Source organism: Vigna umbellata, chromosome 6, assembly GCF_029865625.1.
Source record: "Vigna umbellata cultivar VRB3 chromosome 6, Vumbellata_1.0, whole genome shotgun sequence".
In the NCBI taxonomy this organism is placed as follows: domain Eukaryota; kingdom Viridiplantae; phylum Streptophyta; class Magnoliopsida; order Fabales; family Fabaceae; genus Vigna; species Vigna umbellata.
The window spans coordinates 7,852,534-7,977,969 of record NC_142170.1 but is presented as its reverse complement, the minus strand read 5'-3'; the positions used below and the strand labels follow the sequence as shown (position 1 = coordinate 7,977,969).

The following is a 125,436-nucleotide window of genomic DNA, read 5'->3' as shown; positions in this document are numbered from 1 at the left end:
AAATTGAATCGGTGTATTGTCATTTAGGTGGTGATTCTGCGTTCCCGGAGTTGAGAGCTTCAACTTGAACCGATCGGTTTCGCGTTCTATAGCGAGGGTTACTGTTTTGGGGCTTCTTCTAAATTGTTGTGCTTACCAAGGTAAGGGGAGCTAGAGTTTGGTTAAAATTTGTTGTATGCTATGTATGATGTTTTGCAGGAATTACGCTTGTTGATGTAAGTTGCAAACTGGTTTGACGGTTTTAAAGGATAGAAATGAAATTGGGCAACTTGTAGAAGTGAATTTGGATTTTTAAAGTGTCAAAAGTGGTTTGATACACCTAGTCTTGGATCTAGTGATCAAATGGATGTTTGTTTTAACTTATAAACGTGTTTTTCCATCAATACAAATGTGTAAAAAACCCCTTTAGTCATTAAAACAGGTCCCAAGTGCATCAAAGTCAAATTTCATGGTTGCTGTCAACTGGTATGGGCTGGGCGCCCTCTGGTTCGCCCCAAGCGCCCCCTGAGCGCCCCTGGATGCGAGGCGGTTCGCTCCCAGCGCCCCTGAGCGCCCTTGGGCGTACCAGCATGTTGTTGTCTTTGTTTTTGATAGTTTTTGGGGTTCCAGATGTCCGTTTTGGATGTTCCTTAGGTCGTTTTGGGGGTTTTGAACCTGTCTGGAACTGTTGGTGATGGTTTCAAAGCCATTTTCTTTGTCTAAGTATGAGTTATGGGGTTTTGTTTTGTTTAGTGGTTCTCTTCAGACTGTTATTGTCTGGTAATGTGTATTGGTTTGATTAATGTTGTTTGCTTAACAGATTGTCATGTACGGTTATGTATGAGACTTGGGTGGTTGGAAAGAACATGGTTGTGAACTATAATGATGTATTTGAGTATGAATTGGACATCTCAGGGTGAGATGATTGAAAGTGGTTACGCGAGGTGTTATTGTTGTTTTGTATAACTGTATGGAGTTTTGAACTGGTATGTCTATCCCTACACTCAAAGCACTGTTCATGCTCAAATAGAGAAGAACAGTGTGAGTGGTGAGAGTAGAGGGAGGTCCTCGTCTATAGTCTTAGAGTTTAGACATAGACAGATTGGGGGATTTACCTTGCATAGTGTTGGGGAGGGCCAGCTGAACTATGCAAGTGCAAAGACGACCAATAGTTCGACAGTTATACCAATCCGGATGAGTTGTGTTGAGTGTTTGAGTCATGGTTTAAAGGGTATGCTTTAATTGTTCTTTTATATGTAACTAAGCATGATGACATCGATTGATTTTACTATATGTTTATTGCTTGTTTATCTAGTTCATCCTTGCTTCTGTGTTGTGTGTTGCTTGTGTATGTTTTCCTTTGCGATGATCATCCACTTGGATGAGAGCAGATGTTGTCGAGGAGGTTCTTAGAGCAAGAGTTGGAGGATGCTGATGCTGCAATATAGTCTTTTTAGGATTTCTAAATTTAAGTTGGTGTTATTTTGAAATACTCTAAATTGTTAAATTTTTAAGTTCCGTCCTTTATGTGGATGACTGTAATCTCAACTACGGAACTACTATTCTGATTGTTCTCTTTATTGGAATGATGACGCCTTTATTATATAAGTTGTTATATATTTGAGGATTTCACACATATAAACTTATTTAAGTTATTAATATCGTTATGGACTATTATGTTTAGTTAATGAAATTATTTGCAGTTAAAAAATATTTTTTTCCTCCAATATGACTTCCCCACTTCCTGTAGCCCTGCAGTTCTTATCTTAAAATTCTTAATTAATGGCACCTTTTCAGACATTTTTATATTTGTTATGTGGTAGACAGTCTATCATGTTGTCTCTTCTTCATTTGGTTTTTCATTTCCACCATATCTTCCTCTCGATATTTTATTGCTTCACTAGTAAAAAAAGCCCTTTTTAACACGTTATATATACCCCGGTTTTACTAAAACCGAAGCATATAAAAACGTGGTGGTATTTTTGTAAATATTGTGTAGTTATATGCCTCGGTTGTATATTAACCGATGTCTATAAACTTTACTGTCTCGAGTAAAAGGCGAACCGAGGTAATTTCCTGTGACTGAAAGGCTTTAGGCACCGGTTAAAATTTGACCGAGGTAATACTCTGAGATTACGCACCGGTTTAAATTTAACCGAGGCAATACCCTAGGTTAAAAAACCAATTTCTCTTTGGCACTCTGCACTCTCGCGCGCCCTCTGCCTCTCACCCTCTCGCCCTCTTCCCTCTTCCCTCTTCCCCTCTTCCCTCTTCCCTCTCGCCACTCGCCCTCTCCCCTCTCGCCCTCTCGCCTCTCGCCTCTCGCCTCTCGCCCATCGCCCTCTCGCCCTCTCGCCCGTTCCCCTCTCGCCCTCTCGCCCTTTCCCCTCTCGCCTCTCGCTCTCTAGCCTCCAGTTTCTCTTCTCCACCAAACCCCAACCTCAGGGCACGCCGCAAGCCGTCGTTCAACCCTTGCCGCAAGCCGCGTTCATCCCTTGCCGCAAGTCGCCGTTCATCGTCACGGTAAGCCTTCTGCCCTCAAACATTCATAGATCTAAACCCTCTATTAGGGTTTCTTCTCCTTTTCACCATTTCCCTTCGATTCCACCGATTAAAACCTTGTTTTCACCGTTAGAAACATTTTCCACCGATTAAACTTTGATTTACACCGATCAATGGGTCCAAAATAAGTTTCCTTTTTCTTCTAGGGTTTCTAGGGCGGAAGAGGGCTTTAAGGGCGGCGACGGCGGCAGTGGATGGAGGCTGTTGTTGTTGGGGTCGAGGAGGACGAGGCGTTTGCAGAGGCATGCGGGACAGAAGCCGGTGAAGGCTTCGTCGGGGTGGCGGGGCAGAGGCGTTTGCAGAGAAACTTGGCTTTCTGTTTCACCATGTGCGAAGAGGAAGAAATTTGGCTTCTCTGACTTTCTGTTTCATCCATCTCTGAGTTTTTTCTGAGTTTTTCTGAGTTTTTTCTGTTGCTGTAATATTGCATCTGAGAATGGAATTCTACTGCATCTGTAGAGACAATTTTCACATTATGTTGTAATATTGTTTCTTGTTTGATTCTGTTATGAAATTCTTGATTGTTTTGTTTTAGATTTTTGAATGAACGAATGAATCAAGTTTGGCGTGACAGAGTGAATGAATTTTCTTATCTAACTTCTTTCATTTTTAACGTTTTTAACGTTTTCAACCTGGGATTCTGGGTTCTGGGTTTGAAAAGAATTAAAAAAAAATCCTACTACCTCGGTTGAGGTTCTAACCGAGGCCGTAGAGACCAAAAAATAACCCGGTTTAGAACCGAGGTAAAAAGGTTATCATTTTTTACCTCGCCTGAATATGCCTCGGTTCAAAAACCGGTGTCTATCAGTGAAATTAACCGGTGCCGTATCGTTTACCTGTACTAGTGCTTCCACTTCAATCTTCACTCAACACCTTCAGATGCAGGTTCTCATTTAAATAATAAGAAAACTGAAATCAAATAAATAAATAAATCACAAAAAAAAGGTATGATTCTTTATATTTTAAATTTCCGCAACAAAAGGGCAACACAGAATTGACTCATCCGTTTAGTTATGTGGAAAGTGAAGCTTTTACGTGGTGATCCGTTATAGATAAAAAGTAACGTAAGTGGAAGACTTCAAAGCATTAGTTATATCCGTTATTACGTGCGTTTTATGATTTTATTACTTTTCATATTTTGTTCTTTCCAGTTCCTAAATCTTAATTATTTTTATTTGGATTTGTTTGGCCGTAACAGTATTTAATTCATCACAATAGTCTTGATAGTGATTGGCAACCACAATTACATTGATGCTAATTGCAACCATTATATCATGTCTTTCTTTAAGATTTATATATATATATATATATATATATATATATATATATATATATATATATATATATATATGTGTGTGTGTGTGTGTGTGTGTGTGGTGACCTTAAGACATTAATATCTTGGAAAATCTCTTCAATTAACATAACTTAGAGTCTGATTAAGGTAAGCGGTTTCGTGCCAAATGCATCATGTTTAAAGAATTTTTTTATGCTGAAATAAAACTTTAAAAATACTTTGATGATCTAATATTGAAGAATTTATATTTTCCGAAAATTTAAACATGTTTTTTTTTTTAAATAAAAACAACATCTTGAAAAAAACTATTAAGAAATGCCCTAAATAAAAATTATTTTCTCTTACTTATCAAAACCACGTTTTATCTTTTAAATAAAGAAAGCATATTGTTAATTGGGAATATAAAACTCATTTCAGTCAGCCTATAAAATATGCTATACTTAGATTTGAGAAGAAAATATTATCACTACTATATAAAACACATTCAAAATGTATAATAGGTTTTAATTTTAAGGTTTAATCCTTTTGAACATCCATATTTGTATTGGTTTGTCTCAAATAGGTTCTTGTATTCTAAATGGTCTCAATTAGGTTCTTTATTGTGTAAAATTGAATCAATTTGGGTCTCTCCGTTAATTATGTTGGACCGCGTTAAAAAAATTGTGGTTGGTGGCTTGGTGACTGAGCAAATTTTATTCACGTGGAGTTGGATTTTATTTATTTACAATTTTAAAAAACTTTATTTTAATCAAAACACAACGTTTAGTTAAGGAAAACTTATTAAAAGTTAGGATTAGTGGTTTGATTGTTGAGTGCAGATTGGGAAAATTTGGGAAACCACAACAACCAAGCCTCGAAAAAACCACAACATTGTCATCTTTCATCGCCGCCACTGCCTCGCACCACCACCACGCACACGCCGTCGCAAGGCCACCACCACCGCTGTCGTGCTGGAAAACCCTTTTCAGGTTGCTGCCCCCCGTAAGAATTGCGCCACTCAACGCGAGAACCTACAATCACTGCACCAGAAACCTGTTTGAAACCCAAATGAAGCAAATAGCATCTCCGCCATTCTCTAATCACCTTTACCCGCCACCTACATCACCACCATGAATCTTCATCTTCTCCAAAAGAACCACCATGATTCCATCCATGAAACCCACAGAAAAATCCCAAACTGAAAGAACCCTAAAAACCTAAATCACCACCATGACAACCTCTACATTCTCGCTCCTCGCTACCACCAGCACTAGCGACAACCCAGCCAACCATTCGAACCTTCATCTCGCCACCACAGAGCATCATCACCGTCGCAGAGGAGAAGAGGCGAAACCCTATCGCGAAGAGAGGCAAGCGTTCGAACCCTAGCGCGACCTTCCTTGCCGCCGTCGCGCAACCTGCCTCCATCAACCTTCGTCTTCATGCTTCTCAACCATCAACAACCCGAACTTGCAAGAAGAAACCCAGAGAAGAAACTCTCAATTTCCAACCACAACAACCAAGCCAAAAAAACCTTATTTTTTCTTAATTTACCTAATCTACGTACTCAACAATCAAACTATTAATCCCTAACTTTTAATCAGTTTTCCCTAAGTAAAATGTTATGTTTTTATTAAAATAAAGTTTTTAAAAATTATAAATAAATAAAATCCAGCTCAAGTGTCCAAATGCTGCCACGTGAATAAAATTTGTTGAGTCACCAAGCCACGAACCATAATTTTTAACGCCATCCAACATAATTAACGGCGAGACCCAAATTGATTCAATTTTACACAATAAAAGACCTAATTGATACATTTTAGAATACAAGGATCTATTTGAGACAAACCTACACAAATAGGGATGTCGGAAAGGATTAAACCTAATTTTAATAAAAATGAAATTTCTACATTTTTATATTATTTGTATAATTATAAATTTCAGTTTTAAAATAACCGAAATTTATATTGTAGGTTTTGATTGTTTAAACAACTCAATCTATAATTATATAAATAATTTTAAAAATGTTATTGATGACATTTTTTAAATATTTGAACAATTTGAATTCTTTAAATAACCTATAAATATTTATAAAAATATTATTATAGTATTTTGGAAATTATTTACACAATTATAAGTTTGTTTCTAAAAAAGTAGTTTTTTCTTTTGCTTAGAATTAAATTTTTATAAAAGTTATGTTTTTGTCACCACATTGTGTGTGTTATTGTGTTTATTTCAATTGTGAAGCTCATTTGTCATTTTTGAAAGTTTTTTCTCCATTTTTGGTCTTATTTCCACGTGAAGCTCTTTTTGTGAAATATTTTGTTCTCGTCTCCTCTCTTCATGAAATATTTTGTTGTTTGAAGATTTTTCTCTTTTTTGTATTTGTTTTGATATATTTAATTCATAATAAAGAGACATGACGTATTTTGGTTTTGGTTTTGTCAAGTATTTCACATTTATTTTTGGTGTGTTTAATGTTCAATTTTGTTTTAGGTTACATATAGGTTTCGATTAGAAAAATTAAAATTTATTATTGAATAATATGTTTCGATTAAAAACTAAAGCTTAAAATCTTTTTTTTTTTACCTCATTTTAATATGTTTTGATTGTAGAATCAAAATCAAATGCCGAAAATAATCCGTGTCAAATCTATTTCATGTACTAGTGCATGAAATAGTCTTTTAATTATAAATACGAGCATATTATATTTTATTATTAGATTATAAATTATTAGCACACATTTTAAAATCTTGATTTTGAACTAAGAGTTTGCTTGATTTTTTTTCACTTTTTTATTTGACAATTATTTTCTAAAACAAATTTACATAATTCAGCCATCAATTTCTTATCTAAGATATATTTACTTTTTGAAAATTATTTCAATAATAGGAATTTTAAATATAAAAAAAGGTGCTGTTAGACCAAATATAGTTTAGTTTTGAATTTTTTGTTAATAAGTATTTTAAATATAAAAAGCGTTGTATTATTGTGTCATTTTATACTAAATATAAAATACTTAATATATATATATATAATATATATATTATTTTTCATTTTCCAAAAGTGCTTTTTATTCAAGTACTTAGAAGACAAACTTCTAAAAAAACATAAATAAATGTATTCAAAGAACAATTACTTTCAAATGTTAAAGGCAAAATAAAATTTCATAAAATACAAACTATTTTGATGTAAATTTAAATTTCAGATTGAAAAGAATGAAAAAAATTAATAATATATAAAAAAACTCATAAATTTATTATGTTATGATTTTGAATTAAAAATGATATTAATTTTTTATAAGGATTTAACTTGTGTCTCGTTAATATTATATATATTTTTCATAAATTTCTCTTCAAATTTACATGAGAATCCAAGAAACAATCTTAATATTTTTCAGAGAGCATTTAGATGAACCCAACTGTTTATATAACAAATTTTCTTCTCTATAAGTCTAAGCCGATGAAAAGAAAGCACAATATAGGAACAAAAACGGATAATGCTAGTAGCATATTCTCAGGAATAGAAAACTATGAATTTTTTATTTCCTTATTTTGTACGTGCTTCTTCCTCCTCAAAGCTAACTCCTTTTGCTTGTATTTAAGGTTTTTGTGTGGTGTACGACATGCTCTAGGAAATCATGCTAGCATGATGCTTTAACCTGATTGCTCAAACTAGAATCATATCTTTTTTCTTTGATTCGTTGCATTATATATTTAAGAGATATTTTATGTGGCTTGCATGAACGTTAGAGGAACCCCTATGCATGGATGCATGCATTGAGCCCTTCAAAATGGATGAACACTAGAACTTTATTAGCTTCCGTTCACGGTTTGAAAGGTTGCTTTTTCAAATCATGTTCTTTCCAATAATAAACAATCACTTTCAATGATATAGGTTGTACTACATTCCTTTTTGAGGTTCACCCGAGTAAACACGACATACTTTATTATTGTTTGAAATTTTACTCTAATTTATTAGTTTTACAAAATAGATTTATAGAATGATAAAGTGTATTATATATATATATATATATATATATATATATATATATAATATTTATAAACAGTATATAATTTTCCACCTTCCACTAATTAAATATGAAAAGCAATCATGGGGTAGGGCCGTACGAGGGTTTGACCATTTTATGTTCATTTTCTAATTTACACATTCAACTAAAATTTCATCCCCATCCGAGAATGATATCTCCATCTCATAATATTATTCTCGCACCACATAAAAAAAAGTTAAATAATTGTAAAAAATAATAAGAATGGCTGAATTTGTATCTTAAAAATAAGTATATCAAAACTATTAGAAAAAGAAGAGAAGAGTGTTTTGAACAAGAAGTTACCTCGAACGAGCGGGTTTGAACGTGCAACAAATGTGACCGAGCGGCTCGAACGAGCGGGTCTGAACGTTCAACAAACGTGACCGAGCGGATCGAACAAGCGGTGTATACGTGAACACAAAATGAACGAGCGTAACAAGAAGTGCTTGATCGAGCGGTGTAAAAGTAATGAGAGAAAAATAAAAGTGAATTGTATTGAATGCGTTGAGGGAAAAATACAAGCAGTGTAGTGTATTTATACATGTGTATGACAGTTACAGAATTTAAAATCCTAACTAACTAGAGGCTTGACTTATAATCTCCTAACACCCTCCCTTAATTCAAGCCTTAAGAGATATAACCCCGATCTCTCAGGTGCTCAAATGTGTCAACTTTTAACGGTTTTGTGAAAAGATCTGCCCATTGCCATTTGGTCTTGCAGTAGACTAGCTCAATCTTCCCTTTGTTCACCATGTCCCTCAGGAAATTATACTTAACTTCGATGTGTTTGCTCCTGCCATGACTTACAGGGTTTTTTGCTAAGTTTATGGCAGATGTGTTATCCATTCTCAGTTGCACTGACCTCTCTGAGTAACTTTAGTTCTTTTAACAGTTCCATAATCCATATTCCTTGGCATACGACATAACATCCTGCTATGTACTCGGCTTCACAACTTGATAAGGCAACGACCGACTGCTTTTTGGAGCATGAGATGGGTGCTTCATTGAGGAAGAAAATATACCCGGACGTGCTCTTCCTTTCCACTGGATCTCCTCCATAGTCTGAGTCAACGTAGCCAATGAGCTTCAATTCATCTTTATGTCTCCTGGCTCGAAACAGAATTCCACGATCAATTGTTCCTTTGATGTACCTGAAAATTCGTTTGGCGACAATCATGTGGCTCTTCTTTGGTTGACTCATGAACCTGCTGATTAGCCCAACGCTAAAAATCAAATCTGGTCAGCTGTTGCACAGAAAACGCAGTGATCCAACCATCTGCTTATATGTTGTCTCGTTCACCTCCTCTTCGGCCTCATCTTTTCTTAGCTTGATGTTGACCTCCAAAGGACTTTTAACCGAGTTGCAGGAAGTCATTTTAAATCGTTCGAGAAGCTCTCCCACATACTTTTGCTGATGCATGACAAGACCGGCAGCAGTTTGAGTAAACTCCATTCCTAGAAAGTACTTTAGCTTTCCAAGGTCGGTCATCTCAAACTCGGTTTCCATCAACCTCTTGAACTCATCTATCTCTTCGAGTTTTGATCCTGTTATAAATAGATCATCAACATATAGACACAATATCATTATATTTTTACTTGGACTACCTTTCATGTATAATCCATGTTCTACTGTGCATCTTTCGAAGCTGTGTTTGATGAAGAAGGTATAAATTCTCTTGTTTCAAGCTCTCGGTGCTTGTCTTAAACCGTACAGGGCCTTTTGGAGTCTATACACTTTATGCTCATTACCTTGTTTATTGAAACCTGGGGGTTGCTGAATGTAAACCTCATCCTCTAGAGGTCCGTGTAGGAAGACTGATTTGACATCAAGTTGAAACAATGACCATTCCCTTGCCCAGGCCACTGCAACTACTAACCGAACGGTCTCCAACCTTACGATCGGTGCAAAGACCTCATCAAAGTCTACTCGTCTTTGAAGAAACCCTTTGGCCACCAGTCTCGCCTTGTGTTTTAAGATTGTGCCGTCCAGATTCAATTTCTTCTTGAAAATCCACTTCACTCCAATGTAGTGCTTTCCAATTGGAAGATCAACCAGTCTCCACGTTTCATTCTTTTCTATGGATCTGAGCTCTTCTATCATGGCATTCTTCCAAACCGGTTGCTTTAGAGCTTCATCCTCATTCACTGGTTCGGCCTCGACCATCAACGCAATGTGAACAATATCTCCCTCATCATTAATACCTGCACCAGAGTATATCTCATAATCTGTAAACCTTGGAGGTATACGTGGCCTTTAAGCTATTGCTGAATCGGCATTGCTCCTATTGGTATCTGTGATTTCAGCATCAGAACTCCCGAGTGCTTCTGCCGTTCGGTACATCGAATCTTGACCGTTCGGTTCACAACACCTCTGTCGTTCGTTCAACAATTTTCGACCGTTCATTTCACAACACTTCTGCCGATCAGTCATCAATTCTCGACTGTTCGTTTCACAACACTTCTGCCGATTGTCCAGCAATTCTCCTATTGGTTTTTTCAGGCTGGTTCGTTTGTGATCCCAGTCCCATGTTTCATCCTCAAGCATGATCACATCTCTACTCAGCACCATCTTTTTTGTGATCGAGTTGTAGAGCTTGTACGCACCAATTGGGTGATATCCAACAAAAACCATAACTTCGCCTTTATCTTGCAGTTTTGATCGTTTTTTATCTACAACATGACTAAATGCAAGTGAACCGAACACTTTAAAATAATGAACCGATGGTTTATTACCTGACCATGCTTCCAGCAGTACCTTGCCTTCAAACCTTCTGGTAGGACATCTATTGAGGATGTGAACAGCTGTCGAGACGACATCTGCCCAGAAGCTTTGCGACAATCTTTTCTCCTTTATGAGACACCTGGCCATGTTCATTACCGTTCGGTTTCTTCTTTCCACTGTATATTGAAACTCCCCAACAGTGGTATCAGAACCTGGCTCTGATACCACTGTTAGAAAAAGAAGAGAAGAGTGTTTTGAACGAGAAGTTACCTTGAATGAGCGGGTCTAAACGTGCAACAAACGTGACCGAGCAGCTCGAACGAGCGGGTCTGAACGTTCAGCAAACGTGACCGAGCGGATCGAACGAGTGGTGTATACGTGAGCACAAAATGAACAAGCGTAACAGGAAGTGCTTGACCGAGCGGTGTAAAAGTAAGAGAGAAAAATGAAGGTGAATTGTATTGAATGTGTTGGGGAAAAATACAAGCAGTGTAGTGTATTTATACATGTGTATGACAGTTACAAAATTTAAAATCCTAACTAACCGGAGGCTTTAGTTATAATCTCCTAACAAAAACTACTATTTACATTACTTGAGCTAGCTAATAAAAAAACACTACTTCAGGTTAAAAATAAATTAGTTTAATTTAATTTATTTTGTTGTGTATTAAAAATTCGATTACCCAACTCAATTTACCACGAATTTAACTTACACCACCAACTAATATTATAAAAATAATAATTAAAAATTAAAGTCTTAATTTATATAATTTATAAATAAATTAAACATACAAACTATTTCAATATTATTAATAAATTATTTTAATATTTTAAATATTACATTATCAATCTACATCATTAAAATTAATAAATAATTGCAATGTGAAGTTATGAGAAAAAACTATTAATAATTACATATAAACTCTTTCGTACTAAAGTTGTTTAACCTCTAAATTAAATAAATAAAATTAAACTTGATCTATATTTTAAAAAATTAAAAAAAAATCAACCTAACTCGTAAAAAAAAGTTGATTTGACTCATAAATTAGAATTTATTATAACATCTCTAATTAATACAAGATAACCAAAGAAAATAATATAAATTTTTTAATTATATAATAAATTAAAAATATTTTAATATTTTAAAACTGGCACATACGAATATAATAAAAAAATATATACTTATATACTCATATCTGTTAAATTTAAAGAACTAAATATTAGGGGTTTTCCTAACATAAAATGAGCTCCTGTTTTAGTTGTTACATTTTAGTAGAGTGTATCGGATTTTAGTTGACAAAAATACTCTCATATATTATAGATTCTAGGTTTTAAGATAAAAAACATTTGAATAATATGTGGAAAGGGAATTCCGGAAGGGTAAGTTATTGTCGAGAAAATGGATTTATGAAGTTAACTCCTAAAAATAATTCTAAAAATATTTTTTTTTGCTAAAAACAATATTTTGGAATATACCACCTTCCTATATATAACCAACATCAAAACACAGCAAAAAAATGAAGCTCATGCACATCGTACTAAATGATTTAACAGGAACAAAATATTAAAGAAAGTTATGAACACATAAAATTGTTGTTGTTGACTTTATATTCCTTTCAAATGTTTCATATTGATAAGCATTTTTTCAATTTATTTTTATAAAAAGAATAAAATTATTCTAACAAATTACAAATCTTCTAAATTTGAGTAGATTGCAAAATATTGAGTAGTTTCCAAGAAGAACTGCATTGATTTACCAACTAATCAAAAATCAACCAAAAATTAGTAAACTAGTCATGAACCTCGTGTTAGCTCTCAATTGGACCAGAAAATTACTTTCCAAAGCAAATCACATCATGTAAGTTTATTTTAAACAATTCACATCTCCAACTTGTTTGGTCAATATAAACATGACGTTGTCAATCTGATTTATCATTTGCCGTAGAAGTGAAATTAAGAAAAACAAAACGCATTAAATTTCAAATTGGAATTTAAACTTAATAAATTTTTTACCATCAGACTCATAGTTTAACTTCTACTCCTTTCATTTATATGATTTTATCAAAATTGGTATTAAGAAACTAAATGCTTTGCAACTATTATGGGTTAACGTCTTTTCGTGAAGGGTTTCTTGTTTTTTTTTTGTTTTTTAGTTTTGAAATTATTGTAGAGTTTAGTTTTTTACAAATTTAATAACAATTAGAAGGGAAAAGATATAAAACAACCCTCTAATAAAAAATCAAACAGAGCAAGAGTAACAAATTGCGATGTCGGATTGTTGTGTGTGGGTGAGAGAGAGGATGGAGATGAGAGAGAAATAAATTGGATAAGTGAGAAAGATGAATCATGATTAGGTGAGTGTTTCTGATTTTTTCAGTTTGGACGACTCTAGGGATGACAAAGATAAGATTGAAGTGATAAAGATGAAAAAGAAATGGTTAAGAGGAATGAAGGATGAGAGAGATATGACTAAGTGTTTGGGAATTTCTCTTTTTTTCTTTTAATTTTGAGAATGAAAATTATTCAAATACCCTTGATCTTAAAACTTAGAATCCATAATATATGAGAGTATTTTTGTTTAATAAAATCCGGTACACTTTATTAAAATGTACCAACTGAAAAAAAAAACTTTACTATAATATATAACAAATATATATATATATATATATATATATATATATATATATATATATATATATATATATATATATATATATATATATATATATATCGGATCAATTCACAACTTTTTGGTAAAAAATTAGGCCGAAAAGGAGTCCATTTATATGATTATTCCCTACCGATACATGAATTAGTTCTCCAGTCATTTAGGGCAGTTATGCCAAGTTCTTAATTTTCTGATATGAATTTTATATTTAAGTGAAGCTCATTGAGAAAATTTGGAAACAGAGATTACAAGATTACGAGGAGCCACATCCTTTTACACCAAAAGTTGCCAGGAGATTGTGACCCTTAAACTTTGTAAGGGATAGTCAAGCTTCCAAACTTTCTACAGATGCCAAAGAGTTATTTATTTCCAATTTCATATGTTTTTTTTGCACATTTATAGTTTATACTCCAAACCTAAAGGATTCTTATGTGAGGAATCGTTAAGCACTAGCCTCTAAGTTAATAATTAAACAGAATTCACTCCTATATCTAATCTAAACCTTTTTTTTTATTCTTATTCTGCCATATTATAAGTACCACATATTGGTATGCTTCCACACTGCTCTCATCAAGTTTAGTATATACTTCCTACCTTTGAGCATCTTCTTCAACATTCATTCAGAGTTTCATATCATCACAGCATGGCAAGTACAACAATGCCTCGAGTGTTCATGCTTGTGCTAATCATCCTCTGCACCTTTTTCATCACTTTGCAGGCACGTAATCTCCATGGCCACCCATTCATTCCTCAAAATAATGTTGCAGACAGCCATCATCAATTTCATTACAAGTATTTAGGTTTGGACTTATCAGAACAGCATATGCATGTTGAAGATGCTGCTGCTGATGTCCCTCACAAGGATGGAAATACACATAGACTCGCCCCAGAGGGACCAGATCCTCATCATAATTTTGCAGCACCACCAAATTAATTAAATTAGCTTTGTTGGAATGGAACATGCAAAAAGGTTGCGTTATGAGCATGGTTACCATCTTAATTTTCTTCACCTATTTAAGCTTTCTGGTATCTTCAAATAAACCTAATTGCTTCTGAAACCCAGTGTTCTTGAGCATGTTTAGGTGCAGTTTCAATCATTTTTGTTTGTGTTATTTGTCTCCTTTTGTTTGTGCTGCATTTTGTTTTCCTTTTCCACTGTTAGAGAAAGTTGAAGATCACCTATATATGTGTCAGGATTTGTAATGTAGTTCTTCTAAACACATATATGCCGATAATATATCTCACCTTTCTTTCTTATGTCATCGTTTTTTTTTTAATTATATTGCTTCAGTTCTTCTAGAACTTATTTATTTGCTTTTTACTATGTGCACGACGAGCAGCAAAGCATCACGACCGATTTCATTTTTAAATTAGATTCATCAAATAATAGGTTTACATTTAATAGTTATAATAATAATCAAAGCGAAAATTTTTAAAATAATAATAATAGAAAAATTATACAATATCTAATACTGATAAAATGATAATTACAATAATATTTAATATTTATTTAATCAATATTTTTTTAAATCTATCTCTCTGAATAAAGCTTCAATCACTAGTGCAGAACGGGCTATAGACGTTCGTTTTGTGGGCCTTTTGACGTCCGATCTCCAACGGACGTCTATGCGGGTGACGTCTATGTAGACGTCCGTTGTGCCAGGCCGGACGTTTATACAAACGTCCGTTGTGTCAGGCCGGACGTCTATATAAACGTCCGCTATGTCAGGCCGGACGTTTATATAGACGTCCGTTGTGTCAGGCCAGACGTCTATATAGACGTCCATATAGACGTCCGGCACCTCGACCCTTGACGTCTACTTGGCTGTATTGTTAGTGGTAGGGGCTGGGGGATTGGACGTCCGTTTGTGCACTGCCGGAACGGCCTAAGAATGTAGCCCAGAAACAGTCAAAGGGAGGGAAATCGAGGAGGGAACGACATAAAACGTAGCCCGAAAACAGTCAAAGAATCCGCCCAAGAACACGCAAGAGACTGCAAAAAAAGTACCAAAAACGATTTTTAATCGGTTCAAATCAAAGGTATTTCATCACAGAGCAATGTAATCGGATTGAAAGTTAATTTAAACGGTCCAAAAAAGAGAAAACGCACCTGGAAAATCAATGGAGCAGACAGCGTTCGGGGGGAGAAGACGAGTGTAACTGCTCGCGGGTTCGCGTTTACAATATTAATACTGTTATAGACGTCCGCCCCCTCCCAGGACGGACGTCTATAATATTATAAACGTCCGCGCCCTCCCAGGACGGACGTTCAAGTGGCTGACACATGGGGAGTTGAAACGTTCAATGTTCAGCCTAGTGAAAGTCCGCGCCCTCCCAGGACGGACGTTCAAGTGGCTGACACATGGGGAGTTGAAACGTTCAGTGTTCAGCCTAGTGAAAGTCCGCGCCCTCCCAAGACAGACGTCTATAATATTATAAACATCCGCGCCCTCCCAGGACGGACGTTCAAGTGGCTGACACGTGGGGAGTTGAAACGTTCAGTGTTCAGCCTAGTGAACGTCCGCGCCCTCCCAGGACGGACGTCTATAATATTATAAACGTTCGCGCCCTCCCAGGACGAACGTTCAATATGTGACAATATGTGAACGGACATATATCAATATCTTTTAAAGGTGAAACGGATGTTGACCTCCATTTTAGAAAAGGACAAAATTGATATGTACTGAATAATGGTGGTGAAGGCAGCAAGTGCCTACACACTAAAGCCAACTGGGCTATGATCCACAACTTAAGCCCAAAGACAATAAATCCAAGGCCCGAAAAAACAGCAGCACACCCGCCATTCCGGCGCGTGTGGATCCCTTCCGGCGCTGGGCAGACAGTGCCGGGTTCGGACTGACGAGTACTCATCACGCGCCACACCCCGGCTCACGAAATCTTTTTAATTTTTCGCTAACGAAACCTCGCACCACAAACTCCCGCTTCCTCTCACTACCGCGTGACATCCACGTCCCTCCATCTCTGCCCTCTGATTGGTGCGTGCATCCCACTGGCCAAACCTGTTAGCGAGTTCGCGTCCCAAAAATTGGTGTAAAAGGGTTCCCTGTGACGCACCTCAGACGCGTCACTATCCACTCACCCGGTCCACGGTTCCACACACGCACCTACCGTTGCCGTACACCTGTGACCCGATAAGATGACACGATTTCCCGTTCACTTGCACTGAAAGAGAACCACACCGAGAGTTATAGAGAGAGAATCTCCATCTCCAGAGAGAGAAACTGCGAGATCTGATCGGAGCACCAAGGTAACACAGCTCCAAACCCTATTCTGTGTCCTCGCGACCCTCGCTTTCTTCTTCTCCATCGATTCGTTTCTGTTTTCGGAATTTCACTTGTAGGCTGTCTTACTAGGTTATTCTCCTCCCTGCCCGATTTGTAAAACCCTATGTTCGGATTCTAGGGTTCGGTCAAGGTTTTAGGGTGAGGGAAAACATAATTAGGGTTTTGCATGTATGGCTTCGGGACAAATTGGTGGAGATGATGGCAGCAAAAAGGAGCGGAGATACACCGAGAGCAGGGTCTACACAAGGAAAGCGTTTAAAGGTCCTAAGAACAAAGTCAACGCCGTGAACGTCGCTCCTCATACTACCGCTGCAACTATTACCAACGACGGCGACGACAGTTCGGGTACCATTACCGCCGCGCATTACAACAGTAAGGATAACATCACTGTCGATAACGGTAATACTAGGGCTAAGGATAATTGCAATAACGCCTTGGTTCAGCAGGGCCTGGAGGATGGGAATTCAGCTCGGCCGTACGTGAATCGTGCTTTGAATGAGTCTTCCAGTGTTCCCGGCTTACCAGAATGGTTGCCGGGACCGGGGAGTTTTGTTAGGCTAAGGTTGGATTGGCGGTCTAAGCCGGAATTAATGAGGAGGCTTGAGAGTGAGCTCAATATGGTTAGGAGTTTGGTGAGTAGGATTGAAGAGAAGTTGGGGGTGATTGGTGCGTATGGTAATTCAGATATGATGGTGGATAGCGGGACTGGTAATAGGGTTGGAACAAAGCGTACTCATTCGGAGGTGGCCTCGGCTGTTGTTCCACCACGAGAGCCTTCCCAACCTTTGCATCAGTTGAGCGTATCAGTGTTGGAGAATAGTCAAGGGGTTGGTGAAACCGTTGAGAAGGAAAAGAGGACGCCCAAGGCGAACCAGTTCTATCGCAATTCGGAGTTCTTGCTTGGGAAAGAAAAGTTTCCACCTTCAGGAAGTAACAAGAAGTCTAAATTGAATGGGAAGAAGCATGGTGCAGCTGAGATGGGACATGGAATGGGATTGAAGCTTTTGAAGAGTTGTGGCTCGTTGCTTGAGAAATTGATGAAGCACAAGCATGGTTGGGTGTTTAATTCTCCAGTTGACGTTGAGGGTCTTGGTTTACACGATTATTTTGATATCATCACGCATCCAATGGACCTGGGTGCTGTGAAGTCAAGGCTGAACAAGAATTTGTACAAGTCACCCAAGGAGTTTGCTGAGGATGTGAGACTTACATTTCGCAATGCCATGACTTATAATCCCAAAGGACAAGACGTTCATATAATGGCTGAGCAGCTGTCAGATGTATTTGAGGAGAGATGGGCTGTAATAGAGTCAAATTACAACCACGAAATGAGATTTGACCAAGATTATGGTTCGGCTGGCCCTTCACCTCCACCTCTGTCTAGAAAGGCTCCTGCATTTCGACCCCCGCCTATTGATACGAGACGGATTTTGGATAGGTCAGAATCAATGACCCAACCTCCAAAAATCATGAGCATCACTCCTTCGTCTCGAACCCCTGCTCCCAAAAAGCCTAAGGCCAAAGACCCTCATAAAAGAGACATGACATATGAGGAAAAGCAAAAACTCAGCGCAAACCTTCAGGGTCTACCTTCTGAGAAACTAGATGCCATTGTACAGATCATTAAGAAGAGAAATTCGGCACTTTCCCAGCATGATGAAGAAATTGAAGTGGACATTGATAGTGTGGATACGGAGACTCTCTGGGAGCTTGATAGATTTGTGACCAACTATAAGAAAAGTTTGAGCAAAAATAAGAGGAAGCTTGAACTTGCTATTCAAGCTAGAGCACAAGCTGAGCAGAATGCCCTGCAAAAGGTACAGTTTTCAATTTTAACTTTCATGAGCCAGTGAATTCATTGTCAAACAGTCATTGCTAAATGTACTTTTTTTTTCATGCTTCTGTAGAGTCAGGCACCAGTTATGGTTGAGATTTCAGAAGAAGCACAAACAGGTAATTTTTAATGGTATCATTATTGTGGATCTCATTATTGGATTAATTGATTTATCTTGTTTACCTTTTTATCAGCAGATGAAAGAAATCCTCCCCCATCCTTGCCCGTGCAAGAAGAAGTTCAAGTGGATGGGAGCAAGACAAGTGGTTCAAGCAGCTCCAGCAGTGATTCAGGCTCTTCATCAAGTGTTACTTTGATTAATTATTTAGTCAAGAGATATCTTGACCATTATTATTCTTGCTACTGCATGCTCATTTTTCGTTTTGGTCAAGTGTTCTGTCTGATTTTTATTTATTTTATTCATGCAGATTCTGATACTGGTAGTTCCTCAGCCTCTGGGTCTGATGCTGGGTAATAGAGAACCTAAATTCATTGTCAGGTAGAATCACAACCTCCAAATATTTATTTCGCTATATGCTCTGCTTTGTACTCCCTCTTTTCATTTTGTAGAGTGACATATGTATCTTTCAATGTGATTTTTCTCGTAACTATCATGATTGTTTAACTCATTACTCTTACTGGTTTACCATAAATGTTTTTTCGATTGCATTCATCCTGGTGCTCCATGTTTGTTATTGATTTTACTGTTTACTTTTCTATTCAAGCTTAATATTTCTGCAATTTGAAAATTTAAGACGATCTTGTTACAGGTTTAATAACTGGGTTTTAATTTAAAATTGAATGCAATGACTAGTGGTTATTTCTGGAATGTGGCCTCGTTTTTAGATTCTTTGCATAAGTGCAGTTTTAGCAGTAAGTATTTGATGCCATTTTCTATAAAATTTTACATTTTTTCACGTGCTCTTCGTGTTTTCTTAGTTCGTAGTGTTAAAATGTTTACTGGATTGCACTCTCTTTAGTGTACTTGTTTGCATATGTTCCATGTCCTATTCTATTTACTTTGTTGAGAGCATTTTTTATTAGCATAACATAACCCGTGTCTTGTAATTCCAGATGTGCTGAAGTTTAGTTTCTCTTTGGTAGTTGTCTTAAGAATAATTTCTGCCAAAAAGATTTCTACTTTCTCTCTTATCTATTGTGGTTGAACTTTTTAAACTGGTACGTGAATTTAAGAACATTCATTGTGGCCTGCTGACTAGGTTGCAACGCTGTTGTCTGATGTAAATGTATTTAGTGAGTAGATTATAAAGATTAATGGAAGATGGCCTTAAGGATATACCTCTAGAGTATAAACATAATATTTGCGTGAAAATATTTAAAGCATGGTCTATTGAAATTAATTATTAGTGTGTGAAAAGTCACATTTGCTATCTTTCCTCGTAGTTCTCTTAAGTTATTTGGTTTCTGGAACTGTTTTCAGTACGGTATCCAAGATCTCCTGAGTAGTACTGTGTTTTTCCGTAAATTGTTTTTTTTTTATGTTTGGTTATATAGAAATAGTAGTACCTTTGTTAGCATTATAGCCTCACATCCTGTTATATTGGATTTTATACACGATTACGGTTTGAAATGCTGGTTAATGTATACTCATTACCATCTGCCTACTTAATGATGAACTGATGATTTGCTTTGCTTTACTATATTACATCTCTTGCATTCTTGTGTTATCCATTACAAACAAGAGGAACTGAAAGGCATTGTTGTTGAATGGTATCTTTATCTTGCACTTGTATCTTCACCCCCAAAAGAAATAACAATTCTTTTGAACTTGTAAACATTGCTCCTCGTGCCATTGCAGGACAAGTCTATAACGCTTACAATTTACATATATTATCTATTTATGCGATAGCGATTTTCTATTTTCACAACGTAACGTAACTTTTAATGTAACATGTGAATTGAATTAATCAATGTTGCAATTGTTCAGACTGTCCGAGTTTATTTATTGATCATAAAATTTGTGAACTACTAACTTTTTATCCCTTGTTGTTTTATTTCATGTGGATTTGGCATATCTCAGATATTTAAGATTTGCTGGTGATGTGATTCTTGGCTGGTTCGATTTCCGGTTTCCAAATTATTCATCCTAATTTAGCTGTTGGTTTGTAAAGGAAGCATTATAAGGGCCATTGCTGTAAAGCATTAAAATTACTGATGCAGTGTGGAACTGTTGCACCATTGCTATAAGGCTTTATTTGTGATTACACGAACTCATGTAAATTATTTGGTAGAATGTGATGATAGTTAGAAAGTTCTCCGTAGCGGTGTACATTGCTAACTACCGCTACACTGACATGCAAAGATAATCTGTAATTCAAGTTCTTGAAGTCATTATTGGTTCACATGGTAGATGTCAATTTGTGTGTCGAAATAGTATTCAGTTGTAATTACTCCTTCAAACAAAGCGTCAGATATTTTAACAATCTTTCTGGTTGTATAAAATTTTCATAATAATTTGTGAAGAGAACAATTAGAATAAAAATAAAATGAATTTCTTCTAATAATTATCGATTAATGGTAGTTTTCAAGGATTAGTCGCTAAAAATGATAATTTGAAGCATTCCCCAGCTTTTTTGGAAAATTAATTACTTTTTAAGGTTCAAAGAGAAAATTGTAATTTAATCCTGTAGTAAAAAAAATATTGCTGTACTAAACGTACAAGTACGAAAATCCTCAAATTTGCATTGGTTGTATGTACTAAACAAATTTTTACGACTATTTTCATTGATTTAAATGAACGGATTAAAATAAATTTTGAATTAGACGTACAAGTACGAATTTAAATTAAATTAAAAACGTAGCAATACAGTTTAAATACAGCTTAAATACACCTATTTTATTTTATTTCTGACTCTGCACTGCAGTGGTTAAACAAAACTGAGTGAGTTATACGGTGTTGGGCATATTCTGAGATTAAGAAAGCTTGGAGGAAGAGTAGGAGCATAATCATAAAGCTTGGAGGGGGAGTGAGGAAGCGGAAGTGATGCAGCTTCTGAAACTGGAAGCAACGATGGTATCACTTTCGGCCTCGCATTTGAAGCCCAGATGCTTCTCCTCTTCTTCTTTTTCATCTGGTGTCAAGGTTTGTCCATGGCGTGGCCTGGATGAATGGAGGGAGAGCCATCTGAACGAGAATCGCAAGTGGGGGGAGCATGGTCCAGAGCCCCTACCCCTATTCTGTGATTCCACTCCATTGGGGCAAGCTTCTTCCTTGGCTGAGCTTGGTTCTATCGTTCTTTCCACCAGCGACCCTCTTGCCAAGTCCCAGCTTTCTCACATGGCTTACTCCATGTGGCGCCGCCAAAACCTTCCCCTTGGCATTTCCGTACCCCCCTCTCGCCCCGCCCGACCACCAAATCCCCAACTGGTTCCCTTCTCTCTATCACTTCTTTCTTTTTTATTTACCTTTCTTTTCTGTTATATTACAAATTATATCATTAAGAGCTAATTGTCCCAACACTCTGAATCCTTAGAACTACAATTAAGAGTAGGTAATTATACTAGGCAAGACTTGTTTTGAGGCGGACTAATATTTTCTTGTGGCATTCCGCAGGAGTTTGGAAAATTATGTATTTTTGTGAGATTTTCATGGGGAAAAAAGTATATTCCGATATGATATGATATGGGTTAGGAAAGTTATTTAATTGATCTTTATTATGATTGCTAGTAGTTTTAGTTTGTTCGGTAACTTGTGTTCACCATTTACTGATAAGCTTATACATTGCCGATAAATGGTAATGTATCCTTTACAAATATTATGCAATTATGTAAAAATGTTCTTTTACATTATTCTTAGTGTATTTACACTGTATTGTATCTTGATTGTTTTAGAATTTCCTCATATCCTCCATGTTGCATTGCTCTAGGCTTAACAGTATTTTTTTTTTTCTAAATAATAATGACATGTTGATTCTTCAAGTTGAAGGTTTAATTTTCTTCATGAATTTCACTTTGTCTTGTGCATAATGGAGTTGTTTTCTTTGACTTTAGGTTTCTCCTAAGGAAATCCCTGCTCCCAAGGACTCGGGTTTGCCCCTGAATGCTTATATGCTTCATAATCTGGCACACGTTGAGCTCAATGCAATTGATTTGGCGTGGGATACCGTTGTCCGGTTTTCTCCCTATAGTGAAATTTTAGGGGAGGGGTTCTTTGCCGACTTTGCTCATGTTGCTGATGATGAGAGTCGCCACTTCTCTTGGTGTTCACAGAGGCTTGCTGAGCTGGGTTTTAAGTAAGGTTATTTGTCTTTACAATTTTTTTCCTGTTCTAGTTAATTTAGTTATGCTGATCTTTTGAATCTTCTTCCAACCAGATATGGTGACATGCCTGCTCACAATATTCTATGGAGGGAATGTGAGAAATCATCAGACAATGTTGCTGCACGTTTGGCTGTGATACCTCTCGTCCAGGTTAACCCCCACCTTCATTCTTTCTTTGACATGTTTGTTACCATTTGGTGAAAAACTGATCAATAAATATGACAATGTTGATATTTTGATGAGATTGTATTTCTTTTTCAAGCGTATGTGTATCAAGTATGGGTTATGTGAAATAACACTCATTTTATGCTTTGAAAGCTGTTGGTTAGGTTAGACTTCATTGCCTATGTGAATAATCTTTTTCGTTTTTATTTGTGCTTAGAAATGAGTAATAGTAATACTTAGTTATGGGCCTCTGACATTTATCTGGATTCTCGAGCACTTCATGAAGATTTCTACAGGAATCCTTTTTACACTGCCTAATTAGGGCTCATAGAATAACTCTTTTGTTAAAGTTGATGATTTCCATCAGTCCACAACCATATTTTACATCAACATTTTTGCCCATTGGCGTATATTTTTCACTAGCTATGACCTCTTGCTGAAGTGGGAGATGTTCTTTTCTGAAAATTCCTGGAAATGCCTAATTACGCAAGCTTTGAATCATGAGAGTTGTTCTAAATGTATTATTTATTTCACTTGTAGGAGGCTAGAGGACTTGATGCTGGGCCACGCCTGGTGAAAAAATTAGTTGGCTTTGGAGATAATAGGACATCTAAGATTGTGGCAAGAATCGCTTATGAGGAAATTGCACATGTAGCAGTTGGTGTCTACTGGTTTGCTTCTGTCTGTCAAAAAATGAATTGTGCTCCAGGCTCCACTTTTAAAGGTTGTGAAGCCTGGATAATCTTTACTTATCTGCTTAGATACCAACACACTGAAGTCATGCAATTTTCAACATTAATGTATTTTTGCAACCATACAGACTTACTAAAGGAATACAATGTGGAACTGAAGGGCCCCTTCAACTATGCAGCTCGAGATGAAGCTGGCATTCCCCGTGATTGGTAAGAAATGATCCCAATTGTTTTCTAGGTTGTACCTTCGATATTTCAGGCTTATATGACTGTCAAGATAGCTGAAAAATTCGATTCTACCACTTCACCTCCATATGAACCTTAACATTTTGGTTTCATATGCTGCTGTCTAGGTATGATGATGCTTCCATGAGCAATCAGGACAAGAAAGACAAAGATGGCCACAAGAAACAACTCTCTGAAGTAATTTTATTTTTAAGATTATTATGTTCAAAATATGTATGTCAGTTTGCATGAGATGACTACATTAAAGTTCTTTAAGTTGTGACTGCATAATCTACTTAGACTTTTTCCATCTAGCTGTTCTTCTGGCTTGAGATTGATGTGTTGTTACAGGTTTACGAGAGGCTGGCATCCATCGTTGCTATGGAAAAAGAGAATTCAAGTTGGACCAAACCGCCTGAATGATCTTGGCACCATATCATGAACAATTGCTATTTTCAGCAGAGAAAGATATAAACTGATATTGCAAGTTTGGAACTTATCTCATCAGCCGTCAACAAGGTGGACTACGGTATTATTATCATATATACTTTGAAGGGATAAAGTTCCATACACTCGTTTGGTGATGCAATTTTTTGCCACTGGCAACGTTGTTTGACTGCAATACAAAGTAGTAATGGAAATTCTGAAGTTCAATCCTCCACGCGTCCACTATTGATGTGAAGCGTAAGCAAAATGAAAAGGAAAAGATGTTCTTTAGTTTGAGTACATAGATTCTGATGTAAGCAGCATCAATTTTTTAATGTGTATGATATCAGAGAAGTTAGCGTGATGTAAAAGTTGAATGAAGTCAATGGTTATTCCTTAGCTTATTGGATAGTGTGCCGTGTATGTATATGATATCAAGGAGTCATTACATTCTTGTCATGTTTTTATTTTACAATTATAAAGAGAGGATCACACAACAAAAATTAAAAGGGCAAGAGACACAATCATGAACTCAGTTTCAAAGACTGTCACTTTATAAGCTTTAAACTTTTAATATAAGTATCATGTTTTTAAGAGTTTTTCTAGAGACCACGCTTGTTGAATAAATAATTTTTACAATGTCAATTAATAAATTGAAATTTATAATATTTGAATTGTTTACCATTAAATTCTCTTTATTTTTTAAATATTTTATCTGAATAGATTAATTAAAATATTTTATACATCGATTTTTTTAATAAAGTAATTTATTTTTAATTAAAAGTTTACTTTAAAAATATTTACTTTAAAATATAAAATTGTAAAATTAAACTTAAAGAAATTATTTATCAAATTTATATATATTGAAAAACAAAATAACTAATTGTGAAATTTTAGTGAACTTCAAACTCCACTATTTTAACTGTTTAGAATATTTGTTAAGAAAAAAAGATAAAATTTAAATTTTGTTTTTATTTTTTTCATTGAAACAAATAATTTTATTCTAAAGTATTTTAAATTCATTAACTAAAGAAATTATTTTTTTTTCGTTACTTAGTCTAAACCCAAAGTAAAAAGATCAACAAATAAGTCCGTATGACAATAAGTATATATAATTTTAACAGATTTTCCAACAAGATGTATAGCATCTTTGTGCTTTTGACTATATGGAATAGATATTTTTTAAATTACTGAAATGGATATTTTAGTATATTATTTTAATTTTAAAACTTATCATCTTTGAAAGCTAAAATGATTATTTATCCAAATTGAATACACGACTGATCATTACGAAATAAATCCTGTAAAGTTATAGTTTTTTATTGGTATTATAAAAACGGAATTCCTAAGCAAAATTGATATTTAGGAAATCCCTTATAAATAAGAAATTCCAGAAAAATATTTGCTTCCTATTCTGGAAAACATGCTGTTCCTGGTATTAACAAACCAAAGATACTAGATTGCCTTAACTTGAAGCCACCAAACGCGTGTGCGCGTGCGTCTCTCTTCCCTTCTTAATAACACCACCGTAAGCCTTTCACTTCTTCTTTCTCAGAGCAAAGGAAAAAGAAAACACGCAACAAAAAAATCAATATGTGCAACTCAGATGGTGATTGCAGACCCTTGGGTTTTCTCTTGGGTCTCCCCTTCGCTTTTCTTGCTCTCATCGTCTCAATCGTTGGCCTCGTCATCTGGATCGTCGGGTAAGACCAATCATCACTTTTCTTCCTCAAATTATCAAATTAAATCTTATTTACTCACTTAATCTTTATTTTGCATTGTTTCTACACTCGTTTTAATTTCTAAACTGTAAAAAATACGTGTAAAAGAGTTCAAGATTGAAAAAAATTGAGATTAAATTACCTAAAATTAGTTATCATGTAATCTGAAATCGATTTGGTGAGTTGGGGTTGGTTTGATTTCTGATTCTGTGACATGGGTTTGGTCTGATTGAGTGAAACATTTATAAATGTTTAAACTTTGGTTCGCAATATTCTCAGGTTGTTGTTGACATGCATATGCCCCTGCTGCTTGTGTATAACGGTCATAGTGGAATTGGCATTGGAATTGGTAAAGGCTCCACTCCATGTCATGGAGTGGTGCACCTCTCAGATCCCTTGTTAGCTTCTGGTTTCACCAATTCTATCATCAAGTTCTAGTCCTGCCTCTGTTCTTCATTAGTTTTTATTTCATCTGTCCTTTTGTGAGATTCGGGTAATCAACATGTAATATTGTTATTTTGCTTTTCTGGTTTTCTGCAAAATTATTAGGTCATACTTCATTGTAGAATTGTTGTTTCTTGTGCATATATCATTAGTTCTATAATCAACAATCTTTATTTTGGCTCACTTTTCTTTTTCATTTATATTGCGTATTATCTCTCTTTCTCTCTGTCTCTGCGTATACTTAAAGATTATAAATACAGGTAGTGTGTGTCTTTCATCCACAGTTACGATATTGAACTTACATAAATTATTGTTTTGGCTCATTTTGATCACTGAGGTTCAATCAATGATGTGGAAGATTCGGTAATGTCTTCTTTTCTATTTTATCCACCATCAAGGTTGTCCCTATCAAGCATAATGTGTTTGTGACGCCAAAACAAAGAACTCTGTTTTAGCCCTTTTTGAATGAAGATTTCTTGGATGAAGAGTGTCACATATTCACACTCAACTTAAACTGTTACTGAATATATCCTAAATCAAATCCATGTTCAAAGATTTTTCCTTCAGATTATTTTAAAGTGTCTGCTTTATTTGAAACTTTATTTTTCCCTTTTCCAAACAAAATATGCTATAAACTAAACAGACAAACTCGACCTTTAGTTCTTTACAGTCTGTGACTATGCTTTTGATAATTTAAAATCAAATACATGATGCTTCCCTCCCAGTTAGGTTGCTTTTTCATTTCATCTCACAGAACTTAAAAAATGTTTTCTTATGGACGCGAAATTCAACATTCAATATTTGGGTTCATCCCTGAGGAATTACAATGGCTTGGTAGTTATAATGTTTTCTTTTTGCCTTTGTATATCCACAAAATACAATCTGCTTTTTAACTGTCACAGTTTTTTTCAGTCTATTAAACTAAAAGTTAATCTCACTCTAGATGTTGATTGTCTCAAATTTATCAAAAGTTTTTAACACGAAAGAAGTTGAAAATGAATAACAGCCACCAAAGCCTAACAGATTAGTAGAAAGGTGAGTTCCCAATGAATTTTACTTTGTATGAATGCTAACAGTTGAATTTTATTTACTTAGTACAGTTTAACCAGTAATATAGAAGAGTTCAAGTATTAAGTATATACTTACTGGTAACAATCTATTCAATTTAAATAGAACTCTTTCAATGAACTAACTATGCTTATGATTTATAGCAAAGCAATTCTTGAAACATAGTATACTAATTTCCAATGAAGACAATTATTGATGAAAATCACTGATGGGTCAACACTGAAAAACCACCCTTCAACTGCAGCCAAATGCAAGGCAAAAACAACTACATAAGACATGATGGGTCAACACCGAAAAACCACCCCTTAGATTATTAATTGGATGACTAACATTAGGGAAATTAATTTCTCATTTTAGAGAGTGGATAACTATTTTATTTGTGTTTCTAAGTTATTTAGTTAAAACTTCAACTTTCACATAATTAATAATTAAATCAAGTTGAAACTTTCATATATAGTTTTTAAGACATTAATTCACTTTGATATCTCGAATGATTAATTGAATGTCTGAATTTAGAGAAATTAGTTTCACATTTTGAGGGACCTGATAGTTCTGTCTCTAAGCCATCGTCTCAAGTAAAATTAAGATTCACACCTTATTAACCATCAGATCAAACTATACATTTTATTTATTTTGATCGGTTGGATCTTTAATTAGAGGCTTGTAGTTAGAACAATTTTCTACGTAATATTCCATTAGATTAAGTGGTTGGTAACCTTGACCTTTGTTATTTCTTTAGTTCATAACTTTTTTCAGTTATCCAATTAAGTTGATTCTTTTTGCATTGCATTACTCATTCAATTATATTTAAGTCGAATGTTGAGTCGATACAGTTCACTAAGAGTTGGTTGGGAAAGATAATGTTCTTTGGTCGTACTTTGTAAAATCGGGTTTGTACCTTATATCAATATTAAATGTTGTTTTCCTTAACGAATAAACGTTTTGAATTTTTTTTCCTGTGACACTTCGAGAAGAAGTGTTACACTTGTTGGTATTAGAGCGATTGTTTCCAAAATTTTTGGGACTTTTGGGAAGTGAGCAAGTTAACTTTTGTAACGTGACTCTTTGACTTGGTTATGTAGTAAGGGGTCTATGATGCATTCTCTTTTAGCATGAAATGTGTTGTCTTGTGGTTGATTTATATTCTTTTGATTTGCGTGGTAGAACATGACACGCCAATCTAACACCCAAGGTCAGACACCCTTAGTTGATGACTTCGGTCGAGCTGTTGAGAAACTGGTTAACGCATTGGAGTAGCAACATACCACTTAGGCACCTAGAAGTCATTTTGGTCTGTTTGATTTCTTGAGGCAAGACCCGCCTAAGTTCGATGGAAAGGCCACTTTGGACAAAGCAGAATCGTGGATTAGAGGGAATGAAATTTTTTTTCAAGTACTTGACTACTTAAAATAGCATAAGCTAGCCTACTCATCTTTCCTTTTGGAAGATGAAGCTAAGTATTGGTGGGACGACATGCAACAGTTGATGGAGACTCGCGGTGAGGTCATCACTTGGAGAATTTTCAAGACAAGGTTTTTGGAAAAATATTTTTCAAATAATGTCAAGATTGAAAGAGAGATTGAGTTTTTGGCCCTCTGTTAAGGGGATATAATGGAAGCAGGTAGGAGGACTATGAGAGGGGTTAAAGTGGCAATTTGTTACGGGGATTAAAAGACATAATAAAATTAATTAATGACATTAGAATACTTGTGTGTATTGAATTCTAATGATGTATGTTTGAATTATATAAGGTAAGTGTGTTTTGATGATTATATGTTATGGTTAGCTCACATTTACTTGCTTGTATTGGTGTTTGTGCGATGATGGTATAACTCGTGTTGTTATACGGGAGCAGTTGATTTTACAGATAGAGTTCATCATGCATAAAGTTGAGAGACTTGCAAAGATAATCAAAGTTTAGGATTTTGTAAAAATTATGATTTGAATAATTTGAAGATGTATTATTAAGTTATCTGTTAGAACTTATAACTGGTTTTTAATGAAGTTTATATCTCTTTAGTTTAAAATAGTCATTTTAAGAATCTCATGCAACCCCTGAAATGGGTGTTACATATATCAGGGAAGTTGTGAGGTTGAATGGGGTGCCGACAAGCATTATTTCGGATTGTGATCCAAGGTTCACATCAAGGTTTTGGAAGTCATTGCAGGAAGCTTTGGGAACGCATTCACGGATGAACTCAACTTATCATCTTTAGACAGATGGACAGTCTAAAAGGACTATTCAATCCTTGAAAGATTTGTTAATATCTTGCACTTTGGATCATCTCGGTCATTGGAAGGAGGTTTTACTGTTGGTAGAATTCACCTACAATAATAACTATCATTCTAGCATTGGAATGACACTATATGAAGCTTTATAGGGAAGAAGATGTTGAACACCTCTATGTTGGTATCAAGATGGTGAAATGATTATAGTGGATTCTGAGTTGTTGTAACAAACCACAAAAAAGATTAAATTGGTCCAAGATTGTATGCAAGCAACTTAGAGTAGACAGAAATCTTATGTTGATAAGAGGATAAGACCTCTGGATTTTGAGGCAGGAGATCATGTGTTTCTTCGGGTAACGCAAACGACAGGAGTAGGAATAGCTATTAGATCAAAGAAGTTGTTTTCTAAGTTTCTCGGACCATATCAAATCATCAAGAGGATAAGACCAATGACGTATGAGATATAATTACTATCATTTTTGGAAAACCTACACAATATGTTTCACGCATCTCAATAAAGGAAGTACGTGTCGAGTCCAGACCACGTGCTTGAAGCTGATGAGATTCAAGTTAGAGAAGATCTATCTTTGAATGTTAGACTTGTGCAGATTTTAGACAATTAAACCAAGTGACTTCGAGGGAAGGATATCAATACAATGAAGGTATTATGTGATGAAAAGACTCGGGAGATCACTTGGGAATTAAAAGAGGATATGAGGAAAGCTTACCCATATCTATTAAAGACCACAATTTTCGAAGATATAAACTTTTGTTGTTGTGGAGAATGTAAGATCCAAGATAAGTAAGGAAAATGAGATCTTGTCATGAGTGATGTGTAACTCAATTGGTAAGAATTTCTTGTATGACAGGTGTCGCAACCGGGATTGCAACGAGTAGACGATGAAACATTTAAAAGAAATAAATAAAGCTTTGAAAATCAAAGTTTGGAGTCACCACCATAGTTTATTCTGGAAAACTACGAAAAGACCATAAAATAAGGTTTGGTCTACGAAATTATAGAGTTTTGAATCCGGGAGTCGGTTACGCATAGGAAAGGTATTAACACCCTACAACGCCTACCCAAAGCCAGTACCTTTAATTAAATATGCAAAGATTATGTGATTTTCAAAATGGTTATTTTCCCCAAAAATAACAATACAAGACAAAATAGGAAACAATTTTTTTATTTTTTAGGAAAGCCCGACAAGCATTAACCCCGCTCTTATGTATTCTCATGTAGGAAATCAAGGATACGTAGTTCTTTTGAAATCATATTTGGAAATTGTTTGAGAATGATTACGGGAAATTTTGAATTTTTGGGAAGTAAACTTTGGATTTTTGGGAAGTGAACCCAATAAAGATTGTCCTGTTCCTATGTATCTCCACTCTTGATGGAGAATCAGCGATTACGTAGTTCTGGCTTTGTTGCCATTTGGAAAAGATTTGTATTTTTAATTTTTGGAGATTTTATTATTTTTTTGGTATTTTGAAATTATTTTGAAGACAAACATTGTCATGATATAATCTAAAAGTTGAACACAACAAGTGGAGGATAAAAATAGATAAAAATATTTTGGTGGTTTTTGAAAAGTTTTGTATTTTTTATGATTTTGACTTAATTATGAAAAATTAAGATGGTACAAAGAATGACACAAATATTTACTTATTTGCAAGAAACTATTTTTAAATATTTTTATTTAATTATCAAGAAAATTTGAGACTTAACATGATATAAATATTTTTAATTATTATGAATATTTGAATTATCAAACAAATTTGAGATTTGACATGACAATCAAATTATAAAAAGAATAATTATGAATTAAGTTCGAAACTTACATAACCATCAATATTTTTAATTATTATAAAAATCTAATTCGAGACTTAACATGATAAAGAAAAAATAATTAAAAAGTTTTAAAATTAACAAGATTCACAACGTTAATGACCAAATGAACAGTAAAGAGTATGTGGGGGTAAGCAAATAAGATGTGTATGCATGTGTGCAATTAAAACGTTTCTGCATACGAATAATTAATGTGTGTGCATGTGAATAATTAAAATATATATTCATGTGAACAATTAAAATGTAACAAACAAAATCAAACCATGACAAAAGAAAATAATAAATAAAAATAAAATCCAAAAAATAATAGGCGAAAACAGAAAAAACCAGAGGTGCAGGATGTGTTTGGTCCAACTAATGAAAACTGTGGTGCAGAGACTGAAATCCGGGGTGCACAAAGAATTGGGTTCAACACTTCCATTCTCACAGCTTCAGCCTTTCCTTTCCTCCTATTGCCGAATCTTTCATTGATAACTTTTTTCACAAAACTCCAAGCATAATGAAACTTTTTTTCATAAAATGTAGACTCAGAAGGTTTTCATTTGAATACTCGCATATTTTTTTGACCTCTAGACTGGATGCAGTTTAAACTCGAAATCCGGTTTTGAAATTTCGTTTTTGGCACCGACCTTTGGTCATTGTTTTGATCATATCTTTTTCCAAAGAATTCCAAATGCGATGAAATATTTTGGGTTAGAATCTAGACTCAAATGGCTTTCGTTTGATTACTCACACATAATTTTTGGACCTCTGAGATAGCTACAGTATAATTTCGAAATCAGGTTTTGCAGTTATGGTCGAAATCAGGTTTTGCAGTTATGTTTCTGACACTGACTTTGGCTTACTGTTTTGCTCATATCTTTTTTCACGGAACTCTAAATGCAATGAAACTTTTTGGGTTAGATTCTAGAGTCAAAGAGCTTTTATTTGAGTACTTACACATTCTTTTTGGACCTCGGAATTCGGTGGAACTCAATTTTGAAGAAACGAGTTGTGAAAGGATTTCAGTGTTTGGTCACGATGATGGAAATCAATTTTGTGGATGAAAGATGTTGATGATGGTTTGCTTAATGATGTAAGGAATGGAAGATTGGAGAGGGTAGAGGAAGAAAGAAATTGAAAGCACTTTGGTTTGGTTTGAGAACACCTATTTTCAATTTCTTGGATATGCTAGAATGGATGACGTGTTTCCCTCATGTTCTTCATTAAGATGGCCTTGGTAGTTGGCATTGATCAGACTTGAAAGGTTCTCCCCTTGTAATGGATTCAATAGCTTCTTTTTGTAGAGAAAAGGGTGATAGGTATGGAAAATGTGGGTCATTTTGATTGGAGAAGTGATGTTATTTGGTTGGTAGAATAATTTGTTTGTGTCTATCATTGGAGGTTTGCTGGAAAATGTTGCAGGGAGGGGTCAGTGGGCCTATTATTAGCATAACAACAAAATGGGAGAAAAACCAAGGTGTAGTGTAATTAGTGGAGTATTATTCAAATGAAGATGAAAATAGAGAGGAAAATGTTTTTTTACACTTTTTTATGATAGTCTATGTGGTAGTTCGTGATTGGTCCATTTCAAATATACGGACCAATAAAATAGTAACAGATAGTCTATTGTCAAAACATTGTTAAAAAAAGTTGTTAATACATTATAGTCCAATATCACATTTCACAAATTTTGACAACGTACACGTGGTGACTTGTGATTGGTTTGTTTCAAATACTTTTTTAAGAATAAATTCAAAGAGATCAATAGAAAATGACATGTGATCGTTGTTAAAAAGTTGTTATGAAAAAATTGTTAACCTATCATGATCCTTTTATTTTAAATTATTTGGACAAAATTGGGTGTTAACAATAAGAGTCATGTGTTCAAGTGCTAAAAATGTGATTTTATTACTTTATTTATTCTGATAATTGTCGTGGTATTTTAGTATTTTTTTAGTTAGAATTAGTTCGTCAAAATGAATTGTAACCCGTGAGCTAACCTGGCTCACCACGGGTTTGAGCCATGTTGGGTTTAAAAAAAATGTAAGAGGGTTACTCCCTACACCACCTCACATTGCTCTCTACACCACCTCACATTGCTCCCTGCACCACCACATTTTTAAAAAATTCCAAAACTATCCTTTATATATTAAAATATCCTACACCCTACATTTTTTCTTCAACGGATGTCGACATCCGTTAAAGACAAAATACTTCAACGGATATCGCACATCCATTAACGGATGTGGCTACATCCGTTCAAGTATTTTTTAGTTTTTCGTTTATTAATTTAATATTTTTTTAATAATTAGTTAAATAGATGTGTCACGTCCGTTAATTTTTTTTTTTAGTTTTTAGTTCATTAATTTATTATGTTTTAAATTAATATATAAATATTATTTTTTTTTTAAATTTATTACATAATTATATATAAATTAATTTTATTTTATTTAATAAAATTATTATTATTAATTTAATTTATATATTATTATTTAATAATTATTATAATATATAAATATTATAAATTAAACGGGTGTACCACATCCGTGTGGCCATTCTGTAGTTTTTTTTTTAGTTTATTAATTTACATATTTTAAATTAATATATAAATATTATTTAATTAAATTAATAATAATTATTTAATTAAGTAAAATAAAATTAATTTCGTAATATATTATAAAAAAATTAAAATAATTTATAAATTAATTGAAATATAATATTTAAAAAACTAAAAAAAAAAAACTTAAACGGATGTGACCACTGGGATGGTGTAGGGAGCAACACTCAAAATGTAATTTTTTTATGCGAGCTAGTTTTCAACCAGACTCACTTAGAACCCGGCTCACCAGGTTGAACCTGTTGGCTCACCAGGTTGAACCTGTTGGCTCACCAACCCACCTAATTTAATTTAATAATTATTTATTATTGTGTTTCAATATTATTAGTTATTTAGTATATTGTAGATGGTGATAAAGAAGATGTTTCAAGAAAGAAAAATATTATAGATTTATCTATTAAAGATTCGAATATTACAAATGGACAAATTATACAAAAATTATCAATATTAAAAACTTATTTGTTCGTCTTTGTTTTTGGAGTTTAACATCATTTTAGTGTGACGTTTATTTAGATTTGAATATAAAAAATTGTAATTTTTTTATTTTAAAAAAACTTATAATTAAATGAGTCAATGAGCCAACCCGTTTAACCCACCTACCCGTGGTGGGTCAGACCGGGTTCAAATTTTTTCAGCTCGTTAATAAGTGAGCCGGGTTGGATTGGCTCACTTAATGACCAACCCGTGGTGAGTCAGGCTGGGTCGAGCCGAGTTATCCATTTTAACATATCTAGTTAGAATACACTCTAAAATAAGCACACTATACAACCTCTGATTTGTACAATGCAAATTATTTCCTTTAGCTATTGCAACTGTAGTTTTTCTCTTTTTCTCCTTCCATAAACGTAATTCTCCTCTATCTACATGGTTTTCACTATTTCTTATCTTCCACCTTCTATAAACGTAATTCTCCTCCATCCACATGGATTGCACTCTTTCTTATTTTCCACCATGGGGCCTTTTGGTTTTTCGCAGCACACCTAACTTTCCTTTGTGCAACCAAGTGAAACAAAAACATATCAAAAACATGGAAATGAAACTATGGAAGACATGAAACTTAAAATAAGAAAAGTGGTACCATGCCTAAGGCCGGGCATAGTTAATATAATTGTACTGAACTTTAGTTTATCTATACTTTTTATACTATAAAAACTAAACCACTTGTACTAAAAACTAAATTATATCAGTTCAGAGAAACTGAACTTTTGCATTTGTAGTTCAATTTTATAAACTGAACCGTGAACACTAGTTATTAGTAAAGACTATGTCAGCACGTATACTTTTTCTGTTCTAACTGATCCTATCAGCTGGTTAACATTTTTTTTGTGGTGATTCAATAACTAACTTCAATTATTATCTATACATTATGTATAAATTAAAAATTGTGTTAGGTATACAAATGTATAAAGAGATATAACATTTTTATACATATTTTGCATATTTTATTTAATCTTATAATTATAATTTTGAATTATTACCTGACAATCTAATTTTCATCTAGTCTTTGATTTAGTTTTTTAACATGACAACATAAATTGTTCAATATTGATTATTTAATCATTATCCATTATTTATTATTTAATCTCATAATTATTATTTTTATTTTATTAAAAAATAAAAATTGACATGAAATTATTCTTGACTATAAATATTGTGAATATTTTGTATTATATGATATCATAGTTAAAAATAAAAGCGTTATATATATATATATATATATATATATATATATATATATATATATATATATTTCAAATTATTTAAAAATTAGTTTTATGATTAAACTAAATTATATATATAATTTGTCTTTATAATTTATGATATAAAACAAAATGAAAGATTCTGAGTCAAATATAATTTAAAAGATTAAATATATTTTATATTTTGTAAGAATAATTTATCATTAAACTAAATATATTTTTTCTCTGGGAGTTAGACGTAAGTTTTGAAGAAAAAAAATTAGGGAAAAGAATAAAAACATAAAGGAAAACCAAAAATAAATAAAATTTATTAGAATTGATGTTGGGTACAAACAAAGTCCATAAAATATGAAATACACATGGGTTTATATACACATAAGATACATCCTTTAGTAAAGAGGCCTAATAAAGCGGATAATATCTTACGACATATGAGCATAAACAATAAATATTTATATTACATCATTTGTAACCAACTTTGAAAAAATATCTCTTAAATTAATTAAATAATGCATAAAATCTTCCTAAAAATAAGATAAAAATATATTTTTATTTAACTGCTTTTGACTCCTTCGATCAAATGTTGTTTGAGTCACAAAATCCCAACAAGAATTATATGTTAATTTTAATTATTTTTTTTATAGAAAATATTATAAAGTTATTTAATTTTATTTATATAATAAGGTTTGAAATAAATCCGAAGTATTTTTCGGAGGTTTAAGAGTAAACTTTTAAATAAAACAAACTTCTAATAATCTATTCTTGAAATTACATTAATTTCTGATAAATGATTTTTTTTAAATATGATTTTTTTTAATAGATAACATGTAAAAATAAAAATAATATTTAATATGATTGGTATAAAGTCTAAGAATATATAACTTATCTTAAAGACAAAAACAAAAGAACAATATTTAAAACTCAAAATAAAATATTTTCCGTAAAATATTTAAAAGCGACGGAAAAGTAAGGAGTTCTATAAAACTGATTTACACTGATAATCTTGAAAGGATTTGGTTATTAGTAAATTGGTATAAGTGCAGTTTTTTATAACTGAACCGTTAAACAATACAGTTTATATATAGTATATGTAGTTCAGTGTTTTTTAATTTATTAAAAAATAATTAATTATAATTTATTATAGTTTAGTTACTTACGCTCAACCCTAACCATGCCAATAAAGGCAAGGCAAGGTTTAGCCTATATATTAGTTGAAGCAAACGAGGGTGGAGGCAAAAAGAGTCATTCACTTGAAATATTGCGTGAGAGAAAAGAGCATGGAAAATTTATAGTCTGTAAGCGGAGAGCTACTGGGCACAAAGGAAAAAAAAAAAAATTGATTAAGAAAATACCGAAAACCAGATAAGACTAGGTAACTCTTTTATTTGTGTATGATAATGGTATATTTTAGGATGATGATTTCGATCATATGAGATATGAGTATGTTGTATTTTAGTAATGGTATCTATTTGTCTACTTGTGTGAGTTTTGATTTTCTTAACTATGTTTTAATTGTTTTTTATTTTCCGAGTTATCTCAATAAAACTTCAATTCTCGGATTATTTATTGAATGTATGAGTTTAGAGAAATTAGTTTCACATTTTAAGGGACCTGATTACCACCTTAGTTTTGTCTCACGTCATTAACCGTTAGATCAAACTATAATTTTTATTGTAGATTTTAGATATATTATTATTTATTTTGATCGGTGAGATGTTTAACTAGAGACATGTTGTTAGAATAATTTTCTATGTAATATTCCAATAATTTAAGTAGTTAATGACTTGACCTTTGTTATTTGTTTAGTGTATAATTTTTTCCATAGTTATCCAATTAAGTTGATTCTTTTTGTATTGTATTATTCAATTATATTTAAGTTGAATGTTGAGTTGAGTCGATACACATTATTACAAGTTTATTGAAGAAGACAGTGTTATCTAATCCTACCTTGTCAAATCGAGTTTATACCTTATATTAGTATTGGATATTATTTTTCTTAAGTAATAAATGTTTTGAATTTTTTTTTTCTGCGACATCTTATAACAAATTAAAAATGAGTTCCTTAGAAATAAAAAGTAATATAGGTAACAAGAAAAACCTACCTTTAAAATATAGGTTTACGTAGGATGAGGACTTCTATGTTGGTGGCATTTTTTCTCTAAAAATGGTTTTGGTGAAATCATAAGCCAGCTTATAATTTAGACAAACTGACCAAAATTTCAAGAACAATTTTCATTCTTGTAATTCTCTATTTTTTTCAACTTTAATAGCAAGATACAGATTGATTAGATCTATAGCACGTTTAGATGAGTATTAAAACAAATTATTAAAATATTACTGAGTTAGGACTGGAATCCAAATAACACAGATTTATACTGTACTCACTTATTAAATTAAGTTTGTTTGTGATATAAGAATTTTTTTTTTCATTTACTTACAAATGAGATCAAATTCTAAAACCAAATTTGCATTTAAGTATTTTGAAATTCAAAAAATGGATATGAATAATTTTGAAAAAATAGTGAGAATATTTTTTTCCTATAATTTTTTTCCACATATTTTGTCATTTTATCGAGATTTTTCAATTTTTGTGACAATCATTAATAAATTTATCAAACTTTATTTGTGTTGTCTTTTATTTTTTTTTTTCAGGTTTCTTCATTGTTGTTTTCAAATGTCAATTTTTAATTTATTTGAATATTTGGTTCAAAAGTTCTAAAATTTGGTTTCAATTATATTTGGAATCATATAATTTAGTATTCAAGATTCGAGTTGTAGAATAATAGTGTATAGTATTTATTTGTGGTATTCTTCATCATATTATTATGTACCATATTACCATTCACGACGTATATTTCATTGTGTATTATTCATCATACATATTGTTCATCTGAAGTACTGTTAAACTTTTATAATTTTTTTCTTCAAATTTATTATGCTTTATTCACATATCAAGAGGGGTCGGATAGCGATAGACCGGACGTCCGTAGGTTCACGATGATCCAATTACGCGACCTTGCCGCTCGCCATCCAGATGAACAGCAACCCATATGAAGCCGGCCGGCCACATCGCCAATTAACCAGATTGCCTATATAGGCCGGCCGGTCGTAGGACCAAACTTCGGGAGACCAACCGGCCACATCGCTAATTAACTATTTTAGAATTAAAATTAAGGTAAGTAGTCACTAAAACCTATTGGGCTGAAGTTGGGTCATGATTAACTTTTTACTAATCTCAAGCCCATAGCAAAAACTATAAACACAGATCTAGGGTGAGTGGCAGATAGGTTGCATTTATTACACATTTATTACTCAGCTCCCACAACCAAAACAAATAGTAAAAAAAATTTACGATAGTTAGCGCAATTTAAAATTAAATATTACTCATCTATCCGGTGAATATAATATTTGTATAATGAGTCTTATATATTATAGTGGAACTATGTAAGAATTCTTGAAAAAAAATAAAATATAACTTTGTTGGATTAGACTAGTATAAAAATCAAACGTATCTCAACTTGAGTTATTACACTTGTACAAAATTATATTCATCCCGTGAGTTATTGCTCTCAAAAGTTGTTTTTAAATGATATTTTGTAAAAATCTTTTAAAGCATTTTTGAATCGGTTGAAGATATAGTTTAGATTTAAATTATTGTTGCACTTAATTAGGAATAAGTTTTAAATATTTAAAGTTGTTTTCTGTTTTTATATTGTTTCCTATTTAAGTATAAGCATTTAATATTGCTTATAAAAAATGTACCTATGAGAAGGAAAAGATGAATGAATGAAACGATCGTATTTTATTCCCTGTGAATTGTTTAACATGGTATCAGATGTTTTCTAATTCTGGGAATATTTATCTTCATCTCCGCACTGTTTCCAATCCCTAAATTCCCAATCCCTAAATTCCCAATTTCACCATGGCCAACCCATCTTCCAATATTATCATTCAGTAAGATAATTCTTCTTTTCCCATCACTGTTATTCTTGATGACTCAAACTACCCCCTTTGGTCCCAGTTAATGGACATGCGTATTGGTGCTCGAAACAAATCGGGGTATCTCACTGGGGCAACTGTGAAACCCTCCATTGATGACCCAACCTATGATAACTGGATTACTGATAATAAACAGGTGAAAAGTTGGCTTATTGATTCCATGAGCCCCCCGTTGATGCAGCGGTTTATCCGCCTTGAATTTGCCCATCAAATTTGGGATGCAGCTCTCCGCACATTCTATGATGGATCCGATGAAACTTGCCTCTTCGAACTGAACCAACGATCTTTCTCCACCAAACAACATGGTCGTCCCCTCTCTACTTATTATAACGAACTACTCTCCATATTTCAAGAAATTGATCATCTTCTTCTGAAACCACCGTGAATGGCGTAGTCCAGATGCATTCTTCCATGGCTCGTCTGCGTGTCCACATCTTTCTTAGCGGCTTGGATTCTGATTTTGACCAAGTTCGTCGAGAGATTCTTCGTAAAGACCCAAAATTGGATCTTGAGAGCACATATGCCTATGTCCGTCGTGAACATCAACAACGTATCACTATGGGTCGTCCTGCACCTACCTCGAATTCCTCAGCTCTACTATCTCAAGTTCCTCATTCTTCTCTTGCCAATTATCCTCCTAAACACCGTAAGGATAGTTCCTCTGCGAAACCCTTGTTATGTTCTCATTGTGGTGATTCTGGTCACTCCAAGAATCGTTGCTACGAAATCATCGGCTATCCAACGTGGTGGGACTTCACCAAACGTCCTCGCAGAAAAATCTCCTCCAAAGCCCTCCATTCTTCTTCTGATGGTGACTCCTCTCCCTCTCCTCAAGCTAATGTTGTGTATGAAGGTATTCTAGGTAAAACTCTTGCTTTCTCTGCTCACTCTAGGAATTCTACTTGGATAATTGATACTGGCGCATCAGATCATATGATTCATGATGTTTCTATATTACAACATTGTTTCCCATGCAGTAAGTCCACCATAACCACTGCTAATGGTGGTTTTGCCTCCATTACTGGTCAGGGTACCATTACTCTATCAAAAACTCTCACTCTTCATTAAGTTCTTGTCGTTCCTTCTCTTGATTTCAATCTTTTATCTGTTAGTCAACTTACATCACAACTTAACTGTAGTGTGATTTTTTGGCCCACATTTTGTGTTTTTCAGGACGTTCAGACCAAGGTGATTCTTGGCTATGGTGTTAGACGTGGTAATCTTTGAGGGTGGTACTGACTTGCATTGCAGAGCATCTGCTACTAACACTCCATATTCTTCTCATTCTGCTTCTTGGCTTTGGCATAAAAGACTCGGACACCTTTCCTTTGGTTATCTTCAAAAAATTATTTCCCCATTTATTTTCAAATTGTCATTCCTCTAAATTTCAATGTTCTACTTGTGAAATGGCTAAAAGCCATCGCATTCCCTTTTACCCCAGTATGAATAAAAGTTGTATTCCCTTTCAAGTCATTCATTCTGACATTTGGGGCCCTGCTAAAGTCCCTTCGTTTTCTCATTCTTATTATTATGTCTCCTTTATTGATGAGTGTACTAGAATGATGTGGGTCTCTTTGCTTAACATAAAAATGACGTCTTTCCTGTTTTTCAGAAATTTCACCGTATGGTTCAAACACAATTTAATACTTCCATACAAATTTTTCAATCTGATAATGGCCTCGAATATAAGAATGGATCCTTTTCTGAATCTTCACCTCTAACGGAATAAAACATCAAACTTCTTGTACATATACACCTCAACAAAATGGACTAGCTGAGAGAAAAAACAGACAATTGTTGGAGGTTGTACGGGCTTCATTATTTGGCATGAATGTCCCTTCCCATTATTGGGGTGAGGCTGTCCTCTCTGCGGCCTATCTTATAAATCGAACTCCTTCTAGTGTTTTAGGTTTTCTCACCCCTCAAAAGAAGCTTGAAACTTTCTTTTCTATTCCACATGTCATGAATCTTGAACCTCGAGTTTTTGGTTGCACTGCCTATGTTCATGTTCCAAAAAAATTACGCGGTAAGCTTGATCCTTGTGCTAAAAAATGTATCTTTGTCGGCTATTCTGACGTCCAAAAAGGATATCGTTGCTTTGACCCTCAAACTCACAAAATGCATGTAACACTTGAAGTATCCTTTAGGGAGTCTGAACCTTTCTATTCAGGGGGAGTCACATCTTCTTCTTCTCAGGGGGAGATTCGTCATATTGGAGAAGAAGAATTATGCTTACCTTTACCTGTGACTCCTACTCCAACATCTCCTCATATTATGGACAGTCCACCAAATCAAAATCCTTCTCCTGAAGTCTCCACTGGTCGTCCAGGTACAGATCTTCTCAATGCAAGTCATTCTTCACAAAATGAGGCACCAAGTCTACCTTACATACCAAAATCACCTGATGTGGACAGTTCTGAAACACATCCTGAACCTACTACTGAGGTAACTTTTGTCCCTATTGTAAACTCTTCCATCCCAACTTCTTCTAACACTCACAATACACAAATCAGAAGATCAGAACGACAAAATAAAGGTATACCAAAATCAGTTTATGAACCAGATCCGAGAGTGAAAGTGAAATACCCTATTAGCAGTTATGTATCATCTCATAGATTATCTGAATCATATGCTCTAACGGTTGATCAATTATCCACTGTATCTATTCCTAACAGTGTGCAGGAAGCATTAGAAGATCCTAGATGGAAGCAAGCAATGAACATAGAGATGGAAGCACTTCAGAAAAATGAAACTTGGAAACTAACTTCTTTACCAAGTGGAAAAAAGACAATTGGGTGCAAATGGGTATACACCGTGAAGTTAAAAGCAGATGGAAGTATTGATAAATACAAGGCAAGACTCGTGGCAAAGGGATACACACAAAAATATGGGGTAGACTATCAAGATACGTTTGCTCCAGTGGCTAAACTCAACACAATCCGAATTCTAATTTCCATAGCAGCTAATAGAGATTGGCCCCTGAAATAATTTGATGTAAAGAATGCTTTCTTGAATGGTGATTTAGAAGAGGAGGTCTACATGGAGGTTCCACCGGGAGTACAGCTACCCCCTTCAAAAGAAAGTGTAGTCTGCAAATTAAAAAAGGCTTTATATGGCCTTAAACAATCACCAAGGGCATGGTTTGGAAGACTCACGTTAGCAATGAAGAAGTTTGGGTATAAACAAAGTAATTCAGACCATACCTTGTTTATAAAGCATAACAAAGGAAAAGTGGCCATACTTATTGTCTATGTAGATGATATGGTGTTAACAGGAAATGATATGGAAGAAATGAAATTACTTGAGAAGAAATTGGCTGCTGAATTTGAAATGAAGGATCTTGGACAACTAAAATACTTTCTTGGCATTGAAATTGCAAGATCTGAAAAAGGTATTTTTCTATCTCAAAGAAAATATATTCTAGACCTTCTATCTGAGACTGGAATGTTGGCTTGCAAGCCAGCCGATACTCCAATTGAAATGAATCATTCTCTTGCTGTATATTCAGACCAGATTGAGACGGATAAGCATAGATACCAGAGGTTAGTAGGAAAGTTAATTTATTTATCTCACACTAGACCTGACATTGCCTATTCTGTGAGCATTGTAAGTAGGTTCATGCATTCTCCTAGTGAAGAACATATGACAGCAGTATACCGTATCCTTAGATACCTCAAAGGTTCACCAGGGAAAGGTTTATTATTTTCAAAAAATGATAGAGCCTGCATAGAAGGCTACACAGATTCAGACTGGGCTAGAGATAAAACTACAAGGCAATCAACTTCAGGGTATTTTACCTTTGTAGAAGGCAACTTAGTCACATGGAGAAGCAAGAAGCAAAAGGTAGTTGCAAGGTCTAGTGCTGAAGCTGAATTTAGAGGTATGGCATATGGCATTTGTGAATTACTATGGATTAGAAGCGTACTAGCTGATTTGGGAATCAAATATGAACAACCGATGAATCTTTTCTGTGACAACAAGGCTGCGGTAGAGATTGCACATAACCCGGTTCAACATGATAGAACCAAACATGTTGAAGTGGATAGACATTTTATTAAGGAAAAGCTAGATAATCAAGTAATTCAAACCCCACATGTTCGGTCTTGTTATGTAGTAAGATGTTTTAGATATTTACTATATAAAATATCTTAGATATTTTAGACGGTTGGTTACTTAACCACATTTTTAGGTAAGGTGGTTATTTTTATTTTGGCTTATAAATACAATGACAGGGTCAAAGTCCAGGTACGTTCTCTTTATGTCTAGAGACTCTAAATAATATTTCAGAGCAGTATCATAATGACTCTCTTGAGAGCTGAGGCTCCATAACTCACATCTGACTTGAGCGTCGGAGTATCTTTGCAGGTACCTCCCCCTCCTTTGGCGAGTATGAACAAACAACAATTGGAAAAGAGCAAGCGTCCCAGACAGCCAGGAGCAACAAAGACACACAGGAAAATATCTACACCGAAACAGGTCTGAAGATCAACTTGCTGATATATTAACAAAGGCTGTTTCAAGAAAGGTGTTTGAAGAAGTCATTAACAAGTTGGGCATGATCGATATTCATGCACCAACTTGAGGGGGAGTGTTGAAGATATAGTTTAGATTTAAATTATTGTTGCACTTAATTAGGAATAAGTTTTAAATATTTAAAGTTGTTTTTATATTGTTTCCTATTTAAGTATAAGCATTTAATATTGCTTATAAAAAATGTACCTCTGAGAAAGAAAAGATGAATGAATGAAACGATCGTATTTTATTCCCTGTGGATTGTTTAACAGAATCTCTATTGTTCAACTTCCTTTTAGAGTTAATTTTTTTTCTTCAAGCTTCATAGTATTTATGAAGTTCTTATAGTAAGCTGTAACACATGCTGAAAAGGTAGAAAAGTCCAGTGCTAATACAACTCACCAAAGAATGAGAAACAGTACAAGAAATAAAATAACTAACTCCAGGTTGGAGGATTTCTATTGGTCTAAGGCATAATTTTATATTCAGTGGTCTATTGGACATTCTGTTTTGTTTTCTTTCTCTGCAAATGTTGTTCTCTGATATAATTTTTCATGCTCTCTTTTGGACATTGCTCTGATAGCGATAGGAATTATTCGTAGAACTTTCCAGTTTTCGTAATAATATCTTCAGAGTATTCCTTCCCCTCCGTATTCCTTTACTTGGTGCATTTTGAGTATCAAATTTTATGCTATATCAGTACTGTGATATCAGTACTGTTACATAAGCTTGTTTGTAATGTCTGGTGTAACATCCGAAAAAAAAACTAATAATATGTAATTTTCGACAATGTGATGCTTGAGGTTCATATAATTGTCTGTAATTAGATTCCTTTGTTTGTATCATATGTCGGAAAATGTTATAATGTAAAGTGGAAGAATTTGTATCTCCTATGGTTATGGCCAACAACCTCACCAACTATATCACAGAGATTTGGTGGGTATATTATAAGTTTAAGAATTTTTTTCTCTTGCACATTCGAACGTGCAGTCAATGTTCCTATTGTTTATTTTGTCAGACAAAAACAGTGTACAAAGGAAGAGCTTATCATCATGTTTGAACAAGCAGTAATAGTAACGTCAACATAACGAAATTAATCTGGATCGAAATTTTAAATAATCATTTTATTAATATTTGTCTTGATATCAAATCTTCTTAAAACTGCTTGTGCTTATTTCCAAAAGATTACTATACTATAAATGACTAACAAACAAGAGTTCTAACCACACACACCTTGCTATAACAAGAATTATCATCACATCTACTTCGTTAAGCATTGACCTTAGGATGATATAGTTAAATACTATGGTATGAATTATTAGATAAGATTGAATTTGAGATCACGGTTGGTTCATAATGATAACATTATTATGTTCCATTTCTAATGAATCTTCAACTATACATTACAGCTTTTAATAGTGTACACATTGTGAAATAATTACTTAAGCTTTTAATTATATAATATTTTGTATAATTAAGAGAATTTCACGTAAGTGGTTTTTGCATACTATTTTATTTACATACACATTATAAGCCTGCCTTGTGTAGGAGCTAACATGCAACCCTCTTAAGGAATTCCACCAACTATTGCTGCAATGGATTATGATATTATCTATTTATAATTTCTACATTCAACCCAATAGGTTTATCGATTCATAGTGGAAGCAATGGAAAACACAGAGATAAAGATAGCCAGGTTTTCTAGTTGTCGCGGGGTAGCATTTGAAATCAATCCTGATAGAATCAACCCCTTTGCAATTGTATCACCAACAAAGCAGGAACAAATTAGAACTTGGCTTTGGCTTCCATGGACTCGAACAAATTCATTCAAAGTTCTTCCTCAGCCTCAAACAATCAGTCCAACTCGGAGCAGGGGCAGCAGCCACTTCTGTGACATTGACATTGATGCTAGCGATGTTGAGGTTGAGTTCATAGCTGAACTTCAAGATATAGAAAAATCAGACAAAACTAATGGTGCTAAGGTGCAGAAGCTACTTTCCAGAACTGATCCACCAAAGAGGTCAAGGCTGTCCATAATTCTGCTGGATCAAGGGTTCACATTCTACAAAGGGCTATTTATGGTTTGCATGGCCTTGAATTTGGTGGCGTTGGCTCTTTCAGCAGCAGGGTATTTCCCTTATGCCAAGACAAGAGCTACACTGTTCTCTATTGGGAACATTCTAGCTCTAACACTGTGTAGAAGTGAAGCAGTTTTGAGAGTTGTTTTCTGGTTGGCTGTGAAGATCATTGGGAGGCCTTGTGTTTCTCTTGGAATCAAAACTGCCACCACTTCGTTCCTTCAAAGTGTTGGAGGAATCCATAGTGGTTGTGGGGTTTCTTCTATGGCCTGGATTGTTTATTCCCTAGTTCTTACTTTGAAAAACAAAGAGAAAACTTCCCCAGAGATTATTGGAGTTGCTTTCACCGTCTTCTCACTCATTCTACTCTCTTCCCTAGCAGCTTTTCCTCTTGTCCGCCACCTTCATCACAATGCTTTTGAGAGAATCCACCGTTTTGCTGGATGGATGGCTCTCCTCCTTCTCTGGCTATTCATTCTCCTCTCCAAAAGCTATGAACCTAGCTCACAAACCTATGACTTGACCATGTCTAAGGTGGTCAAGAAGCAAGAGTTCTGGTTCACTTTAGTTATCACAATTCTCATCATCATTCCTTGGCTGAGTGTCAGAAAGGTACAAGTTTGTGTATCAGCTCCATCGAGCCACGCCTCAATCATCAGGTTTGAAGGGGGTGTCAAAGCAGGTTTACTAGGCAGAGTGAGTCCTTCACCCTTGTCAGAATGGCATGCCTTTGGGATCATATCTGATGGAAAGAAAGAGCACATGATGCTTGCTGGAGCAGTTGGTGACTTTACCAAGTCATTGGTTAGTAATCCACCAAAGCATCTTTGGGTCCGAACCATGCATTTTGCAGGCTTGCCTTACCTAGTAAATTTGTATCAAAGGGTGTTGTTGGTTGCCACAGGGTCAGGGATTTGTGTGTTCTTATCATTTCTTTTGCAGCCTAGTAAAGCTGATGTGAGCCTGATTTGGGTGGCCAAGGATATTGAACTGAACTTTGGAAAGGAGATAACAGAATTGGTCAACAAATACCCGAAAGAGAAAGTTATGGTTCATGACACAGCACTTTCTGGTCGTCCCAATGTAGCTGAGATGAGCGTGGATGCTGCCGTTAGGTGGAATGTTGAAGTTGTTATTGTTACAAGCAACCCTGAAGGCAGTAGAGACGTCCTTAGGGCATGCAAGAGGGCTAACATCCCTGCCTTTGGCCCCATTTGGGACTCTTGAAAGCCTCAAAAACATGGTGAAAGGCAAGTATTCATTAGTTCTCTGTTTGACTTTAACAGGGTTTCAACTAATAATTATTATTCTTGTTCAATACACAATAACTTGTACATTAATCTGAATTCCTTCCTTCTGCTTGCTTTTCCAGTTCATGCTGACGGTCTCTCTTTAAAACAAGATAAATTTCCACTAATGGTAACCATGAAAACTCTTTTATAAAGTATTAGTTGCACGTCAAATTATTCACCTTAATTTGTATCCGATCATATTTTAACATTAATAAATGTTTTAACCGTCATCATTCGTGCAAGTAACTACAACAAGGAAGTTTAATTGATATTCGATGGTAGCTTGTAAAATATATTTAAACCATGGATGAATGATACTTGGAGAACTCTTTTAGTATTTTTGTAGCACGTTATTCTGCATGCTTAGGAAACCACACGCATATTTTGACAGTTCTTGATCATCTCAAAAAGGAGATTCTTATTCAGTCACAAAAGTTCATAGAACAAACCCAAAACATGGAAATTACAGAGACCATGGCATAAAACTAAACCTTAAAATACAATGGCTGACGTAAACTCAGCTCAAGTCAAGCACCCTGTGATCCTTCATCATGTTCGGCACGATCAGTTACCGGAGAAGTGTTCTAGCAGCTCCTCTCTGTGCGGCATCACCCAACTTCTCATCTGTGCTTTTCAATGTTTGACCACTCACATCCTTTCCTTCTTCTTGCCCTCCACTTGTCTCACTTCCGCTTTCTTCTTTGGTCCCTCCATCAAATGGTTTCTTCACCTTCGCCCCAACATTACTCTCTGTTTCGCCTATTTCTGTCAGCACATCGCTTCCAGTTCCCTCCTGCTGAGAGCTTCCTCCACCTTCCTTCGGCTTTTCTGCATTCTGGATTACAGTTTCGCCCATTCCTTCCGATTGCCTCTCTTCTGCTAACTAAATCAAAGTACCAATTCTCAGTACATTCAGATTCATGAGGTTTGCAAAGTTCATCTGTCTATCTGGTATCTGGTAGAGATACCATATCATAAAACAGAATCATAAACATCTAAAACTCTGTCTATGTTTTGAGCATAACCAAAATAGTACCAATTCTGACTAGAAATCAGTACTACTAACGTAAAATGGCTAACGCAGATTATTGAACTAAAAAATCTAATTTTGATTGAATAAGAACCTGAACCCAACCAGATATTGAGTCACAATCTATAAAAACTGATTTTTAAGGCTAAATTAGATTTTAGGATGGTATAATGCGAATAAGAGTGATTATATTGAACGAACCTGAGATGCTCTTTTGGCCTTCAATTCCCTCTGTGCCTCTTCTTTCTTCCTTGCAGTGTATCCCTTAGCAGACTCACCAGCTGAAGCAGCCAAAACTTTAACAGCGCCTACTGACTTTGAAGCAAGTTCAGCTGCCTTTTGCCCCGCATACCCTGCCGCCCCCTCAACCACATGGGCCGCGACCTTCGTTCCCTCCACCGTCATCTCCGTCGAAAAATGTGCCGCCGCCCACCCCACCACCGGCGCCCTGTCCTTCAAATCCGCAGCCACCTTCGCAGCATACCCCGCCGCACTCTTCCCACCTTCCACGGCAACATCTTTTGCTTGAGCCGCTTTCTCTCCGACGTATCTCGCTGTCGTGCCTCCTGCACTCTTGGCCTTCTCCGTCACTTGAAATGTATACCCTTTGGCCTTCTCTGCCACCGGCGCAGTTTTTTCCGAAACGGTATTTGCGGCACTTGAAATGGTGTCTTTGGTTACAGCACAGCCTTGTTGACCCTTCTCAACCGTTGCGTCCTTCGCTTGTGTTGCGATTTGAGCTGCACTGTTCAGTGTCTCGCTCGCTGCTTGCTTCGCTCTCTCGCACCTCTTCTTCAGGTCTATCGAATCGTGATCTCTGCTGTTGGAAACCTGTTCCAACGTAGATTTTTCACTTTCACTCTCTTCTCTTAGTCTCCGACTATTACTATCACATTTTTCCAAAGTACTAGCATTAGCCGTGGTTGCACTAGCACCAAGTTTTACTCCTCTTCCTTTCTCTGCCACTACTTGTCCTTCATTTTCTCTTCTTCTTTGAGTTCTTCCTTTAACCTCCCTGGTTCGTGTTTCCAGTTCTTCTCTATCCTTCTTCCTTCCGTCTCCCCCTTCAGTTTTCATTTCGAACTTCCCAACATCACGAACACCGCCATAACCTTCTCTCTCTTCGTTTCCAACTACATTTGCTGCATGGTCACTTACCTTCTCTTTGGGATCCTCACCCTTCACTTTCCGACGTCCACCAACATCCCCAGTGGCTTTCCCTGCACGCTCTTTGACCTGATTTCCACCTTGTAACGCTTGCGGTGGCTCTTTCCTATTTTCGTCGATACCTGATTTATTAGTTTTCCCTGCAAGGTTCTCAAAGTGGGTAGCCATATTGGGAACTGTGTCTTTGTCAAGGTGAACCCGTCTCTCGGTGGTGGTGTTTTCTCTTCGAGACAACTGTTGAGACGCCATGTTGTTGTTGTGTATTGGTGTTTGGTAAGTAATTTTGTTGAAGTGGTGTAATGTAACAGTAGAATGCAGATTGTGAGGTGTGGAAGGGAATGCATGTTGTTGTTAAAAAGAAGAAGAGGGGTTGGGGATTGGAAGAGGTGGAGATGATGGGTTTGCATGGAAGAGGACATGTGTAAAAGGTGTAGTAAGAAGTGCAACGTGTGAGGGTGCTACAAGAACACCTGAGATGAACAGAGGAATAATGAAGATCTGGATTACAGGGGCATCATTGGATAAAGAAGGTGTTGGAGAGTTCTATGTTTGAGACACGTGGCAACTTTAATAGCTGCCTCGTATTGGCTCCAGAACATTAATTTAGTTACTTGGGTTTCATTTGAGGAATAGAAAGCCCATCATGCAGAATTTCGGGGAGCTTTTCTTCCTGCTCCATGTTTTCTTAATGCACCCCCTAAATTGAAAAATACCAACTTTACTTATCAGTCAAAGTCAAAATCCTAGACATCTCTTCTTTTCATTTTCCCTTTCTCCTGCATCTCTCTTTCCCTCGCAGTCCCCTGTGTCTTCCTACAACAGTGGTCCGTGCACCTCCATCTTCTACGTCTTTGTGCACCTCCTATGAAGATGGTAAAATTGAAAATATATTATAAAATATTCACTCCACAAAATATTTTTATATTTTAGATTGAATGTTTTGGAAATTATTTTTAGATTGAAAAATATGTCCAATTCAAAAAATAGGAAAAAGAAAAAACACATTTTGAAACTCATGCTGGTGTATAACGTAAGCAAGGGAGTGAAGAATACCACACGATGAATCCTTAAATTTTGGATGGAAAAAAAAAATAACCCTTAAAATATTAAAAGTTGTTAAATATGGAGATGAGCGTTTTGAAAGAATTTATTTCACTAAAGAGATTACCAGATGTTTAAGTTAGTTTTTGTATTGGATTAAGAAAAGTGTTCTTCACAAAACTTGCAGTCCTAAAATGTTAGTTAAGTGATAACAACGATTTTAGTAAAAGAAATAATATCTAGAACTAGAACAGTGACTTTTAGTGAGAAAAGGTATTAGAGAAGAATTTCATATTTTCTTCGTTTTAAACAGAATAAGTAATTCTATTAAATCTTGATATCATTATAAATGTTGTTGATAATTAGACTAGTTTTCAAAAAAATAATAATTAATTGAATATGACTAATATAAATATAGATATTACTTTGTACCTAATAAAGATCATAGGATGATATAAAATAATAGTAATAACACATAAAATTTAGAAGATGAAATAATGATTTTTAATTGTTTCGGTCTATAGGATTTAAGTAGTGAGTTTAAGTGCTTGTCTTTCTTTCTTTTGATTTGTTTGGTTAAACTGTGATCAAGTTGAAAAGTTATTCCCAGAAGGTATTCAAATGTCAAATTACTATTTAATGATTATAGCACTTAATACATAATAAATACATATCAGTTAACTCTTTATTTTAAATTTGTATTTAAAGTTTTGAAATGTGTTTTAGATTAATGAGGGTCTAATTTCAATTCAATTGCTGGTAATCCCATTCTATTTTAAACTAGTAACTATTGATATTAATATATGTTAAGGTGACTATTCGATGGATCAAAAGAAAATTATACGTAGATATGACCATACGACCATACAATATATTAATAATAATAATAATAATAATAATAATAAAATTAATGTATATACATTATATATATGTCCATTATATATATGTCCGATGTAATAATAAACTATATAGATAAATGAGATGTCGGAGAATACATGTTTTGTTGTATTGTGTGTATTTCATGTTTTAAATATTTTGTTTACATAAAAGGAATTAAAACATTTTGTATCTAAATTTTTTGGATAAAGTAATTAATTGTTTTAGATAAATTTTATTTTTAAATATTAAATTTTATAGAAAATAAATATTAATCAAATTTAATATTTAACTATTTAAATTTTTTTATATATGTACATGTGTTTATGAAGAGAAAGTGATTACTTACAAAAAAAATTTTTTAATAAATTTTAAATTCTATTATTTTATGTAATTGAAATACTTTCTAAAAATTTCTAAATTTTTTTCTTCTTATTTTTCATTCAAAAAACATATTTTAAATTCGTCAAATAAATTAATCATTCTATCAAATGATCTCATCCAAACACACTATTAAAGTATTTGTAAATTATACTATAATGTGATCTCTTGTAATATATTTTGATGTGTTGCTGTGGAAATTATACTATCAAATAATTTTATGGGAACTAAAATTTACTTTTTTATGAGTATATCACATTTATTTATATATAAGTGTATGAATGCATTTCGAGTTGTGATTCAATGTTTTGATGTATGTTATCAAATCAATTTTCTTATGTGTCTTTAAAGTTTAAATACATTTCTTGTTTGTTTGTAATTTTTATTTGGAAGAAAAGATATTATATATATATATATATATATATATATATATATATATATATATATATATATATATATACTTGAATTTGATGAATATAAAAGTTATGAATGTTAAAATTTAAAATTTTTTTATCTTATTTTATTTATCAATAAATTTTATAGTTTTTATTATTGATAGGTGTTTTTGTTAATAAAATTTATTGATAAAATTTGTCGATATTTTTATAAAATTGATAAATATTTATGAGTAAATTTTGTGAATAAAATTTGTCGGCGGTAAAATTTTTGTTTATATTGATTACATTACTCTCTTTAATTCTTAGAAACTTAAATATTTTGAACATTAGGATTTATGATTTTCTGATATAAAAAAAAAAATACATTGAATCAATACACACCTTCTCTTCTTATATTGGAGAAAGTAAGAACTTTCTTTTCATTAAATAGAAAGGTTGGGGAACTAAAGTTTCCTCAAAGATTTAATTTAATCTAAATTTGGAAGCCCTATTTGTTTCTTCTGGTAATTTAATCTGGAATAAGTAGCTTGAAGAGTGGGATCAGATTCTCTGTTGGCTTTTCTTTCCCTTAAGCTTCAGCAAGAGAGGAATTTCATCTAGTACCAGATTCACAACCATTCAGCAGCAAGTTATTCCAAAGGAAACTTCAGTGCAAATGCTTTTCAATATTCCAAAGGGGTTGTTGTGTTTGGTACATTAAAGGCATGTTTATGCGAAAACAATATGATAATTTACAATTTGCAGAATCAAATCCTTTTATTATCCAATTCCGAAGAAGCAGAATGCTAAACTAATATTTCCTACATTAGAAAACAATTGGTTTTCCTCTAACAAAGAAAAGTTGGCAAGTCAGTAGCTAGGTGCTTCTTCCTTCAGCCAAAAAGAGCAGCATGCAGAAGCACATTCCATGTATCAGGCAGTCCTGGAAGACACCAATGGCTGCAATCAGTTGCCATGATCCCACTGTACCCTTCAGGATGTGCATCTTTCCTGTACTGTGACAGTGTAGTCACATCCAGAAAATACACTGGCTTCTTTATCCTACTCAAAACCTTGTTCACTATCACCCAAGCCATTGGTGTTCCTGCAGGGTACTTCAAACCAAAGAATGGTTCAGTCTCACTCATGCAAGATCTTGCTGGTTGGTTCCAATCTTTCCCCCTAAGCACATCATCAAACACCCACCATGCACAATTAGTAAAACCAACAAACACTTCTTAACTTCCCATTTAACACCATCCAAAAAACATCTTCTCATTTAACCACGTCCCTTTGATCTATATAATAAAAACTGGATCTTTACTCAAGCTTAATCAAATTGGGGTAGAGAAAACTTACTCATAATGTACAGGAGAAATTCCCAGAAAGAAGACTTTGGTCTGAGCTGGATTCACGTTGATGTTAACCCATCTAGCCCAAGTTGTCAAACCTTTGTAGAATAAAACGAAACGGTTCATGTCTTTGTACAACTTGTTACCCTCTTGAACATAGTCCCACCTGCAATCCAGTAATACAACAAGCAATTATTTCTCATCCCTGATTAAGGGAACTGATTGTGACCATGATTATGATATAATGATGTGAAAGATGATCCTACGGCTGTGAACTCCCGGTGTGGGTCCACCAGTGCCACGTGTTGAAAACTAGCACGTCCATTCCTCTCCAGGCATCACCGCTCTTGATTGAGTCAATCTTCAGAACATTTCCAACACTCTCACGGTCAAGGTCAACCAAATATGGTGTGCGATACAGAAACAACTCGAGGCCATAGTCCTGATGAAAACAAAATAACTACAATTATAAGAATCATACAGTGAATAATTTGTCTATTTTTTGTGTCTCCACCAAAGTTTGTTTACTTCCTAAGAAACTTCCCTACCACATTATCAAAGGATGTCTTTTCTTGCTATTGTTTCAAAATGTTAGAAAGACTAAAAAGGACCTTGGAATAACAAAAATTGAAGAAAAACAAAAATCCCTGACTTTCGTAGCTAGAATTTATATAAGAAAAAGTCGTGCAAGCAGAGAACAGCGTATGAATCAAGCCACAAGTGTCAAGTGGTCCAATTCGGAACTAATCTAATTAAGAACAAAACTACAAACTATGTCTACAATCCTAGAATTACTGTTGCTGTCACATTTTTTTAACTATATAATCTGCACATGTTATGAATATAAAACATATATATTACTATGACCCACTTAGACTTTTTTAACTTTTTCTTCAATGAACCCCGTATGTAAGATTATACTCGTAATGCTTGTGTAAATTGCTTTGAAGCTCGTATGGGGTTGGCAAAATCAAACTTTCAATCATTGCAGATTCGGAAACAGAGAAAAATGAGTTTTAGCAGAGTAAAGCTTTGTTCACAATTTAGTTATTACTAATGATGATGGGTGTTGGATGCTGTGGAATTCCAAGCCGAGATTGATGACTTGATGTCACTAGACACACAGCAAAGATTTGAATGGAAAACTAGAAGTCCAACATTCATCATTGCTAATTAAGACATTTGTTTACCAAATTTTTACACGAAACAAGAAAGTGCGGACTATTTGGATCACAAACTCAAAGTTTTGATGGTATCTATACAAACCAACCATACACACACACACTCACAAAATACAATACCAATGAATTGCTAACATTAAATGCTGCACCTTTTCATAGAGACTTTTTACTTTAAATTAGCATTCTGCTTTGATAGAGAAAACAAAACAGTAACAATAAAAGTTACTGCCATTTTAGCACATTTGATTAACTTAGTTTATTCTTTTAAATAAAAAAGTCCAAGTTAATCATTGAATATGTAAAAGATGTTACAGTTCCATCTTTAGGCCGTTTTAATATTAAAATGTAATTTTGAAAACCCATTTAACAGTGAATCAGTATCACTTTATTGTTAGATTATAATATTCAGGAACCTATAATCAGATTTTGTCAAACAGCTCAGACATTGGTAAGAAAATTATGTGCACGTTCAAAAAAATGGGCTGGATTGAAAGGGTAACAGCTCGAGTAAAGAGTAATTAAAGCAATTAAGGGAAACATTTATTATTCTTCATGTTAACAATCAAAGGTGTCCCCTGCAAAAGAAGAAAGACGCCACCAATCACGTCGCAAACTTTATTTTGGTGCTTCACAGCAACACACAAAACAAAACCCGAGTTTTTTTTATATCTCGCCGGCTCTCACACCAAATCATTCATCAATACCTCGGTTCCAGTTCAACACTTTGAGAAAATAAATCACATTTTTCAACTTTCTGAGAGAGAAAACGACACCACTTGCATGGACACAGCTCAACACCAAAATCCCACCACCCCAGTTCAATTCAAAAAATGGAAAGAATATATATAAAACAGCACAAGATTGAAAACTAAAAACAATAGCTTAAATAATTTTTACTTTAATGTTTAAAAAAAATTCGTAAGTTTTAGTCTCTGCTATTAATTCTAATGCGACTGATACAGTGTTGTTAACACCACTGCAAAATCTTCTAGCCAAACTTTAAAATAAAGACAACAATGGAATCAATTGAATAGTTCAACTTAAATAATAAGAATAAGAATAATAGAACTAGAAAACCAACCTCAAATGTGATTTTGGAGAGAGCTTCTTGCTTTGTGAAAGTGGTTCTAGAGTGAGGCACCCAAGAGTGAATCATACAAGCCAGAGAGTTGAACTGGTTTAAGCTCAAGGAGTCACCGACAAACATAACCTTCTTGCCTCTATACTTAGCCAGAAAGTCAAATGCGTTGAACCTGTTGACACAAGAGATGAAAATTGAAAAGGGTTGAAGCAGAAGATGAAGAAAATATGAACTGCGAAAGTGAAGGTTGGAAGTAGGTGCTACCTCGGTAAAGGACAAGAGAAGGGTTGCCATCTATATTTCTGATACTGTGTGTCAGGGCGACCGTACTTTTGGCAGTTGAATTGTGGATCTATGAAGGGACATGTAGAAGGGTCGTAGAGAGGGTATGAAGAGTCATACACCCATTTTCCACGGAACAAGTTGCATCTTCCTGCAAGTTTTCTGCCACTGCTAAAACTGGAAACATTGGCATTCAAGTAGGGGTCAAATTCCTGAGCTTTTGTTTGGAAGGAAGTTAACACAACAGATAGACACAACAACAGGGTTGGAAACAAGAAACCCATGTTAGTTTGGGGTTTCGTTCCTTACTGCTACTTTCCTTTCCCTCTGTTATGTTGAAGGAAGGAAAAGGACGAGGAGTGCAGAAAAAGTTGTCTCTAACAAAGCCTTATATAATGTTTATTTTTGTGTTCGTTTGTAGCTGAGAGAGGGAGAGAGATGGGGGTTGAAGAATGTGAAAACATGACACCTTTTTCTCTCTGCTCTTTTTCAGTTTGTATTATTGTTACGTGTTATTTCATTATTTGTTTATTTTATTCAGCTGGCGGAAACAGTGCAATTTTGGATGGATTCTTTAACACTGTCATGTGGTAGGGATGGATCTAATCCTCATACTTGCATTGAGAATTCTTTATCATTATTAAGTCAGAAAAATTATAGTCAATTTTTCTCAGCAGTTTTGTAGGATAATTCTGTTTCTTAAGCTTATGGAATTTAAATTGCAAATCTTGAATTACAGCTGTGACTTCTGACTACAGCATCTTAGTTTATGGAGGTATTAACAACATGGTCATTTCAAATGGTAAGTGCCATTAGTTTCTAATATAACTGTTGACGAGGAAAATTATAACTTGATAACCGGAACCCAGATAATAACTAATAAGAAATTTTAACAGAACAAAAAAATATGATAACGAATTGTGACTATAAAATACCAAGATAAATTTTGAAATAAAGAATTGCATTTTTCAAATGGTTTTGAATGTCACGGTATTATTACCAATGTATTAGATCAATTTAAAACCATTCTATCAGTATTCCTTTATGTGCAATACCAACCTCAGTTATGCTCTCTCAAGCAACTCAGTTATCATCCCTGCTATGGTGCTAATTAATTATCTCAGTGCATCACGTTATCAACTTTGATTTGGGGTTCAGATCGTAGAGACAGAGCATATCATGGTTGACCAGAAAAACAGTCTTTTTATCTTTCATGTGTTGAATTTTCTCTCTTGAAACGTGGTTTTTAATCAAGCAATATAACTCCTTTATATTACAGAAATAATACAAAATGAGGAGAACATAGCATGCATCTATCTCATGCAGAAGATAGGTCTCCTACCAAAGGTGTTAGATGTTGACCATAGGCTTAGCACAGTTAGGCAACTAAACACATCTTGAATCACAAATATGGCTGTGAGCTATCACTGTACGTGTTTTATTTTCCCTTTTTGGTTCATATAACTGGAATGATTTCATAAGTCACTGTATTCTTGATCTCCTCTGTTTTATAGTTGCTATATAATATTTTATTGTAATCAGTGACATAGAAAATTCACAAGAGAAAATATAAGAACTAGTTGGTGTTGTTGCTTCTTCTTTAACAATAAATCATCCCAAGGAGTTGCAAAATATGAATTATGATTGTCAATTATTGTTTGGGCTGTGATTATATTCCTTTTAGGTGAGATTGGCTTGTGTCTGTAAGAAATTTTAAAATCATATTTTACGTATAAGCCACTCCAATATTATGGTATGCCTGTGGAGTTCCTGCTCTGAAGTGGTGACAGTAAAAGATGCTCAAGTGTTGCAGTAAGAGTTAATTGGTAACAGTAGCTACCATTAAGGATAGTTTAAAATAAGATATTTATATTAAATTTGATAAGATTTTTCATTAAAAATTAAATTTTAAGTTGCTCTTAAATTTGAATATTTTCTTAGATGTTTTTTTTATTAAATTAAAAAATTAAAACTTTTATATTTTTTAACTGAGTTTATTTTATTTAACTTTTTTGTGTTAATTTCACCTTATTTGTTTGTTATCACTTTGTTAAGATACGTAAAATTTGATGATTAATATAAAATGATATTATAGTTAAAGTAAAATAGCAAATGAGTTGTACAAATTTTATTCAAAACTTATAAAACAACAAAAGAAAGGTTATAATCATTTACATTAATAGTAATAATCACAATATACAAATGGATATAAATTTTATTTTTTATAAATAAATTTGATAAGATTAACTTAAATTTAAAATCAAATTTTTAATATGAAATCAAAATAATATTTTAACAAAATTTGTTGTTTGTTAGATATATTATTTTGCTAGTTATCATGTTACTCTTATATCATTTATCAATATCTACATTAATTTTCTCTTTACCCACTAAATATTATAAAAGAGTGAGTTTTATAAACTTTTACGGGAAAACAAGAGTTGGTTGAAAATGATGTTATATGGTTAATCTACTTAATAAAAGATATGAAGAAAAAAAAAACCTTATGAGAAATTTTCACAATAGATGATTTTCTAAGTTTGGAGTGTTGAACTTGTAAGCTTAATTTATACTAAATTATCTATAAAAAAATGGTCTTTTGTGTGGAATATGTCCTAAATAGAAAGTTGTGATATGATAAAGTATCTATAAGGATTGGAATAGATGTATTTTGTTGATTTGGAAAAAGTAACCAGCGTACAATATATAGACTATATAAAATATCTCGATCCTATAAATAAGGAAGGAATATATCAATTATTCATGACATAATCAATTATGCAAAAGCTAAATAAGGTATAAATATTGCAATCAGATATATTATTTCCTATCATCCCCCTCAAGCAAAGCGTGGGATTTGGTCCAACGTGAAGCTTGGCTCTGAAGAACTAGAACAATGGTCGAGGCAGACTTTTAGTGAATATGTCTGCTAGTTGGAGATCGGAAGGAATGAATTGAGTGACCAGTTTGTTAGATAGAACAAGCTCTCAAACAAAGTGGTAATCAATATCAATATGTTTAGCTTGTTTGTGAGCCACCGGATTTTGGGAGAGGAATATTGCACTCTTGTTGTCACAAAGAAGAGTTGGCGCTTGATAGGAAATATGCAGATCATGTAGAAGATGAGTAATCCATATTAGTTCAGCTACCGCATTAGCCATGGCTCTATATTCTGATTCACAGCTTGATCGAGCTACGGTTGGTTGTTTCTTAGCGCTCCATGAGACGAGATTTCCGCCTAAGAAGATACAATAGCCATAGGTTGATCGCCTAGTCTCAATATAGCAAGCCCAATCTTCATCCGAGTATCCAAGAACATTAAACGAAGCTCCACGGGTGAAGGATAGGCAATAGGACATGGTGCCCTTAACATATTGAAGGATATGTTTAACTGCTTGAAAGGGATCATTTGTTGGAGCTTGAAGGAACTGATTGACCAAATTTACCGCGTAGGACAAGTCAGGAAGAGTTATAGTGAGATACTGGAGTGCACCAACGAAAGAGCGATACTAAGTGGGATCAGAGAAAGGATATCCTGTGGTTGTCAGTTGAATATCAGATTGTAGCGATGTGGCTATCGGTTTTGCATCCAACATCTAGGCCCTGGATAAGATGTCTTGAGCATATTTGATCTGGCTTAGAAAGACACCATTGGTAGTGTAGTGAACCTCGAGACCAAGAAAGTAATTTAGACGACCTAAATCCTTGATAGCAAACTCAGTTTTGAACCTTGCCAAAAAAATTTGAATTAAAGGAGTATTATTCCCTGTCAAAATTATGTCATCAACATAAACAAGTATATATAGAGTGGCTGCATTGTTGTGGAGACAAATAAAGATGGATCTGCCTTGCTCCCGAGAAACCCAAGACTGAGCAAAAATGAGCTGAATCGTTGAAACCATGCAAGAGGAGCCTGTTTGAGACCATAAAGAGCTTTCCCAAGTCGACAAACATGATTCGGGTATCGAGGATCAACAAACCCAGGAGGTTGTTCCATATAGACAAGATGTGTCAGTTGCCCATTCAAGAATGCATTGTTGACATCCAATTGATGAAGAAGCCAATTATTCATTACTGCTAGAGTGAGAATGACACGGACAGTGGTAGCCTTAACAACAGGACGGAAGGTGTCATCATAGTCAAGACCAGGAGTTTGAGTGAAGCCTTGTGTAACCAATAGTGCTTTTAATTTGTCAATTGATCCATCTGAAAGATATTTGGTGCGAAACACCCATTTGGACCCTACAATGTTGGTGTTCGATGGGCGTGCGACAAGATCCCAAGTATTGTTGGAGTATAGGGCCAGGAGCTCTTTATGCATAGCATCCAACCAACCAGGATGTTTGGCAGGGGATTTGAACCCTTTGGGTGTAGAAGTGGTGAGCAGAGCATAAAGAAGAGAAGATGGTTGATAGGTGGTAATGTCAGCAAAATGACGGGGTCTGAAAATACCTGATTTGGCACGTGTGACCATAGGATGAGTAGACTGGACACCACAATGTATTTGTGGTTGAGTGTCAAGCATGGGAACATCAGTTGAAGGAGTATCTTCAACAAGACATAGACCACAGGGTATGGTTGGTGAGTGCACAGTTTCCTTGGATATTGTCAAAGAAGAAGCTGGTGCATGAGCTGGAGCAGAAATTTCAAGTGTTGAGGCTGGTTCAATAAATGAAGAAAAACCCAATCTAGAAATTGAAGATGTAGTTCCTATATTTGAACATGGAAAATAAAGTTCATCAAACTTGACATGTCTTGTTACGTATAACCGGGAGGTTGAAGGATCCAAACATTGAAATCCTTTATGGTTGCTGTTGTATCCAAGACAAATACAAGGTGCACTGCGAGGAGACAATTTGTTAGTGGTATAGTCACGAAGACAAGGATAAACCCGACAGCCAAAAGGATGAAAGTGTGCATAATTAGAAGGAGTATTATATAAGGTCTCAAATGGAGAAACACCATTTAGAAGAGTGGTGAGTAACCAATTTATGAAATAAACAGCACAACAAAAAGCATGTAGCTAGTAGTGAGTAGGGAGATGTGAATGAAAAAGCATTGCAAGTCCCGTTTCAGTAATGTGACGATGCTTGCATTCAACTCTACCATTTTGAGCGGGTGTATGAGGGTAGGACATAAGATGAAGAATTCCATTTTCATGTAGCAAGGTCTGGACTTTGTTGTTGGTAAATTCGGTGCCACCATCACTTTGGAATGTTTTTATAGATGTATTAAATTGATTTTTAACAAATTTCTTGAACTAAACAAATACAACATAAAAATCAGATTTCATGCGCATTGGGTATAACCAAGTGAATCTGGAATGGTCATCAATAAAAATCACATAATATCGAAAACCAAATTTTGAACAAATGGGATTAGATCCCCATAAATCATAATGAACTAAATCCACCACATGCGATGTGTGTTTCTCATTTAGGGAATAAGGTAGTCGTTTGCTTTTAGCTAATTCACAGGAGCCACAAATAGATGGAGTTGGTAAAATAGAAGATAAAGACAAAAGACCTCTTTTTCTTAAATGAGAAATAGTACCAAAGTGAACATGACCCAAACGATAATGCCACAATTCAAATTATCCTCGTAGCTTATTGGAACTTAAAACAGAAACAAAAGCATTTTGACCATGCTCTAATACATATAAGTTGTGTTCACGCCTCCCTTTTGCTAGAATTTCCTTTGTACCCCTTTGTTGAAGCAGAAAAGATGTGTCAGTAAATATAGCATCCACAGGAAAATCACGAGTAAGTTTGCTAATTGAAATGAGATTCTTTTGTAGTCCAGGCACAATAAGAATATCAAGAAGGTTTAAAGTATTTGTCAAACGATGAGATCCAATATGGGAAATAGGCAAAGCATTACCATTTCCAACCGTAATGTGTGATTACTAGAATAAGGCTCAATTAAGTCTAAATCAGATGAGTTTGTTGCCATGTGTGTTGAAGCTCCAGTATCGAGGTACCAATCAGACTGATTTGAGTTTGAGAGAGTGCAAGAATTCGTAAATGATTCAACAAGATTTGCAGATTAAGATGGGTCACCTTCATAACGTTGATGGCAAAATGTGGCATAATGACACTCTCCTTTGCAAATTTGGAAATGGATAGGACGACGTCCACTGCCACGACCACCACGGCCTAAGTGTTGGTGACCACAACCTGTTTTGCCATTTGAGAAAGAAAGCAACCCAGATTGAAAACGTGTATTGGATGATTGGGAGGAGCATTGAGTAGTGGTATAAAAAGCAGCTTGAGAGGGAGTAGATTCAATGACATGTAAATACATTTCAAAACTCTCGACAATAGAAAGAAGATCACGAAAAACAGGGAGTGGTCGCATGGCTAATTGAGATGCACCAAAGCTAGTGAAAGTGGGGCCTAAACCCCGTAAAAACCAGTGTAATTTATCTAAATCATCAACTGGTCTACCTATAAGGCTGAGTTGATCACATAAGCCTCGAAATGTTTTGGAAAACTCCCTAGCAGTGGATGAGCCTTTTGTGAGGTGCAACAGTTGATCTTTGATCCCAATTTCTCGTTGCTTGGAGTCACCACCGTAGAGGGATTCAAGAGTAGTCCAGATCTATTTTGCGGTGTCGTCACAATGCAGTACTTCAACTAGAGTCTCTTTAGTAAGAGAAGCCTGAAGGAGACTTACAAGTCTTTGGTCTTGTTGTTTCTACGTGATAAAGGTTGGATTAGTAGCTGTCAAAGATTCATTAGCAGTAGGCAATGTCGTAGGAGGAGTTATGATTGAGCCATCAATATGACCATAAAGAGTTTGTCCTTCGAGAAGAGGAAGGAGATGACGACGCCAAAGAATGAAATTGGTTGAGGTGAGGCGTATGTTTAGCATGTGGATCATGGTGTTGAAAGAAAAAGCTCCATCAATATTAGCCATGGGTAAGAAAAGAAAAAGAAGAAAGGGTAAGGAAGGATCGAGATTAGACTGATACCATGTAAGGATTAGAATAGATGTATTTTATTGATTTGGAAAGAGTAACCAGCATACAATATATAGACTATACAAAATACTTAGATCCAATAAATAAGGAAGAAATATATCAATTATTCATGACATAATCAATTATGCAGAAGCTAAATAAAGTAAATAACAATCAAATATATTATTTCCTATCAATTATGCAGAAGCTAAATAAAGTAAATTGCAATAAAATATATTATTTCCTATTAGTATCGGTTGGAAATAAGTAATGTATTATTTTGATTATTATAACCATTATTATTGTTTTGATATGTGATGAGGTTCTAGAAAAGAAATATATATGTATTATATGTTATGTTTACTAGTGTATATGTCAGGACCCTTAAATTCAGTAGTTAGTGGAGTACAAGTGTCAATAAAAGGATTCAGAATTTCAGAAAGTGGAAGACAGGTGGCTGCAGGAGAGTGGACCGATCGATTTGTGCAAGAGGTATATAAACTAAAATTTTGAAATTCGGTCCCACTTTCTGTATGCACCCTTCTTCTCCAAACTGCTGAACCTCATTTTCTCCTCCTTCTCTCTAGATTTCTCCATCTTCTCTCTACCAATTCTTACCTTTCTTTTTCTCCGATCATCATTCAGGCAACGCTTGAGTATTCCTGGTGCCAAGAGCTACATTTTTCACCGATCAAGTTGTGGTTTAAGCTGGTGAGTTATTTCCCTTCTTAATTCTGTCACATGCAAACCCAAATTCTGGTTGCATGAGTTTATCATCTCATTCTAAGCACATTCCTGGTCTTTTGTTTGGTTTAGTTTCACAATCGTGACCCGTAGGATTCTATGATTTCTGGTGGTGAGCTATTCTAATCAAACTGTGAGCGTTCGGTTACGTTTAGATGTAAGAGAAGCTTATATAATTTGATTGTGATTTTTGTTTTGAATGGTTGCATGTTGGTTGATTGTTGGATGAATATGAAATATGATTGTTACTGTATGTTTGGCTGTATGAATGTATGAGATATAAATGATGAGAAAATGGATTGATATAAGGTTTTGATTCTAAGTCTGCAGTATTCTGCGAAATGTCGTGTTGTCACCGAGAGTCATTATTGACCGTACGGTCTATCCTTGGGTGTTCGGTCTGGACTGGATTCTTCTTCTGTGGAGAATTTCAATTAATGACCGATCGGTTTTCTCTTAGTATATTTGTAAGTAAGCGTTCGATCTAAGTATAGTTTTCTCTTTATGCTTCCTAATCAGTTTAATTAAGGTATTCTATAATACCTAAAGTCGTAGATATTATCTTTATCTTTCATTGAAAATAAGTGTTGTGTAATAGTATATATATATATATATATATATATATATATATATATATATATATATATATATATATATATATATTCCTTCATCTTGATATAAGTTCAATAGTGCTCGGTCTTTAACCAAGCGCTCGGTATTTTCTTATTATACTTCATTGTGTACTATATTTGAACTAAGAGTGTTCGGTCCAAGTCAATAGTATTCGGTCAAATCTTGTAGGGTTCAGTTTAAGTTCTCAGGTTTCATCAATAGTTATTATGATTTTCGGTTAAGTCTAAATTATATGTATTTTTTAGTATTCTGTACATTTTTAGGAGTTCTGTCTAGTAAAATACTATTCTGTAGTAACTGTTGAGTAACCAATAAAATGTCCAAATATTATCACGAGTGTTCGGCTTATGATGAGTCTTATCTATAATGAACCGTTCGGTCCTGTTCTGTGTATAAGTGGAAGACCGCTCGGTCTTACGCTAAGTGTTCGGTTGTGTTAGTCTAGAAAGTATTCAAATCGTTCAGTCTGGTCTCTAGGGTGGATGTTATTGTTCAGTTTTGATTTCAGATGGGATATGTTTCTATTGGTTCGGTTTGATTGTATTATGGTATATGAATGGAATAGTATGGAAATGAAAGAATATTCCAGGGAGGAATATCTCATGAGTGGTTATTGAATGGTAGAGTATGAATGTGGTTATGCTTAGCTGGCGGTTATCTTGATATTCTGTGATTACTCATTCTCAAGTAGAGAGAAGTAAGTCATGTGTGAGAATGACAGGAGGTCCTAGTCCATAAGGTGAACTTGGACGAAACAGACTAACCTCGGGTGGCAGCTGTTGAGGGCATCCCAGCTATTACATCACTCGGGTGCAAAAACGTCATAGCTACACAGAATTCATACAGTCCGGACAGTCAGAGTAAAGTGGTCGATCATTGCATGCTTTGACGTATAATTTTGGTTGGTAGTGCATGATTGGATGTCACATGATTGTATATTGAATTATGTTAGATTTATTTGAAGTATAGGTTTTACTGAATTAATTAAATTACATAAGCTTACCCTATTTATCTGTCTTGTTTGTATTGTCCGTTCGGTTGTCTTTTCCTGTTGCAATGATCATCCTGTGGGTGTGAGCAGAAGGAGAAGAGCTGTTGGAAGAGGCTCTGGAAGAAGTGAAAGTGAAAGCGGAACCATAGGACCGTTCGGTCATTAGGATGGGTCTTATTTTGTATAATCGTTCGGTGTAAGCTTAGTCTTGAAATCGTTCGGTCTAGATTATCGTTTTGTACAGTTTAAATTCTGTAGTATTTTCGTAAGGCCGTTCGGCCATAATTGTACATTTTCTTCTCAGAACTGAACTGTAATATTATTAATTGTGAATATTCTAGATATGATTTTATGATGTATTTTTGGGATGTTATATTATACACAACAATGGTTGCAAATCTTTATTGTTTGTTTTGAAGTTTTAGTTGTTACAGTTTTAATTTTAAAAAGGGTATGAAAAGGTTAAAAAAAAGTATTGAAATTATATTTGATTTTGATTATAAACTATTAGATATGGAAGAACAAAAACTTACCAATTCTCACAGGAGTGAAAAACTGCACTGTTTGGAAATGATGGAATGATAAACTCCATTTATCTTATTCGTTAAGAAATGAGTTGAGAGCAAGAAAAGAAAAGAAAAAGATAGAAAAAGCATGGCAGACGGTGGAGGTTGCTTTGGCTAATATGTAAATTGTATTTTAAAGGTTTGTTCAATTCATGATTAAAATAGTTTTAAATTAATGGAGTTAGTTGGTGAGTCAATTTTTACGCAATTCATACCACAAGAATCTGCAATACAACCTAAGGCATGCCAAGGGTCAGCTCCCAAATATTATAAATTCTAAACCAACACTGCTCAGTCATCAAATCCTTACTCAAGTAATATTCTTCTCTTTCACCTTTATGCTATTATAATATTCCATATTCAAATTTTGTACCCAATTTTTCTTCATAAATTCAGTAAAAAAAAAAAAGGGTTAAATATGTTTTTAGTCCTAAATTATTGGTCGTTTCTGGTTTTCGTTCCTCTTTCAAAATAAGGTACAATTTGGTCCTCATTCTTTTCGCAACGTTCGTTTTAGTCCTCGAAAACTAAACACTGTTTAAAAATTTGGTCCTCGAAAACTAAGCACTGTTTAAAAATTTGGTCCTCATTTAGCAACAAATGAGGACTAAAACCAAAATTCCGAAGACTAAAACGAACATTTCGAAAAGAATGAGGACCAAATTGTACCTTACTTTGAAAGAGGGACGAAAACCAGAAACGGTTAATAGTTTAGGGACTAAAAACATATTTAACCCAAAAACGTAATTGTCAACGGATTTGTAAATCAAAGTTAGTAATAGATCACTGAAAGTTAAAAATGGTTAGTGAAACGTTTATTTATATATTTTATTAATAAATAAATAAATAAAAATTGCAGGTACAGGTCCCGAGTGCATATAAATTTATCTTTAGTGAAGACATACACAAATTAGATTAAAGCGGTCGTGGGTGAGAGATATGAGTCCACAGATCAGTATCGATCTTACTCATCATATTAATTAATTATATGAATTCATGAGAAGTCCATGAATCTAATCAAAATATTTGTAATGAATTTAATTGTTTTTAAAGCAGTCATGAATCTAGGAAAATATTTGAAAATAGGAAAGTCCATCCTACTTTGTGTGCTACACGTGGAAACTTAGTAGGCAGTGTTGTTGAAAAGTAGAAAAATGCAAGACACACATTTTCATCAACTCACCACGTGTATACGTAAATAAATAAATAAATAAATAAAATTAACAGATTTAATGGAAATCAAAGCATAATAACATCATATTTATTTTGTTATTTTATTTTAAAATATATTTGATGATAAAGCAGATTATTGAAAGTGAGTGTGTATGGAGGAAGAAAATGTGATGTAGAATGAGAGAAGAGTGAAAAATGGAGATACGTATCTTATCTTAGAGGAATATGTTGTAGGTATTAATGAAGGTAGAACGAGTTTCTTCTGATTTGTTGTTTGAACTTTGATGAATAATCGCTGTCAAGGAGGCTCTAATAAACACGAGAATTCACTGAAACATGCAGAGCTGGTACCATACGTTTCACATCCTTTCTTAACTCTTCAATCTTCAACCTTCTCTATTCATATCCACACAATCCATGCGTCTAAAACTTATGAAAACACAAACAACCCATTCAAATTTTGAAAACAAAAACCACTTTAGCCCATTCAAATTTCGTTAATGTAATGAATTGATGAATGTTAATATTAATACTTATTCTTTTTACAAATTTATTATTTAATTTATGAGCAAAATTAAAATAACAATGTTGATTTAATTAAAGGAATCATGTTAAGTTTTAAAAAAAAAAGTTTAATATCTATTTTGGTCTCTTGGTTTGTTAGGTGTGTTCTTACCTTTCTTCAAAAGTTCACAAACATCTTGTATTTTGTAAAAATGGTTCACCTTAGTCCGCAATGACTAACTGAACAAGCCATTCAATTTTGGTCAGGAGTAACTCTGTTGTTAGCGTTTTTAACGCCGTAAGCAAAAAGATCAGCTTGAACCGTTTTTACGAAATATGGAATGTTTGTGAACATTTGAAAAAAAAAATGTATGACCACTTTGAACACACCTAACAAACGGAATGACCAAAATAGATATTAAACCTCAAAAAAAATATAAAGATTATATTAAGTCAAATATAAATATAAGGAAAATATTAAATCATTAATAGATATAAAGAAAAAAATCTATCAAATAAAAAATAAAATATATCTATGTTTTGTTAAGAATCTAAGAATGAAAAGTTGAATAGCATATTAACATGTAAGAAATAAAAACTGTAAACTCATTATTTTCAAATTTAAGTTGAAAGAAATGTAAGATATTTTATGTGTTTAACTCATATTACATTATCTTTTAAATCTTCCTTTCTCATAACAATTTACAAGTGAATTTTCAAAACCTTATCCTCTTGGCAATGAAATTTGTAAAATATGATTGTTTTATCCACTTGCAATCTTTGGAAGAAAAACCAAGACTTTTCAAGCCATAGGTTATGATGAACATCCTTGTCACATTTTCTAGCTTTAGGCCGCCACTACATGCATCCACCATCTTCTTTTGGTAGGTCCTTTTACTTTAACTAAGGATGTTGTTGTTTTCTTTGGAGCAAAGTAGCATATATACCCTTCAACCCAAAATCCATAACTTGATAACGTGCTTATAATAATCCTAATGAATTGATTGCACTTGTTTGTTCTCTTGAAAACCCAATAGCTTGGAGTTGACAAGGGTATGTGGAATCTCTCTTGCACAAAATAATGAAGTTTAGTTGGGCTATGTGGGCCATGTGAAGCAAAAGGTTTAGGCCCATGTACTTTGAAATTCCAATCCAAGTTGCTTCTTGAATGAGTAATTTAGAGATGCTTGCCTTTTCTCCACATGTTGTTTTGCTTCTCTTTTGTTCTCTCCTTTCCTTTTCATGGGTCAATAATGGCAGGCATTATCCTGTGGGAAATAAAAATGTGCATTGATGAACCTAACTTTGTACTTAAGAAAAGTTATGTGCTTTATGGCATCAACTAATTTTAGAATTAATGGGGGATTAGGTGCTCAAGTAATTCGCACTTAAAGTTACATTTTTTATCAAAAGAGGCATATTTTGGTTCATTATGAATAAAACCCCTTTTTCTCTCTTCAGCTTACTACCACCCAAAGATATTCTATTCACTTGAAGCACAACTTTTCTTATTTTACATAAAAAATAATTAAAAAGAGAGAACGTGTTGAGTTATTGACGATAGCATGAGGTACTACACAAAGGGAAGAGTTATTTAATGGATAATACTAAATTTTATGAACCTTATCAGAAGTTATAAGAATTAATCATTTCATATAAAATTCAAAGTTTGTCATTGGATTCGACTTTAATTTTATTGTTTGATATTGTGAGTATCAACGTCCGGAAAATTAAAAATTGGTAATGTAATTTGCTCTTCTGACAAAATAATTAATTCAAAAGAAATACTTTCAGCAGTAAATTAAATTACTGAATAAAATACAATTAAAAAAAAGGTGAAGTTTTAATCAAATATAATATTTAAAATTTACTTGGTATGAAGAATATGAACAATTATAAGTTGGGGAAGGTATCAAATCAACATTTCTGACAAGTTTTCCCATAAATTAAGTATCCAGTTTTGTTGGTGTATGATGAAGAATTGAGACGTGCAACGACAAATTTATTTTGTGTTGGTTACACCCATAATTAGTAGGAAATCTTGTCTTTCTACATCAATTATAACTAAAATTGATAATTTTTAAATAATAATTTTATTTCAGTTCAATCATAAATGCATCTATTTATATCCTTCAAAAAATACATAAAAATTAAAATTGGGTTCAAAATCATAAACTCAACTTATAATCAAAATTATATACTCCTAACTTTTCAAAATTTATAGATATCAATTATTGAGACACAATATTAATTAAATATAAGTTTAACTCACATATAAAAATATTTCAATTTAATGTAAAATATAACTTTACTTGAATTGTCAATAATTTCTTTTTCATACGTGAATTTTTTTCATATCACAAATATTCTCTTACCTATATTCTTATTCATCTCAATGAACATGGTTAACTCTCCACTAAAAAGACTTTCCATGATAAAAGAATTTATCCAAATCTTAAATAACTCGTTTTTTCTAATTAATTGCAAAACACAAATTAATAAATTAATGAATTTATATATTGTAAACTATCATACATGTAAGTGCTTCAAGTAACAATAACAATTATATGTCATGTTTTCAATTATGTTTTACCATCAATTTGGAAAATATTTGTACTATTTAACTCTCTTTTTCTGTTTTTCTTTTCAAGAACGAGATTTGTTTTCTGTGTTAAATTATATATATTAAATTATATTCATACTTTTGAACTTTTTGAGTCCTACATTGCACTGATGAAAAATAATGTAATGTATTTATGTTAATGAGAGTTATCAACAAACTTCAGCAACAAAACTATTACAAATTTAATTCAATGACAAAAATTAAAAACAACTTTGTTTGTTTCGTGGTCGTGATTGTTAAGTATTTGTTTCACTCATGCACTTTATATTATTTTATGTTAAACTTGTTTAGTTCCCAATTTTTTTATTTATTTTCATAATAGATTATAAAATTAGAAATGCGTTTCCATTTTGTAGTGGAAATGCGTTTTTGTGAGAAATATTTTTTTTTTGTCTAAATACAAAAGGGAAGCGGTGCTGTTAGCATTAAAAATAGAAAAACAATGGCCCAATAATTGGTAATTGCTTCTTGCACCCCCTTATCTCTTCTTGCATTTAATAGGCTTGATGAAATGACAGTTTTACCTTCTTCTTTCTTCTCATGCCCAGTCCATGTGTCTTATCACTGTGCCAAATGCACCTCTTCACCTCCATTCCATATATTTAAAAAAGCACATAATTGTTTACTTCGATATCTTTTTGGTATATAAATATTACTTATTGTTTTTTTGTATAACTTAAAATTACATAATACTATATTGATATACCTGAAATTTAAAATGAAAATTATATATTGCATGAAATAAAAAATACCATATTTTTATCTCTATTTAACTTTTATAAGGCCTAACACAAATAATAAACAAATGAACATTAATACGAATCCATTTCTTACAAAAACAATTATAAGAGTATTCATGTAGATATGAGAGTCCAGACAATTCATTTATGTATTATCTATTTGATTCATTTGTGAGTAAATTCACCTTATTCATCAATTACAAAAATATTAAAAAATAATCAAATTAAATTGAGATTTTATTAAATTTGTATTTTTCAATATTTAATGGATGATCTATTAGTATTAAAAGAATCAAAATTAATTTACTCTTTAAAAAAAATAAAAACATATTTTTAAGTTTATTTTACAAAATTTAGTTTTGAAAATATTTTTAAAACATTATTTTCAATTTGTCAAATAGTATTCGTGTAAGGATATATTAGATATGGAAACAATATATTAACAGATAAATATAATTTACTTTTATTGAATATATTAAATTTTAACTAAAAGTTTAAACTAAATAAATTAATGATTTTCTTGTTCAAACTAAAACAAAATTGATCATTTTCATATGGTTTGTCACACCAACTGTAAAGTAGCAGATATTATAGATAACATTTTTTATTACTACTATTATTATTATTATAAATAATAACATCATTATTATTTTTATACTACTATTGTTTCTAATTTTTTATTATCAATATTGTTATTATTATTTTTATTACTATTCATTTTATTAGTAGTAGTAATATTTTTAGTATTATTATTGCTATTATTGAAGTGAAGAACATGTGCCCTATAAGAACCAGATAGAGTCCATTACACAATTCTTTGCCGAGGAGCAAGGGAATCAATATGTACCACCCAACCATTCATCCACCAAATTCATCTTCACTACTTTTTCAATTTACAAACTCATGTAACAGATTAACCTCTCTCTCTCTCTCTCTCTAAATCTCAGTTTTCATTCACAAGGGCTTAAAAAACATGGTTATCTGTGAACCACCGTTAATGAAAAATGAAAAGAAGAAACAGAAAACTTACCATTAATGAAAAAACAGATGAAATCATATTCAGATATATAGACATTCTGTATAAGAAGTTAGGAATCAAACAAGAGGGCATTGTCAATGAGAAAAACAGTATGCTGCATTCAGTGCTTCATATAAAGTCCAAGCTACTTTAACTACTGTGGAGGTTCACATTTGCATCAAACTAAGACTTCTTTCTGTTTTACTTTTTATTTCAAGCTGAAAAACAAAGTGGGGTGGTGGAGTGAATTTTGGAAATGGAACATTAAACATCATAGGAAAGTAGTTGTGGTAGCATACTAGGTATTCTAGGGCATGCAATAGAACATCTCAATCTCCTTCATATGGAATAAGAAGTGGATGAAATATTTGTAGGGTTGGTCGTGTATCTACACAACTTAATCATTCCTTTTATTTAGAGAACCTCCCACTCAGACTCAGATATATCAGGAAGCAGTAGTTTCTTGTGATCATTCTGTAAAGTTGGACATAAACTCTCTGCAAAATCATCCTTTTCATTGTTTCCATGCAACATTGCAAGCTCTTCATACTCTTTCCTCCTTGCAGCCTTCTTGGATAACAAAAAGGGTTGTCTCTTCTTGTTCTTCAAACATGAGAAAAAGGAATAAACATGTCAGAGCTTATATGCTCCAAAGAAAGGAGAGAGGGGAGGAGTATGTGTACCTTGCTAGTTCTTAGATTACCCTCTGCATCGAGAACTGATTCAAGTTCATCTCTAGTAACCATAACACAAGTTTCCACAAGCTTCAATTCATCATCTTGTTGCATAGTTTTATGGCCTTGCTCAGCTATAGTACCAATCTTTGGTACATCCAAATCCCATGTTTCTGTGATTTCTTAAATAATAAGAAAGGTCAGTTAACATTAGCTAAAAAATATCATGAAAGTGAATGACTGCCTGTTCCCTGAGAATGTTAACATAGGGATTACTCATAGACTTCTTTTATATGTCCAATACTTGAAAACAAAATCTACTGCAAACAGGTTTAGAGTTGCTGAATCTATATGCCAATGAAGACTTTGAACAAAATATTCCAATGAACTTGTTATGTTCAAGAAACCATTTGTTGAGTTAGTTTTCTACATATGTTATAAAATAACTAAGTTGTTTAAACAGATGCCACTTAGTACAGAAAACATTTTATCTTTAATTCATCAGTAGGTTATATAACAGGCAATGTCGGGAAAACTTCAACACATTCCCTATTTCTTAAAATTATTCTGACCTCACAAATACAACCATATGGGGATGCCTCAACATTTATTTTCATGCACCCTTTTGCAAAATCGGACCAAACCAGCCAGCACCAAGATACACTCCTTCAAATTCAACCAAATAGATGTGCACCTTATATAATAAACTCCAAAAGTACTTTTAAAGGGCATGCACACATAAACTGAGGACCTACTTCTTATGATTTGAATTGACACCTGAACTAAGAAAGTATATCAGAATGAGTTAATGGAATGAGATACAGTGATTGTGTGGTAAGAATAATTGTCAGGCTGATATGTTCTGACCCCTACCAGAAATATAATACAATTGTTACAGATCATCCTCAGAAGCTAAAAGTTATCAACAGGAAACAATGAAGGAAAAAATGAAACTTCAGCCAAGAGACGCTCAAATACTAACCATATGGATCTACAAACAAGACACAGGAATATGAACTACTATGCTTTTCTTTCCCTTCAGCTGATTCAGCCCATTCTAGATCATTGGGGATTTCTTCAGTGCTTGTATTTTCAATTTCATTGCAGCAGTCAGCTAAAGAGGCAATGGTAATTGATTCAGAGGAAGTTGGTTTTGAAACAGTGTCTGCATGATTTTCATTTATCCCGGAGAGTTCACATAATTGTGATGTATTGCGTGTATCTGTTTCTGATAAAGTGATTTCACAGGCACTCTCGGATGCAGGCATGCTTTTGTCTTGTTTATCACCACCGAGGTTTGATTTGTTGTAAACTTTGACCGAATAGCAAGAAGCTGCAATAAACAAAGCATTAGAATCACATGATTCGGCATGGATTACATCAATATCAACATCATCACTGATCCTTGAATCCTCGGTTGTTTGGTTGATACCATCATTTACAGTTATATTCCTGGAACCTTCAAAAGACTTCTCAGCTAAGCCAGCATCAGTATTTTGATTTATAGGCAACTCGGAGGCTGATGTTTCATCAAAATCACATGTAGGTAGAGGACGTAAATCTTGCATGACTTCTGAACAGATCTTTTTAACACTTTCCCCAACAGTCTGCATCTGATTCCCTAAGTACTTAACAGTTTCCTATCGCCAAAAAAGGGAAACAAAAATGATGACAGGATTACAGAAGTCAATTGCAGGCTAATAACTATCAGTCCGAAAACAACAGTTCAACCAGACTAGTGTTACACTAAACTATTGAAATCATACATAAATGAAAATTCAGAAAAATTATCACAGATTCCCATAAATACAGAAACAAATTTAATAATAGCATTGGCTCTCATGATTCAACTCTCAGTTTCATAATATATGTGGCAACTAAAATAACAAACACTATAGGCAGAACACTTTGGACATAAAAATCAAAGATGCAAAGCTGCAGCTCTACTAATAGCAGTGGAAGAATTAAGATTATAATATTAAGATTTCAATGACTTTTATAGCAGGTATTCGGCATGTCCAGGTGGGAGTAATTTATCTTTCCAGCTTCCTCATTTGAAACTATGAACATGCATATTCAAAGGTTAAGGATAAATAGCGACAAAGGTATACCTCAAACACTGCGTCGTCCACATCCACACAAATATCCTCAAACTTCTGGAACATGTTCCCAACCCATGTTATGCATTTCACACCCATAGCCATCACAATATACACTGACTGGAACAGTAACTAGAGCTATCCCTGTATGTCCAATATGAGAGAGGATACAAAATTGAACTTCAAGACGTTCAACCTGATTATCTTCTGCCAACAAATCAAGGGGAAAAAGCCCAGCGAAGAGCCTCATTAAATGTGCATTGATCAGAGAGTAATATTATAACAGCACAAAATGCATTGTAGATAAATCCCATCTCAGAACACATGTATTGAATAATCATTCAACTGGTTCCTACCTTACAGTGCCAAACTCAACAGCAACCTGTAAGAATAAACTAGCATCCTATAAACATTATGCCACGTCCACAATTCTGCAAAATCATACTACATCCTTCCAGTGATTCACTGTTTAAAAATCCTTTACTTTTAACTGTTTTCTCTTAAACAAAACAGAATGAAAAGTTAAGCAGATCAAAATCACCATAAACAAGGAAAGGATACAAACAAGTCAAAGAACGGTTAGAATGAAATAGAACACCATCTCCTCCATCCAAAAAGGGACTATCCCTCTAAAACAACAACTATCAAAATATGTGAACAAAAACCCAACTTGTAACCAGAACACATAACCCACTTAAAATATTACTCAAATAAATAAAAGGGTGGTGACAAAAACAAGAAAGTGCAACCAGAAGAGTATTTACATGTTGTAACGCGCACAGAAACAAGAGCAGTATCAGCGTCTGACTGAAGAAGTCATGAGAAGGATAAAGTAGTAAAATTGAAGAGAAATTGCAACCAAGAAGAAGAGTACTGTGGAGAGAGAGAGAGAGAGAGAGAGAGAGAGAGAGAGGGAAGGTAATAGGGTCAGCTCCACTGAGCCTTAAGATTGACATGTGGATTCCGATTTCTAAGTTAGCTTCTGATCATTGTTGTTCACTTTATCTGGGAGTGGACCCCACTTTCCATTTTTTATCACCAACCATACCATGACTGTTACCTTTTTGTACTACTATTTTGTTTTATTGTTTTACTTTGTCGTTTTTTTTACTTTCTTATATTATATGATTATTTGTGTGTGTAGAAAAGGTAAAACATTTATTTATCGAAAAGTTATTCTTTTTAAATTTACAAATGACCGAATTGGCTTTTCAACTGCATCAAAAAAGTTTCTGTGCATGAATTGGCTTGTCAATAAAATGTGCTGAGTTTCAGATTATAAAAAATATATATCAGACATTTATTATGGTTTTATCCAAGCTTTTTGCAAGTGAATTTTTCCAGTACAAAGGTCGAAGGACATGTTACTTGGATATTGAATTTATTGTTTCAAAATTGGCATGCTTTGAAAATTGTGTAAAAACAAAAAGATAAGTAGTTATCCTCTTTAACAGAAGGAAAGATACTGCAACTAGTTTCGAAGTTGACTTTCTTCAAATTTCACAACGAAGTTTGTTAAATTACTGAACTTTTAAGGATAGCAATTTTATTCTGATGTTTACCAATATTTCAACAAGCATTACGAATTTCAGAAAAATAACTTACTCAATATTTTTTCCAATGATCAAAACATCTTTGATAAAATATTAATGTAGTTCGGATGAAAGAATATTTAAAGTATAATAGATGCAAAAAAACCTTTTTCTCCTATGATATGTGCACCACTTGGATCGTTGAGTAGTTTTACTTTCTATTTAATCAATTTTATTGTTTTCATTCTTCTATGGGAAAAAAAATCCTTCCAGGCTGAAAAGCCCTTTATGTGTATTGTTTGGATATTTAATAACAGAATAGAACAAGATTTGATTTCGTTGTTTAAAAATGAAACAGATTAGTTAGAACAAAAATAAAATAGTTACTTTATGATGTAAAAGTAATAGTTTTATTTTTTCCATCAAGTACACTTGAAATCTAGAGAAAAATATCAGGGTTAAATAATAGAATGGAATAAATCACAATTAATCTTTTTCATTAAACCAAAAAATGAAACAACCTCTCCAGATACTTCCTTTCAACCCTTCAACAGAGAGAATAGAAAGGGATAAGAGATCATGAAGTAAACGAGAGAAAAAAGACTCAGAAAAGCTAGAGAGTATCATATAGCTTCAGTGTACAGCAACCACGAAGCATATTGGGGTTCATTTCCCCCTGCTTGTAACAAGTTTTCACGTTCTTGACACCACAAAGATTTTGTTACCTGGGTTTCATTTTCTTTATCATATAAGGAACAAATCAACGTTCATAAACACTCAATCTCATTCATTCATCATAACAGAAAGTATGCTATCAACAAAGCTATGAACCCGGTTTAGGATGTACTACCATCAAATAACTATTGAGGTATCCCAACTCTGAGATATAAACAGAACACAAAACAGAAATAAAGTGACTCAAGATGAAGGAAAAACTCTCACAGTAGTAGTAGCCCGCATAGTAACTAAAACAATCACCGATTACAAAGCATATATAGGTTGATTCTTTAATGATGTTTTGTTGGAGGATATGTAGGATTTACTTTCTTCCTGTCTGGAAGGACACAATTGAATCTCCAAGTTGAATTACAAGTCTGTGGTATAAAGCAGACGTTCAAGGAATCAACGCTTTTGCATGTTTCCTAACCATCACCAATTCAAGCCACACGATGGTGGACAGCTTAACCTGCTGCTTGGAAATCGCCAAAATCATCATCTGGTACATCCTGTGTGCTTTGATCTTCAGGAGAATTCTCGTGTTCTGGGTCATCTTCAACCGTTTTTGGAATATCAGCATTAAAAGACTTATCAAGGCTTAGCTTTGTAGGTGAGTCTGTTGGAGACTTCTGCGGGGTGACAACAGGTGAAGGTGGTGCTGGAGGAGGTGGTGGTAACTTAATACTAGTTAGAGATTCTTTTTTTCCATTCCTTTCTTCTGGGGATTTGTTCAGACCCTGCTCAAAAAACTTGGACTTCACACTGCTGTCACTTTTCTGCGTGCAAAAGATAAGAAATAATAAATACAATGTGCTGAAAAAGAAAACAGCATCGTTCACAGGAGCAAAATGCAGAATTTCATACATTGGTCTTAATTTGCAGCACAAGAGTCTCTCCTTCTTTCAGACTGTAATCAACCGAGGAAGTTTGCTGGTAATGTTGTTCCATTTCCTCAGCAGTTTTCTTTTTATTCAGATATCTTTCAAAAATTTAGGAAGAGACGTGCTTTCTATTTGTTAAAAAATAGTATGAGGACCTCCGTCCTCTAAGCCAGAATGAATGAAAAAATGTTTAAAGGCTGCCAAGTTTTGCAGATGATGAGATCACGAGATATATGTAATAAAAATAATAAATATAATAAATATAGTTAAAGGAGGATACTTCATATGATCATGTAAGGCAGCTTGGAAGTCATAAGCCTCCGTTCTTTCTCGGAATCCTATGCCAATAAAAGCATGTCGGAGGCGACCACCTGCATGATTCTCAAGTGATAAAGACCAAACGTCGTCTCTAATATGAAATAGAGGGCAGCAGAACTACCAAAACAAAATTATATTATATAAAGCCTGGTCATTGTGATATTTTAAAACAATTAGTGCAATAAAGCAAGATTATGACCACTAGGTCATGTCATTAACTGGAATTTATAGACAATCTGTGCAGTAAATCTGGAGACAATCTGTGCAAAAACACAGACTATATAGACCTTATTTGGATATTTTTTTCTATAAACAAACACATAAGGGAAGAGAAGAAAAGAAAATAAGAAAGTAAAATGAATTAAACTTCTCCCACAAGTTAAAATTAGCTTTGATAAAGCTAAACGAGAGAAGTTATACAGGTTGAAATGCACAAGTTCATTTTATCTTATGGGAAAAAGTTTAATTCATTTTATTTTCTTATAGTCAGTATCTATAGATAAGTTAATCCACATAAGACCCAAAAGGTAAACAGAAAAAACTAGTTTCCTATAGCAGTCTAAAACAAAACAAAAATGCTTGCAAGCTTCTCAAAGCTTTTACAAACAAGCCAGATTCATGACAAATACAAAATAATTGATCATGACGATGATTACTGATACATACTTTGATAGCATAGCAAGCTGAATTTTTTATTCTATTTTATGAGAAGTAGAAACTAATTTATCATTTCAAATTACTTCAAATAAACAGTTATTTACATTAGATTGTACTATACACTTCCTTTACAAGTCCTACCCTGCTACCCAGCACATAGACAATAAGATGATTAAGAGAAGAAGCACAGAAATATGCAGATATTTTGACTCACCTATGTTCTCTTCAATGCGAAGAACAAAGTATCTGCAGAATACATAAGTATAAGCAGTTCTGAAGTGCAAAAAGGTATGGTAACAAACAACTTAAACTATCAACAGTCTGCGAAAACCACCTGCTGCTGTCAATAACAGGCTCCACTGGATGCGGCTCTCCATTTCTTAAAAATGCCCGAGCATATAATTCACCTAGTTATATATTTCATCATAAAATTAAAAAATAAAGAAAAAATTATACATTCTATTAGAAGCAGATTCGATGTGGTCTTACCTGAGCTCTTATCTTCAAGTTTTATGATGCATTCTTCTCCCTTGCTAGTGACCTTCAATATCCCCTCCCATGCCCATTTGTTGACATCCCATTCATCAGCTCTGAAATAAATTTCACAAATATAAAAATCCAGTAATCACACACTCCAAAGCAGGAAAACATGTCACCAAACTTCCAAAATCAGAAAACCAATTTCTTCAGAAAGAACATTAACAAAGCCAATGAAAGACACAAAATAATTAAAAGCATAGCAGAAGTGATAAAACAGATCTAACACGCTGAATAGCACCACTTCTTTACAAAGGTAGAGTACATTAACAACTTCAATAACGCCAAAGATACCCTAAATAAATCACAAGCATCACACATCAGCTGATCACAAACCTATATGAAGCTGCCCTCTTTCTTGGAGGTATCTGCATACATAGTAGAAAATCATCATTAGCTTTTACACCACGAAAATTTTCAAATTCCAACCGACCCATTCACAGAAAATTCAACTTTAAATAAATAAAAAAAAAAAAACTAAAGCAACATTCAGTGCCATCATAATTCCTAAACAAGCTTAAGTTATTAATCAGCACACTAACTTGAAACTTGATCATCTGCACACCCCCACTAAGCTGTAAATTGAAATCACACCCCTCTCAAAACCCATTGCCCAAAATCGAATTTTGAGACAAACCTACGAAGAGAAAGACGGAAGACTCACTATGTAGACGTAACACTCAGGCACTTGAAACAGAACGAGCTCGATGGGTTCGGCTTCTTCGATTTCGCCTCCACTTTTCTGAATGCCTGGTTCTTTCTCCTCCTTCTCCATGATTCGGAGGCACAGAAAGATCGAAAATTTGGAGATGTAGAATTAGGGTCTGAAGAAAAGCGATCTGGGTCTGAAGGAGAAGTAGATTCGGAGATAAACCTTGCCAAAAGGGATTCAACTTGAGATTAGGGTTTGGTTTGAATTTTTTTTTCTTTTTTTTTTGTGAAGAGAGAGAAAGTGAGTTAAAGGAAGAAGGGTTGTCTCTGCTTGGTTCGTTCTGAGGAAGGAGATGACGCTGCACCCAAACGGTTCTGCATCGGAGCAATGGGCACCCTCAGATTGGAAAGTTTTTGGGATCCAACGGTGTGATGGGTATGGACTGACTCGGGCACTGATTTCTTGCTTTGTTTTCAAGTCAACAAAATAATAAATCCAATAACCAATATTACCTGCAAAATATTATTGAGAGAATAAAGAGGAATATGCTCTACAAAATTTCTGATTTCGTAATTTTATTTTATTTTTGTATTTTTAAGATTAGTTTATAGTTTCCTTTAAAAGAAAAGGATTAATATATAGTTTTTACGCTACAAATTCAGTTCGTGATACCTTAATAACAGATTTTACATAATAAGCTAGTTTTGGGACCCACAGTAATTTTTAGAACTAGTGAAAAAATAACTTATCTATATTGTATTATAATTAATTATACTATATTATATTAAAATAGATTGATCTATTTTTATTAAAAGTTAACTAATAAAACTGTACTATATTTTTAAGAGGTCGGTATTTATAAGAGATCGGTGACAGAGGTATACTCTCAATCTTAAAATTGTATGTATGTTGTCGGCTCTCACAACTTTGAGCTTATCCATCACCAGTTAAAATGTTTGAATTTCATTCAAATACAACGATGTAATAATTAAAAAAAAGAATAGTTTCAAATTTTTTATTTGATGTGGATAAAGTCTATTTTCTTATATCAATAAACTTATCTTTAATTTTTTTTAAATATTGACATTTAATCTCTAATTTATTAATATATATTATATTAAAAAACTTATAAAATAAAGTTTAAATCTACATATACTTGAAAGTTTTAAAAAATATTTTATTTATTTTTGTTTAAAAAAATGGCATCTAAACATTCAACATATTCATTGAAAGACAGGAATTAAAATATTTATTTTTATAATTGATGTGATTGGTGAGACTTATTGGTCCTTCTTTTTTTTCTATATTTTTTTTTCTGGTTTCTTTTAATTAACTTGATTTTGTTTTTCTAGGTTTTTGTTTTTTTTTTTTTTAGGTTTAATACCTATTTTGGTCCCTCTTTTGGGAGGGTTTGTTCAAAGTGATACTTCCTTTTTTCAAAAATTCACTTTAGTCCTACCTTTCGCAAAAACTGTTCAAGTTGGTCCTTTTTTGGTAACGGCGTTAAGTTCACTAACGGTAGAACTGCCAGGTGTGCAATGTTTGATCATGTGGCATTATAATTTGTTTTAAAAAATAATTAATAATGACGTGTAAATAGGGTAAAATTAAAAAATAGTGTATATTCCACCAGCATCAAGGCTTCGATACTCCTCTGCTTGCACCCAGAAAACACTATAGAAAATGGTAGCAGAATCAAATGCATTTCCAGAATGAATAGACCCAAATCACAAATCCCATGCCGATAGGTTTAAAGCTTATCTTTTGAAACAACTCATATCCCTCATCTTCCACCATCACCCAAATCAACCACCGCCGAAAGAAAATCAAACAACAACTCAATTTCTGAAGCAAAACGCCTTACCATCACAACCTGAGAATTCTGAACACCCTCTCCTTCATCTCCAGAAGTTCAACCCAAACATAAACCCATTTTTTCCCCAACCCCATGCTTAACAGAAAACATTCACTACACCAATCAGAAAATCAATTTTTCACGCCCCAAGACTCACACCCAACATAATACAGTACAAACAAGAAGGTGATTGCCGATGGCGGGTGTGAATTCCGAGTAGAAGCGGTGCAACCATGACGATTTATTTCACCTTCGACTTCGCATAACAGAGGAAGAGGAGTTTTATCGCCGGCATTGGAGTGGCGACCCTTTCTGGCATCAACGTCTTAAGACGAGGCGCAGGGAGAACCTCGCACGAAGAGGAGAAGGAAGAGGCACCTTGGTGCGGTGGCCGGCAGAGATTGTGGCAGCGATCGCGCGACGAGCGGCGGAAGAGGGGAACTCTCACCTCGATCAGCAACGAACGTCAGCGCCGGCGACGCCTTGTGCCACAACTCGCGGTGGCTGGTTGGGTGGAGGCCTGTTGCAGCGGCAAATCAGTGAGAGGCAGTGGGAAGCAAACTCTCCCTAGGGTTTCTGGTTGAGAAATTAATTTTTTTTAACCCATATAATGAAGTGACACTGCCAACACATATAAAAGGTTCCAAGTCATCAAACATTGCACACCTGGCAGTTCTACCGTTAGTGAACTTAACGCCGTTACCAAAAAGGACCAACTTGAACAGTTTTTGCGAAAGGTAGGACTAAAGTGAATTTTTGAAAAAAGGAAGGACCACTTTGAACAAACCTTTCCAAAAGAGGGACCAAAATAGGTATTAAACCTTTTTTTTAAGTTTGTCACTCCAATTATGGTCTTTTGTCAAAATCAAATCATTATGCTAAAACTATCACTTAAATTTGAGTGACAATAAAATTACAATTTATTTTTTTTTAGAAACTTTATGTACTGTGTTGTTAAAAAATAATATATAAATATTTACTTATTTAAATCTTTAAGATCATACCTCCTATTATAATATTATCAAATCTTTATTTATTATAAATCTTATTATTTTTTAAGAATATTTTAGATTACTTTATCATATTTATTACTAGTTATAAGAAAAGTAAAATATTAAATAATCAAATAAAAAATATAAACAAATAAAATAATAATAATATTGTGAAATTTTAAACTTATATTTTATTTTTATTTATATTTTAAACCACCATAATAAAAATAAATTTTATTTCAAATTATGTTATGGAATTAATTTAAACTTATAAGTTTGGTTTAAAACTAGTGCGGTGTTAAAATTAGTACAATTCAGTTTAAAATTAGTATAGTTAGTAATTCAGTTCATTTTATATTATAGTTTAGTATAATTTAGTATAGTTCAGTTCAGTTTGATAAAACAAAAAATAGTTCAGTTCAGTTTGTATGAACTGTTTTACAGTTCAGTTTAGATAATTTTTAGTTCAATACAATTTTAGTAATGCAATGCAGTTCAATTATATTTGTCCGTTTCTGATAATTTTACTCAATGCCAGCTGTGTTATTATATTATAACTAAAATTTGTAGAAATTATTAAAAAAATTTATTATAAGAACAACGTTATCTTTATTGTATTTTTTTCAATGTACCAACATTTTATAACAATGACATAGTATAATTTATGATCCAAAATTTTTCTTTTCTTCTTGATTTTTTTTTAGATATTTGTGCAAAGATTAGATAGTTCTCTGGTATCTTTAAACATTATATAATGCATAACATAGATCACTTCATTATTTTCTCAGTAGTTTTTAAAATAATATTTTATTTGCTTGTCTCGTTAAACTAGTTACTCTATGAATCTAATTAGTCAAGATTCATAATAAGAGAATTTAATATTAGAAAAAATGTGTATTAAATAAAGTACATTCTAGAGGAAAAAAGTTTATGCTTGTCTATCATAAAAAAAAAAGGTAAAATTGTTATGTTGTTAAAGGAGGTTATTATTTGTTATTATGGGTTGCTCCTTTATTAGACTTTATTAGGCTATGCATATGAAGATTTAAAATACAATTTTAAAAATAAAATTTCTCAAAGAAATCTCATATTAAAAGAAATCTTTTTTTATAATATTTTGTAAAATAAAAAAAATATAATATAGATTTTATAACTTGGTCAATATATCTTACAAGATAAAATAATTTAAGCATTCATCAGTTCTTATAATATATTGAATTAAATATGTTTTTTATTAGTTAACTTTAAGTGAAATTGGAATTAATCTCTCTTCGAAACTTTCAACTAATTTAGTTACTCATCTTTAGAATTACATAGATTTAGTCATTTTAATTAAATTGTGTTATGTTTATTTGATGTTTCAAACACGTTTTTCAGTTAACATTAAAATAAAAATGTGTCAAACCATATAGTTACTCATCCTTGTCGCTAAATATAGTACCAAGTTCCCATTTGTAATCTGACATTGACTTCTTTTTCCCAAATGTAGGAAAGGGACCTCTACTTGGTCTGTCCTCAGTTTCATCCTCCTCACTTCCACTATTATCTGGAGTTATGAGCACATCTGACTCCCATTCATCATCTGACAACCCCCTACCATTTCCTTCTGCTTCTATATCACTGTCTTCCATCCTGTACTCTGAATCACTATTGTCCAAAGCAATACCTAAATCACCTACCTCCTCCAAGTTCTCTTCAACAGTAATATGTGCTTCATCCTCAGTATCCACTTCCACTTCTTCCTCACTGTCCACTTCCACTTCTTCCTCAGTGTGCAGCTCTACTTCTTCCTCACCGTGCACTTCTACTTCTTCCTCATTGTGCACTTCCACTTCTTCCTCACTATGCACTTCTACTTCTTCCTCACTATGCACTTCTACTTCTTCCTCAACCTCCTGTTGCACTTCAACAGGACCTTCTACACCAACCTCAACATCACTACCCTCACCACTCTCTGCAGGCCCTTGGCAAAGGTAAAGAATTTCATCCTCATTTTCTACAACCATTGCTTCGCTCACTTTATGTACAACATACAAGTTGACTTTCCCCAACAATTTTCCCACATTCATCATGTTCAAAGCTCCTTTATCGTCATATAGCTTATATAAAACATGTTCAATATCGTAATATAACTCATGTACTTCAATGTAACCCAAATCTTTGAGTGAACCCACTACTCTAAAATAGCTCCATGTATCGGGGTCAATGTCCCAATAACATATCTCCCCACCTATATAATTAAAGGGCACTTCCTTTATCAAGGTCCCACCGTGGTGGACCACTACCTCAAACCTATCGTTAGACATCCCTACACTGCAAATGGAAAAGGGGGACCACTCATTAACTTAAAATAACACACCATGGGACCAATTTCAACACCCAACGCCAGTACTTTTTCCATAAACCCCCCACCACGCCACAAATATAATCATATTTTAAACACAAGAAATATATATCCACCCATTAAAGACAAACAAATACAAAATCCACCCATTAAAGACAACAACATAAGTAAGAACAGTAATGCGATCAGTGACTACAACAACAACAAAAGAACAGTAATGCGATCACTAACCTCACTAGCAGTGACGAACGAATCACGCTCTTGGACGAACCTCGAACTTGATTTCACCAAAAATCAAAATCTGCACTCTTGGAAAGGTGATTCTTGAACCCTAAATCGCCCCGAAATCGCGACGATATTTTACCCCAAATGTAATTAATCCTAAATTTATTTTTAACCCTATCTTTTAAATTAATTTAAATCATTTTAAATCATTTTAAATTATTTTAAATTATTTTAAATCATTTTAAATTATTTTAAATTATTTTATTTTAACACATATCAGCAATTCACAGTGCCACCTCAACCATAACTGTACAACTCATCACTTTTGTGCCAGCTGGGCAGCTGTGCCGTTAGTTTTTTTAACGCCGTAACCAAAAAGGACTAACGTGCATCGTTTTTGCGAGAAGTAGGATGTTAGTAAACTTTTGAAAAAAAGGAGGACCACTTTGAACAGACCCTACGAAAAGAGGGACCAAAATAGATATTAAACCATTAAAAAACAAACATAATTGGCAGAGTAATTTACAAATTCTAGTGTAGACCACGCCTCTTGTAAATCTTATCTAAGTTTTACATTCATGTATTTAGTACTTTTTATAGTTTAGCTCTAAGTCATGCATGCATACATCTAAAGTCCTTTTTTCTCTCTTAAATTGAGATTATTTTTTAAATATGTCCTTATCCAAACTATTATTAAAAAAAAGTTATTAAATAATAAAATATTTATTTCTTGTATTTTATGAAGTTAATGTAAAATTCAATTTTTAACAAACATATGTGAAGTGTTTATGACGTAATAATCAAAATCTTATAGTAAATTAAAATATAATTTTCAGATATCGTTTATTGAAAATGATATTTTCTATTCACTTTCACAAAATACACTAATTGGATGTTTTATAATTTATTTAGAGACTAAACACAAATTTATAATAATCTAAAGACATTTAACCTTTAATGTTTAAATTTTGTCTATTAATTTTGTTCTATAAACATTTTATAAGTTTCATTTTTCATAAATCACATACTCCAAACATCACAACATTTGAGTTGGTAGAAATGTATTTTATTTTAGCTGAAATTTAGGTTCACTTATAATACCATCTGCATCAGAAAGCAACCCCAGTCCTTTGAGAGATTCTTATCTCATTCTGGGAGAATATGGTGCAAAGCGAAATCTCATCGAACCTTCTTTGTCATTTTCTCCACTGGATATGCCAAATTGTACCACTGCAACAACATAAATGATGATCCTAGGATTCAAAACATAACTTATATTGTTTGCTTTTCTTCAAAAGCTGTTGAAGCCATTTAATTGAACCATTCGCTATTTTTAAATATTTTTCTGTTTCATCTTCACAACTCACACCACTCCTTTGTTCCGTCACAGTATATACGTGCTCAATCAATCACTGTTTTCAATTTGACCGACTATTTTATTATGCGTTGGATTCCATTGCAGAAGCTCAACGTGAAAACAAATATAAAAATAAAGTTCCTTTTCCAGACAAAAAGAAAATCCTAAATGATACTTTTTATAAATAAATTTCGAAAAATTCCTTTTAAATGAAAAATAAAAAACAAATATCGAGAAAAGGCACGTGAGAAAAAGGCAAATTTATTTAATTTACATATTTAATACAATTAAGTTCTCACCATGACTAAACGAACAGGTTGTTACGGAAAACGATAGAAATGAAACTATTCAACATTATGTCTAAAGAAACTTTTTGCATAAATTTCTTTATAAACTAAAACTAATATTTATAGAAATTCTTTTACATATTTCTATAATTTTTATTTTCAATTTTAAAAAATAGAGTTGTTAAAACAAGTCCATATTCTCAGCATGTTTGTAAGTAAAATCAGATCAATTAACGAACAGTGATTTAGATTTTATTTAGTCTATGATCTGATGCTTCACTAAACTTTAGGAAGGAAAAAAAATATTGGCAATGTGTGGCGTTAATCTCACCTACTCGTGCACGCTTGCAGATATACACGGGCGTACAAAAGAAGTGGAGATTTCTCACCGACACCGTATGGGCGCACTTTAGCATACACCACTCAATGCTCACAGTATAAAACCCCCAACAAATATACTGCCGCTTCACTCATTGAACCCTCCTCTTTACACCCAAACAGACACACTCTACTCCAAATAATGGCGGCTGCGACGACGTCGTGCTCTTCTGCAATCTCTGCCGCCTCTGAAACCCTTGCCAAACCTTCTTCCAGAAGCTTCTCTGCTACCAGCCTCGCTCTACAGTCCTCTTCTTCCAAACTCACCTTTAAATCCCTAAAGCTGAGCCGATGCGGCGCAGCTCTCGGTGCTCGTATGGTGGCGGCGCCGGCTGTGAAGGCTCCCACGCAGCTCGATTTCGACACGAAGGTTTTCAAGAAGGAGAAGATTAACCTCGCCGGACACGACGAGGTTCTCGAAAGATTTCTTGCATTTCCAGATTCGTGAATTTAAGTTTCTTTTGTTTATTTTTTATTTTGATTCATTGCAGTACATCGTGAGAGGAGGCAGGGATTTGTTCCACTTTTTGCCCGACGCTTTCAAGGGGATCAAGCAGATTGGTGTCATTGGCTGGGGATCTCAGGTGACTTTCGAGGATTCGTATTCAAGTAAAGGCTAAAATGTGTTATATGTGATATCATTTATAAGCTTGAAATATCCGATCCATGTTGTGGGGAATCCGTATAGTGGAGAATCTCGATTCTCAGTGGTAAAAAACTTTTCGGTTTAGCTCTTGCACTCTGGGCTTGGAATCCCGTGGCAAGCACAAAATTAGTTAGTTTTATTTATATTTGAGTTCGGAGAGTCTGTATTTAATATTTTGTTTAAGCTTAAAAGCTTATGGCTTAGTATTTTTGTTCCGATGATGTTGTACTTCCTAGCTTTGATATGATTGCTAACAAGGCGCTGTGTTTCCAGGGACCTGCCCAGGCTCAAAATCTTAGGGACTCGCTTGCTGAAGCAAAGTCCGATATTGTGGTCAAGGTGTGATTCTTGTTTTCATTTGTTATTTATTTCAGTTTCCTTTACTTATAATATATGAATGTATGCTGAAATTGTTGATTAATGGATGGTTGGCTGATTAAATGTATTGTTTGTCGTTTCTATGATTTAAAAATGCAGATTGGACTCAGGAAAGGTTCTCGTTCCTTTGCTGAAGCTCGGGCAGCCGGGTTTACTGAGGAGAATGGGACTCTTGGTGACATATGGGAAACTGTCTCGGGCAGTGATCTTGTGATGTTGTTAATTTCTGATTCCGCACAGGTTAATTAGTTTAACTCAATGCTCCATATACGCATTCTGATTCTTCTGTTGCCGTTTATTTTGTTTCTGAAATTGTCTGATTATTACTATACGACGTTATTCTGTATTGCGTGAGTAACAATAAGGTTTTTCGAGTATCAGTGAGAATTCTTTTTATAAAATTGCTGGATTAATTTCAACGTGAGTAATCAGAAATCGGACTTGTCTTCTTTTGGAACTGTAAGTGTTTAGATATTATCATCTACTTCGCCAAAACTGTACCGGTAATGCAGCTTACTATTACCAATCCACCATGATTTTCACACCCCAATGGCATTATATATTCTTTTACTTACTTGATCACCATCCGTTTACAGTTAGCTCCTACCGGTTTCCATCACCACCAGTTAACCGTTTGCTATTACCAGCTTCCATCACTTTTTCACAATTCTTAATTTTCCCCATTTATTATTTTAAATAAAAAAAATTATTTTATAGTTCTGTTTAACATTTTCTGAAAATATTATTCCAACATATTTGTAGCAGGGCAAGATAAGATTTGTCCCAAATCTCAAATGTTTTTTAAGAATGTGATACAATTTGTTTTCTGAATTCCTATCAGGTTACAGACCTGTTGGTATCGTGGTGCCTTAGTTTTTGCTACAGCATTCTAACACTAATGAAAAATGTACTTTCGAATATCTGTTTTGTCAATATAAGTAGACAAAGTATGTCTTGCTGTAGTAATTTTGGGGTTTTCTCATATAGTTGCTTTCAATACATAAACTAATATTTTTATTTATCTTGCAGGCTGATAATTATGAAAAAATATTTTCTCATATGAAACCAAATAGCATACTTGGGCTTTCCCATGGTTTTCTTCTTGGGCATTTGCAGTCAATTGGACTTGACTTTCCACAGAACATTAGTGTAATTGCTGTGTGCCCAAAGGGGATGGGTCCATCTGTAAGGAGGCTCTATGTGCAAGGCAAAGAAATAAATGGTGCTGGAATTAATGCAAGTTTTGCCGTCCACCAGGTTACTTTTGCTCTACCTCTGTTTGTGTCTTCACTTCCTTCGGGTCTTCTCATGTGTTGATTGAATAGTTTATTTTATTTGAGTAACTATTTGTGCATGCAGGATGTGGATGGTAGGGCTACTGATGTTGCTTTGGGATGGTCTGTTGCCCTTGGTTCTCCATTCACTTTCGCCACTACATTAGAGCAAGAGTACAAGAGTGATATCTTTGGGGAGAGAGGTGAGAACTTTGCAACGTTTTGTTGTTTTTTCCTTGATGGCGTAAATTCTAACTACAGCCATGGATGTTTGTAGGCATTTTACTTGGCGCTGTTCATGGAGTTGTGGAATCCTTGTTTAGGAGATACACTGATAATGGAATGGACGAAGATCTGGCGTATAAGAATACTGTTGAGTCTATAACTGGAATTATATCTAAAACCATCTCAACCAAGGTTGTATTTTCACTAGTCTAGCATTAATTTTTGTCTGTTGGAAACCAACACCCTTTCCAAAAGCCCTGTACAATGTGCAGGATTGAGATTTCTCTGAGTTCTGACTTGCCTTTTGCGCGTATTGGTTTTGGACAGGGCATGCTAGCTGTATACAATGCTTTATCTGAAGATGAGAAAAGGGAATTTGAGAAAGCTTACAGTGCTTCTTATTATCCTTGCATGGATATTCTGTACGAGTGCTACGAGGATGTAGCCAGTGGTAGTGAGATTCGCAGTGTTGTTCTGGCTGGACGCCGCTTTTATGTAAGGACATACTTTCCCCTTTAGAGTAGTCAGCCTTTGCCGCCTTTGCACCACCGACTTTAAACAATACATGTTTTACAGGAGAAAGAGGGTCTACCTGCTTTCCCCATGGGTAACATTGATCAAACCCGCATGTGGAAGGTTGGTGAGCGTGTCCGTTCTACAAGACCAGCAGGTGATCAAGGCCCGTTATATCCTTTTACTGCTGGTGTCTTTGTGGCATTGATGATGGCCCAGGTACTCTTGGAATTTTACTTGCTTTTATTTTGGGAATGGATCCACATAGTTTCCTGCCTGTACATTTGTCTCCGTTTGCTTTCAATTTTGTGCTTTGTGACTGATTAAGGGATGTTTTTTTTCTGCGATAGATATGCAGAGCAAAAATGAATTATGTATTTACTCTGTGATTACTAAATTTCTAGATTGAGATCCTGAGGAAGAAAGGGCATTCCTACTCCGAAATCATTAACGAGAGTGTCATCGAGGCAGTTGATTCTTTGAATCCATTCATGCATGCTCGTGGCGTTTCTTTCATGGTTGATAACTGTTCAACCACGGCTAGGTTGGGTTCGAGGAAATGGGCTCCACGATTTGATTACATTCTTACACAGCAGGCCTTGGTGGCGGTGGACAATGGAACCCCTGTTAACCAGGACTTACTCAGCAACTTTCTTTCGGACCCAGTGCATGGAGCCATTGAAGTCTGCGCCAAATTGAGACCCACAGTTGACATTTCTGTGCCAGCAGATGCAGACTTCGTTCGTCCAGAGTTGCGCCACTCCAGCAATTAGAACAAATTATGGCTTTCACCTGGAATCATTTTCCTATATGCTCAGAACTGCAGTTTCTTGTTAGTTTGGGGTTTCTAGTTTTGCTTTTATGAAAGAATGCTAGTATGTAAGTTGTATTATCATTTTGTAGTTTGTACCTCCTGTGTTTCTGCTACCGAGGAAGGAACTATAACTTAAGTAATCTACGTCCACAAATGCGACCCATGTCAATTCAACTTTTCAATCATGTCCTCGCTAACCTTTCAATAATTTCAGCACCGGCAATTTCTGTAAAGCAATTCGAACCATTTTTAGTGCTCCTGGACAATGCTTGTCGACCACCAAGCTTTGTCTGGAAAGCTTATGCCATATCGTTAAATAACCTAAAAACAATGTAAATATGAACTGTAAGGTGGGGTTTTTTTTTTTCTACAAGATGCTTCTAAAAGAGAATGAAAAACCTGATTTTTATTTTTCATAACACTAAAAGTTAGCTTATGTAAGTTAATTTGTAAAATTTTTATGTGGGAAATTAATTTTATTTTTCTCTTTCAGAAAGTCTTAAGTAAAAGCTGTTCTAAAGAAGAATTTGTAGGCATGACGACACTTTAGTATGGCCTCAGTTCGCTTATACTGTGAATATAATATGCTATTTTTTGTTATGCACATAACTTACAAGATAAAAGTTAAAAAATTTAAAGATTATGTTGCTCAATAAAATGATAGAAAACTAAATGAAGAAAAAAAAAATGAAACCAAACGAAGTGAGGACTAAAATAAGAAGGAAAAAACCTTTAAGCCCTAGTGGTTGAATTAAGCTTGATCAGAAATTATAAAAATATGAACACTATTTAAACTTCTCTTATACATGAAAAGCACGTTTTGCTAGAGTGAGTTTAAGCTTGATGGATTTCTATGCATAAAGACAAGTAAATTAATAATACATTTTCTTTTTACGTAACAATGTTAAACTTCATAAGGAAAATTAACAACTTTTGTTATAAAAACCAGTTAAAAATAATTTTAAATCAACAATGTGAAGTTTTTTATAAATAAAAATGAAAATAAGGGTCAACAAGTCTATAAATAAGACTTGAATGCATGTAGGAAAATTTGTTAACTGGAGTATAGCTATCTCACTATTATGCGATAGGCCACTGTTTCCTACACCCCAAAATTACTAATTGCACCCTGATTGGGCTACTTTTTTGTGGCTCAAAACATTGAAAGTTAGTGATACTGGGCAGCACTTAGGTCTTACTTCACAGTTTATGAACTAGTTTATACTGGGCATATGAATCTTCATTCCCACACTAACTAATTAACTAATTAATTAATTAATATTATGAATTAGTGATCAATTTAGACACTAACTTAGCCAAAACTTTGGTAACTAACATTAGAGATTAATTTAGTAACCAATTCACAAATGAATTATAATGTTTTATTCATAAAAAAAAGTTTTAAATATCAATAATTTTAGTTTATAAATTAGTATGTAAATTCACCACTAAAATGGTTAATTATTTTTAGTTTCTAAAATTGATTAACATTTTTTTTGTAGTGCATAAAAAATTATAGTTTTATAGCATAATTGATTTATATATGTCCTAATAAAATTTGATTTAGAATAACATCTACTACTTTTTGAGTGATGATGATGGCTAAGAATCACTTAAAATATTTTAAATTGATAACTGTATTATACACTAAAATTAAATTCTAGAATGTATGATAAAGAACAATATATGCAGTCATGTATATGGATCCATATTCTCAAACCCAAAAACATGTTTAAACATCATAACCAACATTCGAAAGTTTAATTAACAAGTCTTAAACCTCAAACTATAAAGCTCATATACAATGTTTAAAATTAAATTTATGAGATAATAGTAACAAACTATCTTTAATTTATAAATCATTTACACTAAAAGCACATAATATAAAGAAAATACTAAAAAATTTTATAAAATAAATTATATTAAATATTTTGCTTAAAACATTATTTAAAATTAGTGTGAAACCTTGTAAAGTAATAAGAAGCATAACCTTTCCTTTTTGTTGAAGAGGTTATTGTTGAAGAGTCACCACGACTATAAATAAACTAACAAAAATTATCTTTTTCATGGAAGAAAAAATATATACGGATGAGTCAAAGGCAATGGTGACAAAAGGGAGGTCAAAAGAAATGACAATAAAAGAAGTCACGGATGAACAAGAGAGAGAAACCATAAAAAAATCAAAATTCTCCAATCAAGGCACTAGAAAAAGGACGTGCGACAACCTGAAAGAGGAAAACTAACGACCTTAATTTAATTGCTACTAGACATGCAATCATGCATGACAAAAAATGGAACAAATCCACAATTCCAAAAGGTGTTGAGAACACGTAAGAGCTCCGATGAAGGCGTCGTTGATAACATGATGGTCGCCTGGCCGAGACGATCAAAACCATGTGATCATCAATTGAAACTAAAACTCTGATAGTGGCAGCTGTAGACGATAGCGCTGCCGACAACGGTAGATAGCACCATTGCTGGCAGAGGTGGATGTAATGGTAGAGGCAACACTTTTGTTTTCCTCAAAAGAACCTTAGGCTCTGATACCATGTTGAATATATTGAAAACTATATATGAGATTAATCTCCCTTGGGTTAAATATACACACATGATCCTCTATTTATGAAGGGTGTTTCACCGTACACCTCCAAGGGTTTCATCCTACACCTCCAAATTCCAAATTTGCCCTCTAATTAATAAGGTTTGGTAAACATTATCATAATAATTGTATTATTGATTATTATCATTACTAATTTATGACCTTATTATCATATATTAAAACATTTGTGTTGTGCTTGTTATTTTGATTTGTGTCGAAAAATTAAAAGATTTAATCATAAATGAAACTAATAAATTATCTGCTTAATGTTCATAAATGAAAGACATATAGAAGTTATTATCAAAAACACTATATCGGATATAAAAATAAAAAAGGAGAAATATCGAATCTCGAGATTAAGGGAGAATCAAATTTCAAGATTCGATACTTCACTTTTCAGATTTTTATATCTGATAGAGTGTTTTTTTATAATTTTTTAAAATTATATTATTTTACATTTTTATTAGATTATTTTAAAATGTTTTATTATATTATTTCTAAATGTTTAATTGGGTAATTTGTATGAATTAATTTAATTTATGAAAAAAAAAATTATTTAAAACTGATAAATTTATTATAAAATGATATAAAAAATTTAAAATATTTTTTGGTAGTGTTAAATATTATTAATTCATTAAAATAATTTAAAATAAATATTAAATATTTACAAAAAAAATATATTTTATTCATAATTAATTTAATTAATTAAAATATTTATATATTTATAAAATCATAATATTTCATTAAAAAATAACTATATATCTTAAAATTATAAAAACACTATATTTTAATGGAGATTGAGAATCCTAAGTAAAAGAATCTGGTCAAAAGATTCTTCTGCTTTTATTAAAATTTAATCACCTCTTAATGAAGGGCATTACAGGTATTTCAGAAAATTTTGGAGGTGTAGGGTAAAACCCTTTGAGGTGCAGGGTGAAATGTCAATTTATGATAAAAAAATATGAGTTAAGCCCAAAATACAAATAAGAAGTGGACTTTAAGCCTAACTCAACTCCACAAAACTGGTTTGTAAGGTGAGGTTTGTACCCACTTATATACTATAAATTGGCCTTATCTCTAGTCAATGTGTGACTTCCAACACCCTCTCACGCCGAGGTATATACATCTCGAGCGTGAGACTAGACATTAATGGATGGTTCGATAGAGGCCCGATAGCGGGTGGAATAATATGTCCACACAAATCTCGCTATGATAGGCTCTGGCCTGACTCTGATACCATGTTAAGAAGTAGACTTTAAACTTAACTAAACTCCACAAAACCAACTTGTAAGGGGAGGTTTGCACCCACTTTTATATATATATATATATATATATATACAAAAACAGAATCCCTATAACCTTTCCTTTTCATACAAAAACAAAATCCCTTCCTCATGTTCGCACGTTTTCTCTCCACTTCATCTCCATTCCTTTTTTTCAATTCTCACTTCTCTTTTTTCTTCTTCTTAATAAGGAACTATCATGAGATAGTCATGGAAAACTCTTCAAACTAACCTAATCAAGAATTATATTAAAGTTTTAAAGTTTTCTGTTTTTTCTCTTTGAACCTGTTCTTGATTTCATATGCAATGGTCTTCTTCCCTTTTGCACGTGTTGTTTGAACCTCTTAGGTATTCTATTTTGATTTTGGTTCCAAGGGAGTACTTGGATCACTAATTTGGGCTAATTTTGTTGATTCTAGAGTCTTTGTAAGTATGAGTTTTGGTGTCAATTGAAAAAAAAAGGAAGTAATAAGGTAAGAGAAGCTAAAATTTTGAACAATTGCATTATAATTTTTGTGTGGTTTATGGTTGTGTATGGATGTTGTAATTTGATATTTTGGATTGGTCTTCTTATGATTGTATGAGATGAAGAATCCTAACTTGCATGTTTTTATATGTATGTATTGTGAAAATTGTGGTTTTTTTGTGAATGCATGTTAAATGAGTTAAGTTAGTTAAATAAAAGGTTTATAATGAAATGGAAAATGTTTTAGACTTGGTAGAAACTTGAAATGGGTTTTTGGTGTGCTTGACATTGGTTAAATTACAAGGTTTTGTTATATGTAGACCAATTTGGCTCTCGTAATCACTTACCAGATGTAAGATTTTGTCATTTACAAATCGATCTGGCTTTATACTAGAAAAGGTGAATTTGAGAAAATATATGAATGTATAGTTAAAATATTATGATTATTTGTTTGTCAATATTCTTCCTAAGGAGGAAGAGTGTGACTAGTTACTTTAATGTTATGCATGAACATTCACTTTGAAGTTAGTTTTAACTCTGCTATACTCACAAACTCATATAGAGAAAGGAGTCTAGCTGGTGAAGAGCAAAGGAGGTTCCTATAGCTGGTTAAGAAGGTCTGAGATCCTTTATGTTAAGTTATAAAGGATTTACCTTGTCACGAGAAGGAGGAACCATGTACGTTTGTAACACTTAAAGGAATTTAAGTTTTTGAAAGATAGGTACAAAGCTTCTAGAAGTCAATGCATAAATCCAAATAAATTGAGTCAAGAGTTATCTATTTATGAATATGTGTTCAATTGCAAAATGTATGTTTGAGGGTGTTATTTAAAATTTGTTTGAATTGTTAAGATTTCTTATAATTATGGTTAGCTTACTTTTCTTTATTTGTTTGTTCAGATATTCTTTTTATAATTATTGCTTATGTGAACAAATGATGTTATAAGTGATGACACCAATAAACAGAGGATATTCAGATCAGTTCTATTAAAAAAGATGTGCATAAATATACCTAGTGTGAATTTTTAATCCTGTTTTGCATTTTGAAGAATTTTAGTAACTTATACGCCTTGAAAGACTTATTACATAGAAAAAGGACTATAATAACACTATGCTATGTAGATGTATCAGTGTATACACTCTTCTGTCTCCATAACCAGTGTAAAAATTCAATAAAATATAAATATTTTATAATTCTAGGTTGTTACATGCAACCATATTTGAATATACATGCATGAAAATTATGTATAGCACTCCTGGGTTTCGAACACAAATGTAAAAGTATGGTTGAAAAGCGATTTATGTTTTGCAAAGTTCTTTGTTCTACTTCAGTGTATTGTTTTTCTCAAAGAAAATATTTATTTAAAACGGTTTTCTAGGAAGAAATTGTATCTTACAGTGTAACAATTTTGATTCACGTCAACGCCCTAGATATCATAAATTCTCGGCAATAAATATTCTTTTATTTTTCTATATAAAATATAAAATAATTATATATATTTGAAGATGTTAATGTATTCAATTTTCACGCACGAACCAAAGAAAATCTCATTAAATTAACAAATCCAGCTGCATTTGCTTAGTGTGCGAAAAGATGAGAATAATTAAGCAGCTAATCATTAGGTGGAGTGCATATTAATTAGTTTATATTTACTTTCGGAGCTTTATTTATTCGACAATGGAGATGAAAAGGACATGCATGCACGACCATCACAATCCAAATTTCAAAAGTTCGAGAAGGTGAAGCCAAACTTGTTCATAAAAATAATATTAAAGAATATCAGTAACTATCTGATTATTTTTTCTGTCAAATATTCAATTTCAATGTTTGAATGATTAATTACTGGCACAAAGCTAGATTCTTGCACTAGTTATACTTGTGCATTATATAGTAATAATTAAGACCTACATTTAGGTTGTTTTACTTTAAGGAATTTGGGTTGCTCCTTTTTTTGTAATATATATATATATATATATATATATATATATATATATATATATATATATATATATATATATAAAATTAATAAAGTACAAGTTGAGAGCATTCATAACCTCACAATTATTATATTACCCAGTGTTAATAACATGCAAATACATTAAATGCATAGGGAAATACGTTTCTAGTAAAAAAATTGCTTTTTAACTCGCGGTATAGGCATCGGTTTAGGAAAAATCGAAGTCTATCAAAACGCGGTGGCATTTTTGTAGTTTAGGCAAACTTATACGCCTCGGTTCAAGGGAACCCGAAACATATAAGTAATATTACCTCGGTTCATAGCAAAACCGATGCCTAAAAGTTGCCTGACACGTTTGAATTTTGAAATCTGCAGAGAGCCTATGGTTTCGATTCATTAAGAACTGGAGCAAATCCATGTTTATGCCTCGGTTTAGGCGAGAACCGAGGCATATAGCTATTTCATTTTTTTTTTAGGACATATGCCTCGGTGGAGAGTGAACCGGTTCAAAAAAAATTACCCTAACTAGATATGATGTTTCATTTCCCATTTCACATTTCACTTTCCCTCATCCCCTCCCTCCTCTCCTGCAACCCCTCCCATTCTCCAGTCCCCTCTCCCTCAACTCCATCATTCTCTCACCAGATGACTTCTCCCCCTGCATCCCCAGGACGGTGCGGCGAGGCGAGACGAGACGAGATTTGACGAGACGAGGCGAGACGAGACGGTGCGGCAACGGTGCGACGAGGACAGATCTCGCGACGGTGCGGCGAGGCAAGACGACTCACGACGGTGTGGCGAGGCGAGACGGCTCGCGACGGTGCGGCGAGGCGAGACGGCTCGCGACGGTGCGGCGAGGTGAGACGGCTTGCGACGGTGCGGCGAGGCGAGAGAGCTCTGACGGCGCGGCGAGGCGAGAGAGATCGCGACGGCGCGGCGAGGCGAGAGAGATCGCGACGGCGCGGCGAGGGAGCTCGCGACGGTGCGGTGGGACAGCCCGCGACGGCGATTGCAATGGCGGAAACCCTTTTCTACGTTTTTTGGTTTTTGATTTTTGGTTTTTGGTTTGGATCTCTAATTTTGGTTTGGATCTCTAATTTTGGTTTGGATCTCCCGTCTGCTCTCTCTGCTTCCTATTTCCCCCTTCTTAGACATCTGAGTTTGTTTGTCAAAGTAATTTTGTCCAAAGACATGGATGAAAAACATTGCAGAAAAGAGAAAGAAGTTTAACCACAAAGAGAATAAACAAACATAACAACACTGATCTCAGTTGAAAATAAAAAAATTAAAAAATTCTACTGCCTCGGTTGTTTGTGAACCGAGTCAAAATCTGAATCCTTTTGATTTAGTTCAGGACCGAGCCAAAAAATTCATTCTTTTTACCTCGTCTAAATATGCACCGGTCGTAGAACCGATGTCTATAAGTGAAAATAACCGAGGCGGTATACCTTGATTGCACTAGTGCTTAATGAGTAACATTTACCGTTTATTTTATTGTTGATGTAGCAAATGGTTATTAGATATTGTGAATGACATGTTGAAATTATGACTAATGACTTATTTAAAAGACTTTTGTATTCATATAAAGTAAGGTAAATAGTTAACAAATTCCTAATTTAACCAATCTTTAATTTAATATTTGATAAAAAATGAAATTATTCTTGAGAAACCTAAATACATTAAATTTATATTAGTTTTATTTTATTTTTTTTAAGTATATAATATCAAGGCGAATCTTTTTGAAAGGCCAATGGTGGTGTGCAAACTTTTAAAATTCAATACATAATAAAAATTTATGAATATTAAATTAAATAATTTTTTTATTTTTTATAAAACATGTCATTTAATGTTAATGTATAGTAAATATAAAATTAAATATAATAAAGAATAATTTTTTTATCGTTACTGCTTTTATCTCTTGATTTACTTATTGTTTTTGTTCATCTTCTAATTTTTTATATGTCCTTTTAAGGAAAAATAAATGTAATTAAACACAAGCTCATTATTTTTTTCCAATTTCTTATATATTTTGTTATATTATGAAAAAATAAATAACTCTCTTGTCCCACTTAATACTAAAATATTAGTTTAATATTTTTTTTATCACAACAGTGTTTTGTATAGTAGTTTTTTTAATATAAAAGAAAAAGTTAACTGTTATGTGTTTTTTAATAATCTCATTTTAATTGTGACTTAATTATCACATATTTTTCTTTTAACAATTACATTCATCAATATGTTAGTTTATTCTTTAGTTTTGATTTTTTTAAAAATATGTATACTTATGAAGAATAAAAAAATAGATTCATCTTTTAAAAATGATAAAAAAAGAAGATAAAAACAACACAAGTTCAATTTCTTTACATATTTGAATGAGAATAATCTAATTATTTATTTTAGTTTTATTAGTAATAATGATTAAACATAAATTTTGTATATTATTATGGTTTCGTCAAAATTATTAGTCAAGATCCAATAATTCAAATATTAAATTTTAATTTTTTAATTTGAAAATAGCATTGTAGTTGCCATTTATAGAAATAACTATTTCAATAGTATAGACATTAACAAAATAACCACTACTAAAAAATGTAACTAAAAAAATAGTCTTATCCTATTGAGAAAATCTTAACAAATATCAATGGATAAGTATTTATGACATAATTTAACAAATAATTAATTCTAAAAATATCAATTAGAAAATAATTAATTTCAATGCCAACTAGAAAAGTTTAACTTATATAAGTTGAAAAATACCTTTCATAAAAGTTCCAACTGACAATGGCTTAAATAATATTGCCCATGTTTATTAAAAAAATACTAATTAATATTGGTTGATAAATAATTTTGACATACATTATGATTGATCAATATTGACGAAAACTAACCTTGTATGACATTAACTCAAAATAATATTCATTGATAAATAAAAGAAATGTGTATTTGTTATCAACCAAGAAAACAAAGTTGATGAAAAAATTCAAGTTAATGTCAATTGAGAAATAAAACTCATCAATATATAAAAAAAACTTTGATCCAAACCGAACTAATTTTTTAAACTTGTTTTCTTTTTGAGTAATTAAAAAATTATATTTGAGATTAATAGATTTTATGGGGGTGCAGAAAGAAAATGCCTTAGGCCTTGACCGAAGTCCGAGAGAGCCCAAATGCTTGCTGCAATATCCCTTTATAACAACACAGCAATAATTACGTATCCAGTTAAATGAGTGCGACAGCTAGCAACTAAAATAACTACCCTACCGGCACTTTCTTCCCGCTTCTTCTTCTTCTTCTTCTTCTTGCACCAAAGGTTTTGCAGAAACAACCACCAAAAATGCGAAGCTGCATCATCAACCTCTGGATCGTTGTCGCACTCTTCGTCCCTGTTCTCCTCTCTCTCAGAAGCCGTCGAGGCGAAACCCAAATCCAAACCACTCCTTCTTCATCTTCTGCTGCTTCTTTCTCTGATTCTTCTTCCTTCTCCGTGAAGCTTGCCAACACATTCCAATTCAACCAAAGGATCCGAGACGGCTCCAATCTTGAATATGATTTCTACAAGGACACGTGTCCCCAAGCCGAGGGCATTGTCCGTTCAGCGCTCACGCGCATTTACTTCGACCACAGGGACGTTGCTCCTGCCCTGCTTCGTCTCTTCTTCCACGATTGCTTCATCCAGGTCCTTCTTTTCTTTATGGGGTTTCTTGTTTTTTGATAAAGTTTTGCACTTTCTATATGGGGTGCTTTATTTATTTATTTTTTTTTTTTCTGATTCTTGCTCCCAAGACTTTGAATTTGGAGTCTTTGCTATGCTAATTCAAATGACTCTTTCTTGATTGCTTGGGTTTTTCTTGATTCCTTTTTCTAAGTTGAGAGGTTCTGTACCTTAGAGTTTGCGCAATATGCTGTACATAAATCCGGTGCTCTAGGACGTCTCGGGACCCTGTGTTATTTGTGTGCTCAATCTAAATGTTATTTATGTACCATTTAAATGCTGCAATTTGTACTCAGAATAGTGACAATCTAAATTTTGATCATGATATTGTGCCTTTGTAGATAATTGATTTTCACTTTTTCTTTGTGCAGTCTAATTTTGATGTTTAACATCTTTTTGTGGGTAAATAAGAAATTAGTTAGATAGGATTATGAAAATAATTAGTATAATGGCTAATAATCTTAGCATACGTGTTATTTTTTATTGGATGACATTCTAAACAGTTTTGTATTCTTCATTCAATTTCTTTTTGGACTATGTTGCATTTGGGGTGTTGATGAATCAGGGATGTGATGCTTCGTTGCTGTTGGATGAGAACGATGGTAATAGTAACAGTTCGGTGGAGAAGCAGGCTGTGCCAAATCAGACACTGAGAGGTTTTGACAAGATTGACTTGATAAAGGAGGAGGTGGAGCAAGCGTGTCCTGGTGTTGTGTCTTGTGCTGATATAGTTTCTCTTGCAGCAAGGGATTCTGTTCTTCTGGTACATATTTCTTTGTTTACAATTGACTAGGGAGAGTATATCCTGAGTGACCACCTAGAGTTTGGACTTTAATTGCAAGTTTGTCTTAATTCATTTGTTTTGTCTCTCTTTATGTCACCCTTGTGCTTGGTCAATCATGTGTTTACATGTTATATTTTATCAGATAAACAATGCATTTTTATGTCCTTAATAATGATATCATGATTTAAGGTAGCAAAGTCTTTGAAAATACCACTTTTGATGCATGTACTACTCTTGTTAGAAGTCCAACATCATTGCACATATGATATCTTTTTTACACATGGCCATGGTAGGCTGGTGGGCCATTCTATCCAGTTTTAACGGGAAGAAGAGACAACCATCAATCGTTTTTCGAAGAAGCAACTGCTCAGATTCCCAGACCAGATGATAATGTTACACGCACATTGCATCTCTTTAATCTCAGAGGATTTAATGCAAGAGAAACTGTCAGCCTTCTTGGTAGTTGCTCTACATTTTGTTTCATCTTAAATATAGTTTGTTTATTGTCATCCATGAATGGAATATGACTAATGGGATGTCTTGATTTGATTGATGATGCTTTGAAGGAGGACACAACATTGGAAAAATTGGTTGTGATTTCATTCTGCAAAGGTTATACAACTTTCAGGACACAAGACAACCAGATCCCAGTATACCTCCTGATTTCCTTCGTCAGATGAGGCTAAATTGTCCAAACAATTCAAACACCAGCACCAATAAAGATGAGTTTATGACTTCAAAGCCTATGAGCAGTGATGTTCACTCTAAATCAGGGATGTCATACATGCAAGCATTGTCAACTTCAGTGTCATCAGGTTCAACATTTGACACTCACTACTACCAAAGTCTGCTAAGAGGAAGAGGACTACTTTTTGCTGATCAGCAACTGATGGCTGAGGATAAAACTGCTAAATTGGTCTCTGCTTATGCTTCAGATGATGGATCAACTTTTCGCATGGACTTTGCCAGAGTCATGTTGAAAATGTCTAATCTTGATGTTTTGACAGGACTTCAAGGTCAAGTTCGACTCAATTGCTCCAGACCTGTGACTTCTTGAGTCAGTATATATGTACATTTCAGAAAGTTCATTCTTTTGTACAGTTTGTTAAACCAATTTTGATTTTTGACGGAATATACATATGGGGGCTAGTTTTGATCATCTAAACTGTGGGGTTCAGTTGTAAATAAAAATATGGATTAGTATATGGAAATGTTCTTTCATTTCTCACCATTCAAAAAGAGAAAAAGCAATCCCTACTGTCACAGTCGTAACAACTATTTGGCATGAATATGCTCCATCCACTAAATTTAGAGCTATTCAAAGTCTCATTGATGAACACATAAAAAGTTTATATTCACTCTGAGTACATAATGACTATTTGGATATTGCATCACCATGGTAAATGAATATTGTTTGAAACTTCCATATAAACTATAACATATTAATACATGAAGTAACATAGGCTTATAGTAATTAAAAATGTATTCATACTTTTTATTTTATTTTCGTTAGCTTATTAGTTTTTATTAATTGCTATTTATGTAGAATATATTTGCATTTCATTCTTTATTTATTTTTTGCTAAATTTATTTATTTTTATTTATAATTTTTTAACATGGTATCAATTATCATTAAGGTTTGTTTGTTTGGATTAGGGAGGGAGTAAAAATAGGAAAGAAAGAAAAGAAGAGAAAGTGATAAGGTATGTCATATGCTTGCGAGTAGCTTAGAATAATTGCTAACATGAATTTTGTCTATATGCATGAGTCTTTAATTTCAGTGTTCATTTAAAGTTAAAGTACACGAGCCTTCATAATAAGGTTAAAAGAGACCCCAGGTGCCAAACATTGAGAAAGTTAAGTGGAAACTAGACATGTTTCTCTTATAAGAATTGTGTTGAAGTAGTTCACTGTTGATGTTATCCAAATTTACCTATTTATATTGCTTCACATCAGGATTAAGAGCAATAAAAAATGAGAAAATGTGAATAAAAAAATGTTTGCATATAAGAAAAAGAAAAATCTCAAAGTTTGCTGATATAAGATGTTAGAAGAAATTTTTTTGGAAGTGGAAGTTGAGTTGGAGGAGGTAGTATTTTAGTTTGGAAAAAGAAAAACTAAAAAGCTATGATTACTGAATTTATGAAAACATAATCCAAATGGGGCATAGATTTTGGAGTACTAATAGTTCTAGTTTATGTAGTTCTGCAAGTTGGGTTGTGATTCTTGCTGTGATAAAGTTTAACATAGACAGTGAAATCAATTTATTTGAGATTCTTTTTCAGCAGGCTAGGGTGGATTGGAAAAATTCCTTCCTTCTTTCAAAAGAAGTTACCTTTGTCTGATAAAGTGAGTTTAAGATAATGTTGTGAAGAGAGAAAGCTGTTTTCTTTTCTCTCTTGATCCAATGTTTAAATTTTTACAGGGAATCTTTTTCCGATAGATAAATACCCTAGTAGGGTGATATAGGGTAATGTGATCCACTTCTTAGGGCAAGTGTGATGATGGTGGCCACTAGTAAAAAGAACAAAACCTATCTCCAAATAACAAAACAAATCCATGACCATGTTGACACAAAATGAACAAATGAAATGACATGTATAGTCTTGTTAAGGTTTAACCAAAATTTATAGATGAAAACAACAGTTAAATATTTTGGGCAATGTTCTTTTTCTAACTAAGGAAAAGAAGGTAGCAAAAGTCATAATGGGAATGGAGAGATATGGGGACAAGAAGACAATAAACATAAGGATACTATTGAATGGAGCCATTGATCCTTAAAAGTATGTTTCTGATCAAAGTTTCAACATCAATCCCACTTTCCTATAATCCTTTCCTAATTCCACTTTACTGTTATTAATATTAATTTGATAATAGAAATAAATAAAATATGCATAAAATATAGATTAGTTTGTGAAAATAACTGAAAGTATAACATTAATATGAATTTGATTCACACAGAAATGTGACTGTTTTTATTATGGTGAAAGTGGGTCCCACAGAGTGTCTGGTTTGTTGGAGGGAATATGATGGACCCAGCTGGCACTGCACATGTCCATCTGCCACCCTGTCTGGTCTTCACCCACAACACACTTCTCTCTTTTTTATTCTTCACTTTCCACTTTACTCCTTTCATATACTAACTTCATTTATATCACTTCACTCTATGCCAAACCCACTCTTCCCTCAAATCTCATTAATTCATAATAATCACTTTTAATTGCATTCATATTCACTCTTTCAACCTTCAATCACCAATTCATCATGCAACTATAACTTTTCTCCCTTCACATTTTGTACTAAACTATCATCACACCATTCTTCATAATTATTGGTATATCTCAAACTGAATTATTTTAGTTTATTATTTATCATTATTTTATTTAAATCAGTTACATAGAACCCTTTTAAATTATTTATTTTACATTTCTTATATCTTTTTAATATTTTACATTTATATACATATATATAAATATTTTAGATAATATAATATTACAATTATAAGGACTGAAACATGTTCGTTTGTGTACATCATGTGTATCTTTAAAATATTTTATTGTTCTATTTTATCTATTTTATTATGAATCTACTAGTGCTGAGTTTATCAATTTAGAATATGCTTTTTAAATATTATTATGTGACTTTGATATTTTTTTTATCACTTTATAAATGTAACAAAAATGAGAAGATAATCTCTCTTCCTATTCTTAATTATGATATGATTATATTAATATTATTATACCCACTTCATGCACAATTTAACATATAATGTGGTCAACAGGGTTGTCTGGTTAATTAAAGACAAACTTCACTTTTCTTATTTTTATGCGGAAAAGTGGGATGAATATCATCATCCATTTGAAAGTAAGTTTTTTTTATATTCATCTTTATATGTTTCTGAAATACTGATAATTTTTTTTTACTTTCATCTTGTTTTACAAAATACAACAATGGTAATAATAAAATTAATTATAATAGTATATATTTTTACTTATTATAGTATATTTTAATAAAAAAATAATTAATATATTATCAAGTGCGTTTAGATAAACTCACGAAAGTTGGTAAACTCAATTCGTAAACTTGACTTGTAAATCCGACTCGTAAATTCGACACATAAACTCGTAAGAGTTTACTTCAGATGAAAAAAGATTATATAAAAAATATCTTAATTCAAATAAATCAATAAAATTATATAACTATAAATAAATAAAATTTATAGATATATTGTTCATAAAAAATAAATATTATAAAATATAAATACTTGGATTATTGATATTAAATTTAATACATTTCATTAAATATATAATAAAAAAAAGAATTGTAACAGTGGTAAGAACTTATGTTTTATTGTTTAGAAAAACAATTTCGTTTACCTATATATTACAAACCAAAACCGTGCTTAGCTCACGATTTTATTAAAAAAAATAACTTCACTCAACAGTGAGTAACGTAGTGGGAAGGAGGCGAGATCAATATGCGCGATGTACGGTAGGCGCGACGAGAAGCGCGAAACAGACATGACGGCGACCACAAATTGAGCGTAAATGAAGCGTGAATAAATGCGATCGATTTTACACATAAAACAATTTCACAGTCGATTCTATTGAGTTTACGCAGAAAACGAGTTTACTTCCAAATTAACTCGAAAGTCATGTCTAGGAACGTAAACTTGAAAGTCATGTCTATAAATTTAAGAGCTAACTCGAGAGTTTTATAACCATGCATATTATAAATAAAGATTATTAATATAATTTTTTACATGTAAATAAATAGTTTATATTTCAATTATAATATTCTTTACAAAATATAATTACATTTATATTTAAAAATATTATGATACTATTTTATATTATCAAAATTTTAATTATATTTTATTTGTCTTAGTCTACTTTTTAATGTTTCAATAAATTATATTATTGGATAATCAAACTGTACAATAACATTTTTGTTTTATCATGTTTTCAAATTTTCACATCATACCATATTACTCATAATAATATAAATTAGATAACATGGTGTATTAGATCATAATGTATAGGTAGTCATATATATATATATATATATATATATATATATATATATATATATATATTATGTTTCATAACACGTTTAATAACATTTTTTAAGACGTGAATATTTAACACTTTTTTTTTCTTGTATTATCTTGAACTTATGAACTAAATACAGTTCACCCAAAATGGTTTTAATCTCTCTTCTCCATTTCGAGATAATTTAAAAAATACAAATAAATACAATATGCATGTATATATTTAAATCCAAACTTTAAATAAAAATATACGTTTGTGTTTATATATATATATATATATATATATATATATATATATATATATATATATATATATATATACTTTCATGAATAAATTTCATATTCATAACTTTTATTTTGTTTTGTTTTCAAAGTTTAATGTGTTTTTATGTTTTCTTGTGCTTTAGTTAGAATATGTTTGTTTTATTTTTTATTCTCTTTGAATGTGTGAAATAAGGAAATATAAAGCAATTCTAGTAGATGAAAATAAGTTAAAACTCAAGAAAACATGATTAAAAAGGAATAAATTATTTTTAAACAAATACTCATTCCATGTATATTAGAATCACATTCAACTATCAAGAAAGACTCACTTGTAGGGTTAAATTACCATAAACTGTCCTCAAACGACCATAAAATTACCATTAGGCACTAGACTGACTTGCTAGACAAAAATGACAGCTCAAACATGTAATATTCGAGTCACTAGGAAAAAATTTAGCTTGCCCAGGAGGTTAAAAGTCAAGGAACATCATTTTCTAGACTCGTTACGCGAAACTGAAGTCGTTAAGCTAGTTTGTCAGCCTTGATACACAAAAGTGGGTATTTAATAATGTTTTCGAGAGATTTTAGGGAGATTCCTCATTTTATATGAATTTAGAGTGCTTAGGAGAGACTCAGGTTGTTTGGAATGTTGGAAAGCTCTCCTTATCCTTATTGGGTTTCCTCGTCCATGGTGGTTTTTTCCCTTTTGGGGTTGAAGAGAAAGATGAACTATGAATTGAAGGTGTTGATGCGAAGGAGATGCATAATTGGAGCATGAAACAATTGTCAATAATCTTGGCAGGTGGCTTGCATCTTTCCATTTATTCCCTATCTCTTCAATTTGTAGAACCCTAAGTTTTCCACCATGGAGAGTTATTCTTATTTGTTGAGATTACTTGCAAAACATGAAATTCTTGTGTGATTTTGTGTTGTTAATATATGTTTTTCTAAGTCATGTTAGTATTTAATTTTCATGTTTAATGCTTAATGTGGATTGATTCCATGCTTGATTTGTGATTCTTGATGTATTGAAAAATATAACTTGAATCTATAACTGAAATTGAAATACCTAATTCATGTTTGTATCTAGGAATAAAACTTTGTTCATTAGTAATTTAGACTATTGAAATTAATATATGATTTCACTTGTTGAGGATTCAAAAATTTAAAACTTAACGGGTGATCACAAGCTTAAAGTCTCTTCAGATAAGATTTAAGTCTAATTGTAATTTGATTTTGAGATCAATATGAATTTGAGATATGCATGAACTCCAATCTTAACAAATTATAAATAATCTATATCTGAGATATGCTTGAAAATCAAGAAATAAACTTTATTGATTTAACTTTTAAATTATAAGTTATATAATTAAGATTAGGAATAGAAAATATTGTTAATACTTAATAAAAATAATGATATACTTTATTAATATAAATAGTGCATTAAATACTTTTAGATTAATATTATATATATATATATATATATATATATATATATATATATATATATATATATATATAAAGGAAGAAATTAAATTATGTCCATATATCTTCTACTAAATATAACATTATATGATTTTGAAAACACAAAAACTAATTAAAAGATATTAAACAATGTTGTATTTAGTAGAAGATATATGTTGTATTTAGTAAAAGATATATGGATATAATTTAATTTTTTTCTTTCTTTTCTTTTGTTTATATATATATATATATTCGTTGTTGTTATAATTGAATTTCAAACTAAATTCCTTTCTTTAGTCATTAATAGCATGAATTATTAATTTTTTATTTCTTAAAGTTACACACCTAAGCACAATATTTTAATTTGATTTTTCTAAGTCATGATTTTAATCATAACCTCTATTATATATTTTAGAAAAAAGTAATTTAATTTAAAAATAAAATTCAGGGCTTTAGTAATGTTTTATAAAAGTAATTTCTTTGTTAAAAATAGAACAATAATTAAAAAATTGAACTAAGACAATATAAATTAAAAATTTTAGAGCACAATTAATGTGGATGTAAAATATGGTAAGAAAGAATTAAAACAAACATACAGAGAAAAAAAAAATATCACCTGGGGCTCAGATAAATTTTTCTTTTCATTATGTGAACATATGTGAACAGAGTTTTAAGAAAAGTATCATGTTCTTTAAAATGTCACCAACGATTAATTTGATTATAGACATGCATCACCAAATAAAAAGTACTTTAGTGTATTTGGAAGATACATTGAAAACTAGTGTTTTTTATTTGATATGTTATATAATAAAAACAGTAATAAAGTTAAAAACGTTAATAAATGATAGTAAATAAAAATAAGTATATATAAACTAAAAGTAGTTTAATAAAAATGATTGATTTTTTTATCTAGTTAATGAAATATTATATATTCTTCTTCAAATTATATGTTTTAATTAGAAATAGTAGAAAATATAATCAAACATTCACATAGTAATATGAAAAAAAATTAATTGTTGGAATCATAACGTGAACGTGTTTGAAGGAACTTATTTTCAAGTTTCTAAAAACATAACTTACTTATACAAAGTAATTCTTAAAAATATTTATTTCCAACTAGTGCAGAAATAAATTTTAATTCATAAGAAATATTATTATTTTTTATTTTCTTACAAATAATTATGAAAAAAAAACATATATAATAATAATAATAATAGAATGATATAGTAAGATAAAAAAATGTGTGTGTAATAGAATGATATAGTAAGATAAAAAATGTGTGTGTGTGTTTATTTTGTGTTCTTTGTGTGCTTAAACTGAGTTAATAGATATTATATTTGTAAGTAACTAACTATACATCCTTTTTAAACACAGCTAATGAACTGTTTCTTATATATTTATATAAAATGTTCTCAATTGAGTGTTAACTTTCTGTGAAATTAAATTTTTAATATTAGAACCAATTATAAGAAAATATTATCCCAGTAAAATTTTGTACAGTACAGAATGATTAAATTATTCAATATTTTTACTATTAATTTCTACTCATAGTTACTTAGAAGTAATTTATTTTCCCATTTATTTATCTATATTTAATTTGCGTAGCTGGTCATAAAAAAATAAGGAGGAAAGTTCAATTAAAACTTTATGATTCTCTCTTTTATTCCCTTTGTTCACTTTCCTTTATTATTTTGAAAATGTTACAACAATAAGTATACATACACTACATAAGTTTTTCAATGTGTTTGGAAAGTATCAGAATACACTTCTCAATAAAAACAATTACTATAATAACGAAAATATGTTATTGAAGAGATTTTAATACTGTTTAGTATAACCTATTATGAAGAATAATATTTATTTTAGTACTTTAACATATGCTTTGACAGTAATTTATGAAAAGAATAAATTCATAAAGTGATAATAAAAATAATAAATATAAATATCTCAGGGTAAAAAGAAAAACAGATTGCATGGTTGAAAGAAAATGGTGAGAGAATCTAGAGAGTAGAAAGAGAAAGTTAAATAATGACAAAGAAGGAAAGTTGATCCTCAAAGAAGAAAAAAACTGGAACCTCATACTGTTTACCATTTACAGTATTGCTCTCAAACTCTCTTCTCTCCACTCCCAACCAAACCAAACACATTACATTCCATTCCTGTAACCTAACAACAACCATTCTCTTCAACCCTTTGCAATCTCCTATATAACAAAAAAACAACCTTAAAACAAACAAAACACACACAAACATAAAACCACAACAACAATGTCCAACACTCTGCAACAACAAAATACAACTCTCCAATCCAAACGTCTCGATCCGTCTGCCCAGCCTTCCCGTCCTGGTCACCGGAGATCAGTATCGGCCGGAGCTCCGTTAATCTACTCCGGCGGCGGCTCCTCGCTGCTTCCGAGTGGAAACATCTGTCCCTCAGGGAAGATCCTCAAACCCGTTCTGCCCTCCCGTGGACCGAACCGGACTGACGTTCTTGGTTCGGGCACTGTGAACTACGGCCGTGGCAGCATAATGCGTGGTGGCTCCGGCACCTATCCCGTTCCAGTGGCTGTGCCCACGGCCTCGTCACCACTCACGGTGAAGCGTGCGCTCGGAGGGTCCGATCCTGAGGAGTTGAAGAGGGTAGGGAACGAGCTGTACAGAAGCGGGAACTTTTTGGAGGCGCTGACATTGTACGATCGTGCTGTGGCTATCTCACCAGGAAACGCGGCGTGCCGGAGCAACCGTTCAGCGGCACTCACGGCTCTGGGGAGGCTGGGGGAGGCCGTCAGGGAGTGCCACGAGGCTGTGAAATTGGACCCTGCTTATGCTAGAGCGCACAAGAGGCTTGCCTCTCTTTGTTTAAGGTAATTCATGAATATAATGAGATGAGATGAAATTTTTAATTTGGATTTGAGTTTGGTTTTGTTGACATTGAAAATGGAAATGGTTTAGGTTTGGGCAGGTTGAGAATTCGCGGCGCCATTTATGTCTGTCAGGGATTCAAGAGGATCAGTCTGAGGAGCAGAAGCTGTTGTTGTTGGAGAAGCATTTGAATAGATGTGCGGATTCGCGGAAATTTGGTGATTGGAAGAGGGTGCTCAGGGAATCAGAGGCTGCTATTGCTGTTGGAGCAGATTTTTCGCCTCAGGTAACATGAATTTCTGATTTTACCATGGTCTATTATATTATGTCGGAGAAGTCTTATAAAATTAATCTCGTTTTGTCTTTTAATAGCATAAAGTTTTATGATAGTCAAGTTGAGATTGGTTTCTGATTCCAAACTCTGTTTCTAGTTTTCAAAATGCAACTAAACTTGGTCGCTCGTGTAGCTAGTGGAGGGTGTGGTACAAGGTGAAAACAAAGGAAGATGAGAAAAGATGTCCAAGGTGTTTCTTGTTTTTGGTCTATAAAACACTTGTTTTATTACTAGCAACTTTAAACCTTATAGATTTGGGATGAGAGATTGATCAGTAAGCACTGTGAAGTTATTTTAGAAGACAGTTTTTAAAATGGAAAATTGAGAACAGAGTCAAACGGGCTCTTGTTTGTGGTATGGTATTTGAATCTCTACGATCAAGTATAAAATCATTCTCGAATCTTTACTTGGTAGTTTTAAGCTCTTAGGATAGTTGGTTTATGACAATTCGTTTTGGGCTAACTTGTTGGACTGTTGCTTTCAGATTGTGGCTTGCAAGGCAGAAGCTTATTTAAAACTGCATCAACTTGAGGATGCTGAATCCAGTCTCTTGAATATTCCCAAGTTGGAAGGCTGTCCTGCAGCATATTCTCAAACAAAGTTCTTTGGTATGGTTGGTGAAGCCTATGTGCCTTTTGTGTCTGCTCAGGTTGAGATGGCATTGGGGAGGTAAACACTAAACACCTTAGACTTGAAACCCAAAGCTAAATAAAGCCTTTGAGTGAGAAATGAATAATGGATTGTTGCAGGTTTGAGAATGCTGTTGTGGCAGCCGAAAAGGCTAGCACTTTGGATTACAGTAATGTTGAAGTTGGTAGGATTGTAAACGTTGTGAGAATGGTGGCAAGGGCTCGTTCAAGGGGCAATGATCTTTTCAGCTCTGGCAAGTTTTCTGAAGCTTGTTCTGCTTATGGAGAGGGCCTCAAGTATGACAACTCCAACTATGTTCTATATTGCAATAGGGCAATTTGTTGGTCTAAACTTGGACTGTGGGAACAATCCGTTCAAGACTGCAACCAAGCTCTTAACATTCAACCAAATTACACCAAGGCTCTTTTCCGAAGGGCTGCATCAAATTCAAAGGTGAATCCACTGGTACTGTTCATGTTGTGTGTCTTTGTGTGTGCTCATTGCTGTTTTGTTATCTGAAGTTGATTCATTGTCATTTTTAAAGATGCATGATCATGTTGCAGCTTGAAAGATGGGCAGATGTTATTAAAGATTATCAAGCCTTAAAACGCGAGCTTCCTAATGACAATGAAGTTGCTGAGTCTCTTCGTCGGGCTCAGCTAGCATTAGAAAAATCTCGGCTAGTGGTACATGGTACCAAGTTTGGAGTTGAAGTTGAAGAAATCTCAGCATTAGACAAATTTAAAGCTGCAATTGCTTCTGCTGGTAACCATCCAAATATTTTGACTCTGCATTTTTCTTGCTTCATTGGTAACTTTTTAACAAAAGTCTGAATTTTCAGGTGTTTCAGTAGTTTATTTCAAAGAGGCACCAAACAAACTATGTGAGGAAATATCTCCATTTATAAACACCTTGTGTGTTAGATATCCCTCTGTTAAATTTATTAAGGTACACAAATAAGTGTTTTCTTTGTACTTCCTAACATAATTGCCATATTTTTCTGATTTTCTTTAAATTTTAATTGAAGGTGGACGCAGAGGAGTGTATTGCAATAGCAAAAGCTGAGAACATAAGAAGTGTTCCAACCTTTAAAATTTATAAAAATGGAGAAAAGGTGAAGGAGATGATCCAGCCAACACATGAGTTATTAGAGGAATCAATAAAGAGAAGTAATAGTCTCTAGATATTAGAAGAATTCATGCTCATTTATTTGCATTCAGCTGCAACCAGAAACCACAGCAATATTGAAGAAGGTGCTCCAACAATGCACCAATGTTTTGTTCAAACTAGGAATTCCAGCTTTCCCTGTGATATAAACCAATTTTTCAGGCAGGAAAACCTCAGATAGATTTTAGATACCATTTTGAAATCATATATGTATATCTTTGCCCGGAAAGTGCTATGCCTCTCCCTTCCGTGTCCTTCATTTTATTGCACCAGGTTTCGTGAAATGTTAAAATGTCACACTAAACATATTATTGTTTTAGATTTAGAACACCTCAAACAAGGAAAAGAAACTGTCAATGGCTGTTATTTCGAGGAAAAATATGCTGTCTCGAAACTGCTTGTACGTGAGAAACAGTTTGGCCTGCAAAACATTATTTAGTTCTTCAATGTTTCAAGACTAAATCACGCTAACATTTTTTGCAATGTTTTGTATGCACTTGATCTTTGATTTTTAATGTTTATAGAAGGTTTTTCTTTTAAGAGTGTGCAATGCAATATTTTCAAACAAAAGAATAATAAGAGTGAAGTGGAATATATATATATATATATATATATATATATATATATATATATATATATATATATATATATATATATATATATATATATATAAGGAGCCAAAGTGTAAGGGTAGGAGTTGAGAAAAATCACTAGAAATTGGATGAAACTTTAAGGATTTTTGTCATAATTTACTAGTGTTTAAATTTCAATGCCAGTTGCAGAGTAGTTAATGTAAGTTGTAACCATTAACTAGGGATTTAAATGTCGATTTTTTTAGTAGTGGTATAATACCGTAATTTTTAGGACTTTTTTCAAACCATGATTTCCGACATTAATCATTGTAATTAAGGTACTCCCACGTACCGTAACACATGTAAGAACTTGAGAAAATTATTGCATGCTATGACAAACTATTTTATCTGCCTTATTAATTAGTTTGTTGAAATATTATTACAATAATTGATAATTATTTAAAGGAATATTTTCTCCTCTTTTCGGTGAATCCGGAAAACCGGTGATATAAAAAATGTAAAATTATTAATGTTTGAATTTAACTTAAAAGTTTTAAATGAGAATAAAATTTTAAAACATTATTTAAATTATTTGCTTAAAACAATTAATGTCCTAATCTAAATCATTTTAATCTTAGTTAGATTGTTTTGATATAGATTGACTCTAAAAAAGCTCAACTAATCTTTCTGAATCACAATTTATCCTAAATTTGCACAAAATAGCAATTTTTTAACATCCATAATTATATGCCACAATAGTTATAATTCAGTAGCATGCCAAGACTGCAAAACGGTTTACACATTAAATGACAGTGGAGTTGGTGAGGCTATATGAGGACAAAATGTATGTATATATTAAAAAACTTTTACATTCATTTCACATGTACCATAAAAATAAAATTGTCAAGAAAATGTAAATTTTTTATTATTTTAAGAAATAAAAGAATAAAAAATAAATAAGAGTAATGTTAAATAAATATTAAATATTTAGGTGTGTAAGAAAATTTTTACTCTACTTCAAATACTTTCAATTTTCAGTTTATCAACCATTAAATAAGTGCATATATACTTCATTAATTCTATGACTACCATAAAAGCTATTGTTTGCTTCTTATTTAATTCATGTATAGTATACGCGCGTACGTATAGGTAATAAATGCGTAATAAACATTTTTATTTAATAGTTAATAAAATTATATATGCAATTAATTAGATAATTAAATAGTTAATATTTAAAGTACTCGGATCCACTAAGTGTATATGGATTCCTGCCGTCCAAGTGTTTATTAAAAGAAATCCAATTTATACTTCCAATTTCATCAATATGATTAAAGGAAAAATTTAAATTAGTTTCAAGTAATCGGGATTTGAAAATAAATTTTTTTGTTGATTATTTGAGTGAATTTGGAGGTAAATGAGATTGGATTTGGAAGTAAATTTTTTTTAATCTGTCACGTCAATCAAATCCTACACTAATTCTCACAAACTTTACTTCCAAATTCATTCTCACTTACCTTCAAATTGACTCAAATAAACAACAAAAAAATTTATTTTCAAATCCTCTCAAATCCCCTCAATTACTCTCCCTCAAATCCACTCAAGTGAACAAGGCCTAAATGAGAAAAAAAAATATCTTCATCATTATAAAGTTGAATATTGAAGTGTATATATTCTCAAATTTAATAAAACCAAATTGATTTAACAATATTTACAATTTAATTTTTCTTTTGTAAATATTGTTTCTATTCTTCTACTTTTTTTTAAAAAAAAATTATAAAGGCTTTTATAAAATTAAAATAAGAGTTATGTATTATGATATGTTAAGCATTTCATATAATCAAAATATAATATATCGTATAAATAGATTATTAATAACAATGGTTTCATTTGAATATACATAAAAAAAACAATACATTAAACACAAATAGAAATAGCAAAAACAAAACACATGATCTTAACCACATTTCTCAACTTCCCATTTCAAAATTCAATTTTTTTTTATCTGTGTAAGTAGTTTTTAACATAAAAACACTATTATTGTTTTAAATCAGTACATGTTACATCCTCTCTTGTTACCAGATGTACAATCTCAAAATCTTTCTCTTTATTTTCCCAAAACATTTTATTTTTATTCTAAAACCCTAGTTGCATGTTAAAAAAAAAAACGAAACCCTACCACTCTTATGTTTTAATCCTTTAGTACATCCCTATTTATGTACGAATGTCTCAATTGGGTCCTCGTTTTTTAAAGTGTATCAAAATGGTCCTTAATTTTGAAAATTGATATCAATTGAGTCCTTTCCGTTAAGTTGGGTGGACGGCGTTAAAAAAATTGATGAGTGGATGCTGAGATGACGAACGGACGCTCGTCCACCAGCAGACGAACGCTCGTCCATCAGCGAACGAACGCTCGTCGACCACCGAACGAACGGTCGTCCAGTGTGGAACGAACGGTCGTCCAGCAGTAAGAGGTCGACGAGCGTTCGTTCTCTGGTGGACGAGCGTTCGTTCTCTGGTGGACGAGCGTTCGTTCGCTGGTGGACGAGCGTTCGTTCGTCATCTCAGCATCCACTCATGAATTTTTTTAACGCCGTCCAGCCAACTTAACGGAAAGGACTCAATTGATATGAATTTTCAAAATTAAGGACCATTTTGATACAAAACGAGGACCCAATTGAGACATTCGTACATAAATAGGGATGTACTAAAGGATTAAACCTTTCTTTTACTCTCACATTGTCTCTTTTTTGTTACTTCGTCTTATCCTATTCTCTTCTACCCTGTCTCGATCTTGTGAGGTTTGCATGGAAGTCTCCATCTCTATTTTTCTTTTTTTTTTGTTTCGATTATTTAGTGATTGAAATGTTTTTTTCTTTAAACATTGACTTTTTTTTTTTGGTTTTCATTTAAGATTGTTTAGATTGTGTGACATTTTTGTCTTGGTTTCTTGTAATGATTTCTTTTTATTCCTAATTTTCTGTTTTTGATTTGTAATTGTTTTAGTTTTTGTCCCTCTTTTTTTAGGTTTGAGTATTTTACAGTTCTTTATTTTTTTTATTTTCGTCTTTTTTTTTATTTTCATTTCAGTTTCTGTTTTTATAGCTTTGAGTTCATTGGTTATATTGTCTAATTAGTTTTATTTCTGCCGTATGTGTGGTTTTTTCTGCCGTATATATTGTCTAATTAGTTTTATTTGCTACTAAATGTTGGTTCTAAGATTTTTTTTGAAGTCATTTTAATTTGTATCCATTTTTCATTATGATTTATTTTCATGTGTATTGTTTTCTTTTCAATTACAAAAATGAATGGTATACAATCCTAGCATATTTGGTTATTCTGTTTTTCAAAAATTAAATAATTATTTAAAATCATACCAGACGTATGACCTTAGTTATTTGTAGAATCGTTGTCATAAAAGTTTTTTAATTTGATTATTTTTATAATCACTGTCCTAGGTTTAATTTGAATTAAAATAATTATTTAATTTAAGGATTTTTGTTTCAGTTGCGAAATCGAATCGCGAATTCCTCGCATCTTTGAGCAATGTCGTTGTGAACCTTCTTCATTCTCCACCAACCACCATCAACCTGAAACACAAAAGATCAAAACTCACAGAACCAGAAATCTCCTTCAAACCAGAAGCGCGATTCACGCTGCAACGATGAAGAGCCACCAACATCATCACCAACTTCTCTAGAGCAAAACTCAAATCACAGAAACGCAAAGCCGAATCAACGCAATCATCTTCAACTGTTGAACCAACGCCTCTCTACAAGCTTCTCCACCACACTAGAGCAAGCTTTCCCCCAATTTGTAGATGCAAATATGAAACCCTAATTTTTGGGTGAAGAAAGGGGTTGTCACATGTCAAGCCCTTATTGGCGTGACCATCCTTAGTCAACTATAGTCCTACCCACGTCAGCTAATAATTGTGTAATTTACTGATTGGTGATGTGTCGTTAACGATTTAAACGTCGTTAGCTAAAATGACAAAATTGAACATAAATTACAATATAAGGGACTACATTGAACATTCAAACATAATGAATTCCACATCAAACAAAGCTAACGAAAATAGGAACCAAAATTTGTATCCAATTTACCAATTCACATTCTGTTTTATTTGACTTTTTATTTACATTTTTAAAGAGAAAAAAAATTATTAGATGATGTTAATCCTATGAAGGACATATTTAGTCTATATGACCTAGTTTTTTTTGGTAAACTAAAAAAAGTCAATTACATATCAATAAAAATTTAGTAGAAACCATAAATAATTAGTGATTCTAAACTTCCTAATAATTTTCTTAGAAAGAGTTACTAAAAGCTAAAGGCAAATAAAAAAACTTGGCCAATAAAACTTAGTTAATCCTTAAAAATTTAAGACAAAGATAAATATAAATCACATAGATGGAAGAGAAGGATGGGAGATAAAAAAACGTAAAATAAGAAAGAGAAAATAATATATAAGGGATATGTAGTAAAAGATATAAAAGAAGAAAGAAAATCTGGAAAGAGAAAAAAAAAGAAAAAATAATAAATGTGAGAAATGATTCAATGAAAAGAAAAGGTTAAACCCTCTCGAAAGTCCCTATTAATGTGGGTTTTTGCCAGTTAGATCCCATTTTACCGATTTTGCCAATTTAATTCTAAAAAATTAAAATTTGAGTCAATTGGGTCCTTGTCGTTAAATTGACTTAATGAGGTTAAGTTTTTTACGAGTTAAGACGTTGACGTGACCTATTTTTTTAAACGTGGCATTCTCTATCCTGTATACGTGGAATATATAATTAAAAAGAATCTGAAAATTGAAACGCAAATTAGGACTCATCATCTTCAACCCTAATGTTCATCATGAAATTTGGTTTTCATGAAATTAAGCACCACAAGATTAGGGTTTAGTAAAATCAAATTAGGTTCAAGATTGGAGTTAAAGGCGTTAACGACATCTCCCGAAAATAATTCATCTTCAGTTCACCATCGTCGTTTTCTTGTAAAGCAATGTGAGGGGTTTGGGGGTGTCGAGGTCGATTATTTGGGGTTTGGAGTCGAATTCGAAAAGGGGTAATTGAATTTGAGGGTGGAGAAGCTCAGTGAGGTAGTGATCGAAGGAGAGGCAAGAATCAGAGGAAGAAGATTTAGAAGGGCTTTGATTCGTTTGATTAAATTGGAAAGAAGGCTGTTTATTTTGGGGAGTGGTGAGGGGAGAGAGTTCACCTAAAAGATATAACTTGATGTGACTCAAAGCTGAAACTTCAACTGCGTTGGCAATGCTTGATCGAATTGGTTCGATGAAGTGGATTTGGGGTTCCTTACGATTAAAGATGGTGGCGTTTCGTATGTTCCATGGAGATTCGAAAGTCTCACCTTTTGTGTCCAACGCGATTTAGGGTTCGTGGCTAATTTGGGGGTTTTCAAATTTGTGATTCTGTTTTCTCTTTACAGGTTTTAAATAGTTTAAGGGAGAAGAAAATATATGATAATGAATTCGGTTGTGGCGCGAAGAGCTTGAGCGATGGTTACATTGGCCATGGTGGCGATTTGCCCTCGCGGTGCTGGATGGAAGGAGATGAATTAAAGCGAATATGGCGGAGTCACGATTTTGATTTTGTGGTTACTTGATTGCAGGTTGATGGTGCACGAGGAAGATGATGATGGTTCTAAGGCGCAATTGGGTTCTCTGATGATGGTTCGTTGTGTAATGTGCAGGAATGAAAGTTATTGCTGAATTAAGGGTCTGGATGATGGACAGGAAGAGGATTTCTGGGTGGTGGTTCACTTTAATGGAAGATGATTTTTTTTTTAAATTTTTTAATCAAAATGTTAAAATGTTTTTAAATTCTACGTAGAGCTCTGTGAATGACATGTTTAAAAAACTTGTCACGTCAATCTTTCACTTCATCAAAAACATAACCTCGCCAATTTAATGGTAGAGACCCAATTGACTTAAATTAACATTTTTTAAGACTAAATTGAAAATTCTAATAAAACAGGAATCTAAATGAGAAAAATTCACATAAACTAAAAATAGGATAAGAGAGACCCAATTTAGAATTTGGATTGTATAAACTTCTTCAAACTGCATTGGATTTTGATATATTAAAAAGAGTTTTAATATATTTTTGGTTAGAAATTTAAAGATGAGTAAAAAATATTACATTGAATAAAAGAAAAATAAAGATTCATAGTCATTCAATTTTAAAATTTTATATGAAAAGTAGAATCAAATTTTTATATGAATAACTCATTCATTCCAAAGGTAAAAAATATCTTTGGTAAGAATTAAATATATTTATAATTTCTAAATTTAGATATAAAATTTGAAATTTATCTTTATCTTGATTTTTTTTTAAAATTTAAAAATTAAAAATTGATGTATATAATCTTTTTAATTTAAAGACGTTAAATTCTTTTACGTTTAAAAAATATTTCATACATACATTTAATTAAAATTTGTTAAATGATAAAAATAACTCAAATATCAACATTATTTAATGAATAAAAAAATTTAACTTAATTGGAATATAATATAATAAATATATCTGTTATTTTAAAATTTGGAAACTAAATATATTAAAATTTGGACGAGTTTTAATTTTGCATAAAAATTATAAAATTAAAAAATATATTTAATTCTTTCAAAATTTTCAACAATTCTATAATATATATATATATATATATATATATATATATATATATATATATATATAAGAGTCCTTTATGGTAAGAGAACGTGTATGGAGTATCATTTAGCAAAAGTTGATGAAGAAAAACATGAGATAGATATGATGATGAGCTTGGGACATGTTACATGAAAGATAGTATTGATCGAGAAAGGAAGGTATTATTTGTTATTGGATGGTCGGATGCAAAGCAATATAGATATGGAGATGGATGTCACTGGCCAGCAGCAAAAGCTTCAACAGGGAAAGTCTTGGTGATACCAGCGAGACTCTTGAAGTGGATCTTCCCTGTCGGAGGGTCATCCACTGTGATCTCACTCACAGGAGGCCATAGCATAAGCTCTTTCGCTTTCACACCCTTCAGCTTCTTTATCTTCTTCTTCGAAACGTACCCTGTTATCTCACTGTCATAGCTCACCAACTTCTTTATCTTCTTGAACTCGTGCTCAACCTTCTTCTTCTGCACGATCCACATGTATCCCGTGCCCTTCACGTGCCCTACTTCGATCACATCTTCCAGAGGCAGAAGCCCCTCTGGAAGCTCGAACTCTTGCAGCAGTGAAGCAGCAAGTTTCAGACCCTCCTCGTGCCCCTTCTTTACAACCCCTCCTTCCTTTTCTGCCATTATCACAGACCCTTTTTCTTCCTTTGCTTTCGGATTCTCAGAGATACAGAGACTGTTTTCGATGTTTGTGTATATATATAGATTCTGCTTGTGGGGACAACCTTTGTGCTTTGTGGAGATCGAAGTGGATTTCTTTGTATCTGCCGTCTCATGGTGTTTTCCCTTGTCTCTTGCACTTGTTTTGTAGAATATTTGTGGGATGTGGTGTGGTTTTCTAGAAATAGTGTCCGTGGTCTGAACAACCAATGCAGACCAAGTTGTTCTTGGCAGATATTTAGGAAGAAAATTGTCCTAATTAGTTTAGATAATATCCGCATCATGTATTGTAAATTAGGGATATTTATATGTTATAGGATGATTGATTATATGTAGTTAGATAATACCTGCGTGAACATGACAAGGGTTATCATATGTTTAAGAATATAAAGAAAAATAATACTTAAGAGTCACGTAAATTTCTTACATTCATTTAATATTATTTTCTTATTTTTAACTTTTTCTTTTTAAAAATATAAAAGAGTTTATTTTTTTATAACTATTTTAGTTACGTGTGTAAAATAAATATAAAAACGTTACTCTATGTAACATCCCAAAAATACAGATAAACTATATGATAGAATGATTACATTTAATAATAATTCAGATCAGTCTTAAAATTAAAAAGGGCGTGGCCGAACGGCCTTACATAAAGAGTTACAATTAAACTATGCAGCAGTACAAGTCTGACCGAACGGTTTACAAAAGGAATTACTGAACGGTCAAATATAATCAAAAGAGAAGGTGATCAACGACCACCTTACTACGAAAACTAAACCGAACATTCTATTGTTCGGTCTTAACTTCTACTTCTACCAAATTTTCTTCTTCCAGCGCCTCTTCCAGCAGCTCGTCTCCTTCTGCTCACATCCACACGAATGATCATTGCAACGACAAGGACGGACGTACAAAACCAGACAACACAGGAAATGCAGGGTAAACTTATGTAATTTAATTCAAGTATATTTCACATATTCAAACACATCAAATACATTTCAACATACGATTCAAGCAAGGCCTACTACTAGACTGACTATCCGGACTGTATGAATTTTGTGTAGCTACGACGTTCGTGCACCCGGGTGATGTAGTAACTGGAATACTCTCATCAGCTGCCACCCGAGGTTAGTCCTATCTGTCCAAAGTACCCCTAAGGACTAGGACCTCCTACCGTTCCCACACATGACCTACCCTCCTCTACGTGAGGACGAGTACTCACGGAACATCAGGATGAACCGCCAGCTAAGCATTACCACATTCATACTTTACAAATTTCAATATTCATTCATGAGTCGTTCCTCCCCGGAACGCTCGTTCAAAATCCACAACATCTCATCCATCTCATATACTCTTCATCTTTTATTATCCATCATTTTAATTTCATCTTTATCACCAATTCCAAGAACATCAAATACCGAACGTTCAATCCTCACTCAGAACGAGGATGAACACTAGGAACGAGACTGAGAAGTCTCCCGTTCCAGAATAGAATAAGACCGATAGGGTTACTGTTAGATTTAGGAATAAACCGAATACAATTATGTAATATATGACGAACGTTACTTACAACATGAATCAGTTAAATGAACTGACTCTCGTGAGTTCAAATCAACACTCAAAGAATATATCAAGTAAGAAGGCTCTAGGCCGGAGACAATGAATGTAAACACGTCAAGACGTTAAAAAACCATACTTAGAATAATTCATATATAGAAACCCAATGCCAGTTCAGAATCCTAAACTGATCGGTTCAAATGATCGTTCTCTACGCCGGAAGAGTAGAACTGATGCCTGAAGGTTGATCGGAGAAGAGAAGAGGTGAGAATTTGTGGAGAGAAGGGAAAACGTTTTAGAGAGAAGGAAGAGAATTGTAAAGTCAGAGTTTGAGAGGAGGGTGCATGCAGAAGAGAGTGGGACGGAAGTTTCAGAAAATCATTTTCTTCTTCCCACGTCAAAACGAGTGTCCGCTCTTCTGCTGACACCTGCATCCCACTATCTGATTTCTGATCCTCGTTGTTTGACACTTGACGTCCGTTCAGAGGGGTTTTGGGTGCGTTTTAATGATTCTGACAGGAGGGTTTTGGGTGCGTTTAACGAGGTCTGACACTCTATTATTACTCTTTTATAAATTTATCTTAGAATTTTTTTATTAATTTTTTATTGAATAATTTATTTTGTTTTAATTAAATATATTAATTTATTATTTTATTGTTAAACGGAGTTGTGAACAACACGTGAAAAAAAAGGCGTCAAATTATAATTTTTCATTTGATTATATACGTTATATATGATGATTCGTTATAAACAATGTATTTGTGGTGTGTAAATAATTACAGATGATAATACATTAGTATCTATCCTTTAAAATACCAACTCTCTTTATTAATATAATAATAATAATAATGAATTGATAAAAAACATTTAATGGTTTTTTTAAAGAGAATGTTAAAATACTTAGTTTTCTATAATTTATGTCACACACATATATTAAAATTTTTAAAACAAATCACAATCTGTTAATTTCACATATTAAAAGTATATAAAGGTTTCTTTATCACCCTTGAATAATTATAATGTTAATTCAAAAACTTCTCAAGCACATTATAGATAATCGATTCAACCGGTTAATCAGACTGAGTTTGATGATACTTACTAGCCACAGGGACGATAGAGAACATAAATTGTTTGCCATTAAATTATAACTTGTTACGTTTTGAAAATACATTACTTATCAATTCATTAGTACATTAAAAGAAAACGAAAGCGGTTATTTTTGCTTATAGGTAGCGGTTCTGCAATCGAGACATATACGTCCGTTTGGGGGGGGGGGGGCGAATGTCTATAATATTATAGACGTCCGCCCCCTCCCAGGACGGACGTTTTAGGGCTGACATGGGGAGTTGAAGCGTTGATTTTGTTCAGCCTCGTACACGTCCGTGCCCCTCCCACGGACGTCTATAATATTATAGACGTCCGTCCCCCACCACACCGGACGTCTAGAGTTTCACTTATTTACAAATATGTCACCGGTCAATTATTTACGTTGGGGCTTTTGTGAACGGACGTCTATGGGGGGACGTTAAAAGCAAATTCTGCACTAGTGGATGCAAGATTCACCCTCGCAGCTGGGCGCATCTCATACATCCAGTAAATATCCATGAGGAGGAAGAGGCAGAAGGGGACGACCGAGAGGAACAACTT

The 125,436-nt window shown here is 33.3% G+C and overlaps 13 protein-coding genes across 21 annotated transcripts; 8 read left to right on the top strand and 5 right to left on the bottom strand.

The window, feature by feature from the left end:
* The first annotated feature begins 13,835 nt into the window (after window positions 1-13,835).
* Window positions 13,836-14,423, top strand: LOC148196709 (CLAVATA3/ESR (CLE)-related protein 13-like). Its single transcript, XM_088092521.1, has one exon. The coding sequence runs from the start codon at window positions 13,899-13,901 to the stop codon at window positions 14,187-14,189; it is 291 nt and encodes a 96-aa protein (XP_087948647.1). The 5' UTR covers window positions 13,836-13,898; the 3' UTR covers window positions 14,190-14,423.
* A 1,694-nt stretch (window positions 14,424-16,117) lies between these two features.
* On the top strand, window positions 16,118-20,764 carry GTE4 (global transcription factor group E4). Of its 5 annotated transcripts, none has more exons than XM_047304584.2 (5): window positions 16,118-18,377; window positions 18,468-18,513; window positions 18,589-18,699; window positions 18,823-18,893; window positions 20,436-20,764. In XM_047304584.2, the coding sequence occupies exons 1-4, from the start codon at window positions 16,731-16,733 to the stop codon at window positions 18,867-18,869; spliced, it is 1,851 nt and encodes a 616-aa protein (XP_047160540.2). In that variant the 5' UTR covers window positions 16,118-16,730; the 3' UTR covers window positions 18,870-18,893; window positions 20,436-20,764. The 5 variants fall into 5 exon arrangements, with proteins under 5 accessions (XP_047160540.2, XP_047160538.2, XP_047160537.2 ...); XM_047304582.2 differs by having other exon boundaries at window positions 16,121-16,523; window positions 16,679-18,377; window positions 18,589-18,893; XM_047304581.2 differs by having other exon boundaries at window positions 16,122-16,523; window positions 16,630-18,377; window positions 18,589-18,893.
* A 508-nt stretch (window positions 20,765-21,272) lies between these two features.
* Window positions 21,273-24,594, top strand: LOC124830777 (diiron containing four-helix bundle family ferritin protein, putative (Protein of unknown function DUF455)). 2 transcript variants are annotated; one of them, XM_088092513.1, is made up of 7 exons: window positions 21,273-21,782; window positions 22,406-22,647; window positions 22,729-22,825; window positions 23,381-23,564; window positions 23,661-23,742; window positions 23,886-23,995; window positions 24,109-24,594. In XM_088092513.1, the coding sequence occupies exons 1-7, from the start codon at window positions 21,399-21,401 to the stop codon at window positions 24,174-24,176; spliced, it is 1,167 nt and encodes a 388-aa protein (XP_087948639.1). In that variant the 5' UTR covers window positions 21,273-21,398; the 3' UTR covers window positions 24,177-24,594. The 2 variants fall into 2 exon arrangements, with proteins under 2 accessions (XP_087948639.1, XP_047160544.1); XM_047304588.2 differs by having other exon boundaries at window positions 21,276-21,782; window positions 23,886-23,955.
* A 988-nt stretch (window positions 24,595-25,582) lies between these two features.
* LOC124830778 (signaling peptide TAXIMIN 1-like) lies at window positions 25,583-26,531 on the top strand. Its single transcript, XM_047304589.2, has 2 exons — window positions 25,583-25,886; window positions 26,184-26,531. Exons 1-2 carry the CDS (start codon window positions 25,777-25,779, stop codon window positions 26,305-26,307), a joined length of 234 nt encoding a protein of 77 aa, XP_047160545.1. The 5' UTR covers window positions 25,583-25,776; the 3' UTR covers window positions 26,308-26,531.
* A 19,350-nt stretch (window positions 26,532-45,881) lies between these two features.
* On the top strand, window positions 45,882-47,787 carry LOC124824913 (adenylate-forming reductase 06235). The gene has a single exon (XM_088093453.1). The coding sequence runs from the start codon at window positions 45,969-45,971 to the stop codon at window positions 47,604-47,606; it is 1,638 nt and encodes a 545-aa protein (XP_087949579.1). The 5' UTR covers window positions 45,882-45,968; the 3' UTR covers window positions 47,607-47,787.
* A 287-nt stretch (window positions 47,788-48,074) lies between these two features.
* LOC124824914 (seed biotin-containing protein SBP65-like) lies at window positions 48,075-50,313 on the bottom strand. The gene is made up of 2 exons (XM_047297429.2): window positions 48,903-50,313; window positions 48,075-48,554 (listed from the first exon to the last, which is right to left on the bottom strand). Exons 1-2 carry the CDS (start codon window positions 50,115-50,117, stop codon window positions 48,240-48,242), a joined length of 1,530 nt encoding a protein of 509 aa, XP_047153385.1. The 5' UTR covers window positions 50,118-50,313; the 3' UTR covers window positions 48,075-48,239.
* A 2,896-nt stretch (window positions 50,314-53,209) lies between these two features.
* LOC124824917 (protein trichome birefringence-like 39) lies at window positions 53,210-56,913 on the bottom strand. The gene is made up of 5 exons (XM_047297432.2): window positions 56,422-56,913; window positions 56,158-56,329; window positions 54,162-54,337; window positions 53,903-54,061; window positions 53,210-53,725 (listed from the first exon to the last, which is right to left on the bottom strand). Exons 1-5 carry the CDS (start codon window positions 56,721-56,723, stop codon window positions 53,437-53,439), a joined length of 1,098 nt encoding a protein of 365 aa, XP_047153388.1. The 5' UTR covers window positions 56,724-56,913; the 3' UTR covers window positions 53,210-53,436.
* Window positions 56,914-72,385: 15,472 nt separating this feature from the next.
* On the bottom strand, window positions 72,386-76,103 carry LOC124824918 (uncharacterized). Of its 4 annotated transcripts, XM_047297436.2 has the most exons (6): window positions 75,930-76,100; window positions 75,178-75,372; window positions 74,499-74,706; window positions 74,049-74,399; window positions 73,076-73,248; window positions 72,386-72,995 (listed from the first exon to the last, which is right to left on the bottom strand). In XM_047297436.2, the coding sequence occupies exons 2-6, from the start codon at window positions 75,268-75,270 to the stop codon at window positions 72,807-72,809; spliced, it is 1,014 nt and encodes a 337-aa protein (XP_047153392.2). In that variant the 5' UTR covers window positions 75,271-75,372; window positions 75,930-76,100; the 3' UTR covers window positions 72,386-72,806. The 4 variants fall into 4 exon arrangements, with proteins under 4 accessions (XP_047153392.2, XP_047153391.2, XP_047153389.2 ...); XM_047297435.2 differs by having other exon boundaries at window positions 73,076-73,239; window positions 74,049-74,706; window positions 75,930-76,103; XM_047297433.2 differs by having other exon boundaries at window positions 74,049-74,706; window positions 75,930-76,102.
* A 1,360-nt stretch (window positions 76,104-77,463) lies between these two features.
* LOC124824920 (Adaptin ear-binding coat-associated protein 1 NECAP-1) lies at window positions 77,464-80,937 on the bottom strand. Its single transcript, XM_047297438.2, has 8 exons — window positions 80,472-80,937; window positions 80,144-80,175; window positions 79,760-79,860; window positions 79,605-79,677; window positions 79,485-79,516; window positions 78,576-78,666; window positions 78,279-78,393; window positions 77,464-78,190 (listed from the first exon to the last, which is right to left on the bottom strand). The coding sequence occupies exons 1-8, from the start codon at window positions 80,580-80,582 to the stop codon at window positions 77,879-77,881; spliced, it is 867 nt and encodes a 288-aa protein (XP_047153394.1). The 5' UTR covers window positions 80,583-80,937; the 3' UTR covers window positions 77,464-77,878.
* Window positions 80,938-87,979: 7,042 nt separating this feature from the next.
* On the top strand, window positions 87,980-91,929 carry LOC124824921 (ketol-acid reductoisomerase, chloroplastic). The gene is made up of 10 exons (XM_047297440.2): window positions 87,980-88,309; window positions 88,389-88,481; window positions 88,817-88,882; window positions 89,021-89,161; window positions 89,951-90,178; window positions 90,281-90,398; window positions 90,473-90,612; window positions 90,748-90,915; window positions 90,997-91,152; window positions 91,338-91,929. Exons 1-10 carry the CDS (start codon window positions 88,040-88,042, stop codon window positions 91,704-91,706), a joined length of 1,749 nt encoding a protein of 582 aa, XP_047153396.1. The 5' UTR covers window positions 87,980-88,039; the 3' UTR covers window positions 91,707-91,929.
* Window positions 91,930-101,304: 9,375 nt separating this feature from the next.
* LOC124824911 (putative Peroxidase 48) lies at window positions 101,305-103,708 on the top strand. Its single transcript, XM_047297425.2, has 4 exons — window positions 101,305-101,729; window positions 102,331-102,528; window positions 102,843-103,008; window positions 103,116-103,708. Exons 1-4 carry the CDS (start codon window positions 101,388-101,390, stop codon window positions 103,604-103,606), a joined length of 1,197 nt encoding a protein of 398 aa, XP_047153381.1. The 5' UTR covers window positions 101,305-101,387; the 3' UTR covers window positions 103,607-103,708.
* Window positions 103,709-111,394: 7,686 nt separating this feature from the next.
* Window positions 111,395-114,855, top strand: LOC124824922 (inactive TPR repeat-containing thioredoxin TTL3-like). The gene is made up of 7 exons (XM_047297441.2): window positions 111,395-112,190; window positions 112,279-112,474; window positions 113,007-113,191; window positions 113,272-113,605; window positions 113,716-113,917; window positions 113,994-114,100; window positions 114,180-114,855. Exons 1-7 carry the CDS (start codon window positions 111,595-111,597, stop codon window positions 114,333-114,335), a joined length of 1,776 nt encoding a protein of 591 aa, XP_047153397.1. The 5' UTR covers window positions 111,395-111,594; the 3' UTR covers window positions 114,336-114,855.
* A 6,913-nt stretch (window positions 114,856-121,768) lies between these two features.
* Window positions 121,769-122,367, bottom strand: LOC124824912 (uncharacterized). The gene has a single exon (XM_047297426.2). The coding sequence runs from the start codon at window positions 122,197-122,199 to the stop codon at window positions 121,789-121,791; it is 411 nt and encodes a 136-aa protein (XP_047153382.1). The 5' UTR covers window positions 122,200-122,367; the 3' UTR covers window positions 121,769-121,788.
* Window positions 122,368-125,436: the final 3,069 nt, after the last annotated feature.

Coding starts and splice junctions, on each gene's coding strand:
- GTE4 (XM_047304582.2), top strand. CDS start 16,731: ATGGCTTCGGGACAAATTGGTGGAGATGATGGCAGCAAAAAGGAGCGG. Junction 18,378..18,467: donor AGCAGAATGCCCTGCAAAAG/GTACAGTTTTCA, acceptor ATGCTTCTGTAG/AGTCAGGCACCAGTTATGGT. Junction 18,514..18,588: donor TTCAGAAGAAGCACAAACAG/GTAATTTTTAAT, acceptor CCTTTTTATCAG/CAGATGAAAGAAATCCTCCC.
- LOC124824922 (XM_047297441.2), top strand. CDS start 111,595: ATGTCCAACACTCTGCAACAACAAAATACAACTCTCCAATCCAAACGT. Junction 113,918..113,993: donor AGCTGCAATTGCTTCTGCTG/GTAACCATCCAA, acceptor CTGAATTTTCAG/GTGTTTCAGTAGTTTATTTC. Junction 114,101..114,179: donor CCTCTGTTAAATTTATTAAG/GTACACAAATAA, acceptor TTTTAATTGAAG/GTGGACGCAGAGGAGTGTAT.
- LOC124824914 (XM_047297429.2), bottom strand. CDS start 50,117: ATGGCGTCTCAACAGTTGTCTCGAAGAGAAAACACCACCACCGAGAGA. Junction 48,555..48,902: donor AGGCCAAAAGAGCATCTCAG/GTTCGTTCAATA, acceptor ACTTTGATTTAG/TTAGCAGAAGAGAGGCAATC.
- LOC124824912 (XM_047297426.2), bottom strand. CDS start 122,199: ATGGCAGAAAAGGAAGGAGGGGTTGTAAAGAAGGGGCACGAGGAGGGT.
- LOC124824917 (XM_047297432.2), bottom strand. CDS start 56,723: ATGGGTTTCTTGTTTCCAACCCTGTTGTTGTGTCTATCTGTTGTGTTA. Junction 56,330..56,421: donor TTCTCTTGTCCTTTACCGAG/GTAGCACCTACT, acceptor TTGTGTCAACAG/GTTCAACGCATTTGACTTTC. Junction 53,726..53,902: donor ATTTCTCCTGTACATTATGA/GTAAGTTTTCTC, acceptor TGATGTGCTTAG/GGGGAAAGATTGGAACCAAC.
- LOC124824921 (XM_047297440.2), top strand. CDS start 88,040: ATGGCGGCTGCGACGACGTCGTGCTCTTCTGCAATCTCTGCCGCCTCT. Junction 88,310..88,388: donor ACCTCGCCGGACACGACGAG/GTTCTCGAAAGA, acceptor GATTCATTGCAG/TACATCGTGAGAGGAGGCAG. Junction 90,179..90,280: donor CAAGTTTTGCCGTCCACCAG/GTTACTTTTGCT, acceptor TTGTGCATGCAG/GATGTGGATGGTAGGGCTAC.
- LOC124824913 (XM_088093453.1), top strand. CDS start 45,969: ATGGAAAACACAGAGATAAAGATAGCCAGGTTTTCTAGTTGTCGCGGG.
- LOC124830778 (XM_047304589.2), top strand. CDS start 25,777: ATGTGCAACTCAGATGGTGATTGCAGACCCTTGGGTTTTCTCTTGGGT. Junction 25,887..26,183: donor CTCGTCATCTGGATCGTCGG/GTAAGACCAATC, acceptor CAATATTCTCAG/GTTGTTGTTGACATGCATAT.
- LOC124824911 (XM_047297425.2), top strand. CDS start 101,388: ATGCGAAGCTGCATCATCAACCTCTGGATCGTTGTCGCACTCTTCGTC. Junction 102,529..102,842: donor CAAGGGATTCTGTTCTTCTG/GTACATATTTCT, acceptor TGGCCATGGTAG/GCTGGTGGGCCATTCTATCC. Junction 103,009..103,115: donor AGAAACTGTCAGCCTTCTTG/GTAGTTGCTCTA, acceptor GATGCTTTGAAG/GAGGACACAACATTGGAAAA.
- LOC124824918 (XM_047297433.2), bottom strand. CDS start 75,270: ATGGCTATGGGTGTGAAATGCATAACATGGGTTGGGAACATGTTCCAG. Junction 74,707..75,177: donor TGGACGACGCAGTGTTTGAG/GTATACCTTTGT, acceptor TTTTGGCGATAG/GAAACTGTTAAGTACTTAGG. Junction 73,249..74,048: donor CTTGTTTGTAGATCCATATG/GTTAGTATTTGA, acceptor TTATTATTTAAG/AAATCACAGAAACATGGGAT.
- LOC124830777 (XM_088092513.1), top strand. CDS start 21,399: ATGCAGCTTCTGAAACTGGAAGCAACGATGGTATCACTTTCGGCCTCG. Junction 23,565..23,660: donor TCCAGGCTCCACTTTTAAAG/GTTGTGAAGCCT, acceptor GCAACCATACAG/ACTTACTAAAGGAATACAAT. Junction 23,996..24,108: donor ATTATGTTCAAAATATGTAT/GTCAGTTTGCAT, acceptor GTGTTGTTACAG/GTTTACGAGAGGCTGGCATC.
- LOC124824920 (XM_047297438.2), bottom strand. CDS start 80,582: ATGGAGAAGGAGGAGAAAGAACCAGGCATTCAGAAAAGTGGAGGCGAA. Junction 79,861..80,143: donor AAGAGGGCAGCTTCATATAG/GTTTGTGATCAG, acceptor AATTTATTTCAG/AGCTGATGAATGGGATGTCA. Junction 78,394..78,575: donor GCCTTACATGATCATATGAA/GTATCCTCCTTT, acceptor AATTTTTGAAAG/ATATCTGAATAAAAAGAAAA.
- LOC148196709 (XM_088092521.1), top strand. CDS start 13,899: ATGGCAAGTACAACAATGCCTCGAGTGTTCATGCTTGTGCTAATCATC.